A 144,179-nucleotide genomic window follows, 5' to 3' on the forward strand; every position below is an offset into this window, starting at 1 on the left:
ATCAGTTGCTGTGAAGCTCTATGATACACTCACACATACCATGCAAGGTTATTACGGTGGGTCTGGGATACATTCATACACATCACATTACCAACTTTCACACATTGATATCAGTTGCTGTGAAGCTCTGTGATACACTCACACATACAATGCAAGGTTATTACGGTGGGTCTGGGATACATTCATACACATCACATTACCAACTTTCACACATTGATATCAGTTGCTGTGAAGCTCTCTGATACACTCACACATACAATGCAAGCTTATTACGGTGGATCTGGGATACATTCCTACACATTACATTACCAACTTTCACACATTGATATCAGTTGCTGTGAAGCTCTGTGATACACTCACACATACCATGCAAGGTTATTACGGTGGATCTGGGATACATTCATACACATTACATTACCAACTTTCACACATTGATATCAGTTGCTGTGAAGCTCTGTGATACACTCACACATACCATGCAAGGTTATTACGGTGGTTCTGGGATACATTCATACACATCACATTACCAACTTTCACACATTGATATCAGTTGCAGTGAAGCTCTGTGATACACTCACACATACCATGCAAGGTTATTACGGTGGATCTGGGATACATTCAAACACATCACATTACCAACTTTCACACATTGATATCAGTTGCTGTGAAGCTCTATGATACACTCACACATACCATGCAAGGTTATTACGGTGGATCCGGGATACATTCAGACACATCACATTACCAACTTTCACACATTGATATCAGTTGCTGTGAAGCTCTGTGATACACTCAAACATACCATGCAAGGTTATTATGGTGGATCTGGGATACATTCATACACATCACATTACCAACATTCACACATTGATATCAGTTTCTGTAAAGCTCTGTGATACACTCACACATTCCATGCAAGGTTATTATGGTGGATCTGGGATACATTCATACACATCACATTACCAACTTTCACACATTGATATCAGTTGCTGTGAAGCTCTGTGATACACTCACACATACCATGCAAGGTTATTACGGTGGATCTGGGATACATTCAAACACATCACATTACCAACTTTCACACATTGATATCAGTTGTTGTGAGGCTCTGTGATACACTCACACATTCCATGCACGGTTATTATGGTGGATCTGGGATATATTCATACACATCACATTACCAACTTTCTGTAAACTTTGATGCTGCGTATCTCTGTAATACACTCACACACACTGCATATCACATTGCTATTACTGCTTTGAAGCTCTGTGAAACATTCATACACATCACATTTTTCACTACAAGATAAACATCTATTGGGATCCTGTAACATAGTGGTGGGCTTAACACAATATGACCACACAGTGTAACGAAGTCCCCATATTTGTTTGCTAAACAGGTTAAGTAGGCTTGTAAGATTTAAACCTGTATTTTATGTGCGTGCACCATTTCTTATTCTGTATTTTATACATTTATGGTCCAACAGGATGTGTTACATGCAGAGTTTCTGAAGTATTATGTAATATGTATTAAATTGTATTAAATAAACATATTTAAACCACTTGCAGGTGGGTGTTAGCCCCATCCCGCCCCCAAACTTTAACTGCCTATTGGACAAGCGTGGCAAATGTCTGGTTGGTTAGCACCCATTACAGGCCTCTATGATGTAATTTACAGCAAAAGCAGGAGAACACAATTACATAATGTCATGTACTCTACACATTTAGCTGTAACTGTGCATGTAGTAAATGATGACATGAGTCGAGCCGGAACACGTATGACATTGCTAATATGATATGCACACAACAGGGCTGAACCAATGGCCGACTCTCCAGCAGGCATGTTACTACCCCCGTTACACTCATCAAGGGCCACCGATACACCAATATATGGCTCAGTGGTGCACAGGGTTAATTGTCTGAAGATATATTAATAAAGGAAACGTTTTTAAAAGATGGAATCCAGGTTTGCCGCATAGGCTCCAAGTATGGCTGATAACAATTGGCCCTCTGGGGCATTGATATATTAGGTGTGTAGGATCGGTGATTACAATTATTTGCCAATTATTTGTGTGGCTCAGTTCCCTTATTGGTTGGGAAAACCATTTTCTGTCTAGCATGCTCACTTACGAAATCCCCCGATCTCATGGAAAGATAATTATCTCTGGTCCAGTAAATCCCTATATTCCCAGATATGGATGTAACGCTGTCAGGATTACAGTTACCCTGGGCCTAGTTTGATACTTCCTGAGTTAGCACCCCCACCTCCCACTGCAGTGCCATAAAGAAGAGATCTTTGGGAAAGAAGAGTGTTACAAAATGTTGCATACTATATCAAATTCCTAACGCTGACTTTATTTTAGATGGAAGCTGCTGAAGGCATTGCAACTGACTTTGTGCCTGTTTGATTACTTACCAACCAAACTTCACATTGCCACTAGCATCTGTGCCAGCTGGTGCCTTGGCAATCCGCACTTTCCCAGCCTTGCAGATCCATCTCCTGAACGGTTAAAGGAACTGTGGTGCGTAAGAAGAAGTATTTACAAGACTTTAACAGTTTTAAACAGACAAGAAGAAAAAAAAAGGTTTGTACAGCCAGTTATATGAAATGAGGCTGAAACTGATCTTGTCTTGCATCGTAACTAGAATTTCCCATAATACCCTGGGGGCAGTTTGTTGGCCTCATGGTGGCAGTAACATCATTACATCCAGCGGAACTTCAGGAAAAGAAACAGTTTGAGCACATAACCCCAAGCAAGGTAAAGCTATTTGTTAAATATTCTTTTAGCGGATATTGCGGAGGGGGGTCACCCACATGACGGGGATTCTAGGGAATGGAAATGCTGTTTAAAAAATTATGAGTTTTTAAATCTATTATGTGTTTATTAATGGTAAGAGGGACATGGTGGAAAGTATGTCAAGGAAACCAGAATAATTGCATTAATTTTTAGGGAAACAGAACATGGCAGCTTTAAAAGCCTGCAGTCTTTTTTTGGGGGGGAAGACTAAGATTGAAAACACGTCAATAGATAAGAAATGGCAGATGTGGGCAACTGGAAAGCTGGCCCTCTATGTTATGAAGTCAAACATTAGAACATCTCCTTGTACATAAAGAGTTAATATCAGTAATATCATGGATTTTATTATTGTCAAGTTACATGTTTTTATCATATCAACTTCCGGGACTATAATATGATCTTGTCTTAACATGGTCGTCACAGCTGATGAAAGACTTGTGCTTCAAAACTCTCATTCATCAAAACTGTATTCAATAACATCTGTTTGAAGCCAACTTAACTGTTAGATTGTATGCAAATATCCTTTCATAAGAAGGCAGTAATACAACTACAGATACTGTAGATAGTAACTATGTTATATATTGTAATGTATAGTATGTGCAAGGCCTTACATGTATTCCTGAAAGTCAATTGTCACATCTGTGGTCTAAACGGCGCCCTCCACAGGGCAGGAATAGAACACGCAGTTGTCATGAATACATATCGTTTTAAATCAATTTAGATAATGCAGTCTCCTTCAATTCCATCATCAGCAGTTATAAAGAGGATTTCTTTAACTGAAATGTAGTAACACAGTACCTTTTAAAGTGCAGGACTGTCTACATATTCTAAGTCGTAAAGTAAACACTGTATTAAGAATCCACTAAACCATCAATATCATGACTCAATGACCAGGAGAGGAGGTAAAATATTTTTTTCGGACGCGTTAACAAGGTTCCGTGTTGTCCAACCAGGGTGTTTTAAATTCCATATTTCTGTTTTAATATCCTGGGTAAGTTTCTCACATCGGAAATATATCCAGTAAATATATAATCGATCCAAAACCAAACCATGAAGAATCCAGTTTGCCATCCACCAATGTTTACTGTAAATCCACCGAAAAATCCACAAAAGCCAAAACGGGCGTTCTCCTTTCAGACGGTCCTAAAAAAAACACAAACAGAGAAAAATCCATTAGAATTTCTGCCATCGTACAAAGTGGTCGTATTAGAAAAAGAAACCGCATATCATTTTATAACTTCAATAAGCATTTAAACAACCCAGTCTGTATGTAGAACATGTGTAGTTAATCACTCAATTTTTTGGAGACTACATTTCCCAATATGCCCTGCTATGGTACACAATGAATAACTAGGGATATCAGATACACCATGTTATCATACTTGAACACGAGATAACGTGGAATCGCAAAGGAATTGATTTGATTAATTCACTGATTTCACACTCACAGTATACGACTGCTACATACTACAAGGCAGGACTTTTCATGCGCTGCTCGTGAGCACGTGCAATATGCCCAGGAAGTAGCAGTGGAGGTAGCATCGCTTCGCAATGTGCGTATCATTTAGAGATTGTAAACATACGTTTAGTGATCAGTGCTAACACGCTGCACTATATTTATATCTGTTCTAGAACTGAGTGCCACCGTCTGGGCTCTGTCATGGCGCTAACCTCTACCCCTAACCTGTCAGTTAAAAAAAAAGGAGAGTTTTGTTTTTTTTCAGATTAGCTATTTTTTACCTTTCATTTTTCCATCTCTATTTCATTTGGGAATATTCTGAGTTTAGTAAATAATCCTATTTGTACCTCACTGCTGAAATGGAGAGGCGATGGGATACTGAAACAGTGCTTCTATGTAAATGTGTGCCTTGGCCGTGCCAGGACTGAACTATCTTGTTAATCTAGTGATTGTTAATTGCTAAATCTTTATTTTTAGGAGCAAATTGAGGGCCACACAGAATAAAATGGCTAACACAACCTATAGGTGATTTCCAATGTTTTATTCAGTGGTTCAACTTCAGAGAAGTGACAGCCTCATTTAATTTGCAAATTATCTAGGATCTCTTACTCAAATAAAGAGAAAAGCCAAACACGGTTCAGAAATGTTTAATCCACGGGTAAGTAGTAAGTGGTGGAAAGGTCGGGGCGATGAGTTAATACATGCAGAATATCATTTCTGATTAACAGCAGCAACAATAAAGTTTGGTCCTTATTTGATGTCTGGGAGCCCATGAAAGCTGGGAACGGCTTAACATGTTAATTATAGATCAAATGATTGCTTCTAGTTAATATTACCGCACACTGCATTTAAAGGGATATTCATCAGCAAAACATCCTCAGTCACTGGGTTACGATCTGTTTGGCCTTTGGTTGTGTTGGATGTTGTTCTTAAGGGCATACATCCGATGTAAAGCTTGCATAAAGCACTAAAACCTGCTTTGGGAAATCACTATATAAGGAAAAGAAATATGAGACTTGAAGAAAAAGCTGCATCGCAGGCGGGGATGCTCTAAAGTGCATGGACAGCACATGCTGCTTTATATGATTATCAATAAACATGAGGCATGTGTCTTAGAACATATGTATTCAATGGAAGAGACAGAAAGGGGCTGCGTCAACGAACTGCACTCAAAGACTGTTATTATTTCCGAAATCAATGTCTAGCAATGGGTCGGTAAACTTGAGGGAACATTGTTCAATAAGAGGATTATTATCATGGCATTCATGATATTAAATTAACAAAGGAATTATGCTTAATTATGCATAACTTGCAAAACAGCTGACATGGAGAAGTTGTGAAAATTAATTTTGGCCTTATAGGGACACCCGCCACTGGATGTATGGCTACGGCAGTTTCACATGCCACCGTAGCCATATTAAGTCAATCTCTCTCAGTCAATCATCGTCACCGGTCACAGCTCGGGCTAAGGTAGAATGTGGGAACCCTAATTCACTATTAATCCATTCACCGACAGTTTAATACTTAGTGAAACATGAGCTAGAGTGGTGGTAATGTTTCAGAGCGTCCCTTTAAATCTCAGCTCTCCTAATTGCAGAGATGAGCAGACTTTCAATACAGAATAATATGTTCACATTATCAATTACCTACACATGTCAAAGATGTATTTGTCATTACACCTGGATGGTGGCATGTTTGTCCCTCCCTTGTTGTGGGTGTGGCTACATTTATAGCCTATTGAACGTTGTAACCAGTTGGAGGGGTGTAACATGCTAATGAACATTTGTGCTGTTACAATGTTACCTCTAAGTATTTGATTACTTTGCATTGCTACAATGTAGTGGTTACCATAGAGAGGTAGTTACACGTTGCTGAGGAGGTATTATGCTAAAAGGGTTGCCAGCTACATAAATAACTCACTTCATATTAAATGGCGACACATGAGGAGCCGTATGCAAAATTAATATAATTATTCTGTGATTAATGATTTCACGTGAATTCTACATTATTTAAATATACGTGACCTGTGTCCAGGAAACCATGGCAAGGCTAAAAACCCTTTAGATTTATTTTTCCAACTAAACCCTGTCTGAACATCATGGGAATGTAACACACAAACATTAAGGGACAATCCACTAATAATGAATGGGGGCACGGCAAAAATGGATGTCAGTTAGCCATTTCTTTGTTTATTCCAATTCTTGGTTTTGTTGTACTAACCGCTACGTTTCTGGGAAATATTATTACAGTCATTTATAAAGCGCCAACATATTCTGCAGCGCTGTACATATGAGGAAAGAGAGTGCAATATACACAGACAAATGTAAAAGGCAAAGAGGGCCCAGCCCTTGAGCAGAGATCTAACCATTAAATCTCTTTTACTAAGTATTTAGGATAGATAACCCATGAGCTTACTATCTAAAGGTTAAAACAGGGAGTTGAGAGGTTTCAGAGATGATTTAAATAAAAGCTTGCACTGTATATATGCATATACCCATCGTACCATTAGACATGCACTGCATGGCACTCAGAGGGTTAAAGAAGAGGGCTCAGTCCTCCAGCTTAGATATACATGTCCATTGTTTAGTTTGCATGACTTCAGCCTAAGCAAAGATTAAGACTTGTTACAGGAAGCATATTGTAAGCACAATTCCCTGTCTAATGAGCCTGGAATTAGTGAGTCAGCAAGGCAAGCATTTATACACCTCATATAACAATAGCATAGAAACAAAAAAAAAAGAAAAAGGATAATCGCACATAGTACCAGCCGTTCGGATGCATCTTTTTATATCCGCAGATACTCAGAGCAAACCACCGGGGCTCGTATACATCATCATTGTAATGTTTATTTTTATAGCTCGGTCCTTTAATATCTCCCTGACCTACAGTACAAATGTCAGCATTATTTCCTGAACATCTGCTGGGCACATCATTTTAGCCGGATCTCTAAGAATGGGTTGGTGTCAAATCCACTTTCAGTTTTGTGGGTTTTAGGCAATTCACACTTTGATGGTAACTAAAGACTTCATCTGCTCCACTCATGGTCAATTCCAGTCAATGAAACCTTGAATTTAACAGGGTAGTAGGCTACTGCCTAGCAGCAACTTGATTCAAGAGCTACATATTCCCCACTTAGCACGTGGGCTGCTTTCATGGGCAAATGAACCAAAAAAGGGAAAATATAGTGTCACAGTCTAGATTAAAATGAATGCAAGCATAGGACAAATACGTACCGTGTAGTTTAAAAAGAGTTGCTATTAGGTTTAGATTACAGATTAAATTTGCAATATTTAACATTGTATCCTAAAATATGTCTTTATAATCCCCACAATTAAAGGGATGCTCCAGGGAGTTGGACAACTATATTTCAGATTTAATTTCATGGTAAATAAATGTACTGGCTTTACACGTGTAGTCAATGTTATACAGGTTTTGCACTCTATTACTGCTCTGAAGGATTTATTTAGTTTTTTTTCCTTTTAATTTTCCAGTGGACATGCTTGATATTTTGCTGTGTTACCAGACCTCATTATCTTTCACAATTTTAATGGACAATCGTAAGAGATATAATAAGTGTTTAATGGGGGGAGGCTAGAAGGGGAAACACAAGTGGGTAATGGTGGGTAAGGACAGGTATGGGTGAGGGAAAGACTTTGGCCATAGAGGAGCCCCTCCTGACTACCTATGCTATTCCTTCTTCTCCCCAGTCAATATCCAATGTCCAAGCTCCTGTGCTTGGTCAGTTGAGGAGGAAACGTATCTTTCATTATGTGATTGGTTGGAAATCGATTGTGTTCTATTTGGAGATGGGGAGTTTAGTGAAGGACAATAACATATTTGTGGGATGGAAAGCAACTTCCCTTTCTGCGAGCTGATTGATCAGGTCATACACCCACCTCCAAAATGGTTCTAGTATTGGGCAATCCAAAAATATGTGCAGCATGGATCCCACTGCCCCCCAGCACCTCCAGCACTGGGGGACACCCCCAGAAAGACCCTGAGAACCCTTTGAGGTGTGTTTTAACAGGTAGTTAGAATCTTATAATTGGCTTCTTAATGAGTTGAGAATGAAAACTTGATATCACAGAATATGTCATTTGGACCATTGTTGTTCGGTAAATGTCATGGTCCGGACTAATTAATCTATACACAGCTATTGCTGCTGATCTTCATACAGATTCAGAATCATTCTCTTCCAAGAAGGATTGATATGCATCTTTTCCTTCCTCGGTTCCTAATGGATGAGGAAGTTTATGATGTTAGCATAGGATAATGACAAGGTTGGACAAGCCTGGGAAATCTAGTTCTTCAGGACTCAAGATGAAGCCTATTTCCCTTATGTCTGTATGTCTCAACTGTACAGGTTGGATTCTATGTTCTGGAATCTTGCCTCCCAAAAAAAACATGTTGAATACCTGGAAATACAACCGTTTAGCTGACATTTACAATTATGAAATGTGCGTTGTTTTTTTTTTTTTAAATTGGACAGTTGACAAATTTAGCCATGGGGTAGACAGCTCCCTAACAAATTCTTAAACCAGTTAAACTTAGTTACAGTTCAACGAGAAATGAATTGCACATCTTGTTGGTATTTGTACGAATTCTTTATATATTAATGGTGAAAGTGTCCGCCTAATCTTAACAACAACACTGGTGCTTTACCCTTGGTGAAGATCAGGCTGATTGAAAGTTGAGGTTATAAGCAGATAAATACAGAAACAAAAAAAAAGGAAATCTACTATTTATTAAACTTGTTCCAGGGCCCTATTTAACCCTATTTAATCTTGCCCTGCAGAGAGTCCCAGGAGGAAGGATTTCCCAAGTAAGTGGATCAATCTCATAAGAGCCGGCATTAGGAGCTAGAGTAGGACCTGCCAAGAATGGAGTACATTGACGTTGTGGCAGGCTCATGCAATGTGAGATCATATACTGTAACTAAACTAATTATTTTTGCCTTGGTAAAGTGTTTGTAATAAAAACTATTACATTCTGTGAGCTTAGAAATTGATGTTTAGTGAATGAGTGAGTGCACTGGATCTTGTATGACCTATTAAACTCTGTATTTAAGTCCCATTTTACTAGGTCAAAGTTTGACGTCTGCACAAAACAGACAGAAGAGGCTTTCACGGCGTTTTGAGAGGATGCTTATATTATTCATCGCTCGCTTATACATTCATCGCTCAGAAAACAGAAATGTAATCGCATAGGCTGGAAAACCATTACTTATATGAGAGAAAACAGAAGCCATATGTAATTCTGAAAATCAAACCTATCTCGTGCTTCACAATATGTCTAACGTGCTGGAAACTTGTTCCAGGAATACAGTCAAGAAACAGCCACAGAAAGATAGGATATTGGAGAATTATTGCAGAAAAGTATGAGGCAAATGTCTATGGAATTATTGAGTTTACCCCAACACCTTCTCAAGCAATGAAGAAGCTTTACATTTTCCGTAGCATTATGGTTGCAGGTGCCGAAGAGAATTTTATCAAGAAATATCTGAGGATTACATCCCATAGTTCATAAATGTTGTTGTGGTTAGTGCAGATTTGTAAGGGCTGAGGCCTATAGAAGGGTCAAGTCAAACAGTCAAGGATGAATAGATGAGCTGATGACTGGGCACCGGTTAATCGGGCAAACACATTGTCAATGTATCTAGTGAAGTGTCCACCCATAAAGCAAACCAAGACTATACACTTAACCAAGATACAAACTCTGTTTTTTGTAACGCAGTTCCCACTTTTTCAAAGTCCTAACTTGACAGTCCATTCAAGATCTTCAATCCTTTTTTATACCAAAAGAAGCCACTGTCAGATGACACTAAATGTGAACACCTAGAAGAGCATCACACCATGAGGGTCAAGATTGGGAGTGCGTATTATGTCCCTAAAGGTGTTGGGATCCAGTCCAGGTGGAACTGAACTTGCTTTCTATCAAGGTACCACAACCTAAACAAGAGGGATTTCCCAAAAATGTTTACCAATAATACACTGTACATAAAGGGAACTAAATTCCTACACCCTTACATCAGCTAATGATACCAGCATCTCAATTCTATCATAATATTTACCACCAACTTTCAAAGCAGAGAACACCTATAAGGCACCAAAAGTTTATTATTGACTGTATCTGAGGTCCAACATAAAATTACGTCATTCTTATCTGTTAGTTTATATTTCTACACTTGGTTGTCAACACACTCAGTAGTTGTTAAAACCATGAATATTAACTTTTGAAACAATGATAGGGCGACTCACTAAAGTGATAACTGCTGAAGATTCACAGAGAATTTCAAATTTTACTTCAAAATTGTTCTGGAAACGTTCACACAACCATCTATACTTTGTTTGGTGCTTCTACCCTGGCCTTAAATTTTAAATTCACCTTAAATTGAACAATTCTCACTTGAGTAAACAACCTTTTTGATTGTTTTATTTTTTTGTTTAGTTTTGTAATTGGACTGTGACAATGTGCTGTGAGATGAAAAGGGTTTATAATTTAGTCTCATGGAATAGGAGTAGATCTATGTAATAATATAAATCTATTATAGCATTTATGCTTTTTGCAGGTACGAATAAAGAGACATTATTATTTTAGTGTTTTTTTATACATTTCTTAGGAAAATGACTTGCGTGTCTGGGAATCCCAGCAGATATTGGAAAAAATGTGGAAAGATATTAATTGCCAGCATCCGGAGCAACACTGCATAACCCATGTGACTAGTAAAATCAATTTATTCTACATCCGCAATCTTGTCTTTAAACAGTATGACGAATGTATGACAGTAGCAGCTACAGTGCTTGATCAGTAGATGGATAGCTTTACTCTATCATAGTGTACACAAGGGTCTAGTACCTTTGACAACTAAATGAAGTCAAAACTTAAAGCAATGATTCTTATAATCTAGATCTGTATCCAGAAAACTGCCTACCTCCATCTAACGATGTCCAAGGCTTCAGTGAGAAGACAACAGACTGGTGCTCTCAGCCTCTGTCACTAGCTCTCCCTTTCACAAAACAGTTTGGAAAGGTATGTACCTGACACGGACGTATAGGATGCTCTTTGGTAGGTTCCCCGCCTCCACTACTACCGACAGAGATCCGTAAGCTTATGTTCAGCAACTTTTGTTAGCTCTCCTTGAAGAGTAGAATTAGCACATTGGCAGAGAGTGTCCGCTGATCACCCTCAGCCAATGAGCTAAGCCCTCCATGAACCATCAGACTTAGTTTAGAGAGAGAGCTTCCAGTTCTGTTGGAAGTAGTGGAGGCGGGGAGCTGCGCCTGGATAACGGATTGACTACTTAAATTAAAAGGGGTGCCTAGGACACCATAACCACTATAAAAAAAAAATTATATGAAGTTTTAATCCACAATCCCACTATTTAGGCTCGCCTGTCCCAACCTGCAGTACATTCCTATGTAAACAGCTGTCCTGGATACCAACTGCAGAATGTGGACAATTAAACTACAACTCCCATAAACACCTGCCATGCCCATAAAGCACTGTTGTGCAGGTATTTATAGGAAAGTTTAAGCATAGTTACAGAAAGTTAAAGGAACACTGCAATGTTAGGAATACAAAGCTTTTCTCTAAAACTCTAATGTTTTACATTGCAAGGTTAAGGGAACAGGGACCCTGCACCCAGACCACGTCAGTGAGAGAGCGTCACTTTAAACTAAAACTCTATTAGGATAATCACTAGAGCACATGGCAGTGGTTATGGTGCAAACAATCTCTGCCCCTCTGTTTTACATCAAACTGATTTTCCAAACAACTGGGCTCTACAGGCACATGAAACAAAGCCCATCATTTGGCCCTCAGATAATACAAAAGTTCCCCCAAACATTGGTGTTCCGCTTCGCCAAGGTGCTGGTGAGTGGGGTAAATGGGGGCAAACAAGTAGGCTAACAAGGGCTGACCATGCACTGAGCAAGCACTGAGCACTATTTCAGCACTCTCGGCAGGGATCTATCACCCTGATCATAGCGGGAGAGTGTCTGATGCTCCACTCACACTATGCTTTTTGAAGATAGTTCCCTGGTTCCCCAAAAGTTGGATACAGGGAACAAACTTAGAATGGCATGAATGACTAAACCCTTAATTTGGGGCTGTACAGACAAGATCGGGACTGTTGGGACACCCACCGCATTCATCCCTGCTTGGACTTTGGGGATAGTGACAGTGTTTTTTCATTATCTGCACAGTAGCCAAAGGGTTGGGATTATGATGCCAGGAGGCCATCTAAAAAGTCTACAATGAGTACCAGTAGTTGTGGTTCTTGCAGTCAGAATCATGTTTGAGTCACTTCCTAGTCTGGGCACAACAAACCGCAAAGGCTACAATGCCTGGTCATTTGCAGTAAATGCAAAAAAGACCAAATATGAATAGTATACTTATTTTGAATATGTATTGTTTTTGATACATATTTTTCAATACAAATATCTATAAACTTAAGTAAAAAGGAATGTGCCCACTCTGGTTTGGAGTGACTCTTTCAACCAGAAAGCGTAACCCATAAATGATGAAGTCTCCACTATAAACGTGTTCCTTAAAGAAGCTCTCTAAGCATCCCTGCAGTGGTTATGGTGGGGGTCAAACAGTTTTCAAGTCGTTTTGTAAAAACTAGGCTCTCCTGGTTTACTTTCAAATACGTTCTAGTGAGTATGATGCTTCGAGCACCTCCTTAATTATTTTTAAGTTAATATGTAAAAACAGTGATGTCAGCTTGCACAACGGAATATCTGAGCCAAAACACAAACATATAGGATTAAAGGTTAAGCAATTTTCTTATTCTAAAAAAAAATGTAGCAGTGCCACCAACGAAGGCTCATTTAAATCCAATTAAATCCCCTGATCTCTCTCCACGTAATTAGCATTAAACGGGGTTTTTACAGTTCAGATAGAGGGTTTAGCAAGGAAGGAAGTTGAATAAACACATCAAATTAAAAATGAAATCATTATGTGTGTCCTTTTTATCTAGGTTTTATCAACATCAAGAACATGGGTTTAAAACATTAAAGTTTAATGTTCGATTAGGATGTGCAACAAATCTCTCAGCTTCCGGGAGCTTAAAGTGTTAAATGAGAAGACATTTTATTACATGTAATTACACATTCTGAACAAAGTTAACAAATATGTTGCAAGAGCAATAATGATTATGCAATATCAAATGATGCTCATACTATGTTCCCAGACGATGTCTTAAAGAAAAATCTTTATGATTTCAATTACAAGTAAATGAAACAGAACCATTTCTGAGCCAATAGGGGATGTCTGATACTTTAAAGATACAACAAAGTAAACAAAACATCAAAGAGTAGATGTGTCTCTAATCTGACAAGTGGATTGTATTCCTAATCTGATACATAAATCAGTTATTACATTTCCTTAGCACTATAACGGGGTTATTCGCCTAAGCAAGAATTTAAAGTGAATTTACCAAGTGATATTCATGTCCCAAAGAATCATGTAGGTCGGCAGTAGTGAAGTGGTTAATAATATGAATAATTACAGCAGCCACGGCACAGCTTACTTTATATATTGCTAGCTGAGCTGAACTAATGGTATGTTTATCTCTTGACCTATATTACCAATAATGAGTCATGGGAAACCTCACACAAACGGTCAGTAAGGCAAAAGGTGAATTCTTAGAAAAACCCATAGAATTCTACACATCATTTAACCTCGCAACAACCAAGGATGGCCTACGCAGTTCTTTTGAGATTCATATTGAATATTCTGAATATAAGCTAAAGGGCTACACCAAGCACAATTACCTTTTCAATGATTTGAAGTGCTTATGGTGCCTGGAGTCTGTATTTGCATAATTTCACTATGAAATGCGGCACCTCTGCTGTCAGAGATGTAATGAGATTACCCAGCCTGGAACAAGAACTCCGGGTGCCTAATGTGAATCTTTAACTGGCACCAGGCAGCCAATCACGCATCATCTCTGTGCCACCGATGTCCTCCCTTCATCCCATCTTACCTAACATTCCGACCCCTCTGGTGAGTGGCAGTAATGTCAGCAGAGGACGTCCAGGCAGCAGACAGAACTTGGCCTTGGTGCTGCAACAGAGGTAAGTTTTAGATTTATTTATTTTTAAATTAAAGCTGAGGGAAGATGGAGCAGGCTAGAAAAGGTTACTCTAAGCAAAACCAGTGTTTTCTTAAAACACTGTTTTTGGTTGGAGTAGCCCTTTAAGTGCATTCACTAGTTGTTGGCCTTGTATGCATGGTGTGTTGTCTCCACATCCTTAAGGGGTTAAATGCCTGCTTCCTCCCCTGGTACCGGGTACCAAAGAGCAACGGTAGCACAATTAGAGTAGTGATGGGTACATTTGGTACCTTAAATCTTAGTGAAAACATTTATTACAATGCTATTTTAGGGTGTCATAACTAAGGTACAGTAATATGTGTTTTTTCTTAGCATTGAGATAATGACTGACAAAGCACTAGAAAGTTAATTTTTTTTTGCTTTCTTCCCAAGTGTTTTCTACTTAGGATCAATACGCAAACCAGTATAACTCTTTTGGAACAAAGGGCCATGTGTGTGTACTGGGACTTTGATGGGGGTGAGCTCTCCTGGGAAAGGGTATCCCCAGAAGCAGGGACCTTGGAACAAACCCGGGAATCAAAGCAGGGCCCAAATTAGGGATTGATGTGGCAAATCCAGGCAGCAGAATGCCTCCCGCGAATGCTCACCGTACATTTACCAATGCTCTACTTTAATTCATTTTAAAGTTAACATATTAAAAGAAATATGCTAAGTTAAAAAAAATGCATAAATATATTAACAAACTGATTTTTATCTAGCAAAGTAATTAAAGCATGGCAGCCTATTTTATTGATCAATATATGGACTATATCCCATCAGCTTTATTGGTTGAATTACAGCCTATATTCCGACTGCTTTCTAACAGGTTGAATTTAGGAGACTAATTTAGATGGACGTATCCATGAGATAACCTCCTTAACACAGTTTTCCTAGATTTTGCAATAGTTCTTAAAACAATAACCACTATATTAAATTGTTCTTAAATAGTGTTCTTCGTTTCAGTGTAGCGCCAGTTATTTTAGTTAAGATAAATATTCAGGTATGAGGCTAGAATCTGCCTTCTCATTAGGAAGTAAAAATATACCAAATAAGTATGTTCAGAAACAAATTCTGTTTACAGGTCGTTGACAATAGGAATGAACTATATATACCTGCAAACACTCAACTCTGTATAATTCCTTAGACCACTTGTTTATACAATGTATTCACCATTGTGTGTTATGTTAAAAGATCTAAACAGGCCGACTAAGGAGTCAACACAAACTGCTTTATCTATCTTGCCTCTGGATGCTCTCAAACTATCTGCGCAGTACATTCACCCCATTTTCACAAAACTCATAATCTGCCATTATGTAACAAAATACATTGCTTGTGCGTTTTGTTTCACAGACAGCTCTGCATCTGTGGAATAACCAACCAGAAGATATCATGTCTTCTACAAGTTGCAATTTCCAATTCCTCAAAAGATCTTCAATCGAACCAGAGCTGAAACAACTGCCAATGTTAAATGGTCAGTAACAACGTGCATCCCTGCAACGGTTATGGTACCCGGAGTATCCTGCACCCCGCCTCCCCATCCAAAAAGGCTGAGAACTGCAAATATTTGTAAAAACTCTCTGGATATATACAAGAACTACATGGATCTCTGATGTCAAGGGAATTATTTTACTTCTGTTTTATAGCCATACTTCATTCAATTCACAGAACCCAAAAAGACCTCTCTCACGTCCTCTGGAGATAGCCCAAACCGAGACTGCATACGTAAATGGTCAGCTGTTTGGGGGAGCACTGACGAAGCCCAGATTACTTTTAGTTGAACAATAACAGCAGTTCCACTCATCCTACATGTTGATTTGAACCGTAGCCAAGTGAGATAAACTACAAATACCACAAACCTCTGCTGGAAGGACTTTATGGGATAATACAAAAATTCACAGGCCAGAATCAAGAATCATAGATTTGTAATAGATTGGGAGTCTTCCTCGTCAGGGTATGCCCGCTCTGGCAAGTGCTGCAAGGTTTTGAGAACTTGAAACCAGATTGTTTTAGTTATTGATTGATTTTGCTAATTTTTGAATGTATATATGTATTAAAAAAATGAGGGTCAAGTTCTGTCTGTTTAAAAATGTAACTTAAAATGTATTGCATTATTTAAAAGTTGAAAAAAATATATCTCAATCTTTTTTCTTTTTTTTTACTGGTAAAGCACTTTAATTGCACGTAAATAGATTAAATGTGGTTAGAATAATCTTTATTAGAACGGAAATCTTATCGCTGGCCGTGTCTGGAACGCGGTAGCTGTATTTTAAAGGTAATCAGATGTGAGAAATAGCTGTGGCTTTCAAATTTTACTTCTATTTTTGCCATAACTTCATAATTTAAGTTTTAATGCTTATTAACCTTTTGATCAACAGGAAAAAACAACTACTTCAAACCTTCATGACTTTATTACATTTCTTGACAGCGTGATCAGCGTTGGTTTGTGTCTCCTGCCCAGCACCGTTCAACAGGGACAGCATGCAGTGTGATCGGCAGTACAGCAAGCAGTACAGCAGGCAGGAGCTGCAGCATGAGAGGGAGATCTCCCTCTCATGCTGCACGTACACAGAGTGCTCTGTATTGTGTGAGCTAGGAAATTCTTCTGCTGATGTTAGTACTGACACCAGCAGAGGGTATCTCCCTGAGTTAGGGTTACAATTACCTTTAGAGCTTAGGCTAGTGCTATGCTAGGGTTAGGTGTAGCGTTAGTGTAGGGAGTGGGTTAATGTAAGATGATGGTTAATGCTGGCTATATTTAGAGATAATGAATGGGAAACTTGGAGATTTGTTTCACTATGAACTGGAATTCATCAAATTTGGGCTGATCGGGTGATCTTGTCAATTCCCAATCTCTGAGTCAAAATGTAGTCGAGTTTCAAATCGCACAATGTATATGATGAATTGGCGCAAAACAATGAGAGATAACCAATAGGAAAAAGATAAAAGATGGTTATGGGACAGCCACTAAATGTTAATTTTATCTACAGGTCAAATGACCAATAGAGAAAAAGTATTTTAATTGCCCTTCCCCATTTCCGCCTTTATTGGTTATTTTTTCTAACTTAATCAGGCTGCCCTCCCTAACATTCGTCACCCACAAGCGAGCTGACGGAGAACTTGGACTTGGCACGAAGGTGAGTTTAGCTATTTCCTTTCTTTTTTTGAGCGGTGAGGGGGGAGCAGGAACACTGTTTTTCAGTTACAGTAGTCATTTAATATATATATATATTTATTTTTATTTATTTTTTTTAAACTGAAAAGGCACTTCGCATTAAACATTAATGTAGCAGTAAGTTGCTGTAAGGAACAAATACAGCATGTTTTTGATTTTCACGCAGCTATTAACAGCTCCCACAATGTGGTGCATTGTAATATTTGTCAGACATCACAAAGTCATTTATATCTTCACAACCTCCACTGAACTGAGTCACGAGGAGGATCTTGCCTTGAGTTCAATGGAAGAGAGATACAAAATGTTTATCCTGAAAAACCGTTGGCTGTCACATTGTGATACTGGAGCCCTACAGCTACTGAAACATTGATGTAATGTGATGATTTCGAATTGCTCAGTAGGTAGACCTCTACTCTTGGCTAAGCCTGAAATATTTAAAAAGAGAGGAAGTTTGCTATAGCTCAACAAGCTCAGTGGATCTAGGGAATACATTCCTCTAAATGGCTTGTCTGTTTTTGATAAAAAATAGGGGTAGGAAAGCGGGACGTGAAATGGGATGAGCCAGTAGGGGGCATGCCAGTGATGCCAAGCTCACCACTGGTCTCTGGTGATGCAGTACGGTGGGTCCTCCTGATAAAAAATGGGTAGGTCCCCCAGTGTAAGACTGGCGTGCATAAACGGCAATACTGCAAAACCTACTCACAGCAGCCCATGAAGCACTCTTGCATGGGCCCTAATACCAGCTTACTTAGCAAGAACGCAACTATTGATGATCTCAGGCTGTGCTTACATAGTGAGTTTCTGGCCTATAGCAGATGTCAAACAAGGGACAACAGTTGGGACTGTCCTTCTAATTCTGGGACTCTTGGGAGGTATGAATGTCCATTAATAAAGCTCCATTGGAAACATACGTAGTGGAATTTGATCTTATTACATAAACCCCTACTCTCCAGGGTGGATTTTTTCTCATCATATAGAATGTGTAACGGATCACCTGGCACCCCGACTGAGTACCTCCGTTGATGGATGCTCCTAGCGTTTCCTGAGGTTTCCAAGCACTCTGGCAGACACCACAATCACCGAACCGAAGAAGCATATAAATCCTCTCAAGCATATGAATGCTGTAGACAGTTGAATAGGAAACCATACGAATAGGTTTACACTCCTAGCAGTCAAACTGGAACAGCATACAATACAGTATTGTTGTTCCTAAAAGTCATAATATGTCCACGGATTGCCCTTAAAGGGCCAGTAGCAGCAATATAAAATACCACATGCCCAAATATTGCATTCAAACGTACAAATTTACCAGGGGCCATAGTCAGCAGGTAGGAGGCGGGCAGCCAGGCCTCTCCAATGTTCAGTGGCGAGGCGGGTTCCGCCACAGAATGTAAAAGGTATGACAGAAGAGTCTGTGTGAGCAAACTATGAGACAGAGAATCAAAGTCTATATAAGTATAACAAGAGCCTTCGGTCACGGCACAGGTCTTATATTACCAATGTAGTATTTTTGTACATTAAGGTACACATTAATTATACATCAAATACTGTTAGGGGTGCAAAAAAATGTTTATGTTCCCGGAAGATGTAAAGAGTGCAAAGGTAATATAATATATATTATGTATGATGGTAGTTAAGAGCATTTGTACATTGAAAATCATTGGCGTATTGTGTAGTAAATACTATAGAACTAATGTTGAGTAAAATATATTTAAACCACCAATGAATAGAAACACTTACAGCTAAAACAAGCACTATGTATGTCCTATTTATTAAAAATAAATAATTTCTCATGTCGTATTAAACGAAATCAGTGACTGAAAATCAAAGATCTTATTTTACACTGCATTCCAAATCATACAAAGTCACTAGTATCATGACAAACACTATTAAAGTAATTTGCAGCCACTCAAGCAAGTAGAAATAACCAGCCAGGTTACTGGAATTAAAATCATTTTCCAGGTTACATGAACCAACAACTTCAAGGCATGTCCTGTGTATGCATGCAGGGCATCATTTTCCCATGGTTCTCTGCAGCCATCAGGGCCGGCGCAACCATAATGCAGCACAGGTGGATGCCCAGGGCGCACTGGCGCGGGGGGAGGAGCAATCTCTGGGTCATGGGTAGGAGGGGAGTGCACAGCAGAGCACTCCCCTCCTGTCAGTCACTTCATGTAGCGTGGCCCAGCGCACTGCTGGAGAGGGTCTTCAATCAAAAGCGGATAAGAAAAACAAAAGGGGGTAAGAAATTCAAAAGGGGGGTTAGAAGAAACACAGCAAAATGCATCATTACCTATGTCATCACATTGCTGCCCCTTCTTAATTTTTGTATCTGCCATCATGTAGTTAAAACCTACATTTTGATTATGTAAAGGTTATCTACAGAGAAGCCAACATATTCCACAGCGCTGTAAAATTAATACCTACTTAAACACATTTTCTCGTCTGAGTTTGATAGTTCTGCTTTGACATTTACTATAGATGTTTTAAATATGGTTGTGATAACTACAGCTGTTATATCTTAGGAATGGCCACCATTAAAGGCATTATCCAGACTTTTGTAAATTGACTCAAGAAACTAGAAAAAAAATAAAAAATAACGATGAACAGAGTTTCAAACTAGCTGTATTTGTCTTATTTGCAAAGACCAATTGTTGATGAGCTTGAAATCATCCCCATTCAAAGATAGCAGATCATTAAACAAAGTGGTAGAAGTGATAGATTTAACAAGCAGAAGGCTGCAATATGGCTAATGTTTCCAGCAGCCGACATACCGTCATGTAGGTGTGAGTGAGGGACATCCTGGTATAATATTACTTAAGTAGCAGGAAAAGGAAGAGAGTTGTTGAAGAAAGAAAGGAAGAATGAAGGTAAAATAATGTCTTTCATCAGCAGGATGTGATGGGAGAAGGTTGTAACCCATCTTTTAAATTGTTTTGTTGCTCTGCACTTGGTTGCTACATTGTTTTACAGTTTTCACACTTTTTGATCCTATTCTTTTTGTGATTCCTCTCTGGATTGTACATCAGTTGCCAAAAAAATGGCTAGCAAGTCCTTTTATGTTGGGCTAGTAAATAATGTAAAAACAATTTGGTGAGGACTGAATGGAAAATACAAGGTTTATTGGACTGTTTGTTTTACGTGTACACAGAGCAGAGAGGCTGGAACACAGCAAAATCACAGCATTATGTGCTTAAATTGGTTTCAGTAAGCTCTAACAGGAGAACAAGAGGTAATGTTTCTATTTAGGTTTTTTTGTGTTTTTATTTTTAATAGTTCTATTAATTAAAGTGGGACAGTCACGTCCCAGGATTTATAATATTATTTTTATTTAACAATTATTTATACCCAAAAAACTCTTTGTGAGGTCTGAAGAATAAAAATGTAGAAATGCACATCATTGTATCCTGGAACATGGTGTCTCCATCTTTACCCTCTCACAATAATCATAATTTTATAAGTAGCCCTTTTAAGACATTATACATAAAATAACAAAGTAAACAATAAATATAGTTGGTAAAAGAGCAGAAACCCAAACAATGTTTCTGCTTACAGTGTGTGTGCATTGGCTGTGCCTGAATTAAACTGGATTGTGATGTCACTTCTTCCAGATTAATAGATATTTCAAAGAAAATTAAATATTACATAAAAAAACGTAGAACACGTTGTAGTCAGTATTTTATCCGATGGTGTAATTTTTAGAGACTTAAGCGTCCTTCTTTAAAACAAGTAATGCTTGAAGTCCTACATTCTTTAACTGCCCTCTCTAAACAACACTTAAGGAAACATCTGTAGCACCATAACCACTACATGTTGTAGTGGTTCTGGTACCAGAAGTACCCTGACAGCTCCCACTGCAAAGACATTCCATTTCTGGCCCACAATGTAATACCTGCAAAATAGACGCATATCGCTACATCATAAAAGAAAGAGACCTAAGGTTCTGATGGCTGAGATGAGCTAGATGCTACACAGATCCTTTGATTTCCCCTGCCGGCCCATGGAGAGCCTGCCCCTTTTTCTTTCGGTGGGCCCTCTCTGGCCGGTGGGGATACAAAAGGTAAGAAGAAAGGTTGGGGAAGGGGGGGGGGGGGGTTACATGAAGATTTCAATAATGTTCATTTATTAAAAAAAAACCTTTGATCCTTGCACCCCTCACACTCTGCAACACATGCACACCATTTACCCCTCACATACAGCACGTCTCACACACACAGACAGCACCCCTCACATACACACACCTCTCACATACAGCACCTCTCACGCACACACACAGCACCTCTCACACATAGCACCCCTCACATACACACACAGCACCTCTCACACACACAGCTTCCCTCACATACACAGCCCCTCTCACACACAGCACCCCTCACATACACAGAACCTCTCACATACACAAACAGCACCTCTCACACACACCTCCCCTCACACACACACCTCCCCTCACACACACACACACACACACACCAGTCTGTTTGCATGTATTCAGCAGTCTGTGTGTGCATGTGTTCAGCAGTCTGTGTGTATGTATTGTATGTATCTATTGCATTTGTTGGAGGTACCAATAAATATAAGCTTAATTTTATTAATAATTTACATTTTTATTTCTGTTAGTTGTTGTGTAGGTAGGGCCCCAGTGCACTGCTTTGCCTGGGGGCCCATCATTCTCTGAAGATGGCACTGGTAGATAACCTTGATAAATGTGAAAATAGTTGATAAACAAAACAGAACCTCATTTAAAACAGAAATGGAGTACTGGAAGTGGTCTGGATGGATTGAGAAGTGAAGGTAAGAATACTTTTTCGGTGTGTATTTCTTTAATGCACTTGGTCTATACTGTATTAAATGGCCTGTAAACCTTTTCTGTAATGTCCCTTACTGCTGTATCAGAAAAATCCAAATATACCAGACAGACAATAAAACAATCCTTTCTCCCTGTGTGACATTTGAAAGTATCATCGCTGATTGCTCAGTAAATTACAATGTAGCATGCGGGATGTTATGCATGAACAAGGAAATCACACGGACAGCTACAATTCACCTAGAAAGATTCTCTGTCATGCTTATTATAAGTAAGTGCTTCATTACAAGGTCTCTCGAGATGACAGAAGCAGAGAATTTGCAAATTACAGCTCCTTACACCATCATCTACAGTAGATGCGTAACTGAAGGGGTGACTCCCTCCCCGCATGCCGCCTGGCCCACTCATGTGCCCCACTTGTAAAGCCATAATTTGTCGTTTAAAATATATTTGATTTCAATTATTACAATATTACTGGAAGTGCAGATTAAAGATTTTGCTATCAGACCACCAGGGATCAATAATCCCCACTAGTCTACATCAGTAACTTCTGCTGGACCACCAGAGAACAACCACATCACTCACAGCCACCTTCCTCACATATTACTCAGTCACCATTATTGTGGGTTTTATTACTGTGGAGCTCTGCATTACACTCATACATGTTACTGTGAGTTTCACCGTCATGGTACTTTGTAATAGACTTCAATAAAATGATGTGGAGTAAGTTGGCCTATATAGATGCCAATAATAATAACTGCACATTATTGTGATTTTACTAATGTAGAGCTCTGTCATACATTCGTTCACTCTGCACATTTCTGAGTTTAATTGCTGGAAGCTCTGTGATCCACTCATGCGTAAATAGCGCATCACTGTGAGTCTTAATGTTTGGAGCTCTGTGATTTACTCATATACACATCAGATCAGTTATATGGCTAGGAGCTCTGTGATCAACTCAAATATAGAGCACATCACCGAGTTTTATGGCTGGGAGCTCTGTGATCAACTCAAATACAGAGCACATCACTGAGTTTTATGGCTGGGAGCTCTGTGATCAACTCAAATACACAGCACATCACTGTGAGTCTTAATGTTTGGAGCTCTGTGATTTACTCATATACACATCAAATAAGTTATATGGCTAGGAGCTCTGTGATAAACGCAAACACAGAGCACATCACTGAGTTTTATTGCTGGGAGATCTGTGATAAACTCAAATACAGAGCATATCACTGTGAGTTTTATGGCTGGGAGCTCTGTGATCCACTCATATGTAAATAGCACATCACTGAGTTCTATGGCTGGGAGCTCTGTGATTGACTCTGTGAACATTGGCGTCCTGTGATGTGGGACGCGGTGGATGGGATAATAGAGACGGCCAGTGACACGTATCGCTAGATTTAATAATAGTGAGAAGTTCCTGGTTGCTCTTTGCTCAGTAGATATTGCACCAACCTTATACTATTATGGGGATCACACTGACCCCCATGGTTTTTGTTGTCTATATTTTAGTGTAGCCCTCGCACCAAAGAGAGTTTTTTTTTTTTAACCCCTTAAGGACACATGACATGTCTGACACGTCATGATTCCCTTTTATTCCAGAAGTTTGGTCCTTAAGGGGTTAAACAATTTGCCTGTTGGCTGCTAGCGCTTTTTAGAATTTTAACCATCCAGGTCCAGGTTAGCGCCATCCAGCAGCTTCCGCCAGGGTGAAATTCAGAGCATGTTCTGCAAGATTCAGACATTGTTAAAAACTGTGAACAATGTCAAGATATTGCAGTCTGAAAAGCCCCGCACTGCATCAAATGGATTTATTCAATAATGGTAAACAGGCCCCACAGTATTCTATGGCATGCATTAGTATCATGGAACTCCAACGCAATGATTGGTTTGTTTGTATGCGGTGTGTCTGTGTAACTGTAGTATGTGTGTCTCTATTTCACTAGATTGCTGGGATTTACAATTTTTGGTGGCCCCCTCAGTTTGACTTTGGTACGCTTTCATTTTGCAAACTATTTACCTGTCACAAGCTGTTCAGTATCTCTCGTCCAAGCACGAATACGTCTGTGACGTTTTATAAAGCAATACTTATAACATTTAATGTAGACAGACAGAGTCTGGTTAAAGATTGCAAAATAAAAAACAAAACAAAACAGGAGTAACCTACATTTTGCAGTGGTGGGTTTAACTGCTATCAAATGGAGATATCCAATGGCGATAAAATTTTTCTACTTACCACTACCTACAGGCAATGAAGAACAAGAAGTACGAGTTCCACCTTAATATATACTAGTTGTGTGAAAGTAAAATAAACTTGTAAAAAAAATACGTTAAAAAAAGCACCATATAAGTCAAATCCATTGTGCGTCCCAGCCTTATCATACTATTTTTAAATGTTTAGATAACCTTTCAGATTTCCATTCTCACCACCAATATCTATCATTCCAGAGTTAAAAATACCCACCCATGCACTGTGTTGTTCTAGGCGGGTACCACTTGTGGAAGGAAAACATATAACACACACAATATTGTTTTCCAGACAGCTGTGTGATATTTTAAGAGTTTTCTGTTTGTCTGTTCTTGTTTTCTGGGTTTTGTCTTGTTGACACAGGCGTCGAAGGGGATTTACTTCAAATCTTGGTCAAAGTATAAACCTGTCTTAGCAGTTGTCTTGGAGAACGAGGCAGAGGGATGGTGTTTTGTTTTTGTTTTTCACGCATTCTGACTCAAGGGGTAATGGGCATTTAACTGCAAATTAGACTTTAGAAGCTTTATCCCCCGAGTATCTCCCCCCTTTGTGACCTTCAAGAAAAAAAAGGAAACCCAAGCAAGTGAAGAGAAGGCGTCTAATCCCCAGACTCATTGCATATAAAAGTGTTTGTACAAGCATGCAATAGCAGGCTGGTTTTAATAAAGGAGAGATTGAGCCTCTGTGCTCTTCCAAATGACTTATGTAACTGCTTTGTGAAAAGGAGGAGATTAGATCTTCCTGGTTTGAACAGTACTTTAGGAGAAATTATCTGTATTATTCACACCAAGGAGATTTGGGTTTCTATTTAAAGTCCACCAAAATGCAATCCATTAACATAGAAAAAAAATGCTACAATTGAAGACACCAAGGGGCATTGTAACAACACATAGATAAATAGTTAATCTCTTAATTGGCAATTGCATTTTATTTTTACCCAAATTCCTGGAGGTTTTTCAGATATTTTGTACTTTTTCATTGAATTGTTCTATTCGATATTTGTTTGTATGGAGATAAAAAAATGTTTTCAAAATCTTCACAGAAACTAATTTTTAAACTTTGCCATTGTGATCCACACCCCAATCTCCCTCCTCCCCATTTGGCTGTAGGATTACCCTCTAGGCATGAGTGGGCTCCCAACCCTTCCCCATCTAAACGTTGAAGTGCTCAATCAATTATCACATTTGTTATTGCTGGGTAAAACTTGAAGCACTCTCAGAGGTGAACAGGAATCCTAAAATCAAGATGCTAGATAACAAGGAAGGGCTGGTGGAATAGACCACTTTTATGGAATTTATCCTGGTTACATTTCTTAGTGGAGGTGTGGAAATAAAGGTTAGATTCCTTACACAATAAATCTTAAAGAGATACTGACACTTTAGAAGTGATGACAAATTCCAATAGCGCACTAAATGTTGGCTATCACACTTTCGTTTCCTGGCAAATAATTTAATTTATTTTTAAATTGCATTTACCCCACTAAATGTGTGAAAGAGGACAGACAAAAAAATCTATATGGTCAGAACTATCCTCTTGTTCTTTCTTCCCTTACGTTGTGAGAAAAATATGAATAAATTCGAATAGTTGAGCATGCAGTCTTAACACTTATTGGAGTACATTTATTTCAAGCAACAACTCTATATTAACCAGAAGACGCTACAATGCAACTCAAATTCCCATACCTGAAATATTGGTGCGACGGGAAGGGGGTAATCTTCCTATTTAAACACTCAATAAACAATGTGTTGTTGTTGGTCTTCTTCTGAAACAGCAAGAAACCCCAAGAACCCAGTTTAACAAATAATCTATTATTAGGAGGGGCTCAGGGCTCGTTAAAAATCTCACACCACAGGAGGGCTATATATTTAACTAAGCCAAAAAAAAAAACCTTCTCCCTCACATTAAGTAGCATGTCAAGGGCCAGTTTTTATTTATTTATTTTTTGATAATTTTGAAGGATGAGTATTTACATTGGAAGCAGCTAGGAGGACATTGGTTGGTCTTGTTAGATCAAAAAAAACAATTTTATGTCACAAGGCAGGTATATGGAAGACACTTATAACACCCACATATATTGACATGTAACTATTGAAATTAGAAATCTTATTAGCCAGGGGTGGTGGCATCAGTGGTGTAGAGTGGGCAGGGCTACAGGGGCGGTTGCCCAAGACACAAAATTCTTAGGGGTGCAAAATGTCATAGTAGATAGTAGTAATAATAAATAAAAAGTAGCATGTCCTCGCACTGAAAATATTCCAGTGTTCGAACATTCTACACTTTTTTTAAACATGTAACAATTTACAGTATTTTTCTTCCTAATTACAGGCATACTGTTCTCATGTAATCCTTATCTGTGAATTACATAATGCCTATTAATAGCATGAATTCCAGTTAAAAGCTACCACTGGTATCGCTCCTTTTTAATTATTCGCCTTCTCTCCATGATATTGTGTTGTGTAATTTTTCAAATCCACCTCACACCTAAAGTAATGTGCATAGACTATACGCGTTACAATATAGACTACACACATTACTTCAGGTGTGAGTTGGATTGGAAAAACTACGCAACACAATATCATGGAGACGAGGTGAATAGAGAAGGAGTAGCGTGGTTAACTCAGTGCCCGTTAAGGGACTTTGGGAGTGCTAACGGTGGGTTAGGAGGTGCAATACTTGCCTTGACCTGGGTGGTGGCAACCCACGCTACGCAATTGGGTGACGTATCTTAGAACAGTTTAGGGTGGGCAAATTATAGGCTTACCTGCCTCATTAAATTGACCCAAATATTGCTACATAGTGTGGGGAATAAAAAGTATACCACACTTTACATGTGGAGTCTGGGAGCTTAGCTAGTCATTCATCTATTCCACTCCATGCAACATAAGGGTTCAGGGAATACGGGAGACCGCGCATGTCTCCATTGGTTTAAAAGTTGTCCTGGGGATCCTTGCATAGTTTTGTTCATTTTGCAGTTTTACATTTTATATTATGTCAGGCATTTTCCCTGACATGCGTAGGTAAAAAAATGAACACTAAAATCTCCAAGTCAGATACAGAAAAGACAAATCTTGCTGAAATCATGTGCTTGGTAAATGTTGCACCAAATGTATCCATAGTTTATGACCGAGTTCAAAAAAGATATTCGAACGTTTGATATAATTTCTGAAGTTCTAATAAAAAAAAAAAAAAAAAAAAAAAAGAAAAGAAAAAACGCTTATGAAATAATCCAACGGGCAATTATACGTGAGTTTGTTTAAAATTGTAATGAACTGAAAACTAAACTGCAAAAATTGGGTAAAAACAGCTCAGTTCCCAAATTCATCAACGTATTATAACCACAGCTATTTTAGCCTCAATGTTTTTTTTAAAATTCACTATTAAGGTTAGTGAATGAACCATTCAATAAATACAGAGCATCCTCTATCAGCAATTTTGCTTTCATTATAGTAAGCTATATATATATATATATTTCATTATTCTATGTAAACAATTGTATCACTGTCCATGCCTTTTATTTAAAGAATGGTTTCATTAGCTCCGCCCACCTAGTAATAGAGATACAGGCCTTTGCTGTGGTTGGGACCTGATTACAAAGCAGTACCAATATTTAAAGCTTAAGTAATCGTTGGCAGTTTATTTTATACCTAAACATACATTAACTACATAGCTTACTGATGAAAGGAAGTTAGGATTACAGAGAATAGGGAAGGATACTCAGCATGGGTTTAGCATGAAGTGAAAAGCAGAGGAAACATAACGGAAGGCCGCGGAGACATTCAGGCAATCCGACGAGAGAAAAGAGGAACCACGCACAAACTTAGAAGATGGACAGCAGAAGTGAAAGTCGGTTAAAGTGATAAAGACGAGCAGAGCCGGAGGGACACCATGAGAGCAAGATAATTACTGGCACAGTGCACGCAAATGATGTTTTATGCTTAGAATGTGATAATTACCAGCATCCTCTTCCAGTTAGAAAACAAGGAAATAAGTAAAAACAATATGAGAACACTGACAACAGACAAGCGCTCAAACAGTGTATTCATTGTAGGGTCTTATTGTGCGTGCCAGCCCATCCCAGCTTCCAACACAGATAACGTAGATACTCCATCTCAATGAGAATCCTCGTATATGGAAACACTACTTATTACATACATACAAACTCAAACTCCCACTACTCATGGGCAGCAGCAAAGACTATAGTACACATCAGCCCCAGTATATACAACAAAAACCAAAGGAAAAAGTTACTTGCGCACCAACCCCAATCACTACGTACTTAGGCAATTAATAATAATAATAACCCTAATTTAGGGTTCTACAAGCACTCTTGTTTAATGATAAATGGAGCAGGTGTCTATAAACATAGGGTATCCCCAAAAATTAGCACCCAGCCCTTACCCGGTTTTGGACTAGAGGAGCCCCTGGTAACCTGTTCCCATATCTCTGGTCCAAGTTAACCTCCCAGTAACTAGAAGTCCTTAACGGGACACTATAGTCACCAGAACCACTATAGCTTAATGTAGTTGTTCTCTTCTCTATAGCCAGCCCCTTCAGGCCTTTTAATGTAAACACTGCCTTTCCTTAGAAAAATAAATTTGCATTGCTGCCTAGTAATACCTGTAGGTGCAGTCACTCAGATGGCCACTAGAGGTGCTTCCTAGTCCAATGTTTCACATTGTGCAGCACCTACATTTCCGTCACCTTGTCTCCATTACAGCGCTGGTCTCACCACAACTGGCCCCGCCTCCATGGCTGAGATCATCAATCGTGATGATCTCAGCCAATTCAAAGATTCCCCAGGAAAGCATTGGGAGGCTATTGCATGGCAAAACGCTGCATTGTGCCAATCAGCATCTCTTCATAGAGATGCACTGAATCAATGCATCTCTATGGGGAGCGTTCAGTGTCTCCATACAGAGCGTAGAGACGCTGGATGTAGGTGCTGAACAATGTGAAGCATTGGACTAGGAAACACCTCTAGTGGCCGTCTGAGTGACTGCACCTAGAGGTGTCACTAGGCAACAAAGTAAATGTATTTTATCTGAAAAGACAGTGTTTACATTAAAAAGCCTGTAGGGACAGGCTATAGGCAACATAACCACTACATTAGTGACCCTTTAAGGACTTCAACTTACTTTGGACCAGAGACATGGGTTCAGTGTACATGGGGTTCATCTAGTCCAAAACAGGACAAGGGGCTGGGTGCAAATTTTTGTGGTTTCCTTGGCCCCATTGGTACTGAGATGAGGTGATAAGACAACACTTGCTCCACATATCATTGAACAAGAGTCTTTGTAGAACCCTATACCAGCATAATTATTATAATTATTATTATTAACACAAACACATATAGGGTGGAGGAAGAGATAGTAGCCTTCACTCCAAATCACATAGAGTGAATGAAAGGGTAATGGCTATCCTGCTATTTGGTATATAATTCATTCCACACATTAAAACACAGGATGGAGGAAAGGGTGGCACAATTCACCACTGTTTTAAATCCCCTCCATGGTATACATCAACCTGCGGTCTGAGAGCTCGGGTTAAATGCAGGCATGTCCCAGACCTCACAAGTATATATTTTTTTTAATTGAAATGTCAGTGTTACGGTTACAGTTACCATTTACGCTAGGAATTTCACAAGCCGTGCTAATAAACAGTTCTAAATTAACTGTAAACCCTACTGATTTTTTTGATGACAAATGAGCACAAGTTTTCAAATTTTATGAGATCCACTAGTTTCAACACCAGTTTGTAAAGTAGTCCCAAAACGTACTTTACAAACTGGTGTTCAAGAATGCACATTTGTTCTAGGGAATCGGTCCTGGGTTCACTGACCAGTCACAAGAACTGAAAATCTGACTATTATTTACACATTCTTCTATCTCCATCTCCAAGTACCCAGACTATTTAACAGATGTTTGTGATTATGGGTAGGGTATGTCCGCAGGTATCCTAAGTATGTCTGCATGTGGTTTCTTTTATCAGCGCCACAGATATGGAAAGAAAATCCATATTTGTACAAATCTGCAGCATCCGTTGCTATAAAGACTGCAAAAATATAAAATCTATATAACAACGTATATAAAACCATATTTCTCACCTCACATGCACTGCCAATGGAAGCATAGCTGTGCTGTTTACATCCTTGGGGGACCAATGTTCCCTCTGCGGTAAACAGCCAAGCTCTAAATAAATTACACTTACTATTAATCAATAAAGCATAAAATGTTACCTTTACAGTTTTTCCAAATGGTTCAGTAGTTTCCAAAATATATTTATTAAAAGATTTTCAGCCTACCTGCTATGAAATCATTATGCTAGCAACATTTTAAGCACTCAATTATAGCACTTCCAATTAGGTTGACAGTCATTAAAATTATCTTTTTTTATATAATTAAAAGCAATAGTCCCAACGGAATGTTGTTATTATATTTTTAATTTGGCTGACCTTTAGTATTTTGGCCATATTTACCACTATTTTAGTGTGGACGGTGCCATAGTGGAAGTGCATTACAATTTTCGCATTATTTACTGTGTTACCTTACTGAATTTTTTAAGGATTAAATCCGAATGGCAAGAATGAGGCAAACATAGCCACGTTGTAACTATGGTAGGGTTGGAAGATTTTTCCAGATCAGATACTTATACCTACGTTTCTCTATTTGATCTGATCTACAAAAACCCAGAGTTTAACGGCTACGTCAGCATATGATGTCAACATTCCATTAGAATCTGTGAATTGCGGCCCAGCACCCAATAAGAAAGAGAGAAAAGTTATTTGATCTTGATGATGATTCACTGTGAGTCCACTAAACCCAAGAAAGCAAATGTCAGATCGAAATCTTCTAATTTTTTGTTTAATGGAAAAAGAAAACTAAGTAAAATTAAAAATGGTTACAAACAGGTAGTTTCTAAGAAATGATCTGATTGTGCATCGAAAATCTCTGATGACAGCAACTGTAAAAGTCTTTTGCAACAGTTGCAGTACAGCTAGCATACATGGATTAAATCAGAAAAATGGGCAGACTCTATGGCGGGGAAGGAGAGCTGCATGCTGGGAGTAATGCTTGCCATAGAGGAAGAGATAGGACTAACTAACATAAAACATTAACCTAATCTGAGAGGAAGTGTCTAGCCTGTATAACTATTATGGAATAAATATGGATCCAACTTGATATACAAAATTGATTAAAAAAAAAAAATCATATCTTGAAGATTTTTAAGTATAAATTTGATTATTCCACATCATTGAGATCTGTACGAGAGTGCTGCTCAACTCCCTTCCTTGTAATTAAAGTAGTGAATTAAGGGCTAACATAGGAGGTACGGGGAGCTGGGATGCAAATACATCCCCATAAACAGTAACTGTCATTAGCATTTATTGCACAATCTATCTCCTTTACCAGTGGATCTTGACAGAGTTATTTTGTGAAAGAGCAACAATATTCATCTAAATGACAGTTTCTAAGTATGAAGTCCACATGAGCAGTCAGGATCTAACAACAAACCGTTTATCTGTAACGTTTAACAGGAGATTCTCTGATTTAAGTGTTTTGTTTTACTTTGTTCAATGAATATATTTCCTTACGCATTTAAAACGTTGCTTATAGTAACGTAATATTGTTACTGCCTTCTTAACATGCGGGGGCATTGCGCTACAGCTGACAATGTCGACAATTTAAACTAACATCGTTAGGACGGAGGAGCGGGAAAGTTAAGAGTTAGAGAGAAGTTAGGCTAAGGTTAGATTTGGGTTAGTTTAAGGGGTACTATATAGTTTGGGGGTACTGCGCCTATCTGGTCACCCTACATTATTTGTCTGGTATTTGCAAATAAAAGAAAAGGGGCATAATTAGCCATCTGTTGTGTACTTGTGTATTTATAACTTTGTCAGGAGACATTGACAAACAACCCCAGTGTTACAGTATTTTCCTATGTTACTCACCTGCCAAAATATACGGTCACGCTAGTTACAAGATTGGAGTATGTGACTTCCCCTAGGCATTCATAATAAGGGCCAATGATCACCCTATTAACCCGATTTTATGAGTCACTCTAACTGGACTGGAACGTACCTCATCAACGGTTTGAGTGAGTTAATGTAAACCAATACAGAAATTAAAAAAAAAAGTGAATGAATGGATTTGCCACTCGGCTAACTATAATTGCATGCCAGGTTTAGGAAATAGCCTCTTCCAATTCGACGACTCATACCTCGTTATCTCTCTAGCGTGGAGAAAATACAAATCTATTAACAGATTAAACCATTAACACGATGATGATTTAATAGATAGCAATCTAATGAGGAACAAACCATGGGTAACCAACAGTAGCAACCGATGACAAAGAATTTAAGTGAAGCTATTTACTAAACACTGTACTGTGGAATAAGGGCATGGCAATTGCAAATTTTACACCAAAATAGTTCCATTATTTTCAGTTCAGCATTTTGGTTTAATACTTCTAATTTCATTGCCATTCATCTACAGTTCTCTGCTTAGTGAGTGACTGTTGTTAGATCAATAGCATGTCTGGCACGTCACTGGTCCATAACGGGTTATTGTGCTTAGATGCTAAATGGACCGATTTTGATTAACCTTTAAATATGGAGAGCCATAGTTTATGTCCTAAAATGCCCTTTGTGAAATGGAGAGAATTCTTTATGGATACATGCTGACTTTCTGCGCTCTAACACACAGCGGTTTCCAATGACTCAGTAACTGATATAACGAGCTATTTCTCGCTTTGCCCTCTCTCAGCGTGTGATTAGTCGGGTGGCCATTTCATCGCTAACAGGCTGGCTCGCAGGAATAAGAACAGTGCATCATGTCTAATTTTTAGTGCCAGTGATCACGAGAATAACACACTGTGTCTGTTTCAGAATCTGAAACATTAAACACATTTTATTCCCTGCTCAGAACCTGCCTACCTAACAAATCTCCTATAGTAACAAATCCGAGCATTTAATTGAGCTATCAAGACTTTGTATTTTAAATAAATCTTGGAAGGAAAGCTTAGAAGAGAATACAACTGTATCCCAATGAGATCTAGGTTTGCTTCTACCCACGGAAGGATCAGATATTCTATATTTTGTCTCCAGAAGAGAAAAAAAAAAGTTGGGGGTTTAAGATTCTTGCTAAATAGTGTCTTCAGGAAGTATCACAAATTGACCAGCGAATTTCAATTTTAAGGCCTTAATAACTGGGCTGGAAAAACAACAGAGTTTGAAAATATTATAAATTGAAATATATTTTGGTTCAATATTTGGTGAACTCCAAACAATTCCCAATTTACTATATGACCTTAACAAAACGAGAAAATTATACTTTTACGCCAGGTCAGCAGAGCTGTTAAAATAGCCGAGTTGTACATATCATTTTTGCCCAAAAATAGCAATTTCTTGTCAAATAATAAAATAAAATAAAATAAAATAAACTGAATGGACCAATGTAATATGGTTATTATTCAAAGCCTATTTTCTGTGTTTAAGGTGCTAAAAAAAGAGCAATTACCATAGAAAGCAATAGAATGTTGATGCTGACTGTTTCAATTTTAGAATTCTGCATCAGAACCCTTTTTCAATAAGCCCCCAAATAAGACACATGTCAAGTAAGGCTATGAATCTTGAGATAGATGGGAATATTTATTATAGACCTGCTAAAGTAGTTAGTATACGCACTCAGACTGATTAATCAATACAAATTAGGCAGGGAAATAGAACAGACTACCACAGGACACTGTGAATGTTCTCAATAGTTTGCACAATTAAATATTTACTACCAATTTATGGAACATTACCTGTATTTACCTTTAATACATTGGACCAGGGAAAGGGAGATAAGAAAACACTTTCAAGATTACTGATTATATTCTACTTAATTGCAAGATTAATAATCAACATCACAATCTTCTAATCTCTTAACAGAAAGAGGAACTGACAGCTTTAAATAGCAAATTCCAATAGAATAAGCTAGCGGTTCACTTATCACTCTGATGTGTCATTTTCGGTCTAAACCTTTGTTGCCTAGGTTTGAGCATTATTGAGCTTATGTACGACTTGACTGCTCTATTACTTTATAAGCTTGCGCACTAGCAGGTTTAGAACATAAGCCTAGTACACTATCACGTTTGAGCCTGATAATCAAAGCATATGTGTCTATAATCCCGCACACAGATTAGTACCCTTAGATTCTATGCCTAGACACACAGTTTAGCCGACCTACCACGCATACACTAATGAGCATTTCCCTCATAAGACGATACATTAGCAAAGAATTGTGCATGTTACTAACCTAGGTCAGTCATGTATATTAACCTCTTGTATCCACAACGTTGGATATTGCGACCTACATTTACCAATACCATGACCTAATCAATACTGATCTCACGTTTGAAAAAAAATGTGCTGATAATCCTAATGTTCCAACTGTTATGCTTGAAAATGTGCTCGAGGAATGCTATTGGGGCACCAAAGAGCTTATATGTTATGTTACCAAAAGCACAATAAAAAGAAAGAATAAAAAAAAAAAGAAGAAGCTAGCGGTTAGTTTTGTGTGAGTTTTTAGTTATAATTACATGTCAATTAAATTAATATTTGTATTGAATACAAGGCTGTTCTGGCATGATCTCGTATTCCTTAATTCTCTGCACGGGGGGGTATGTAGCATGCACATGGAGATACCGAAACTTAATGACAAGAGTAGAACTTCGCAATTTCAAAAAGCAATGGTCACCAATCAGAAAGTGACTGTTCCTCCTTAATTGCAGAGGTGAACTAAGGCCTCACTGCCCATGCATCAGGGACAGAAAATGCAAAATCCCTACTCTGGTACAACCGGGGTCAAGTGATGTGGCAAACAAAAACAGTTCAAAGAAGAAAAGGGAATTAATAGAACATTTCTAATGTTTAACAATGCCCTGTACTATGACACTATACCCCCCAGAAAGGTGTATAATACTTTCTACACTATCTCTTTAGCTGATCAGATATGACCTAACTAAAGCCGGGTCATAGCGTATTTTCAGAGTCATTGGCCCGTTGGCTTTCCATAGAAAATTCACTGGTATCAGTTGTTAGAATGCTGAACTGCGTGTTCTATGAAAGGCCTGCCAAGCTTGTCTCTAATGACACTTTGCACTTTCAAGGTATCAGACACCGCGACTCCTTTATTTACTTGCATAAGCAGTTGATCTATTTTTTGATTAGACTTAAAAAAATAAAATAAACCCAAGGTAAACAAGACGTGTTACTTGCCATTCCAATTAACTCCAGTTAGCGGCAGTACAATTTTTCAATACGTTCACATGTATGGAATAAAGAAAGAAATCTCCTCATTTATCTTTGCACCACTAGGAACCATCAAGGGCAACATGCACTTTTATCTTAACCAAGCTAACGTAACGATAGTCTCGATGAGGTCGTCGGGGTAAGTCACCCAATTTTATAGTGTTAGAAATTACATGGAGAGCTTACGTCTTACGTAACAAAATGCAGCATAAGCATATGTTTAATCGTGTTCTCATTGAACTTAGCAGGAATTACTGAGCATTTCAACCCATACACCAGCACACGAAAAGCATGTGTTTAACTGTATGTATTTACATAGTGGTTTATGGAATATATTCCGCTTCATTGAAAATAACAGGAGAATGCTGATTGGCTTTGCCAGTTCCCAGTCTGGGTTGAGATCTTTGTAGATTCTGTAAAACCTGGTGACTTGCAGCAAAAACAAGAAATCGAAAAGTGATTATCTTTCTTTCTTAATTCTATAAAATGCATTAAAAACATGGCTTTTTTCAGCTTTCAAATTAAAGATATGTTGTACTAAACAAGTCACATGTTAGATGCACAGTTTATGCTACATGGACATGACATTTGTGTTTTTCTTTTTGTGGTGAAAGAGGTGGTTACTCTTGTGTCTCGATGTATCTTAAGGAAATGCAGAGGTGAAGTCATCAGCTACATTTAGACATTAATTGTAAAAGTGTGTGTTTACTTGGTCCTATTAGAATAACAATGTGGTTTAAGTATGTATAGAGGGGGCCTTCCCGTTTTTAAATCATTGTGTATGTGTGTTTGTGTAGGGAAATGTTCTTGTGATTATTTAAAGCGATGGCATTTTATGCTAATAGATAAATACAAAAAAAAAAACAAAAAACCCTGGTGTGGTAAGTGATTCAGTTATTAAATATCTCACCCAGAATTAAGGTTTCTAAAGGTAAGTTGGTCATATTGATACATTGTATGACACTGTGCCTGGCTCAGCTAAGCAATTAAAGTGTCTCTTTCACTTCTCAGATTTAACTTTTTATGAAATACTGATGCTGACTTCAAGGATACCATAAGACAAAGTATTGACTACATTGTCCTATGGACAAGTCTGAGGTTGACAAAAGTTGCTGTATGTGTGTGAGAGAAGCAGTGTGTGCGTGTGTGTAAGGGATGCATTGTGTGTTTATGTATGTAAGAGATGCATTGTGTGTTTCTGTGCTTGTGTGCAAGGGATGCATTGTCTTTGTGTGTAAGGGTTGCATTGTGTGTGTAATGGATGCATTGTATGTTTCTCTGTCTATAAGGGATGCATTGTGTGTTTCTGTGTATGTGTGCAAGGGATGTATTGCCTTTGTGTGTAAGGGTTGCATTGTGTGTGTAATGGATGCATTGTATGTTTCTCTGTCTGTAAGGGATGCATTGTGTGTTTCTGTGTATGTTTGCAAGGGATGCATTGTCTTTGTGTGTAAGGGTTGCATTGTGTGTGTAATGGATGCATTGTATGTTTCTCGTTCTGTAAGGGAGGCCTGGTGTGTTTCTGTGTGTGTACGAATGCATTGTGTGTTTATGTGTATGTATGGGGAAGCATTGTGTGTGTAGTGTGAAAGAGAGAGTCTGTGGGGTAGGATAGGGGCTGAGTCCTACCAGCCCCTTTGTGCTTCTCTTTCCCCCCTTCCTCAGCCTCTCTCCCCTTTTTTCCCTTAGTGCTATCCTCTCCTGTCCCTTAGAGCTCTCCCCTCCTGTCCCTTAGTACTCTCCTCTGCCCCACTGTCCCTTAGTGATCTCCCCTGTCCCTTAGTGATCTCCCCTCCTGTCTCCTGGTGCTCTCTCCTACCTCCCTCCCACTGTCCCTTGGTGCTTCCCCTCATCCCTTAGTGCTCTCTCCTACCCCTCCCCCCCTTAGAGCTCTCCCCCGCCCCCTGTCCTTTAAAGCTCTTCCTTGAGTCCCATAGACCTCTCCCTTAGTGGTCTCTCCTCTCCTGTCCCTTAGTGGTCTCTCCTTTCCACCCCCTCAGTGGTCTCTACTCTCCTTCCCCGCCTCCTTGGGTGCATTCTCCTCTTCTCCCTCCCTTTCCACTATTGATCTCTCCTCTCTCCCCTCCCCCTTAGTGGCCCCTGCTCTCCTCTGCCCCCCCCCCCCTTTTCCATTAGTCATCTCTCCTCTGCCCCCCCTTTCCATTAGTGGTCTCTCCCCACCTCCTCCTTTCCATTAGTGGTCTCTCCCCCCACCACTCCCTCCCTCAGTGGTCTCTCCTCACCCCCACCCCTCCCCTAGTGGTGTCTCCTCAACCCCCCTCCCTCCCTCAGTGGTCTCTCCTCACCCCCCTCCCATAGAGGTCTCTTGTTGTCGTCCCCATGGTGGTCTCTCCTCCAACCCCCCTCCCTCAATGGTCTCTCCTCCACCCGCTTCCCTTCTGCCGATCCCTCTTATTTGCACGCCTGGGCCGTTGCGCCCTCATGGATGCGCCGGCCCGGGCAGTGCTGCAGCCGCCTGAGGCTCTCTATAGAGCACTCAGGCAGCTGCAGCATTTGAGGGGCCGGTGCTCCTGGTGGCGCCCCTTTCCTTAGGGGCGCCCTAGGTGACTGCCTAAGTCGCCTATAGGAAGTGCAGGCCCAGCACACATCCAAGAGTACAGCACTGACAAGGCTGCTGGCTAATGAAGCGCAAGAGAAGACCTCCAGGAAGAAGATGCCAGTGACCGCAAAGGACAGCTACAAGTAAGTAAGACTACCTTCTCCATTGCACTCCGCTGTCAATGGACCTTATCTGGAGATGTCACCTTTGATCAACTTTAACCAGAAATTAAACAAAATACCTAGAAAAAGGCCTATTCCAAACTTCCTACCAGGAATATATCTTTGTAAACAATTGCCATGTAAATCAATTAGATCCAATTAGCTCTACAGGTACATTGTAACCATGTGCAGGGTGATCAATACACTTTGAAAACCACAACCTAGTTTTCTATAAGCAATCTGCTTATTAATAAGCCGCACCCACTGTGTATACTTCCAAATTAAATTACTGAATAAAATCAATTTTTAAAATCAATAACTTGAATTAAACCTGATTGAATTGAACCTGATGCCCTCCCAAAATGACATGAACAGGTAGACCAATACTATATTAATAATGAACAAATATAATATAAATATAATATTTTTAAATATTTACAGCCTTTATTAAAACAGGAGACATCCATGCACTTTAGTTTTTACGTTTTTAGGTCACTTTTAGGACTCCTCATACGACGGCTGTTTATATGCAATAAGCTGTCTTTAGGGGATATGGAATAATTTGGAGTGTAAAACACAACTTTGTAAAGAGGGGTCTCCCATCTCCAAAAAAGGGATTTTGGTCCCTGATTTCAAATGAAGTGCTTCATAACCCTCTATGATAAGACCCCCACAAACCCCTCTATAAAATACTGCCCTAATGGACAATGAGGCAGATGAAGACGGTATGTCACAGATTCTAACCTTCAAATTTGAGATACCTTGTCGCTCTAGGTTAAACTGACAGCGAGTTATGAGTCACCCTGTTATTTGCAGTTGATGCAGGTGATTTCTACAAAAGTGGACTCTTTTGCCTTTCTATACGATGTAAGTGATGCCACATGCCTTAATTAGTATAATGAATGAGGATAGTTTGATCCACCGCTATTACACTTGGTTGGTGGAGATGAAAACAATGACACTTCAGAAGCAAAGTGACAACAGGGCTCTCCTGACCCTCTACAGCAGGCAAGCTTCAGCACTCTGGATGTTGTGAACTACATGTACCATAATGCTTTTACAGCGATATGGTTGGCAAAGCATCAGGGGAGATATAGTCCTCAGCATATGGAGTGCCGAAGGTTACCCAATATCCACTCCTGCTCTAGGTGGTCCTGGTGATATCACATGGTGCCAGGCAGCATCTCATTAAGATAATGAGGGGGGTAATTTGATTCACCCTTATAATATATTTCTGGTACACGGACATGCAGAGAACAACATTTTAGAAGCAAAGTGGATGATGACAAAGTCAACATCAGTAGCAAAAAGGGTTAATAGAGTAAGTGCAGAATATTATATAAGAAATTTATAATAGTAATTAGAATAAAAATTACAATTGAATCCACAGAAAGATCATAGAAAGACATCAGACCTAAATCTAAGTTAGAACTCTGCTTTTCCTACGACCTTCCTACATTCTGTAACTTACAAATTGCTGTGAATTGAACTTGTGTATTTAAATAACGATGTGTAGTGATAGAAAGTCATGGATATGTGATGTCTTGAAACTTCGGTGGCTCCAGGGCTTGGAATGTTCCTTCTAATTCACTTTGAATACACATTAGTAAATAACATAGTGTAGTATCCTATTAAACGGTATATGACACGCTAATGTAATGCACTCACAAAATATCGGCAAATCAAGCTCTGGATTCAAGAAACACCCACCGGACCACCAATGGACTGTCAGATAGTATGCCTATATAATTTGTATTTTGGGGGGAGGAATTTCAGGCGGTTATCATTGTTACACTGCATTCTGCAAGCTTCTGATTTTATTTTTACTAAGTCCCTGAGGAAGTTCCAATACTGGAACGAAATGCCTAGGACTAGTATATGTTTTATACTTTTCAATTTTTTTGGCAATAAATGAAGTTTTTATCATCATTTGCCTGATTTCTGCTTTGTCCAAACTTCTGAATATTCAGAAGAAGAATGAGAGGAGGATTGAGTTTAGCCCCCCAGTGCTATCGGGGAAGGCACCCTACAGGCGCCTATTATTTTGATATTCTGTGAGTGCATTACATTAGCGTGTCATATACTGTTTAATAGAATACTACGCTATGTTATTTTGGTTCTAATATTCTTTTAGGTTTACAGCTGTATCCCATTTTTTCCATATTCTATACGTCTATTTGTCAGGGACCCACTGGGAGGGTTATCTTGGGAAGCTGTCGATCAATCAAGTTAAGTTATTTATATTTTTTTCTTGTAGTCTCTCCTCCCCCTCCTTCCCCACCCCCCCCATACTTAGTGGTCTCTCCTTCACCCCCTTCCCCTAGTGGTCTCTCCTCACCCCCACCCTTAGTGGTCTATCCTCGTCCCCCTCCCATAGAGGTCTCTTGTCGTCGTCCCCATGGTGGTCTCTCCTCCAACCCCCCTCCCTCAATGGTCTTTCCTCCACCCGCTTCCCTCCTGCCGATCCCTCTTTTCTTGCACGCCTGGGCCGTTCCGCCCTCATGGATGCGCCGGCCCGGGCAGTGCTGTAGCCGCCTGAGGCTCTCTATAGAGCACTCAGGCAGCTGCAGCATTTGAGGGGCCAGTGCTCCTGGTGGCGCCCCTTCCTAGCTGCAAAAATAAGGTGAAAATAGCTGATTTGTAAACACTTTGCCAGTCTACTTGGATATTTTAGTATAAATTTTGCCATTCAGATTTCAATTCACAATTCAATTCAGAATGTGGTAAATAAACCCTTTCTGTGTCTCTTTAAGGCAAAAGCTAAGCATAACGATCACACAAAATTCTAAACACCGGCATTTGCATGGCAGAGAGCTACGAGAAATCTAGGCCAACAAACACATCCACTCAGCTTCCAAATCAAATTCTGACAAGAATAATATCCGTCAAAGGTTAAATTTGCATGGGAAAGATATGACAGACAAAGAACCTCTGAGGGGGTTTGTCGGGACGATATAACATTTCAATCGCTCGACATTCACTTCATGTTTGGATTCTTACCAATTTAAAACCATAAAAATACATATCCTGGCAAGCGATTTGGGTATACACCTTTTTCTAGAGAAGAAGGAAGATAATAACAGGAAACTAAACTATGCAATACTTTTTTCTGGCTCTTTGACAATGTAGGCATTGGAGGAGGGAGGTGGGGGCAGGGGGGGGGGGGTGGAGTTCTGTTGAGATTGGTGGAGTTAATCCAAATGCCTAATGCAAATGCCTAACTTAAAAAAAAAATAGATTAACCCTTTTTGCTACTCTTTGGCAGTAAAGGGGTTAAAACACCCTCATGGGGTTCCCATTGAATACAGAGATAGAGTTGAAATGGCTAAAAACGCAGGTCTTGTCGCCATAATAGTGAAACCAAACAGGTTCGGCTTTATGGGAAATGCAAAGTGCAGACTAGTTATCAATGTCCTACGAGCAATCATGATCCTGGGCCGCAGCCTTTTTAAACAAAACCACTGAGTCAGCTCTCTGAAATTGTGTTTGGTTTTGTTTTTTTTCTTTTCTACAGCGACACAAGTCTGAATCTAAATGTATTATTGCCAGACGCTGGAGCCAGATCAATACCCCTATCTCCTGCATTACTGCACCCCAAGGTTAATGAAATAAAGATAATGGAAAAGCTGACATGTCCTTTGGAAGACTCTATTGAATAAAGGTTGGAGTGTACGGAGGGAAATTAATATTACGGATAGAACGCAGGTAGAAATCTGCTGCAACATCCGGCATAACTGTTCGGAAACCCAAAACCTCAAGAAAACTCGAGCTCGTCAAAATAGGGCAGTCACTTACTGTAAGAATCATGACCACAAGTGAGGACGGTGACCCTATTCTAACAAGTGATTCTGAATGGTATTCCATCCAACATTCCAAGTGGACAGAGGGACACTTTCATTTTAGGAGTGTAACAGAGGGTGTGGCCAGAGGTGGGGCTGGTCCGAGAAATTTTAGGTAACTTGCAACAAATTCAATTTTAGTTTATTATTAGTAAGAACAATGTGTCTTACTTTCTAATGTGTCTTACAGACTGATTTCTAAACACATTTATTGTAGCTTAAAGACACATTAGTGAGAATATTCTTGCTGTGAAGCTCTGTTATACACTCAAAATAGGGACTGTCTCTCCTAAATAGGGACACTTGGGAGGTATGATATGAGGATAGAGACCTGGGCAAGATGTGGAGGTTTCTAATGACACTTTAACCAGTAAGCGAGTGACAGTAGATTGCATGCTGATATATTTATACCATTAATTCAAGAATCTGTGTGTACAGAGTTCCTTCCTTTGCTGTGACAGTCTATGGGAAAGAGGAATAAGACATTAAAAAATACTTCCTCACAGTACTTCTCTGCATCTTACCCTCGTATTTTAGAATGTGACCTCTTGACATATTACTGTTTTTTTTGTTTTTTTTAAATGTATACATTTATTCCACTAATTGTCCTTCAGAATAATCGGTCCTCTGTATTATTTCTATACATACCGTAAAACTCAAAGGAGAAGTATGAGCAGGTGACCTACTATCTAGTATATGAGTTAAAGGGACACTGTGCCAGAGGTCTTCCCTTTTTTTTTAATCCATGATGTTGACAACGCATTAAAAATATGCACAAAAAAATAAACAAGATACCTTTAAATTTCCCTTACCTGCCAATCCACAAGCATGCAGCAAGAGCAGCACAGATTATCTCTCAAAACAGAAAAAGACCCAACATTCAGGATCCTCCATCGTTCAGCTATCCACTGGTTCTACTCAACTGTGCAGCAACTGCTATTACTTTAAGCATACATCTCAACATTTCAAATGGAGAAAGGACACGTTCATTTTAGGGTTAGAGTGGGAGTTCATTTTAGGATTTGAATGGGAGTGTGGCCAGGGGCAGGATGTTCTGAGAATTGTTAGTTGACTTTCTAATTTATGCAACTAAAATGTAATTTAGAACAAGGACAATGTATCTAATTTACGCAGACTGATTTGTGAACACATTTATTGTAATTTAAAGACACAGTATTATTACTGTGGAGCTCTGTTATACACTCAGATGCACCAACAATACAGAGCTCCTAGAAATGAGGAGCATACAATAGAAAAGAGGGACCGATAGATTTGTGTCAAAAATAGGGAATGTCCCTTTTAAATGGGGACACTTTGGAGGTATGTAAATGAGGCAATTTCAGAGCTTCTGATTGCAATCTTGAGTAAGAAGGAAAAGATTTGCACTGTGTGTATAAACCATACAAGAAAATGTACAATCAAAAAGAGGAAGTATGGATTCTCCCTCTGCTGTCAGCAGGTCAAGGGGCGGGCATATTCTTTACCAATGATTGCAGTTATAAGCAACATTCTGAAATGAGAGACTAGAACAAGGACCTCCTGTCCCTTTAATAAAGTTTCATAGCAAATTATTTTCAAAGAAACTAACGAGGGAATAATTTTCTGGAGAGGACACAGTTGATTTAATACATGCTTTGTTGCACTAAACCGTCAGTGTTGCTGTATGAGTTGAACTTTAATACGGTGAGGGATTCTAAGCGTACGCTGCATATCAAGTTCCCCAATCATCTCACATCTCTTTCTACTAATCAGAAAAACACGCTGACCCTGTCTAATAGATTATTTCCTGCTGCACCACTATGAATCAACGGACAGCAAAAAGCAGTAGCACAAGAACAACATTAGTAAAATCCAATTATACTAATGTTTCACATAGATGTAGGTCTGTTTAAAGGCAGCATTATTTCACTGGCGCCAATACAGATTGCAAGAAAAGTACTTAAATCAAAGTAAATTCACTGCAAACCTCCAAACTAAATGACAGCAACAAATTTCATTTAAAGTGCACCTTACATGACAAAATCGCAACTATGTTTTTGTGCTAGCCGTAGATATCAAGTTATTCCCATTTTTATTTCCTTGCGGTCTAAGTCTTTACCTCTCTTTTTCCAGTTTAGTAGTGACAGGATTAGTATGTCTATAAAGGAACACTCCAAGCAGCATAATCACTAAAGCCCACTAAAGTGGTTATGGTGCTAGGAGAGGCCTCGCACTTTTCCAGGGTAAGTAGTGTGGCAGGACCGCTGCCTGTTGCCTTGTGCATTGCCTTGTTATAAGTTGTGTGTTTGCCTGCTACTTCATATAAATATGCCTGCTTCCGTTCGGGAGGTTTTCCATGAAGGGAATTCATTCACCTCCCAAACGGGGACCACCCCAATACCTCATTTATAATGTTGGTTTAAAACGTTCACACCTCGTAACAAGGTGTCAAAACCACAAACCGCAAAGGAAGCCTCGGCCCGTGCCTCCCCTGGGTGGCAGCCATTTCGTATAGGTGAACGCCATTAAGGGGGAGCATTCGCGGATTGCTTCATCCCCATTGTCTCGGGACTTTACAGAATTTGCAAAGACCCCAAACTGTGACATCGCCGTTGGGGGTCGGTGTTATGTGCGAGAGAACAGCATTGAGATCTATGGAGGATTCTACAAAAGCCACCATAGACAGAGCCAGAAGGACATCAGCGCTGGGATTAGGTATGTAAGAAAAGGGTTTTTAACTCTTTATTTAACCTGGGGGGGGGGCACGCAGGAGGTAGGAGGCAGAGGGAGCTATAGTGCCAGGAATTTTGTATCCGTTTAATCTTTCATCTATTTGTTAGCAATTAAAACAACAAAATGTGGATAAAACTGATAAAATTAAACATGAATGGAATATTCCTAAAAATAACTCTCATTTCTAGTAGTAGATAGAGAATACACAACTAGCACTGTAATAGTGTATACAGTGTATCCAAAAGAAACAAACAGAGTAACTAGGCGTTGTGAGTAAGTAACAACTACCCGGCTGTCTATTTTAATCACTTATTCACAGTTTTCACTTTGCGTTCAGGGTGCAAGTTTAGGCTATTATTAGAGTTTCTGAGTTTATGTCCAGGGCTTAGCCTAGAGGTAATGGTAAGTTGCCTAGTATGCTTTAAAGGAACACCATAGTGTCGGAACACCAACGTGTATTTACAACTACAGCTTGCCTCCCTTTCAAAAGGTGATTTGCCTCGCCTTTTTTCCCAGGAAACATACCTATAGTTAAATCTGTATAATCCAAATACAATATACTAATATAATTTCCAATGTTATTCTTGCAGCCATTTATTTTTCTAATGTCCTTCCTTTTAAACTGTAGGCAAAAAATGGAGGCAAAAAATGGAAGTAAGATGTTCTGTTTTCTTTTTTAAAGTTGCCTAATCATACCATACTTGCGGTAAAAAAATACATTAAGGAGACAACAAAGATTGATATTTCAGGGGACACTGAAGGCACTCACACAGCTTCATTTCTATGCCCTGTCATTTTAACCCTGCAACATAAAACATAGCAGTTTTGTAGGCAATGTTTACAATGCAGGGTTAAAAACACCTCTAGTTGCTGTCTTCCAGAACGCCACTAGAGGCCCTTCCCCTGTGACAACTGAGTCAGACTCTGTTCGTAATCAAACGTTGCTCACAGAGTCGCAGTGCAGCACATTGCCGCGCATGCACACTAGCTTCCCAATGGTAAGGCATTGGATTGGTTGAGATCATGAAGACAGGGAGGGGAGTAATAGCATGGAGACCAGTGTGATGAAAGGTGAAAGGTAAATCAGGGCTGATGTTTTTACTTCACATGGTGGGGGGGGAGGGGCACAGATATCTACGTAGTTACTAGGACACTACAGTATGAGTAGGACACTAAACATGCTTGAATGCCTCCGTTAAAGGAACACTATGGCATTAGGAATACAAATGTGGATTGATAACAGTACAGTGCCCTGGTAGACGTTTAGGTTCCCGGGTTCTCACCTATAGGGAGCATTAAAGGTTGTTTCCTTACCTTTTCTCCCTAGCAAGACTGGTTTCTGCAATGCTGTCCCGTCTCTGTGGCTGAGATCATCAAGATCTTTGATCTCAGTCAACTCAATGCTTTCCCCAATGCTTTTTCCCTACTGAGCATAGATGTAGGGCGAATGCTAACCTTCCATTGGAAATACCGGGAAAGCTACCACTGGCCGACCGATGCCAGCTACTTCCCACTCTGGGCAGACATCACTGCAGAAGATAAAACCTGGAGATTCTGGACTTCAAAATAAGTATTATTATAATTAGCATTCATATAGCGCCAACATATACCGCAGCATTTTACAATTACAGAATGTTTTTTTGTTGTTTTTTTACAAGTGATTGACAAACAGAATATTGAAAGACTTACAATGTATTGCTTTAGAAAAGCATTTGGGAGGCCAGTGCACATGGGCCAAAAGAAAAAAGCCACAATGTGCTAATTATTTTCCTCGGAAGCATCTCTAGTGGTTGCCAATGTGACAGTCACTAGAGGCATTTAAACTCTATAATGTAAACTTCGCCACACAGGGTTAAAAAGACAGGGACATGGCACGCAGACCACTTCATTGAGATCTGGGTGCCTATAGAGTGCTCTGGGTGCCTGACTCCATAGGGACCCCCTGACCCCTTCATGCCTCCCTAAATAGAGTAAATCTTACTTGTATTCAAGCCTGAAGCTGCTGGCTTTGTCACTCTTTCCTTTTGACCTGCCCACTGCCTGCTGACATCAGCAGAATTGGTAGCCTGATCCAATCGCAATGCTTCCCCATAGGATTGGCTGAGACTGACAAAGAGGCAGATCAGGGGCAGAGCCAGCACAATTCAAACACAGCCCTGGCAAATCAGCATCTACTCATAGAGATGAATCTATGAGGACAGTTCAGTGTCTGCATGCAGAGGGAGGAGACACTGAATGTTTGGATGCATTTTAGGCAGCCATGACCCAGGAAGGATCTCTAACAGCTATCTGATGAGTGGCCAGTGGAGTTATCACTAGGCTGTAACGTAAACACTGCATTTTCTCTGTAAAGACAGTGTTTACAGCAAAATACCTGAAGGTAATGATTCTACTCACCAGAACAAATTCAATAAGCTGTAGTTGTTCTGGTGACTATAGTGTCCCTTTAAAGTCAGCTACAATGTAGGGACTGAACATTTCATGGTGATGGGAAAGATTACTTATTAAGGATTACATTATGTTAAGCCTGTGCCAGTATCTTCCAGGAATAATCTGGAGCGAGGAAAAGAAGACAAAGTCACCTTGTTTTTCTTCAATTGTTTTTCAGTCCCACCTTTCCTTTAGAGCTTGATCTAGTTCCATAAAATGATTATTTTTAGCATCACTTGCAGCAAACAATACAACGTTCCTCCCTGCAGTAAATCCTGATCCTGTACCGTAAAATCAAACTTTGTACTGTCATTTTCATTAAAAGAATAATGGAGCCGGCATTAGTGACCAGTCATATCTAAATATAAAACTGCCCTGCATCAACATCATATGATTCATTGGCAGAAATAGCAACTTTATTTCTAAAGCTTACAACTAAACCAGAACATGTTTGGCTCTTTTTAAAGATGTCTTTGTTGTCTGTTATTTTCATTATTACTCATTGGTGCCCCTATTTAATCTAGCACCCTAACACCTACATCTCTATCACCAATTCTTCTGTTCATTTGATTTTCCCTGTTAATAACATAAAACACAGCACGGGTTCTATTGTGGAATTATATGGTTGACCTTGCATCTAGAAAATAGACCATCAGAAACTAATGACTTCAGACTAGCAGCAGTCGCGGGATCATGAAATATTAGGGTACTGGGTGGTTATTGCTACTGACCGAAGATGGAAGAATGGCCGTGGATTTGAGTACTTCTGAAAGCATTCGCTTACAAAGCTACGCCAGGAAGCAAAACAACAAGGGGCAAACATTATTATGGAAAAAAACGTGCCTGTGATATCCTACTTTGAGATTGTAATCACATTCACGCAGGCCTCTCCTAACTTCTTATTCCTGTTCATTATACCATGTTTTGATAAATTCTATAAGTTTGATTATTTTGTATGCCCGCAGTACAAGTTGGCAGGTAATATTCGCTTTACTTAAAAAATAATAACATCATTATTTTGCTGCATCCATCAGCATAGTGATGATCTTTAGTTCAAGGCATTCTGATTCAGTATGTATGTTTGTTTTATATCTCATAATGTTTCACTGTGTATATATTTGTTTATATTCATAAAAATACTCGGTTTGACATTTACCTGCGTTTCCACGTGATTGCACAATCAAACATAAACATAAAGGAAATATCACAATGATTTAAGTGGTAAAATAGGCCATGGGTGAAGCATTTCTGATTCTGGCTTCCTATGGGGAAATTCAATATTTGAGTATCGAGAATGGTCCAAAACTCTGCTCAACAGAGCATAAACAATGTGTCCATAGAAGGAATCACAAGGTAACTCCACGATATTTTGATCCAGGTTAAAATTAATTATCACCTCAAAATAATTTCAGAACTGACTCCCTAAATCAAATGTTGTGTAGAGATAACAAGGGGAACAGTGAATTCCGCAACTCTTGCAGTTCCCTCTTTCATTTTCTACAGTCTCCAATTTAGTAAATAAACACTTTGGTTTTTCGGCAGAACGGTCCCCTAAAGGAGCCTAATGATTTGCGAATGGAGCCCTTCGTTACAGAAGTAAAGGTTTACATCATGAATGTCGGTATGCGAGGTCTGCTATAAACTTAATTGACCTCAGAGATTTGGTCTGAATTTCAGCTGCAGCTGATGTGCCAAACATTTCACAGAGCTGCCAATATCCAAACAGTTGGAGTATGTTCAACATATGACAGTGAAATAGCTTCAGAGCTTTCCTGGAAAATTCACTTATCCAAAGAACTCCGTAACCGATTTCACAAGCCTGTTCCAAGTCAGGAGGAGCTGTTTGCTCTGAAATGACAGGCTACAGAAGACTTTAAAGGCCCCTTCCAAGAAACCAAGGGGGGTGGGGGGTTGAGGGTTTGGATCATTTATGGTCCTGTTTGGAAAATTGAACCGACGTCTTTCCTTTTCTAAAAATACAAGAGACGTTTTCACTAATAACTGTCTTCAGTTACTAGAAACAGCTTATGTTACATATTTTTTTTTCTTTTTATTCTATTGTGTAATTATGTAACTTAAGTTTAGCTTATTTGTTCCATGAGAGATCAATGTCACTTTAGGGAATATGATTTCTGAAAAAATGATTTAACAAAAGACCTTAAAATTGTAGATATTAAACAAGGGACTTGAAAATTTCAGGCCTAAATAGCCAAGCAGAAAAATTGGTGAATTGGATATATTTTTACAGATTTTTTTTACTCTGGCCTAACTCCTAGCAATTCCCTTTTTAGTTGTGCAGTTTAGTGAATAGACTGCACTGCTTTGAATTTAAATTTCATTGAAGTACAGAGAGCCGACATTTGGTAATCATTTGAAGCACCCACCTGCTAAACATACAAGTTTCTGCAGAACTAGTAAGTTATTTTTTTTTTATCTCACAGCATATGGAGGAATATATTCACTATACTCTTGATTTTGGAACGAATTTGTGGCAGCCGTAAGAAAGATCACTAAATGTGTCAATTTTCCAAACTGCACAAAGCCCCAATAAACTGGCTCAGTTTATATCCACATTGCTAGAGAAAAAAATTCCAAATGATGCCCAAATTAAACATATGGCTGGCACAGAAACAACCAGAAGGCAGAAGTTTAAGAGGAATGCATAAAAATAAACCAAAATGAAGTGGAACAATTCCTTTTCTACTATAAATGGAAGGGACAAGTGTGGTGTTCGTTACTTTGTATCAGGGCTGCCCTTTGGTTAAGTCTGAGCTCTGACCTAAGATCTTGCAGTTCGCGTGGGAGCTTAGTGCCGGGCAGCATGCCCAGGATGTCAATCATGGCTTTCCCATCTAGAAGAGCAGGTCAGAGACCCTCCATTCCCTCTGTTCCTCATCCGCAAGCAGCAGGTCAGCAAAGAGAGAGGAAAGAATATTACAATGTATGTTAGTACGAGTGTTATTGTATGTTGGTATGCGTGTTAGTATATGTGTAAGCAGTGTCAGTGTATGTGTGTCAGAACGGGTTTTAGTGTATGTTAGTACGAATATTCATGTATGTGTTTTAGTACGAGTGTTGGTAGCAGTGTTAATGTATGTCTGTCAGTACTAGTGTTAGTGTTTAAATGTTAGTACGAATATTAGTGTATGTGTGTAAGTTTGAGTGTTAGTAGCAGTGTTAACGTATGGGTGTTACTACGAATGTTAGTGTATTTATGTTAGTACGAATATGAGGGTATGCGTGTTACTGTAAGTGCCAGTTTATGTGTTATAGGACCACTATAGTGCCAGGAAAATAAACTCGTTTTCCTGGCACTATAGGGTTCTTAGGTATCCCCCTCCCGCTGGGCTGAAGGAGTTAAAACCCCTTCAGCCACTTACCTTAATCCAGCGCCGAGCTCCCTCGGCGCAGACCTCTCTTCCCCCTGCCAACGTCAGCTCTGAATGCCCATACGCACGCATTCAAACCGCCCATAAGAAAGCATTACTCAATGCTTTCCTACGAACATCTAGCGTCATCTCAGTGTGATTTTCACACTGAGAATAGCGGAAGTGGCCTCTAGTGGCTGTCCGGGAGACAGCCACTCGAGGCTGGATTAACCCTCAATCTAAATATAGCAGTTTATCTGAAACTGCTATGTTTACAGCTGCAGGGTTAAAACTAGGGGGACCTGGCACCCAGACCACTTCATTGAGCAGAAGTGGTCTGGGTGCCTATAGTGGTCCTTTAAGTCTGAGTGTTAGGGTATGTGCGTTAGTGTAAATGTTCGTGTTTCTGCTAGTAGGAGTGTCAGTATGAGAGTTAGTATATGCATGTTAGTGTTAAGTGTCAGGGTATGTGTATTCGTATGAGTGTGGGTGTATGTTAGTATGAGCCTTAGTGTACGTTTGCTAGTACAAATGTCAATGTATGAGTATAGTGTGAGTCTGTGTATGAGTGCCAGCTTGAGTCTGAGCATGAGCATTTGAGTGTGTCAGTGTCAGTTATGTATGTATGAGAGTGGCTTGTTATGTTTTGTGTATCTCTGTGTTGCTAATTATATGTGTTTGTGTGATGAACAGTGGGTGTTGGTGCGAGGCCATTTGTTGCCCTGGGCCCTGCAATTGGTATGGAAGGCCCTGCTTTGTAAAAACCCACCTACTGCCACGCATGGAGTGAGATAACAGTGTGGGCATTCTGCTGGGCCCCTCTTGTCAACTCATTTCCTCAAAACCCTGTACATATAAGGGGTTCTAAATGAATAGGTCAGCTTACCTTCAGTTTCATTTCCTATTATTAATATTATTATTATTTATAAAGCGCCAACATTGGTCTTTGGTCCCATCAGCAAAGAAACAAAATTCTCCTCCATGGTTTTGTTTAGATGTCACTCTAACCACCACAACCACTTCATCTTACTAGAGTGGTTTCTGGTGCAAAGACCCTGCCCAAGCATTCATTATTTTATTTTTAAAATTCCATTTAATTCCAGAGATAAACTCCTTGTTGTTGTAGGGCCGCCTCCCTAGGCTGTCAATCAGACAGTCGGTATACTCTCTTCCTGATTGGCAATATGAGCTGCAAGCAGCTTTTGAATTTGGTGTCAGCGCACACAGCATGCTAACCCGAGACGCCCTGGATTGACTGCTGGGTGAGATACACACAGGGCTATTCACTAATGTGTGAACTGCTTGGAAATCAAAGTGAATTTTAAATTAGCCAAACAAAACACACAGCTGGTTAGGAGAATTTTTCTAACTTGTCTATCTTGGCCTAAAATGTTAAAATCCCTTTGAATTCCTGACAATTCCCACTTTAGCGGATAAAGCAAACAGTGTCAAAGCTCATTCTGTCTAGCTTTCAGGCAGGAGGAAGTTAATATATATAGCTGATGAAAAAAAAACATGCTGAACAGCTTATGTGGAATATAAAGCTAATCAATTTTAAGTCTTAGCTGTGTAATAATTTTAGTTCACATGGTTTCATTTAGCAAGTCACCATCCTAATGGACATATAAATTCATACTTAAAAACTACACTAATTCAGCGCAAAACTATATATATAGGTAAGTTCTTGGCATTATGTATGGTGGGAAGTCAGTATAAGGCTAAGCAGGGCCGCCATCAGGGGGTGACAACCATGACGGTTGTCACGGGCCTGGCGGTCCTGGGGGGCCCAGACTGCTTTGGCAGTCCAGGGCCCCACAATTACTCTCTGCACATATATATAGCGATGATCGCTATATATATGTGCAGCCGTGGGCCCCCCACTCCCTACACTTGCAGAGGGGGCCCAGCGGACTGCAAGTGTACTTACAAGCTCTTCCCTCTAGCTAACTCCCGCGAGACGTGCGACTGTTAGAGCGTTGCCATGGGTTACCATGACAATGCTCCGCGGGGCACGCACGCCGCGCCCGCGGGAGTTACAGAGAGGGAAGAGCTTGTAAGTATACTTGCAGTCCGCTGGGCCCCCTCTGCAAGTGTAGGGAGCCGGGGGGCCCACAATGCCACCGGACCACCAGGGATCTTGGAATCTCCCCCCCTCCCTGGACCTGGTAAGAACCAGGGAGGGGGGAATAACTTTTTGTGAATGCTCCATTTACACTACACTAACACACACACACACTGCATACACACATTACACTAACACACACACTGCATTCACTACACTAACACACACACTGCATACACACATTACACTAACACACACACACACACTGCATTCACTACACTAACACACACACTGCATACACACATTACACTAACACACACACTGCATACACACATTACACTAACACACACACTGCATTAACTACACTAACACACACACACTGCATTTACTACACTAACACACACACTGCATACACACATTACACTAACACACACACACTGCATTCACTACACTAACACACACTCTGCATTCATTACACTAACACACACACACACACTGCATACATACATTACACTAACACACACACACTGCATTCACTACACTAACACACACACTGCATACACACATTACACTAACACACACACTGCATACACACATTACACTAACACACACACTGCATTAACTACACTAACACACACACACTGCATTTACTACACTAACACACACACTGCATACACACATTACACTAACACACACACACTGCATTCACTACACTAACACACACTCTGCATTCATTACACTAACACACACACACACACTGCATACACACATTACACTAACACACACACACACACTGCCTTCACTACACTAACACACACACTGCATACACACATTACACTAACACACACACTGCATACACACATTACACTAACACACACACTGCATTAACTACACTAACACACACACACTGTATTTACTACACTAACACACACTCTGCATTTACTACACTAACACACACACTGCATACACACATTACACTAACACACACACACTGCATTCACTACACTAACACACACTCTGCATTCATTACACTAACACACACACACACTGCATACACACTACACTAACACACACACACTGCATTCACTACACTAAAACACACTCTGCATTTACTACACTAACACACACACTGCATACACACAATACACTAACACACACACACACTGAATTCACTACACTAACACACACTCTGCATTCACTACACTAACACACACACTGCATACACACATTACACTAACACACACACACTGCATTCACTACACTAACACACACTCTACATTCACTACACTAACACACACTGTGCATACACTACACTAACACACACGGCATACACTACACTAACACACACTCTGCATTCACTACACTAACACACACTCTGCATTCACTACACTAACATACAAACATTACACTAACACACACTCTGCATTCACTACACTGACACACACTCTGCATTCACTACACTGACACACACTCTGCATTCACTACACTAACACACACTGCATTCATTACACTGATGCACACTCTGCATTCACTACACTGACACACACACACACACTCTGCATATACTACACTAACACACACACACTCTGCATATACTACACTGACACACACTCTGCATTCATTACACTAACACACACTCTGCATTCACTACACTAACACACGCTGCATACACACACTACACTAACACACACACACTGCATACACACACTACACTAACACACACACTGCATACACACTACACTAACACACACTGCATACACACACTACACTAACACACACAAACACTCTGCATTCACTACACTAACACACACACTCTGCATTCACTACACTAACACACACACACAGAAATATAGGTTTTAGACCACCCAGGTGCAGTATATAAAATAAATGTAATGATTACTTCCTTTTTGTTAGGTATAGGTATAGCAAAAGGATTCCTCTCAATCCTCAATACAACTTTAGAAAATACAGGATATACCTAAACCTATAAAACAAAACAAAATGCGCTCATAGGGGATTAACGTCAAAACATAAATTGCCCCTTATTAATAAGTTTCACTCACAAAATTGAAGTGGTTTTCAGGCACATCAAATACGTGGATCTTCACGACTTTCTCACAGTTAGAATGATGAGTGTATCATGAAAAAGATAAAAAATTGGCATAGTATAGCACTGTATTAAAGTATGAATTAGCTTTTAATGTTTGCACTTACAATGTAAAAGGTATAAAAAGGCCCATCAGTACAAATCTGTTTGTCCCATCGCTGTGGAGTATAGTAACCCTCAAAGAAATATCCAGCAGGAAAAAACAGGTACACAATAAAATAAAATAAATAAAATACAGTGAAAAATAAACAGCTCACTCTACGCGTTTCGTCTGTCCTCCAGACTTCCTCAGGAGTGATGAGATGCTTCAAACCTTCTGTGAACTCCATCTTCTTTTTATAGGGCTTCCCGCCGGTTTTTTGGTCCAATTTCCTCTATAAGCTGATTCCGATCAGCTGTGTTCTGAAAAGTCCATTTCACTCTCCATATATGGAGTTCCGGAAGACGTCAGTGGAACGCATATGCGTTCCACCAACCCGGAAGTGTCCTCATTCTTAACGGCCATGCGGAAGTCCCATATACCACTGGAACGCAAATGCGTTCCACTTCATTCACCACGGATCTCACAGGAACCACAAAGACCCCCGAGTAAAAAGCATGTATGGAACAAATTAAATAAAATAAAATCAGAAAATGTTTCATCTGTAGCTGTATCTCTATACATTCTCTAAACAGTGTTATTCATAAGCCAAATTTCAGTACACATAAAGGATCGAAATAGAACGCAGAATACAGAGTGTAAACCCATATATTGCGTCTATACACCATCCCTATTGTGCAGTAGTATCCCACATATATCATAATACATATATTAATTATTATATATGTGGGATACTACTGCACAATAGGGATGGTGTAGAGACCCAATATATGGGTTTACACTCTGTATTCTGCGTTCTATTTCGATCCTTTATGTGTACTGAAATTTGGCTTATGAATAACACTGTTTAGAGAATGTATAGAGATACAGCTACTGATGAAACATTTCTGATTTTATTTTATTTCATTTGTTCCATACATGCTTTTTACTCCGGGGACTTTGTGGTTCCTGTGAGATCCGTGGTGAATGAAGTGGAACGCATTTGCGTTCCAGTGATATATGGGACTTCCGCATGGCCGTTAAGAATGAGGACACTTCCGGGTTGGTGGAACGCATATGCGTTCCACTGACGTCTTCCGGAACTCCATATATGGAGAGTGAAATTGACTTTTCAGAACACAGCTGATCGGAATCAGCTGATAGAGGAAATTGGACCAAAAAAACGGCGGGAAGCCCTATAAAAAGAAGATGGAGTTCACAGAAGGTTTGAAGCATCTCATCACTCCTGAGGAAGTCTGGAGGACAGATGAAACGCGTAGAGTGAGCTGTTTATTTGTCACTGTATTTTATTTATTTTATTTTATTGTGTACCTGTTTTTTCCTGCTGGATATTTCTTTGAGGGTTACTATACTCCACAGCGATGGGACAAACAGATTTGTACTGATGGGCCTTTTTATACCTTTTACATTGTAAGTGCAAACATTAAAAGCCAATTCATACTTTAATACAGTGCTATACTATGCCAATTTTTTATCTTTTTCATGATACACTCATCATTCTAACTGTGAGAAAGTCGTGAAGATCCACGTATTTGATGTGCCTGAAAACCACTTCAATTTTGTGAGTGAAACTTATTAATAAGGGGCAATTTATGTTTTGACGTTAATCCCCTATGAGCGCATTTTCTTTTGTTTTATAGGTTTAGGTATATCCTGTATTTACTAACACACACACACTCTGCATACACTACACTAACACACACACTCTGCATTCACTACACAAACACACACACACTGCATACACTACACTAACACACACTCTGCAGACACTACACTAACACACACACACTGCATACACTACACTAACACACACACACTGCATACACTACACTAACACACAGTCTGCATTCACTACACTAACACACACACTCTGTATACACTACACTAACACACACACACTTTGTATTCACTACACTAACTCACACTCTGCATTCACTACACTAACACACACACTCTGCATCCACTACACTAACACACACTCTGCATTCACTACACTAACACACACACACACACTCTGCATCCACTACATTGACACACACTCTGCATTAACTATACACACAGCATCCACTACACAAACATCCTGTATTCACAGTACACACACTACATCCACCACACATTCAAACACTCTGCATTCACTATACAGAGACACTGTGTCTAATACACACACTACATCCACTACAGACACTGCATCCACTAAACACATTGCATCTAGTACACACAAACACTACATCCACTACAGAAACACACACTACATCCACTACTCAAACACACCCTGCGTTCACTATACACACACTGCATCCGCTTCACAAACACACACTCTGCATTCACTGCACAAACAGTATCTAATACACACAAACACTACATCCATTACACACATTCTAATTCACTTCCACTATACACACCACATTCAGTCCTGCATCATTTGCAGCGGACTAGGTAGGAATCCTGTGGGCGGACTCATGGGCGGGGGGAGAGAGGGGGCGGGGGGGCCCAGACCTTGTGCTTTGTCAGGGGCCCCAAATTTCTGGTGGCGGCCCTGAGTCTAAGGCTAAAGGGACACTATAGTCACCAGAACAACTACAGCTTATTGAATTTGTTTTGGTGAGTAGAATACCCATTGTACAGCGCTACGGAATTTGTTGGCGCTATATAAATAATAAAATAATAATAATAATAATAATAATAATAATAGAATCATTACCTTCAGGCTTTTTGCGGTAAACACTGTCTTTTTCAGGGAAAAAGCAGTGTTTACATTACAGCCTAGGGATACCTCCACTGGCCTCTCCTCAGATGGCTGCTAGATTTGCATCCTTGGGTATTAATCCTGGTGTCTCTAGCCTGCATGGAGGTGCTGAACTTCCCCCATTGAGATGCATTGAGTCTCCATGAAGAGATTCTGAATGGCGCAGTATGGCATTTTGGCGCGCATGCGTGATTGTTTCCCAATGTTTTCCTAGGGGAAAGCATTGGACTGGTTAACATCATCAAGTCTGATAATCTCTGCCAAACAGGCAGAGAGTGGTCAAAGCCAGTCGTGACCAGACTAGCGAGGCGCTGGAAAAAGGTTGGTAAATCACCTTTTTCCTTTTTATACCTACAGTGTCAGGAATACAATTTATATTCCTGACACTATAGTGTTCTTTTAATGCCTCTGCATACCAAGACATTTTGGACAATGCAATGCTTCCAACTATGTGGGAACAGTTTGGGGAAGGCCCTTTTCTATTCCAGCATGACTCTGCCCCAGTGCACAAAGCAGGGTCCATAAAGACATGGTTGGGTGACTCTGGTGAGGAAGAACTTGAGAGTGGAAGAACCTGTACCAAGCCTTGACCTCAACGCCATCAAACACCTTTGGGATGAACTGGAACAGGGATTACGAGCCAGACCTTCAATGCTCTGCTGGATGAATGGGTAAAAATTCCCACAGAAACACTCTGAAATCTTCTGGAAAGCCTTCCCAGAAGAGTGGAGGGGACCACCTACATATTAATGTCTATCTATGTATTTAGAATGCAATGTCATGAAAGTCCCTGTTGGTGTAATGGCCAGGTGTCCCAATACTTTTGTCCACACAGTGTGTTAAAGTTAATAAGTAATTTGAGACTAAACAGAAATCATGATGTTAAAGAATATTTACTCAAATTGCAACAACGTAGTGTAAAAAAAAATAAAAAATCGACACCGACAATGACATCAGCAATTATTACACTTCATATACCACACGAACAATCAGAAGATAACTAATATAATCTATACTTGCAGCGATGAACTTTTGACCTAATGTCAACAGCGATGATATCACATATATGTTGCAAGAGGTACTCACAGGAATCAACTTTGAAGAATCAATGATTTTTATGACCTCAGATTAAAGGAGACAGTTTTTAGACAGCTCAACAGGACTTATATGACTTTAAAATCTTCAAATAGTTATTCTTCTTCTGGGTTTTGGAGGAAAAAAATAAATAGATTAGAATCTTTTTGTTGGATCTGAAATCTCTAGGATTATGTCATTGTGACAATTTCACAACAACACAACGCAATGTGAATAGATATAAAAAAAATGTGCAATGTTGGTCTGATTGTAAGAAATTCATCACTATATTAATACTGTTATTATAATGGCGAACTGCAGAATGTTACCGTTAAAATTATAATTATACCTAATCATATAATATGTATTAATTATAAACCAAAAAGCACTTCAAATGTCCCATTTTTGTCCTGGTTTTCGCTCGGTGACAGCTGAGGGAAAAATGTCAAACTACAACAAGAGAAAGATGAAAACTTACCCTTTTCAATATTTCTCCACATTTCCATAGAAATGTTTGATTAAGTAATCCCTGTTTTGTCATGTGTGCATATTTTGAATGTTTAGTAATTTCACAGAAAATGATAAACTCAAAGATCACAGTTCTGCTTTCATAAAAGGGACACAACAGGCACCCGGACCATGTCCGTCTTGTTTTTTTGGGGTTCAATATCCCCTCGCGTTTTAACCTGGCAACTGAAAAAAATTGTCATTCTGCAATTGAAATGTTTAAATGCCTCTAGTGGCTCTCACACTTACAGTCACTAAAATTCAGCTATTTCAGTCACAGTCTCATAGAGACGCATGCTTTCCTGTCCTTTGGAAAGCATTTGATTGGTTGAGATCCTTGATCTTGATGATCTCAGCCAAGAAGGCAAAGAAGCCGCCAAGTAGGCAGCGCAGCTTGGGAGATAAGGTAAATTAACTACTATTTACTCCGGGGGGGGGGGGGGTATCAACTACACAGTGACTAGGACACACACATTAGGAATGATTCCTTAAATAAACACTCCAGGAGTGCCCTCTGCTCACCTCAGTGAGAGCTGGTTGGTGCAGGACTTTATTCAATGGCCGAGAGCATCAGCTGACACTTTAGTCAATCAGCAAACCTGTAACTGCACGGCTTAGCTCAAGAATACTAATGGACACTCGTAGCAGGAGCTTCTGGCTCTCAGAGAGGAAAAAGAGAGAAGGGCAGCAGCGCCAAGTACACAGATAGGAAGTTCAACTGTTCTAAAACACTTTTACTTCATATATGGGGGTCATCGCTGTGCTGTGTTGGTTATGGTGCTTGAAGTAATCCTTTAAAAGCAAAATAAATGAACACATAGAAATTGAAAAAGAGAAAACAATGAGTTGCAATTCTAAAGAGGCTAACAGTCTGAGCCAAAATATGCAAAATAAATTAAAATTAAAGAATTATGAAGACTTGTTAAAGCACTCACAGTCATTGTGGTTTGAGATGAGCTACTTTTCTAAGAAGCACTTAGCCCCACTTTGTAAGAGATCTGTACATTCAGTGACCACATGATATCAGGAGAGGCCTGAGAGGCACGTGACAGAGCACTGTTTCTATGTGAATTAAAACAAGATTTGATTCACTTTCATCTTCAAAAAATGTCAGGTTCCCAAATGAGAAGCGCTTTTGTTTTGGGAATGCCCACCTCTGCTTGATAACAAGCACAGTTACCTACATCGCTCATTTTCCTGGACATACCCACTAAAATTAAAGTCTGTCTGTGAACCATGTACAAGCAAGAGATGATGTCAATACTCAAATAATGAAGTTATCTTTTTGGGACAGAGTTAGATGTGCACCTGTGATAATCATTCTTTAATGGAGATCCCCTTGAAATAACAAATGCTAAGAACCAGAGAGGGACTAGCGGAGGACAGGTGCAAACACACTGAATCTTTGAGAAGATGGGAGACAAGGAGGAAGAATTTTGCCTGCTGACAGGTCTTTCTACATGATGGGATGTGTTCTATGGCAGCTGATTTACATGCAACTTATAATTACACAATTCTGCACAACGCCGCAGGCATACAAGTCTGAGTGACATTAACATCATTGTATAATCACTTTGATACAAGCTGAACAAGCTTTTTGAGTTTTGGTTTTTTTTTGCAAAAATAATCCTAAATCTCTTCATAGATATAGCACTAACTCCTGTGACTCTTCCTAAACAAAGCATTGAACCCGACAGTTCTACAAATTCATAGTAATTAACTCTGCTGCTCTCCACTGATGGCAAAATAAATTCCGGAGTTCTCAAAAGTCTCAACACTAAACCATGCATCTCCCTACATACTGAACAAACGCTACGCCCCACAGCTTTTCATAGACACAGCGTTGAACCCAGGAACTCTCCAGAATTGACAATGAACTCAGCAGCTTAAAAGTGATCCTGTCAGGCAAAAATAGCATGGTGTAACCTTTCAGATAATACTTTGCACCGTGAAGGCCAAATGACTAGCTCCTGTACAGCGCCAAAAGTTAGATTTTTAAAGGAACACTAGAGCATTAGGAATGCATACCCTCGACACTGGTTACCTCTCTCAGACATCACGGAGAAGGCAGGGCCTCCTCCAATTTATGGTCTGAGCCAATGCTACTCGTAGAGGACAGTTAGTCCTGATGCGCATGTGTGGCAGTTTCTTTCCTATAGGGGCTTTCACATCACGTGACGGAGTTGTACTCAGTCGGAGCTACAGATTTACCTCTAGTGGCTGAGAGGAAGACAGTCAAAAGAGGTGGGCGTAACCCTGCCAAGTAAACATAGTTTCTTCAAAACAGCAATGGTTTACATAACACAGTTAAAAGGACAGGATCACTGCACCCAGACCACTTCATTGAGATGAAATAGCCTGGTTAGGTTTAGGGTCACTTTATGCTTCATGTGTGCATTTTTACATAAAACCTGTTAAATTTTGCTTTACATTTATCCTTTTTTACAGTTTCATTCTGATGTTTTTACAGAGTGTGCTTTGAAACTATACCGTATTAGTGTATCTCACTCTCTCTTTTTAAAAGACTACAAATACAGGTTCTGTTTGCCTGAATGAGACCATGTCAATTTACCATATACAAGAGTTATTCACTAAACTCCAGAACTCCAGGCGGCTGAGACGGAAAATGTTCCCAATTCAGCCATTTTAACCTCAGTTTTAACATTCGGATCTAACATTCGGAGTTCCGAGAATAACCGTGATAACCAATTAGCACTCAGCATTTCTTACAGATATATACTGTTAAGCAACACAACCACTGCAGCTCAGTTGCACAAATATGTTACCAAGAGATTCTGAGTGCAGTTTCCCTTGTTTGTCAAACATTTAGGAAATTGACTGACAAAAGCACAATGATCATCTGGAATCTACATAATTCATGCGTAATAAATATCAGTTCTGTCCATCCTGGAAGATACGGATGATTACCATGGTTGAGCTACTACAACAGGTGCACAACCTGTGAAATTATAGCAGGGTAATCAAACGTGAGAGTCATAACATATGTTTATATTTTATATTTTTCAATGCAGTACGTATATAAAGCATGGAGTGTCCCTTTAATTAACACTTTATCGATACCAGACATTTGTTTTTCTAATAGACCGCATAGGCGAATAGCCATTGTACGAAAAAAAAAAGTTTATTAAAAAAAAAAAAAAATCAAAAAAATCACAAAGTTAAAGAGTTAAAACAAAATAGTTGCACGTGTCACTACAGATATCAGGGCCATGTGAAAGGTATGCTGACATTACCTAGATAGAGCTATTTATGACTGCCCTGAGCAAAAAAAAAAAGTACTGGAATTACAAATGCATTCTTTCCTAGAAACTAGCCGTGTGTAGTTCTCTGAGAAAGCTTTAAAGCCGTTGCTCTGGCCTTTCACACATACATTTAAACAGCTGTAAAACATTAAACATTTTCTTAAATAACAGGTAGATTACAGGTTCCGAAAATAGCTTTTCGAGGCTAGGGGGTAGATAAGGTTTTATGAATCGGTCTTGGAGATATAGGAAGGCCGGATAGAATGAGTCGACCCAATTCCAGAAATTAACGTGACCCTGGAGGGTATGCATCCTACATTCCCTGGGTATTAAGAGATGAATTCTAGCTATCCATTGCCAACAATGTGGAATGAGCTAAATTAAAGCTGAGCTATAAATATAATTAAATGGATACCCTTCAACACACTAATCTGAAGAAAAAAAACTTTAAATAAATTCAATGTTTCCTCTACTTATATTTGTGTTGGGTCATTCTAACAATAGTCTAAAGCCACATGACTAATAGATTTGAGTAATGGCAAATGTTTCTTAAAGTAGAACACTTATATTTTTTATTCTAATGCATCTCTGAAGTAGTTTCATTCATGGTTTTCATGGATGAAGCTAACTGCTTCCATGACTGCCATGGGTTGTTCAGATGTGAGGATAAAGCTGGCAGATAAACTATAAATGGTATATGGCATAAGTAATTATTTTAAAAAATAATGGCTAGGATGTTTCACAGTTTCAAGGGTAAATATAATTTTATTATTATTAGTCCATTTTAAATCCTAAGCCAAAATTGGGCATTTAATGTGTATGTGCACAATACAAAATATTATTTAAAAAAAAAAAAAACGCTTAAAAGAAAACCCGGCATCTCAACGTAGCCAAACAAACCATACCACAGTTCTGGAGACAGGATAGGCCCCCTCCCCTCAGGACATGGTTCAACCAAATGGAGGAGCTTAGAACAATAGAAGAACTACATTCGGGAGCGACTAACACCACCGCAAAATACATAGAGACATGGACACACTGGATCGTATCCACCACACAGGTAGACTTCACTACCCGGCTAGATGCTGACGACCCACCCGACAGACCTGACCTCACCCCATCATCCTACCCACCTACCCGGCCACATAACCCGCATCCCCCCCTCTTTCCTCCCCCCCCAACCCTTCCCTCTCCCCCCCCCCCCCAGCTCTTTCTTACCTACCATACCTGAGCCGCAGGCCCGCATTCAGAACTGAGACACGGCTGACCACTTAACGATGGGACCATGAACCCACAGGACACCCAACACGAAAACACAGTGTCTTGGGGGTCACCGACACAATACTATCAGACCACCCCTCTCAACCAAAGTATCATAGCCACAAGCTTGCTAGACCTGATCACTTCCACAGGCGCCAGAAGAGTGGCCGTACACAACCTATCTAAGGGGGAAACACAAGTAGGGCACTAGAAGCCTCACTAAGGTACTTATAAAAGGGGACCTGCGAGGCCAACAATAAGTCGGGCCTGCGTGCCCAAATAAATGTTTTTGTTATCCTAGCACACGTTGTGCTCTCCATACAATAATATTGAAGAGACCTGCGAGTCTCACCGAAACTGTTGAATGTGTTACAATTGCGATACAACTGAAGAGACCTGCGCGTCTCACTTCGAATATAAAATGTATAATAAAAATATATTTAAAAAAAAAAAAAAAAGAAAACCCGGCATAACTAATTATCACATCAACGACTACTGGTTTCCATGGTGACGGGTCCTTATTTAGAGCTTGGTCCTACAATAGTATCTGGTTTTGCCTTGATAAATCTCATCCAAGGCTGTTATTTGGAGCAATGAGCAGGACCAATGAATTTATTTCTATAGCGAATGCTCGTATTTTATAACTTTGCTATTGATGAATAACAACTGAAGTGGGTTTTTTTCCTGACGAAGACTACAAATATTTGCAGAAACAGAATCTCTGCTTGAAACTATAGTCCCCCAAGCCAGATATCGATAGTGTTCTAAGACTAGAAAATATATACATTTGCTGGCAACGAGGCCTCATTACAGTCAGTAAGAATTTGTATGCTTTCATAATGAATACACAACATTAACTGGAGTTGTCCTTGATATCACTGTGTGAACATAACCTGCTGTTAAATCTTGGCAGTGACATCATTCATAAAGTTCCCTAGAGTAAAACGCGTTAGGGGATTGCCATATCCCTAACTCCTATGTAACTGTTCAATCTATCCTTTCTTTTTTAATGTGAGCAGTGAAGCTTAGATCTACCTCGAGCCATTTAACTTTAAATATTTCACAATATCATGACAGCGCAATACCAGACAACATATAATTAATTATATATACCGGTATTTAGATTTAGGCACCTGGGAGCTTACAGTGTCTTTCTCTCTCACTGGAGAACCACTGTGATTCTTAGAAAAATGCTACAAAGTTTCTTCATTTCGTTCCCTGCTTCAAGAATGCAAAAAATGCAAACTATGCAGAATGTTGCGGAATCTATAAAAATTGGCAGATTTCAGGCTTTTCCTAGAAGGGAAAATGTTATTTTCTCTTAACTAAAGAGGGAGACTAGTTGGTAGGGATCTCCTTTTTTATATTAGAGGGACCTCTAAACACCATCACTGCTACAGCACCCTGTAGTAGTTATGGTGCATGGTGTCCCATGGCACCATCCCACAATGAGCCTACCTTGCACTGTCAAGTACCCGTGGTCCTTCTAGTTTCCCATGACAAACTTAAGAAGAGGTTCATATCAAGTGTATGGAGTTAGCTGGGAGTATTCAAGGTCTTAGTATGAATCTTGCTTTATTTGTCACTTCAGACTGGAAGAGACATGGGCACCCGACAGAGACAGGAAAGTGTAAAAACGGTTCATAAATGACTTGACAAGTTACCATGAGTCTGCCCCAGGGGACTCCTGGCACCATAAGCACAGTAATGGTAATGATGCATAAAGTATCATTTTAAGTAATTTGCAGGGCATGCATGAGAAATGGCTGGGATTTTAAAGTCAATCTCGGACCTCTGGTGTCCATCCAACTTACCTTTTTACCCCCCTGGTTTATGTCAAGTCATTCTGAAATAGTTTGACATCAAATGGTGGGTCGGCACTAGAGCATTTGTCTTAAGGAAGCATGTCGTTATTATGTTACTTTGAGTATCCTGCCTCTTTAAATAATTATATGTCATTTCAAATACAGATTAAATATTACACTCACTGAAGGTAGATCCTGTATCTACTTACTGACTGGATTGCTGAATACATCAAGACTTTCATTAATTTTTAATGTTAATGTTTAATTATAGCTATTAGCTATCGATGTGATTAGCCCATTATGTAAAAAAAATAAAAAAAATAATGAGCAATACAATATGACACTGTTTAAAATTTAAGGTGACAGGTGCACTTTAAGATGATACTATATGTAGGTAGTATTTTATGATCAGTGAATCAATGCTATTTTTATTTTTCCTGGTCTACAATAAACAATTTATTGGCGACACTTTCCCTTTGATGTTCATGCTTGAAAGTTTACAATCAGTCATTGGCATCATCAAACACTTTATATAAGCGTTATGCAGTAATCATGAGCATGCAGCCACGTGTTCTAAAAAGACAGCTGTTTGTGTAAGTAAAGGTGATGGGGGGGTTAAAGCAATATGTTACATAGCAGTGGGTTTCAGTGGGAATATTTGCAACTGACTGCACCAGCAAATAGTGAATTAGCCACACTTCGTATCACAAGTGTGCTGGGTGTTTAGTGATTATTGTATTTGCATTTAAGATCTCACGGGGAAAATTGATACATTTTTCGTGCTTGTCAACTTTCAAGCAAAAGCGTCTCTCTAAAAGGAATGAGTAACTACATAGTGATCCCAAGAGCAAACATTCTAATTAACCATGTTCTGGGAATGGGGCATTTTAATTAGCAAAAAAAAAACATAGAGAAAAGTCTCCTTCCTTAGGGACCTTCTCCTCACCTGGTCACTGAAAGAAGGATCCCACTCTTCAGCCTAATTTATTTCGGTTCATCGGTAGAAAAATGATGTCCCCTTTCCCAAAAGCGATAAAACAATAACATGTTACTGAAACTCAAATATTCAATTATTTGGCATTTAGAATCAATGATGCAAATATACAGCCATCACTTGATTTTCATTTTGCTAATAGTTTTAAATGATCTAATATCTAGCTATTTCCTTAGCTTTAATAATCAGTTTTAGACATTCTTTTTCTTATATGGTCCTATATGGTGTTTCGAGAAATGCTCTGTTACAAAGGAAGAAAGCGATTTTTTTTTACGACGCAGCACCCAAGCTAGTTGACGAGCTTCAATTCTGAAGGAACACGCACAGGCGTAAATTGGGAGTTAATTCGTAATCACAGTAAGTAAAATACAGGTATGGGTGCTGGACATTTTCCTCTGTCCAGAGCTCTATTCACTAAGGCCATGATGTCAGAGGTTACAGTGCAACCAGTCGAGCAAATAATGACTTATTTTACTGACCCTTAAAAACAAAAATAAACTGTACCAAAATAACTGTCCCAGATCAGTTGGCCAGCACCTGTTTAGGATACTTTCATACTGAACCAAAAAGGTTCAGTATGAAAGTATCATTAAAGGGTTACTTCAAGTATTATAACCATTACCGCTCGCTGTAGTGGTTAAGATGCCAGACCTACCCTGGTGCGGTTCCCTAGTAGAAAAAGGTTGCCCCCCTACATGGGTCTTTGGCAGAGCTGCAGAAGCCATGGCGGTCGACTTTCATTGGCTGAGAGCATCAGCTGACTGCTTCAGGTCAATGGCTATCATTCCGTGCAACGAAAGTTACGCAGTAATGACAGCAGCCAGCTCGGAACTCTAATTCGGATGTGGAGTTACAGCTCTGACAGCGGTGTGCTTATTCTCTGTGTATGCAGTTAAACGGTAAACATACAGACTCCAGACACCATGACCACTTCAAATCTATCAAGTCTGCTGTGAGCTTGGATTAACCCTTTAAACACACTGTACATGCATATGTACTTTGATATTAGAATTCAGTTTGAGTAAAAAAGATCCATTGCACTTGTTATAATTTTTATCCCCTAACATTTCTCAACCTCAATCACAACCCTTGGAATTCTAACTAAATTCGATTTCTGGACATTTTCTGGGCACAATCTGTGTACTGCATCATCAACACTACAATGCATTTCCTTTTCAGTTTTCAACAGAGGGGAAGAAGATATATTGGCTTAAATTCATATATCTCAGGTTCTGATTGGTCGCTTACAGCTTAAGTTGTTGGTCACTTTTTTTCTATATCAGAAACTATCCTGGAAGCTTAAAGGGACACTATAGTCACCAAAACAACTGTAGCTTATTAAAGCAGTTTTGGTCTGTAGATTATGTCCCAGTCTCCCTGCTCAATTCTCTGCCATTTAGGAGTTAAATCACTTTGTTTATGCAGCCCGAGTCACACCTCCCTGCATGTGGCTTGCACAGCTTGCCTAAACACTTCCTGTAAAGAGAGATCTAATGTTTAATCCTCCTTTATTGCACATTCAGTTTAATTTAGAATTTTGTATCTCCTGCTCTATTAATAGCTTTCTCGACCCTACAGGAGCCTTATGTGCATCATTAAAGGACCACTCTAGGCACCCAGACCACTTCAGCTTAATGAAGTGGTGTGGGTGCCAGGTCCAGCTAGGGTTAACCCATTTTTTTATAAACATAGCAGTTTCAGAGAAACTGCTATGTTTATAAATGGGTTAATCCAGCCCTCAAAGCCTCTAGTGGCTGTCTCATTGACAGCCGCTAGAGGCGCTTGCGTGATTCTCACTGGCACGCAAGCGTCCATAGGAAAGCATTGATAATGCTTTCCAATGAGACCGGCTGAATGCGCGCGCAGCTCTTGCCGCGCGTGCGCATACAGCCGAATGGGAGGAGAGGAGGAGGATTGGAGGAGAAGAGCTCCCCGCCCGGCGCTGGAGAAAGGTAAGTGTTTAACCCCTTCCTCTCCCCAGAGCCCGGCAGGAGGGGGACCCTGAGGGTGGGGGCACCCTCAGGGCACTATAGTGCCAGGAAAATGAGTATGCTTTCCTGGCACTATAGTGGTCCTTTAAAGTTTAGTTTAAAGAGCAGGAGATAAGAAGTTCTAAAGTAAGTTAACATCTGATTGAAATGAAACCATTTGTTTTATGAAGGAAGGGTCAGTCACAGGCAGGGGAGGTATGGCTATGGCTGCATAGACAGAAACAAACATGATTTAACTCCTAAATGGCAGCGAACTAAAGCAAAAACTGCTTCATTAAGCTAGAGTTGTTTTGGTGACTATAGTGTCCCTTTACACTCAATAATTAGTGCTGAAAGAGCATTTAAAAAGTACAGTGTAATTTAAAGTAGCCACGTCTGCGCAAACTAACAAACTCCCTTTCCGATATTTTGAATAACCTCAAATACCTGTTTTTTTTCTCCTAAAATTTGGGCTTTTCGAAAGAATGGAATGTCAGGTGTGTCGAATTCCAAAAAATATAGTGTGTTCCTCAGACCCTCCGAATAAATGCCTGCTTCTGGTTAATCAATATTTATTAAAATTGCTGGGCAATTGCGGTGGAACACTTAATAACTAAACAATAACTCAAACCATTTTGTAAATACAAAAACTGGCAGAAGCTGTGTGGACCACACACACACGATATTACCCAAACTTTCAACAAGTGTAACACAATTTTAAAATATATATATCTCACAACAACAGAATCTTAAAGCGGCTCATTAAGCCTTATATAGAAAATGAGTATTTCACGAATATAAAATCTTTAAGGAAATACTCACATTGACTCTACAGGAATTGTATTTAAATTCCAATGCAATCAAAAGATATACGGAGACAAAGTAACCCCTAGATAGTAGAAGTAGTCCCTACTTTGTCTCAGTATATATTTTGAATGTGTTGGAGTATTTTTCCTACGATTGGCCAGCTTGACAAAAGGAGGTTGGGTTTTTCTACGGAGGAGCCCATGGACCTCCATTGACCTCAAATGCGCAAGGGTACAAAGTGGACATCTGTTCCTGTCAGCTGAAGAGGAGGGATGGAAGGTCATGGTGGTGCTCACACTAAACAGGTTCAGGTAAGTAAACCCTGCCTTCCCCTGCTCTCCCATAGCCACCTGTCCCTCAGTGGCGATGTCATCTGCAGGGGTGTTGGCAAAGTATTCGTAACCTTTACTACAGTTAAGAATCTTCATTCTTCAAAAGAAGATTATTTCTTGCTTGTAAAATGTAATTAGTGAATTTATTGTACTTTTATATGAGAAAGATGTCCTTTTTGCTTTACCCCTGTGTCCGTACACAAAATTAGTTCCTTAGGCTAAGTGTTTTACAAATGGTTGAAACAGGTATTTCATATTTACCTGATTGGTTTACTATAACATAACTGCTTTCCCCAGTGCAGATGAAAAACATTCTAAATTACGAAGTATCATTATAAAAAAAGGTCCAAAACAGCTTTTAGGGTGATTTTCATCTACTAAGCAAAACATTGTGATCTAAAGGAACCCTATAGGGTCAGGAACACAAACATGTGTTCCTGATCCTGTAGTGTTAAAAACACCATTTAGGTGGCTTGCTCCCCCCCTTTAACCCACTTAACAGGTAATAAACTTACCTGATTTCAAGCGCTGTGCGGGTCTGCTGGCACTAGCCCCACCCCCAAACCACCTCCTTGCTGACATCATCAGAATTTATGATTTTTAGCCAATCCAATGCTTTCCCATAGGAAAAGCATTGGATTGGCTGAAATTGGAAAGGAGTCTGGATGGGGCCAACGCCAGCTTGGCCTATCAGCACCTCCTCATAGAGATGCATTGAATCAATGAATCTATATGAAGAAAATTCAGCGTTTCCATGCAGAGCGTGGAAACGCTGAATGGATATGCTGCACCCTAGGAAGGAGTTCCTAAGGGGCAATGTAAACACTGCCTTTTTCCTCATTACTACCTACCTATACCCGTTGTGCCACTATACCCCATTCCCTCTAGAATGTAAGCTCATTGAGCAGAGCCCTCAACCTCTCTGTTCCTGTGCGTCCATTTGTCTGGTTACAATTACATGTCTGTTAGTCCACCCATTGTACAGTGCTATGGAATTTGCTGGCACTTTATAAATAATAAAATAATAATAATAATACATGAAAATGCCTGCAGGGAATGAATATACTCACCAGAACAAATGCATTAAGCTGTTGTTGTTGTTCTGGTGACTTTAGTGTCCCTTTAAGAAAATAGCATATACCAGCAGGTACAAAATTGGGATAAGAATGTGCAGGAGTGGGGGGGGGGGGGGGGGGGCGTCGGTACCCAGTCAGTATGCCAACCAGCAAGGACTTTTCTTGTGTACAGCACTACAAAATGCAGGACAACGTGAAAAAAAAAATCAGGACTCTTTGGTTGTATCTCGGACAGATGGGTGGCCAAATACCTGGGTAAAAGATTTTTATTTTAGCTCTGTCCACTCTGGACAAAGCTAAAACAAACAATCTTCAACTCAGTTATTTGTTAAGCGTGGCTATTTTGGATTACATTTTGCAATAGTGGGATCAATTCTCTAAACAGAGTGTTGTGGTGAGTTGAGAAACGACTTGCAAAATGTAGGCTTAAAAACTGCTAATGCAGCATGATTAGATAATTTATTCTCTGGTATATTGGTAAATTCTCAACCTGCTAATTGGCGGGTACACCCCAGTATTGTCAAATAATCCCAATTCACTGTTAAGCAAATAAAACGTGCTTCCAATAGTGTTATTAACTAAAGTGAGAATTTCACGTTGAAGGTGAAAAAAATAAGATAGAAACATTCTCTAAGCCATATATGCTTTCAGTTCGGACGCTATAGCCTTATTTGTGAAATTCACATTCAATTCTCACTTTGGTAAATAACCTTGTTAATGTTTTGAAGACGTAAATGTAACAGGGGAAAAGGGGGAAGAAAGAAAGTAAGTACATTCATTTCATATGTTTGGATAAAACATACTTGGAGAGAAGTCTGCTTAAAAAGCAGGCTTGGAATATTTCCCTCACTGACTAGCCCATAAAATACACACTAAACATGGTTTAATGCCAAGAATATCACACGAGGAATGGAAGATTCCATAGATCCAGCGTAAACGCTTAACTGCGATAAATGAAGAGTGCGCTCTACTAGTTACACATACTCTCCATCTCCATGAGCAGATTCTGAAAATATTCACATACCATAGTATGAATGACACCATTTATGCATGTTCTGCAGAGCTATACATCGCCCCCGGTCAGCGTGAAGCCCTTCTTGGGAGAATTAGAGACGCAAAAAAGTTACTTTGTTCAACACACAGTGAAATATAAATATAATATAAAGCGCTGCGGAATTTGACGGCGCTCTATAAATAATATAATAATATAATAATAATAATAATAAATATAAAGAGCTGACTTGCAAGATTTAATCTAAAATATCTGACAAATAGAATTCCATCTCGATTAGTTTGGCCTGTATTTTGCATTTCAGCTGTCGGCTCTCTTTGTCTGCGCTAACTGCAATCCTTGCAGGCTAAGATTATTATAAATAGGGATGCACCAAAATTTCGACTGCCAAACTTTGCCCGAAAACGGGTCAAATTTGCTGGAATGTAAAAAAAAAATAAAGAAAAATATTCTTCAGATCAGATGATTACATATCACAATAAAAGATAGTAATGATAACATGAAAAGTCAAGAATACTGCACTTGGGACGGGGTGGGGGGGGGGAGAACACTATGGGACAGGGGAGGTAGGAAGACACTTTGGGATGCGGAGAGAACACTATGGGACAGGGGAGGAGGGGAAGAACACTATGGGACAGGGGAGGTGGGAGAACACTATGGGACAGGGGAGGTGGGAAGACCCTACGGGATCAGGGGGGGGGAGAGAAGAACACTATGGGACGGGGAGGGGGGAAAGAACACTATGGGACAGTGGAGAGGGGGAGAGAAAGAACACTATGGGGCGGGGAGGGGGGAGAAAAGAACACTATGGGACGGGGGGCACTATGGGACTGAAGAGGGAGGTGAGAGCATAGAGGGGGGAGAGAGGAACATTAAGGGGGGACCACTAAAAGAGAAGGGAGAAGGGTAGTTTTTCATGTTAGATTAATTACATTTATTAAAAACTCATTTTCGGTTTAGGTTTTCGGCCAAGGGCATCCTGATTTTTCGGTTTCGGTCCAGAATTTTCATTTCGGTGCATCCCTATTTATAAAAGTGACGATTTCTCAGACAGCTGTGAGGGATTCTAACTCATTTACTTAGAACTGCAGTTTAAAGAGGACGTAAGTGCTTCTCACAGAGAAGCATCAAATTCAGTAGCTCCGAATGCTAATATGAGAAGCGTCTGCTTGGATCCAAGTTATCAGTATTGAGGTCTGCACGAAAAGCTGCAGCAGGGAGACTCTCCCAGAGATGGAATAAGGGTAAGTTTGGATTTTTCTGTACTTTTATTAAGGGGGTGGGGTCAGTAATCGAAAAACATTATAAAGCATGTCGAATTATATATATCCAATTCAATATATTTATATATTTATCTATATATAATTTGCTTTTGCGTACTTCTTCAACTTGTCCAACTGTATGAAGGAAAACGCTTGTAAGAAAAATGGCTATCGTTATGTTTCAGAAAAACGCAACATGATACGATATGGAAACATTTGGAATATTTGAATATACAAAATGTGGAATAAATAAAATAAATATTGAAAGTACATTTAAACAGAATGCTGTCTCTCCCACGTACAAGCACAAAGGAAGGCAGACATGATCCAGCGCACAGCTCTGCGTTCAAATCTCTCGAATGTGCAAGATTCCTGGAAGCATTTGCCTGTTGCCAATTCATAAACTCCTGCCTTATAGTTATGCAAAATGAATAAAACGGAATGAATGCTTCTAAGATTAAATGTCAACATTCCGGAGAGGAAAAAAAAATCTCTACAATTTGCAAGACAAATTTCTAATAGATACACATGTATCTATTTTAGCATTAGTTCTGCAGCTCAGTTTTCAATTGATCACAGTTCCTAGCGTTGTAAATAGGCTTTGAAGGATTATCTTTTAAAATGCCCTCTCAAAGTGACACTATTTAGTAGATTTACCGCCAATGGAAACATGTTTACATTTAACCCCTTAAGGACACATGACATGTGTGACATGTCATGATTCCCTTTTATTCCATAAGTTTGGTCCTTAAGGGGTTAATTATGCATTTCCTCACTGGGAGTATATCTAAAAAAAACAGCTTGCATAAGTTGCAGATCTCTTGTCTGCTTCCTTTGCAAGCCCTCCCCTTCTAACCCCGCCCAGACTTTCTGTGGCTGTCCAATCACAGCCTTCCCAATGCAGCTCGATGAAAAGTCTTTATGAGGCAGGTGCTCTGGGCAATTGCTGCCTTTTGAGTTTAGCTCCACTGAACTAAGTAATCCGAAAGTAACAGAACTGTCAGTCTGATTGACAGCCAGGGTGATGTAACAAGGTTCATTTATAAAAATGTCAGTTTCAATTAAGATCTGCATTATTTCTAAAATGCACTTTTCATCCAAAAAGCACTTCAGCAAACAAAAGTGCTTTAGGTGTTTGGGGTGTCCCTTTATTTTTTTTTTAATTTTACTCTTTATTGAAAACTTTGCACAACATACAAATATTGAGGAAATATTAGAGGAAGTAAATATAAATATTAAATATAAGAGGAAAGTGGCTTATTTTAATTCCAGGTTCATCATCGCATGAGCTATAACAGGGATAGGCAACCATCGGCACTGCAGATGTTTTTGACTACACCATTATGGGAGATGTAGTCCACAGCATCTGGAGTGCCAAAGGTTGCCTACCCCTGAGCTATAACTGCAGAACCCTTGTGATGGCTTGCTTCCATCAAAGGAAGCCAGACATGTTTTGGACCCACCAAGAGGCCATGCTGTCTATGAATTGGATGGGCACAATTTTATCATAAGAGTTGCTGGATTGTCCAACCATAGACAGTAAGTTATGGTCCACTAAGGCAGTGGTTCCCAACCCAGTCCTCAAGTACCCCCTACCAATCCAGGATTTAGGGATTACCCAGTTGTGTCTAAGGTGTTAGAAAGAAAAAAAAACCACTTTAGACACAACAGGGTTATCCCTAAAACCTCGACTGGTAGGGGGTACTTGAGGACTGGGTTGGGAACCCCTGCACTAAGGCATTAGCTGCAATTAGGAAATGGGAAATGAGTATCAACTACTAAGATCCCAGAGTCCATTTGGAAGCATAAATAATAGAAATTGGTACCCAATGTTACTCAATAAAATCTGTCAGTGACGTGTGACAACAGTTCTGCCATGTGTAAATTATAGAAGCAGATTATTTCAAGCATCTCAATATTTATCAGCAGCCCATTTAGATATATGGGCTAATCTTGTTGGTGCCCACTACCATGTGTGTATCCGTTTTCAGATTAATTCTAAATTTGGTAAACATGTAGTAAGATCTTTATGGATAATCTATGATCTGCTGTCTCTTGCTTTATTTGTTTAATTACACGTCTTCTTTAAATTCCACATGCGATGTGATTCCAGATAAAGGTCAATTGATCCACTTAATGATCTTTAAATCCTTATCATGTTCATTTGTTCTTTAAAATAGCTGTTGGGCACATTCCAGAGATTCCCACATTCCTATACCAGGTTAGTCTTTACCAGTTTCACTGGAAGGTAGTTCCAGGCAATAACTACCCTTTCTGTAAAGTGAGTATGTTTACACAGTCCCCTTAGCCTTCCATCACTAATCTTAAAATCATGCCTTGTTGTTCTGTGAATTATGAATAGATGAAAAAATGATTTAGCCTTATAACTTCAAAACATTCCTTTTTGTTCTGTAGCCAAAGAAACCTTCTTCAGCTTTCGTTAAAGGGACACCCTAAGCACCAATACAACCACCACTTCAAGCATATAAGCATCCTCTGTCTCTGCAATTTACTGATCATAAGAGCAGCATCTACTATACAATAAATAATACCAGTGAGTGAGTGTCCCATTTAATCTATTAACGTATTTGAGTTTGTCATTTTACATAATTCCTTCTTCCCTCCGATTAAGAGGTGCTAAAGTGGCACTCAAATCAGCTTGCTGAAGTGGTTATGGCGTAGAGCAGGTTTCCCCAAACTCTGGCCCTCCATATGTTGCTGAACTACAACTCCCATGATTCTATGAATTAAATAGGCTGAGAATCATGGGAGTTGTAGTTCAGCTACATCTGGAGGGCCAGAGTTTGGGGAAGTCTGGCATAGAGTGTTCCAGCACAATTTCCAAGTTTAAGTCAGCGCTCAACACCGACCCAGAGGCTGCCTACTCCTCTGTCACACTATAACGTGGATTTAAGTCAGTTTTGACCGACCAGGACAGTCGTGATTGGCTGAGACTGCAGGTTATGGATTAGACCAGCATGCACAACCAGAGATCAGAAAAGTGACAACAGAAAATAAAATCAGGACTGTTCCACTGGATCCATTACTACTGACGTGTAAAATTCTCACAAATAAAAGTACTGTCGCTTTGATTAAAAAGCTATTGCAGTGTATTGTAATACTGAATTGATTTGTAAAGATTTGAAGTACAGATACAGGCACAGTCATATCTAAGTAAGCCACGACACTGAGAAATCGTAAGGAGCAGCTATAGAAGCAGGGGGAACTAGGGATACATAGTAACCGTGTCATAAGAAAGTGGATAGACAATATCGGAGCAATAAAAAAAAAAAAAGGCAAAAATTGAAAAAGATATAGCATAAAAACAAATGGTTAGTAAGTCTGTATAGAAGGGGTAAGTGGCCAGTATAAATAGGCCTCAAACTAATGCTGGATAGCTGTGCTATCTGCCTTTCTTGTACTGTTGTTGCAGTACAAATCTCATACAGAGGCATTGCATGAAAGTGAATTCCAAATTTAAAACCAAAGTAACCAAACCAGAAGCATAGATGAGTTGGAGAATTTTTCCAGTTTGAATACTTTGTTCTTAAATGAGACATTTACATAATTGGCTTTGAGTTCTCGACAGTTCTCAATTCAGTGAATAACCCCCAGGCCTTTTATATTTGATACACTGAAAATATGACGGTCACCAAGCTTTCCATTTAAAATGTTAATACCTAAAAGGATTAAGTCAGCAATGTGTTCTGTATTAGCCTAAAATTGTTTAAATCACTTTGAATTCCCAAAACGTCCCACTTTCGTTAATAACCCTGTTTGAACTTAAAGACTAACTCTGCTGATCTCCATGTGAAATCTCAGGAATAGATTGAAATGGCTAACTTACTCCTTTAACATAGTTTATCAGCAGACATGTATTAGGTATTTGTGTTTTTATCAGCTACTAACACCTGGAAAGTGAAGGCTTGGGTGGGGTCTCTTTAATTAGCAGCAACTAGCACCTTGATGGTCAGTATCTCCTTCACTCTATGATATAGAAACGTTTGGATTAAAGGTAATAAGAGGTGGATTAATAAAGCCATACTCAGTGAATGAGCAGAAGGAGATATAAGTAAATTAATTCACACATTTGCTGTTTTATTCCATTTGCTTTGGACAGATCAACTGGTTGGCAGTTTGACTGTTGCAAGAAGCCAATTTATGACTTTGCATTTGATTAATAAAACAATGAACATGAGGACCCTGGTTTGTGGCGTTTCATTTACATTGTATTAAAAATACTGCATGCGTAACGCATTTATTTAATACATGGGAAAAAATATAACCCCACAATCTCAAATATGCGTCTTGGTTTTTTTTGGACAACTCTGCAGGTATTATTCAACATAACAGTTCATTTTTGCACATAATTGACAACATACGTCACATGTGTTGGGGGTGTAACTAGCCCCTGGCACATAGTGCATATTTCTCTCCACATAAGTCACGTGTGTCGGGGGTGTAACTAGCCCCTGGCACAAAGTGCATATTTTTCTGCACAGCCAATTATTGCAGTACCACCATGACTACTTCTAAAATCAGGATTAGACCTGGAGGTTGGAGTAACTCTTAAAGGGACACTATAGGCAGCCAGACCACTTCAGCTCATTGAAGTGGTCTAGGTGCTAACTCCCATCACCGTTAACCCTAGAGTGGTAATTATTGCAGTTTTTATAAACTGCAATAATTACCTGATAGGGTTAACTCCTCCTCTAGTGGCTGTCTACCAGAGCGCCACTAGAGGGACTTTGGCTTCTTAGATTACTTTTGGTCATCTAAACGACGCTGGACGTCCTCACCCTATGCATGGAGACATCAAAGCATCACCCAAAACCACATAGGAAAGCAATGAATAATGTTTTCCTAAGGGGAGATCCTAATGCGAGCACGGCCATTGCCACACATGCGCATTAGGTCTCCTTCGCCGGCACACAAGGAGCGTGGGGGGAGCTGAGTTAATAACCCCTTCAGTGCCACGGGAGGGGGGCCTTGACAAAGTAGGAAGCTATAGTGCCAAGAAAACTAGTTTGTTTTCCTGGCACCATACAGAGTGGCCCATAAGACCATTCCCATTCATACATCTTATGAATCCAGTGTATCTGTGTGCTGGATGGGTACGGACTTATGGGCCACCCTCTAGTTTACCTTTAAAGCGTGACCTGCAGGAAATTACAAGTAAATTCGGGGGAGTTTTAAATTTATTTCATTTTACATTCAGGATTATTGGCTAAAATGTGAAGTTTTGGTAATTCAAAGTAAATTTCCCATTTTAGGTAACTATATAAAAACTCTCCATGCCAACAGCTATTTTGTCCTAAAATTTAAACTACACTTTGAATTCATCATAAATTACCAAATATTCACATGTTAGTGGACAGCCCTGTATCTCCCCTTCTCTGTGCTTTTGAGCCCCGGTAATATGATAAGAACAATAATAATAAATGACTTAACCAGGGAGTACATTCTGTTTTTGGTCAGTTTTCGAGAATATCTTGCTTCATTGGGTCTTGCTGTTACTTTAACACAAATTAATGGGGCTCATTTGATTGCCTTTTGAAGCAAGACAGTATGAATTTATTCTGCAGTAACTGAATCTATAGCTTTAAGAAAATGCTAGAGGTTATGATGTTGGAACACTAACCACTGAACTATCTCACCAGCTTTTGGCCAAACTGCCCACAAAGGATTATCATTCAAATAATCTTTGAATTATTAGGACAGCTGCCTCTTTGGGGTTCCGAGCGCAATATATAGAGAGAACTTGGAAAATAAATCTGCCTTTCTATCCACTACAAATAACCATTTATTTCAAAGATCTCACTGCATCTGAATGTTATCACAGTGCAGTATTGTGTCAAATTGGAAAACCGCTATGTTTCCACCTATTATGCTGGTTGATACAGTCAAGAGCGACAAAGTAACAGAAAAGCCTTGTTATAGGGTGAACAGACACATTACACATTATTGTATTGCTTGGATTTGTAAAAGACAGCAATGAATTGACACCCCACTCACAAATTAGCTGAGATGTAAACGTTCCAATAATTTCAATTCTCTTATTATAATTTAATCTGTTTATAGCTTAATTTTCAAATCGCCACAATGAACTATCAAGTGAATAAATACCTTTGTTATCAAACAACCTAAATCTGTTTTAAAACATCAACATAACACTGATTTATAGAAACAACACATTTCTTTCTTCTCTATTTTAAATTCAACAATTGTGAACCCTTAGAACTTAGAATCTACCAAAATATCTTAACTCCTGACATTTTTCTCTACAGCATTGAATGAGCAATACATTAGCTTAAGTCAACACTGTCATAAACAGAACAGAGAAGGGCTATTCACTAGAAGGAATAATTGTAGGGAATTAATAACTATATTGCTAAAAAAAAAAAAGAGTAGTGTTTGCATGGACCAGACTTCCAGCTGAAATTGCCTGTTCTTATTATGGCAAGCTTTAGTGCCCCAGATGTTTGAAAAGCAGTGGAACGGCTGACAAATCACCAAGGGAAAGGTTTTTCACAAACATCTGGTGTTCCAAATAATATTAAATACCAGAAGCATGCATTAATTTTGCTGGGTTCCAACAAAAAAAAAATCAATCTTGAAATGTAAAAAAAAATTGGTTGAAGCACAGACAAATATTTATAATGAAAACCACACAAAATTAATGCCCAAACAGTCGGCCAACATGGTGTATTTTTGCAACTATTCCCTCCTGTGCTTTATCGTATTTATACCAGGGGTGGTCAACCTGCGGCTGGCTGGTCATGATGAGTACGGCAGACCTACAACAGATGAGAAGCCTCAAGTTTGCTGCCCCTGATTTATACTGTGCCAGTTTGTTCCACTGGGAGATACATAGGAGGCGAATTGCATCCAAAGGGCAAATATTTATGCAACAAGATGAAAAATCTTCAGTCTGGTTGCCAGCAACATCAATCCGTGGTCTAATTGAGTTCTGATTGCAGACAAGCAGGGACCCTGTTTATCCTTCAGTTGGCAGATTGAGGTCTCTCATAATGGCTGGACGTAGTTTCCAAGTCATTTTTAATAAACATTAACATTTTATGTAACAGCAGTTCCACCCCAATCCGAAAGCCCTCAGAGATTATCTGCTACTTTGTAAACAACCTGTAACAGTATATTTGACTGCTGTTACAGTAGAAGATTTGATGAGACCACAGTTTGTGTAATAAGCTTCCAGGTACACATACAATGGCATGCTCGAGTCACGACACTCCCATGCATATTGCCTCTCATATAGAAGTATTCAGGTGGTTATTTCGATCATCACTTACGACACTTACTGATAATTAAATAGGATTACGGCACACTCTTTCTACACTGCAGTCCCATCTACTACCATTCTACTAAACCATATGAATGTCCCAGCTCCATGATATTTTTGAGTAATCGATCACGACACCAGAGATCATAGGCATCATAAAATGTAGTTCTAATTTACAGAACGTGGAAAGGTTGGGGGTCAATGCCTAGCACATGTCTGATATACAGTCCATGCAAAAGAAGTTCAACTTCTGAATGAACTAGGGTAGACACGGGATTGACCGCATGGGTGAATGAACTATCTAGAAGAGTGGTAGGCAACCTTCAGCACTCCAAATGTTGTGGACTACATGTCCCCTGGCGCTTTGGCAACATTATGGCTGCAAAAGCATCATGGCCGATGTAGTCCACAATATCTGGAGAGGCAAATGTTTGTCAAATGGCTTTTTTTTTTTATCTACTCTAAGCATGTTCTTACTTGGCAGTCTCTATGTACATATTGCTTTTACAATCAGTCTGCATTGACCAGGGACCTTAAATAAATAAATGACTGACCCTATAAGGGTGTCTATTTAATAATGTTAGAAGCCACGATTGGTTATCTCACACATTGACGCAAAAGGATTACGCTCAAACTGACAAACCCATAACACATTACAGCACAATACAGTTTCAGACTAAAATAGTCACACTGGAAAAATTCTCCAACTCAGCTATTTTTCCATCTCAACTACTTTGGCCTTAATTCTGCAATTGTCCAATTAACTTTTATGAGCATTCTTATACAATTACAGTGTCCGGAAGTGAATTTCAAATTTAAGACCAAAGAACTTGAACTGGAACAAAGCTGGCACTTTTAATTCACTTTGGATTCTCACTTTACCACTAACGTGGGAATTCTAAGTGAATTAAAAGTGTCAGCTTCGTATAACTCTTTAAGTAGTAGGGTAACAGCACACAGATTACTGTCTTTGAGAGAATATCTAAATAACTGAACTCCACTGTATTCAACAATCAGTTTGATTGGTAGAGAATAACCCCCATGTCTCTTGGTTCTAAAGGAGATGCCATCAGGAGCTGATTCATTCTTAGATAACCTTGATTTGAGCTAACACATTGACACTTTCCTTTCTATAATGTAAACAAGTGAGAATTCTGGTTGAACACAGATGACAAAGCATAGGAATAACAATAACATATTGTACCATGAAGGACACATTTAGATTTCTCAGTAGGGTCGTGGGGTTTAGATGTTATTACCCAACTCAATTACACATATAAATCAATCCTATAAGAAACCAAGCCTGCAATGCTGAGGTTTGGGCACACGCAGAGCATCAGTCTGAGACACACTCTTCCAACGTGCTGTGTTAGGGTTCCAACGACCTAATGTTAGGGTGGCCAAAAGTTTAATCCTCATCTGCTGTAAAACTACAACCTCCCATGATGCTTTGCCAGTCCACCTATATTAAATTTGATCTATGCAAATGTAAAGATTGGAAGAAATTATATTTAAAAATAAGTCCCTCCCCACCTGTCAATCAATTCTTCAGCATAGAGAAGGCATAGATCTCTATGACAAACAATTGACAGACATCAAGAGCAGGAGGACCCTCCTACGAGGGGGGTCTTGCTGCTCTGTGGCTGCGCCCGCCCTGTGCTCAGTATGGTAACTTTCTGGCCATTGCATTTAGTGCTGACTAGATGAGTATAGGAATGGAGTAACTGATGTCACACTGTTCTGATGTCATCACACTGGCAATGAAGCCTGCGTGTTGGCTTCATACAAGAGAAATGGAAAAGTCTCATCAATGACATATCAAAGGAGTGACCAATGGCGGCAATCATGGCGGCACTGGTAAGTAGTTTAATAATCTCTAAATTGTAAATTGATATTATTATTTACACGTGACAAATCATATATTTAGAGCTTAAGGGGGCTTAGGTTAAAGTGAACCTGCCATGAGAAACACAGTATTGTCAGGAACACAAACACGTATTCCTGACGCTGTAGTGGGTAAATCACTATTTTGGCCCCAGGCCTCCCTCTCTTTACTTTAAAAAGGTGATTTTACTCGCTTTTTTTACAGGGCTGCGCACGTCTTGCTGCGGCCAGCCCCGCTTTGCTCTTCCATCAGTGACGGCTGCAGGAAGTTGGCTGTGTCTACGGAGGATCCTGCGGTCTCGTGGGATCCTCCATAGACCACAATGCTATACTCTCGTACATGCGCAAGAGTATAGCAGAGACGTCAGCCCCTCAAGTGGACCTGCCGAATCAAGATGGCTGCGTCTGCGAGGGACAGATTCAGGTAAAGGTAATCTCACCTTAACCCGTTTTGCCCTGCCACTGGACCACCAGCAGCAATGCCACCTTCAGGAGTCTTTGCTAATTCTGCAAAGTCCTTAGACAGTGACAGTGTCGCTTTAAGCTGTATTCTGGTGACTATAGTGTCCCTTTAATATTGAGGTGCCTCCTTAGTGAGTCCAAATAGTAATCACAGGATGAGGCCTACAAGTGTAATTCAAACTATGGAAGGCATCATCTAGTTTAAACCACATCATAATGGGGTAAAATGTCTAATAAAAGGTAAAACTCCACTAATGATCTGCTCACACAGACTAATAGCACATATGTACTTCTTCTTCCACAGTTCAAAATATAAAGGAAATTAGACTACTGGAACAATATTAATGTGATTATGTGAGAAATCGAGAAATCGAGGCTTTACGTTTGTACATAAACAATTTATATTTTACTGTTATGCTATAGTATAAGCATTCTATTACAGGAAAACAAAATGGCTGCATATTCACGAGAAAAACTGCTAACTGAAATGAGGCAATCACTAGGGAGCCAGTCTCTATTAGCTATCTGCCTCTCGTAATCCTGCATTTAGATCACTTCTACACGCGAAAATGGCACATTCCCTGCTGGGATAAGTCATTTTATTTTCCCCATTAATTCAGTGTTTGAAGATGCAGAAAAATGTACGGAGGTGGAGTGTGTAGACGGGCTGGATTCATTGGGTGAAAATGATTTTTTTTTTTAATGCTGCAATATCCGTTCTGAGAAAACAAAATTGCATATAAACAACAGGCTTTAAATATATGCAAACTCAATAGCTCTTGAGCAGGCTGCTAAACAAATCCCTACCAGCACCACGAGGAGTTAACAAAACGGACAAAAAGTGCAGAGTAAAGCATCCAACCTTTTTTTTTAATTGAAATTTAAATTACATATTATACAAAATGTGAGTGATTTGTCGGTATACCCACCAACCCTCCAACTTTTAGAGGCACATTTGGGAAGTAAAGTGGAAAACTCTTGGCCTTATAAGCTGCCATGTGATGGCCATGGCTGAATTTAGACATGAAGGCCTAGCACGATTTGGGCCGATTCCTTGGCAATGAGAACCTCCTGATACATAAAACACCAATCGAGGGTCAAATCCAGTATGTTCTAAAAAATAGCCGAGTTTCAGGCAATTCCTGAACACGTGAATACATTGATCCAATTCACTGGGGTACACATGGCCCTCTTAAAATAGTTAATATCTTCTTTTTCCAACTAAAGTCAGATTAATGTGCGATCAATAAATAAAGCAAAACGATTATGTTTGTCATGAAATTGGACGGTAGGTGTTGGCACATCACCAATAAAGAGACACAGCAATCATAATACCTACATGGCAACTGGCTCACATTTCTAGAATGTCCGAAAAGCATATAAAGTAAAATAAATACATACTAACCGATTGAAACAGAGTGTACGGCGGGTGGGGAGGGCTCACAACACATACAACATGTCCCAAAATATATCCAAATACAAGCACGCTCTGTGATGGTTTCAGAGTTAGAAAGCACAGCATTCTCTGTGCACCAATGCTGTCTCGCAAGCACCATGTGCTCTGCTAGAAGCCATACTCCCTTCGTTCAAATAATACATCAAATGCAATCTAATAAAACCGATAGAAAAAGCACAGTACTGCTTGTTTGCTTTTCAATTCAATCAGCATGCAAACAGGTCTCCGTGTTTTGTTTTTTTCAGGGTTTTTTTTTTTAGTTTCATTATCGATTAGTACAGTATACTCAGCAATACAGCACAGTCGAAAAGAAAAACATGTATAGACACATCCTGAAGTGTACAGTCCGTACACTGACAGGGGGATCAGCTCGAGCACATTGTACTGTAAAGGCTAATTGCCTCTCAGCAGTAGAAGCTTAGCCAGGCCATAGACAGGAAGGGGGAAGGGCACATGTGCTTTGACATTAAAAAAAAAAAAAAAACAACAAAACACAACAACAAAATCAGAATAAGAAAAACATTAAGGAAAAATATATAATAGCTTTCAGCAAAACGTAGATTTATATTCTTATTAAAAAAAAAAAAAACATTTTCTGTTCAGCTCAAATGTTTCACTTTTGAACAAAAACAAACACACCACACGTTATCTTCCAAGGAGGCAGAAATAAAAACATTTGTAGCAAATAAGTCCGATGACAATTTAAGCCAAATCGATAAAGTTAAACTTAACGGGAATCTGGCCCTTAAATTTCAGGAATTACATATTTTTGGCAACCTTCTTCAAAATCGAGGTCCAGTTTAAGCAGAAACGGACCCAAAATGAAGATGAATACTTACCCACTGATGTCACTAGCAGTGTGTCCAAGTAATCCACTAGGAAATAAATTTGGGGTACGCTGGGATCATCCATTTCCAATGGGGAAAGCTGCAGTTCAGATTCCATGTGCTTGCAGCACGCGTTCAGCTCAATGGAACGTTCTGCTGTCGAAGTGAGTCGACAGACGTCACAGGAGCAAATAGACAGAGAAAAACATACACACCCCCTCCTCGCTCACTCACATGCTCTGCTCTCAATAGTCTGATGGGATGCTGCAATACAATCACATACAATGTTTCAGTTGGAGGGGCAGATATCTGCATCCATTCTATTCTTAATATTAATCCCATGCACTGTTTGAAGCAGAGGGTAACTCAGAGAGACAGAGCTCTTAGCTTCTTGCAGCAGGAGAAAGCAGCAGTTTCTGATACAGAGGCTCAGAGGAGTGGAGGAGGGGTTCTGGGGAAGTCAAGATTTTAACACTGTAGCTATGGACTGTAGGGAGGGGAGTATACCTGGCTGAAATCATCCTTGCTAAGACTGGATCTCTGCTCAGTCTGTCATTATATTATTAATAACATTGTATATCTTAACATGCCAACATATAAAGTATTGCAGTACAATTTATACATGAGTGGTGACAGGCAAATGTGTTCATTATACAGTACTTAGTTGCTGTTGGCGCTCTATATTAACGGTAATAATTTACAGAATTTATAATTTACAATTTAAATAGATTTTCTTTTGCAGACAGCAAACAAAATCCACAGGAGGAGTGCTTGAAAATTGTTGGCGAAAGCTGTTTTTTCAGAAGTATAGAATGCACCGGATAGTTAAAAGCAATTTAGTATTTATTTGCAGGAATTTAGTAGACTTAATTTCAATTCGTCTGCATTTTGGCTGATTGGTAAATCCTCCAAAATCCGTAACTGCGAAGTGTCCTATGGACGTATGACGAAACAGTCACACAGACAATAGGTTTGCTAGCTCTGTGATTTAATATTCCTTTTGTAGCACAAAAAAAGAGAGATGATTGATGGTTAATGGACAGCCACTAATCAAATTAATAAATAATCAAATAAATAAATAAAAACTCACCCAGTAAGCTTAAAATACTGTAATTAATGCTCAAAAATAACTATATGCTCAAATGTGGACTGAATTTGAATAGTAAATGGATTCAGACCAGAATTAGCTTTATTAACCCTTTCCCGATGTTAGAGCGTCCCATGCCATTCTACAAAAGCAGGGCTTTACTGTGGAGCACAATCTCGTCCTCCCCCAAGCTCAAATAATTACCCCAAGACTGTATATATATATATATATATATTATGGTTGAATAGACATATAGCTCAAATTCTAGGTTTTGTTTTGGTTCAGACAATTGCCTCGGTCATAAAGGGGTTAAATAGTGCAAACATGTACTGCAAAACATTTATCCATATACATATTACGTGGACGAGATTCAGATGATCAAAACTGCAGAAACGATAAAATATGGTCAACCAAATAAAAATACAAAATAAAAATAATTGTTCTGAATCAATTCAGCCAAATATATTTTTTTTGCCGTGCATTTAGACTGTAAATACTGAAACGATAATTTAGACCAGAATTTACCTCAATTCTTTTAAAGCAGATATTTTGCAAAGACCCTTGGAAGTGCCATTTGGTGTGTGGTGTCAAAGGGTGCAGTAGAATTTAGTCATAGTTACCTGAAACAACCTTGCACGACCGCCGCTATCTTCTTCCTGTGGACCTTCTTCAGATCATGTGGTTTAATCTGTCAGTCTATGGGCAGTCCAGGGCGACTGCAGGAGCTTCCATCACTATGAAATACTAAGAGGTGACAGAGCTGATTTAATACATTATATAACAATATAAATAATGTACAATATGGAAAAAAAAATAAACTTTTTTTAATTAAAAAAAAAAAAGCGAACAATTTAAATTACGACATTTTTAACAAATTCCCAAATCTTTGTGGCTTTTGCAGTAAATTCTCACCAAGCCAGGAAGTAACCAGCATGGTGTATGACACTGCATTTCAGCACTCAAACGCAGTTCTATTTAGCTTACAGACAGTTTAAAATTCGAGCTGTAGACATATTTGTGTGACCATACATGTGCACAGCGCAGATCACATTTGCACCAGGTAAGTTGTGGGAGAGCCTATTAAAGTAGGAGTGGACTTGTAAGAAATATGTACCTACCTCCCTGAGGGAATGAGCTTATATATTGCAAAGATTTTTTAATTCACTTCTATTATAAGCACAATTTTGTGTACCCCCTACACCACAGCTTATACTACAGCCCCTAACCCCCTTAATTATTGCCCCTATTTTTCCACATTGCGTCCCATTACACCCCTTATCATCTACAAACACACACATTACTGCTCATACCCCATAAACACTATAGCCCCTATCCTGCCGTGCATACACCCTACAGCCTCTGTTTTCCCATATGCATGCTACAACCCTAATCCCCCCTCACCACAAACACTACAAATCCTACCCATACACAGACAATAGCTCCTATCCATAGCTCAATCCCACAAGGAGTGTGACCCAACAAGCTCGGTCCCTATAAACACGCAATACACAAGTAATGTCCCCCCTTCACTTACATCTCCACATATATTCAACACCACAAGCTTTGTCACCACACATACCACTAGCATACAAGATGGGAGTAACATGGGAAATACCCGTTTTACTATTTTGTCTATATTATATATACTATATTTCATATCCAGCTTGAATTTCCAACAATAACCACTTTTTTTAAATGTTAGGAGGTATTGGATGAGTGTATGTGGCCAGGAAGGGCGCTGTAGAGATTTTTTGCACAAGGTGTCTAGAGGCCCAAGGCCGAAGGGAGCTGCTGGGAAGATAAGAGTGTGCTAGGCTCCCTCTGCACAGTCCATGCCACTGGACCACCAGGGAATGCCATATCCCCCCTCCCTGGCCAGGTAAGAAGCAGGGAGGGGGGGGCTAAAACATCATTAAAAAAATTAAGTATTAAAACAAATAAAAAAAAGTTGAAAAAAATAAATAAAAATAAAACATTTTACACATTTAACATACCTAAACAAACACACACACACTCTGCATTCATTATATACACACACTACATAAACACACTGCATTCATTAGATACACACACTGCACAAACACTTACGGCACAAACACACACACTCTGCATTCACTATACACACACTACACACACACTGCATTCACTATACACACACCACACACACACTCTGCATTCATTATATACACACTACACAAACACACACTGCATTCACTATATACACATTACACAAACACACACTCTGCATCCACTACAGAAACATACACTGCATCCACTACACAATCACACACACACACTGCATTCACTAATCAAATACTCTCACTGCATACACTACACACACACATATTCTTGAAAACAGAAACAATTCTGACTGGCATGTATATTTTGTGCATTTACCTTAATAAAAGAAAATATTTGCAATATAAATAAAATAAACATGTTCAGTTAACAGTAGATGTGTGTAGAAATAGTAAAAAAATTTAAAATGGGAAATGTACAGAATATCAGTATCGGTAAATTATCTGCTATCGGCCTGAAAGCTCACAGATTATCGGTATCGGCTCTAAAAAAAAAATTCATATCGGTCGATCTCTAATAATGATAGGAGTCATGCTATACCACCCTCAGTGTCTGGATCAATATATATTGATAGGAGTCGTGCTATACCACCGTCAGTGTCTGGATCAATATATATTGATAGGAGTCATGCTATACCACTGTCAGTGTTAGGATCAATATATAAGGATAGGAGTAATGCTATACCACCCTCAGTGTCTGGATCAATATATAAGGATAGGAGTCATACTATATTACCCTCAGTGTTTGGATCAATATATAATGATAGGAGTCATGCTATACCACCCTTAGTGTCTGGATCAATATATGATAGGAGTCATGCTATACCACCCTCAGTGTCTGGATCAATATATAATGATAGGAGTCATGCTAACCCACCCTCCGTGTTTGGATCAATATATAATGATATGAGTCATGCTATACCACCCTCAGTGTCTGGATCAATATATAATGATAGGAGTCATGCTATACCACCCTCAGTGTCTGGATCAATATATAATGATAGGAGTCATGCTATACCACCCTCAGTGTTTGGATCAATATATATTGATAGGAGTCATGCTATACCACCCTCAGTGTTTGGATCAATATATATTGATAGGAGTCATGCTATACCACCCTCAGTGTCTGGATCAATATATAAGGATAGGAGTCATGCTATACCACCCTCAGTGTTTGGATCAAAATACAATGATAGGAGTCATGCTATACCACCCTCAGTGTTTGGATCAATATATAATGATAGGAGTCATGCTATATTACCCTCAGTGTTTGGATCAATATATAATGATAGGAGTCATGCTATACCACCTTCAGTGTTTGGATCAATATACAATGATAGGAGTCATGCTCTACCACCCTCAGTGTATGGACCAATATACGATAGGAGTCATGCTATACAACCCTTAGTGTCTGGATCAATATATTATAGGAGTCATGCTATACCACCCTCAGTGTTTGGATCAATATATAATGATAGGAGTCATGCTATGCCACTCTCAGTGTTTGGATCAATATATAATGATAGGAGTCATGCTAACCCACCCTCTGTGTTTGGATCAATATATAATGATAGGAGTCATGCTATACCACCCTCAGTGTCTGGACCAATATATAATGATAGGAGTCGTGCTATACCACCCTCAGTGTCTGGATCAATATATAATGATAGGAGTCATGCTATACCACCCTCAGTGTCTGGATCAATATATAATGATAGGAGTCATGCTATACAACCCTCAGTGTTTGGATCAATATATAATGATAGGAGTCATGCTATACCAACCTCAGTGTTTGGATCAATATATAATGATAGGAGTCATGCTAACCCACCCTCCGTGTTTGGATCAATATATAATTATAGGAGTCATGCTATACCACCGTCAGTGTTTGGATCAATATATAAGGATAGGAGTCATGCTATATTACCCTCAGTGTTTGGATCAATATATAAGGATAGGAGTAATGCTTTACCACCCTCAGTGTCTGGATCAATATATAATGATATGGGTCATGCTCTACCACCCTCAGTGTTTGGATCAATATATAATGATAGGAGTCATGCTATATCACCCTTAGTGTCTGGATCAATATATGATAGGAGTCATGCTATACCACCCTCAGTGTTTGGATCAATATATAATGATAGGAGTCATGCTATACCACTCTCAGTGTTTGGATCAATATATAATTATAGGAGTCATGCTATACCACCGTCAGTGTTTGTATCAATATATGATAGGAGTCATGCTATACCACCCTCAGTGTTTGGATCAATATATAAGGATAGGAGTCATGCTATATTACCCTCAGTGTTTGGATCAATATAAATTGATAGGAGTCATGCTATACCACTCTCAGTGTTTGGATCAATATATAATGATAGGAGTCCTGCTATACCACCCTCAGTGTCTGGATCAATATATAAGGATAGGAGTCATGCTATATTACCCTCAGTGTTTGGATCAATATATAATGATAGGAGTCATGCTATACCACCCTCAGTGTTTGAATCAATATATAATGATAGGAGTCCTGCTATACCACCCTCAGTGTCTGGATCAATATATAATGATAGGAGTCATGCTATACCACCCTCAGTGTTTGGATCAATATATAATGATAGGAGTCCTGCTATACCACCCTCAGTGTTTGGATCAATACATAATGATAGGAGTCCTGCTATACCACCCTCAGTGTTTGGATCAATATATAATGATAGGAGTCATGCTATACCACCCTCAGTGTTTGGATCAATATATGATAGGAGTCATGCTATACCACCCTCAGTGTTTGGATCAATATATAAGTATAGGAGTCATGTTATACCACCCTCAGTGTTTGGATCAATATATAAGGATAGGAGTCATGCTATACCACCCTCAGTGTTTGGATCAATATATAAGGATAGGAGTCATGCTATACCACCCTCAGTGTTTGGATCAATATATAATGATAGGAGTCATGCTATACCACCCTCAGTGTTTGGATCAATATATAATGATAGGAGTCATGCTGTACTCTCGTCTTTGGGGGGCACAATTTTCTGTTCTTGCTCTGGTGCAAAAGGAGCAGCTACGGCTGTCTTGTGCACAATATAGAATACAATATTTACGTTTAGAAATGCACACACTGGGCAATGGATTAGACACTTGAGTTTGGCTACAGGCTGCTAAGGTATTAAAAGACTAAGAGAGTGAGGAAGCTTGTAAGCATTTTATACAATCGGAAAGTTATAACATGGAATCTACTAATTTTACTACAAAACATTTCAGAATATCACTCCGGTGGCTTTCTACTTAACAATCCCTAACCAAGATTGTCCTTATTACTTTTAAGGATCTCCATTGTATCCATTATCAGTTCTATGATCTCATAACAATCGATTCTCAACAGTTCAATGATGTCATAACAATTTGTTATCACCAGTTCCATGATGTCATAACAATTTGTTCTCACCAGTTATATGATGCCATAACAATCTGTTCTAGCCAGTTATATGATGTCATAACAACCCATTCTCACCAGGTCTATGATGTCAAAACAATATGTTCTTACCAGTTCTATGATGTCATAACAATCTGTTCTCAACAGTTCAATGATGTCATAACAATTTGTTCTCACCAGTTATATGATGCCATAACAATCTGTTCTAGCCAGTTATATGATGTCATAACAACCCATTCTCACCAGGTCTATGATGTCAAAACAATATGTTCTTACCAGTTCTATGATGTCATAACAACCCATTCTCACCAGGTCTATGATGTCATAACTATATGTTCCCACCAGATCTGTTGTCATAATAATCTGTTCTCACCAGGTCTATAATGTCATAACAATCTGTTCTCATCAGCTCTATGATGTCATAACAATCCGTTCTCACCAGGTCTATGATGTGATAACAATCCGTTCTCACCAGGTCTATGATGTCATAACAATCCGTTCTCACCAGGTCTATGATGTCATAACAATCTGTTCTCGCCAGTTCTAAGATGTCATAATAATCTGTTCTCACCAGTTATATGATGTATAACAACCCGTTCTCACCAGGTTTATAATGTCATAACAATCTGTTCCATCAGAGTTCTTACTTTGATATTGGATGCTAGCAGGAAGCTATATGGAGCTACTAATACATGGGATCTCCATTCCGTACTGCCATAGGACTGCATTGTGATGTCACTATACAATTCCAGTGGTTCTAATAGTGGTTAATGTAGGATGGTCTCTGGCTGTCTTACATGGGGTTTATCCACTAATCCATAGTAATGGTGAATTAACAGATAACTTACAAAACGTAGGTCAAAATATCTGACATTAAAAAAAATCTACAATTCAGCTTCCTCCCTCCTGATATAGTACATGCAATATTGGTTCACAGCTCCCAGAAGAGCAACTTCTAGTTTCTAGTTTTTAGGTGAAGTTTCAATTTCTCTGGAAAATACACAATTGAATAAAACATTGAAAACCTTTAACTTATATTAAAAAAACATTAAAGTTTTAGGAATACAAAGCTGTAATCCTAACACGATAGGGTCCCTGTGGCAGTTAAAGGGTTAAAAACGCTTTTCTCACCATATACCATATTCCAGCACCGAGGTCCCTCCAGTGCCAAGGGAACCTAAAGCGCATGCATGGCGCGTGCCATGCGCATATCAGGCCTTCTCCATAGGAAAGCATTAACTCAATACCTTTCTATAGGGTTTTGGAGACAATGGATATCCTCATGCATAGCGTGAGGGCGTCCAGCATTGTTTCACTGTGTCAAACTGTGCGTCAAGCGCCTCTAGAGGCTGTCTCTTAGACTGCCACTAGAGGCAGTCTAAGCACTGTACTGTAAACATTGCAGAGCTTAGGGGGACAAAGACACTGCACCCAGTCCACTTCAATGAGATGGATGTTATGTGGTAAATGTGCATTAAGGATTGGAATATGTGACATCAAGCCAGGACACACTATAACAATAGAGGACAGAAGTATGATTTGTATAGAAGTACTATATGTATTGTAAGCATTTACAATGATGATTGACAGGTGGCCAAGATAGAGGCACCCAATTGTGAGAAAGAGGTAAAAACAGCAGTGCGCATTTCTAAACTTTCTAAGTTTTATTTTTAAAACCTCAGAGATTTTTGCTATTTTTAGAGATGAAGATACAACAAAATCTGGGATGTGACAGTCTTTTATAGATTGTACAGTCCATTTGTATTTAGTACACTAGATGTCTATTATTTCTTCTATTCGGTGTAGCAAATTGCTTTCATAGAAAATTGCCTACTGAACATGTGCTTTAAGAGCTAAACACACGTTCTGGATCTCAAGCATGGGATAGAGATTTTGGAATTCAAGCTTGATTTAGGATTTGGGGACATTAAAGCTTGGTCTAAGGCTTGGGGAGTGTAACCAGGAGTAAGGCTTGGGGAGTTTAGCGGAGAGCAGGCTTGAGGAATTTAGCTGGAAGCTGGGCTTGGGAAGTTGAGCTGGGAGCAGGGCTTAGGGAGTTTAACCAGGAGCAAAGCTTGGAGAGTTTAGTGAAAAGAAGGGCTTGCAGGGTGTAACCAATTTAGCCGGGAGCGGGGCTTGGTGTAGTTTAACTGGGAATGGGACTTGGGGAGTTTAACTACGAGCAGACCTTGGGCATTTGTATCTGGGAGCAGGGCTTGTGAAGTTTCACTGGGAGCGAGGCTTTGGGAGTTTAGCGGGGAGCAGGGCATTGGAAGTTTAATTGGAAGAGGGACTTTGGGAGTTAAGCTAGGTGCAGGGCTTGGGGGAGTTTAGGTGGGATCAGTGCTTGGGGAGTTTAGCTGGGAGTAGGGCTTGAGGAGTTTAGCTGGAAGCAGAATTCAGGAGTTTAGCTGGGAGTAGGGCTTGGGGAGTTTAGCTGGGAGCAGGGCGTGGGGAGTTAATCTGGGAGTGGGGCTTCAGTAGTTTAGCTAGGGTAATTTGGTTGTCTTTATGGCACATGAAAAGCACTGCACTGGAAATGATGTGATAGCTTGATTGGAATGGCTGTCAGGCAATACCTACCTACTAATCACTGCAGGAAGCGTCGAATCCCGTGGATTTTAAACAAACACAGGAACTTGTTTTCTTACTTTTAAATGATTTTTTTTTTTATATTTTTATTACATTTTCAAGACAATGCTTTAAAAATATGATGTCAGCTGCAGCCTAATGTGTCCACTTAAACAAAGTATTTTTACAATTTAGTTCCAAGAGAATAAAGAATAGTTATTTTTTTTTCCACTTGTCTGATTAATTATTTTAACACGATATCCAATGTCTTCTAGAACGCAGGTTGTCCAGGATACGCATGTCACTTTATCAAGAGCGGCGTACATGACACAAGACTTTAATCTCTCTATTCTTTTTTTAGGGCACACATTACCTTGAAATGCCCAGTGAGATTTGCATTTTCCATATTTAGATAACCTTGGCCATTGCTTACCTAATGCTGATATCCAGATAACAGCAGTTGCTGTAAATGCTTTCTTTTCACACTGTAAAATACGATATACATTCACTATATAATTATCTAATGCAAGAAGGGATAGGGAAAAGACCGAAATATATAAAAAGGGATATTCACTGAACTGAGAGTAGTCGAGAACTGAACAAGAAATTACAGATTTAAAGACAAAACAGTCCAGATTAAAAATCTCAACTCAAGCTATTTTTATAGCTGGGTAATTTTGGTCTAACCGTGCAATTCCCTGGTAAATTCTCAATAATACCCCATTACCTCACAGAGTTGTGCATTGACCCAACTCCTCGGCCAACTTTAAGAAACACCAAATGAAATAGAGCACTGACACAGAGAGAAGGGTGGAGTGGGCTTAAATGGCTACTATAGGCATCAAAACAATGAAGCAGTTTTGGTGTATAGATCATGTCCCTGCAGTCTCACTGTTCAATGCTCTGCTATTTAGGAGTTAAATCAATGTTATTTCTGTTTATGCAGCACAAGCTACAACTCCCCTGGCTGTAACTGATACAGCCTGCATGAGAAGAAAATGGTTTCATTTTCTATCAGATGTTAACTTATTTCAGAAGTTTGTATCTCCTGCTCTGTAAATTGAACGTTAACCATACACAGGGTCTAGAAGGCTACTAGCAGAGCAGGGGATTAGACATTCTAAATTAAACAGAATTTGCAATAAAGGAAGTGTAAACTTTAGATCACTCTTTACAGGACGTGTTTAGGAAGGCATTGCAAGTCACATGCAGGGAGGTGTGGCTAGGTTTGCATAAATAGAGTACTTTTACTCCTAAAGGGCAGATAATTGATCAGTAAGACTGCAGGGGCATGATCTATACACCAAAACTACCATTGTTATGATGCCTATAGTGTCCCTTAAAAATATCCCTTCCACAGTATATCATCTGAGGTATATGCACCCACAAGGAGAGAGTAGGCCTCCATTCATATCCATAATGTTATTTCGCAATGTTGGTGAATAATAGGGAAAGAAGACAGCAGCCATGTTCATACATGAGGAATTTTCAACAGCTGAACTACATATCCCATAAAACCATGCATGGCAACAGACAGCACGGACATTAAAAACAACTGGGGATCAGGATTTGCAGAGGACACACAGTAACTTCATGAAGCTAGGCAATTATATAAAAACATTTTCTAACTTATCTTCTTTAATGTATTATCTCCATAATGTAGAAAATGGGGTGTGGACTACACTATGGAGTGTCCCGTTATCGGCATGTCTAACACCTGGAATATTAGTGAGACAGTTTCGTATTTAATTAATTTCCATTGCTTAAAAGGTAAAAGCATGTAAATGAATTAACCCATGCAGTGCCATATGCATGGAGTATATGCGTGCAAGGCTCTTTTGCTATTTCTCGGAGGGTGCCAGAGACATTGTGGGACAAACTCTGCCGCTCAGAACACAGTTCAGCAGAGGTTATGTTATGTTTTTTTTTAAGTTTATGAGCGGTTTCATCATAAAAAGCAGTTCTGGATCAAAGATCCAAAAGTCAAATAATCTGCAGGAACATACCTCTGGATAGCATGGTGACTGGTTACCATGGCAACTTCTCCACACATCACTTTTTCCAAGAATTTCTTTATAAGCCCCAATCTCTCACATTAGTCACCTGTACATTTTAATTATTTACTACTGACTACACATTCCCAAGAAATTTGCCCGCGAACAGCTGCTTCGGGACCGATCAATCCACCTTATCAGCACCTGTACTTTGAGAAAGCACTGGTTTATTGTTTTAACAGAAAACTCTTACACGCCTATTCACTCAAGTGAGGATTTTGGGGAATTCAAAGAGAATTTCAAAATTTTGGCTAAAATATACAAATTTGAAACATTCTCCAGGCCTTGGTAAATAACTCTGTAAATATTTTATTGTCTCAACAGACCCCTGCCCGCTTTCCCCACTCGCAGAGATTCCAAAGGAAAGGACAGGTATTATTGGTCCTCAACTGATCCAGCCTTACGAATATGATATGATACAAAATTAAAACAAATTAACATGTACTATCTCCTGGCCATCTAACTAACACGCATATAGAAAGAGCCTATTTACTAAGCTGTGAAACGAGGAGAAGTAAAAAGGAAATCACAAATGGAAAGCCAAAATTCCTGAGCTGGAAAAATAGTCGAACTGCGATTTTCTTGTAAGTTCTCTGCATTTTCTGTGTTTTTTAATGAGCACGCGGTCAGGTTAAGATCACAGTATATATTGCTGTACTGATGATAAAGACATGTAAAGTACATAACGATTTGTGGGTTGAGTGCGGACTCACACAGCCTAGTACACAACGGAGTAATGCCAAGCATTAGTTAAGTCATTTTTTATGTCGATTTGTTGGAAGATAGATTACATCTGATTCCTTATCTGAAGCCGACCTTGCCATTCACATACTTTGTAAAAGACAAGGTCCACTTTAAATCATTTGCATTCGATGCAGACAGATTTCAACATATCCATGTATTACAGACACACTCCAAGCACCATAACTAATTACGTTCATTGCACATGGCTTAGTGCAAGGAGGTCCTTGTCCCTGTGTCCTTGCACATAGTTGCTTACAATGGCAGCTATGTGCTAAAATATCCGCAACTATAATTCTGCCTTTTTACAAATTTGAGGGAGCAACATTCCCTCCTTTGTAATATAGTATTTGACACACACTATTTAACTCCTCAATTCCCTTACAGTCTCTGAGCCACAAACCCCAGTCACAGCGGCCCTTGTGCCGCCTTCTGTACCACATTCAGAAAGCCGAACGTCAGCAAACACTCTGAGTGCCAGGCTGTGAGAGATCAGATGAAAAAAAGTCTGTAATTAGCCCACTGAAGAATGACAACGCCATTAGAGTGAGGGGGCACACACTTGCCTGGGCCTAGGCCGAGAATATGGCTAAATACATTAAGGGTTAAAACCCTGCTGAACAGATGTTAATGGGATAAGTGTATGTGTATTTATTATAAAGGGGTTTGTTATTTTGTGAGCTTTTGTTTGCATTATATGAAGCTCCAAATTCCTCTCCTACCCTCATAGCACCTGCAGGGACATGTTACCATGGCAACTACATGCCAGGCACATCATATTTTTGCAAACTGTCTGTATAAATAGGCCAGTTTTTATATAACAGGAATTAGTATTTAGACATAGACAGCGCACACACACACACACACACCTATATATATTTAAAATTAATATTTACAAATGTTTAAAACCTCAAGATCACATTATTTTGTCCTAATAGACGCCTCACTGACTTTATATTGTATATTATAATATATTTTTAGGGTAGAATTAGGATTAGTGTGTCATGGTACTGTTAAGGTTGTTAGTGTTAGGGTATAGTAGGGGTTAATGTGCAGTGTTAGTGTAGGGGTTGATGTGTAATGTGTAGAGGATGAATGTTTAATGATGCAGTGTGTAATGTATGGGGTTAATCTTTAGTAACATTCGTTAGGGTAATGTAGGGCTTAATGTGTAATGTAGGGTTGAACCCCTACATTACCCTAATGTAGGTAGTGTATGGGGTTAATGTTTACAAACATGCGTTAGGCTCATAAGCGTGCGCACGGGGTGTGCCTGGGCACACCCTAATCCCCGCGGCACGCCTATGTTTTGAGACCAGCAGGGAAGATCTCAGGATCTCCCCTGTCGGCTCATGCAGAGCCGGCGCTATCCAAGCACCGGCTCTGCTCTAAGCCTCCATGGGCCAGTGGGGAGATCAAAGATCTCCCTCACCGGCCCACAGCAGCATGGAGGGAGGCAGGAGAGGACCCGGGGAGCTCTAGCCAGCTGCTCCGCCGGGTTCCTCTTGCGAGATCTGAGCGGCACCACCAGGGATAGAAGCAGCAACAAGAATCCCCTCTCCCTACATAAGGTAACAAGGGAGGGGGGATATTAACTGATCCGCCCCCACCTCCACTCCCACAATCACCCAAACATACAGCACACACACACATACAGCACACAAAGAGCACCCCCCACACACACACAGCACCTACAGACATACAGCACACAAACAACGCCTACACACCTACAGCACACAAACAACACCTACACACATAGAGCACACAAACAGCACCTACACACATACAGCACACAAACAGCACACACACACAGCACACTGACAGCACCCTCTCAAACACACAGCACCTTGACACACACAGCACATAAACAGCACCCTCATACACACAGCACACTAACAGGACCCTAACAAACACACACACAAAAACCCTCACACACAGCACACAACCAGCACCCTCACACACGGCACACAAACAGCACCCTCACACACAAACACCACCCTCACAAACACACAAACACCCTCACCTACATAGCACCCTACCAGCACCCTCACACACACATCACACTAACAGCACCCTCACACACAGCACCCTTACACACACACACACACACAGCACCCTTACACACACAGCACAAACACACACAGCAGTGTATGTATGTGTGTGTGTGTGTGTGTGTATATATATATGCAATAGGCTTCGCACGCCTATGGTTAGGCTAATGTAGGGATTAATGTTTAGTCTAGTATGTTAGGCTAGTGTAAAGGTTAAGTGGGTGACTATAGGGGCAGGACTGGGACATATATGTAATAGATACAATGTATACATGAGTTGTACAATTTTTCCCTTCACGAAATCCAGTTAAGAGGTCTATAAATATGTAGGGTCGCTGTCTGTTTTTTCCAGACAGGACATGATAAAGAGGATAAACAGAGTGGAATCTTGACTTTTCATTTGTTTCAGGCATTTCTTCTGAATCAAATTTCCTTTTAATCCACACCTGGATGAATCGAAAGTCCAGGATTATCTGTGGAGTCTAATTCAGCGAATAATCACAGGTAAATCCTGGATGATCGATTTGTTCGGATGTGGATTATTTTTCCTTCAAGTAAGCACTAAAACGGGTAAGATGCAACAGGTGAATTTGACTATGGTATCAATATGAGTTCCAGTACCAGTATAAATGCTGAATGTACTGTAGGACTTTCCTGTTAGTTTCAGTACTGGTCTTAATTGTTCACTGTTCATTCCAGCTTTCTTCCAGCTCTGAAAGTTTCAGCCTTCCACGAATGGTCCAAGGGCTTAACCTGTGACAAGATGATGACATGATGGTGTCTTTTTTATAATGATAAGATAAGAGTCATAAAATACCAAAGAGGCACATATACATACTGTACATATATTTTTTTTAAAAATAATTAATAAGCTCTCATTAAAATATGTGCATCCAATTAGTATTATAGCCGGCTGCAGGAGCAAGTAGGTGGCCATGGGAAGATGCAAGTAGGGTATGGTTCATAGACACAAGAGATGGCAAGAGATATTTTGGTGACAGGGTAAGAAACAGGAAAGTGGAGTGACGAAGAGAGACAGGTAGGTGAGGTAAATACACACGGAGGGAGAAGACAGGTACATATGAGGAGAAATAGGGGAACCGATAAGATCAAAAGAAGAAACAAGACAGAGACATTATTCATTTAATAATTACTCTGGTGGCAGTGTACTGAAGATTGCCACAATATAATTATTACTATGTCCAGTCTTCAATAACAAAATTCCTCTTGAGCTGAATGTTACATTTCGGACCAAGTTATGTCTAATATTGAGTTCAAGGGCATACTTCCTAACGTTTTGAATGAACCGAGAGGGACACTTATGTTTTGGGGATAACAAGGGGAGGGTGACTGGAGGTGTGGCCAGCATTTTAGCAGACTACATAACTGACCAATAGCTGTTCATATGTCTGAGAAAATAATTCAAATCAAATTACAAGATTTTATCTACACGAATTAAGATTTGAAACCAGCGCTGTAGTGCTTATAGCACCTAGACCAGGAGTAGGCAACCTTCAGCGTTCCAGATGTTGTGGACTTCATCGCCCATAATTCCCTTAGAGCCACAATGCCCTTAAAGCACGAAGGGAGATGCAGTCCACAACAAGTGGAGTGCCAAAGATGTCCCTTTAAGTTGAAGTATCTTTTGTCTTTATAAATTAAGTGGTACCTTTCAAAGAACCAATAAATCTACATATATTTTCTAAGAAATTCCTTCCTTATTAAGGGACAGTCCCTCTTGTTAGTGTCTCTCTTCTTAAGGTCTCATCATTCTGGGCATGTATGACTGTATGCAAGAACTGAGGATCCAATTATTATTATTTCATTAAGAACTTGGTCCAAAATGTAAGGTTTGTTCAAGGGGAATGTGGTGGTAAGGACTGGTCTCACGGGTTTTCATTGTTTTGTGGCATTTAATTGTCTTTCAATACACCAGAGGAGAATGGAATTTAAAAATTATACATTTGTAATACTAACAGACCAAGCTTATTTCTTTAAGCACTAGCAGGTTAAAAAAATATATAAACCCAAGGATGCCAATGGTGCACATATTTACTGAGAAGCAAACATTGCCTTATCTTTTGTATCTCGACTTACGAAGGAAGGACAACCTTGGCTTAGTGAGAATTTTCAATCACAGAGTTTTTTGGAAATATTTCAAACATAAAGATAAATATTTAACACCAAAGGTATATACCATCCTAGCGCTGATCTGCGCTGGCCAGGGTAATGGATTCAGTCCTTATTGTGTTGGATTTTGTTGACATTCTTTACGAGAACAAGGCTTGCCAAAAAGATTGTTCTAGCTCTGAGTCTGTAACGAGCAAGGTTTATAAGCGTAGAGTCAAGTCAGGCTGCTTCCATATTTAGAATAAATCGTTGATTTCTTGTGGGGTATATAAGTGCATATTGCAAACATCTGCTTTTTGTCTTTTGCATAATAAAAAAATGGGAGTCGTCTTGTAAAAAAACATACATAACAAAATGAAATGCCTTTTGTACTGCCAATAAAGTAATCTTGAGAAATTTAGCAGTTAGGATAGGGAACTTCTGCCTGCTACATTATGTAAACAGAAGACGCTTGTATATTGTATTGCGTGTCCCAAACTCCTCTAGGGAACCAGATGTTTCCTGACCCGGATTGTCCTGTTGTTATGACCATAATCTGTCACAATCTCCGGAGCTAGATACAGCTATAAACTGCCGTGTGAAGCGTGTCACTCTTTCCTGCCATACTCGATTTAACTGTGATAAACACAAAATGTAACAATACTGTTTAGTCATGTTCCAAATCAGCGAACCTGAAAGCAATGATTATGTAATCACATTAATAAATCAGAATCAGGTAAGGTAACTCAAAAGGGACACATGCCATAAACTCAATTAACACAAATAGAAAAAAACCTCCCTGTCACTTTCGGCTCATAACCAAATCTAGACCAGCAGTTAATATCCGTTAAGAACGGACGTTTAGAGAGGAACTGAGCTTACTGAGAATATCAACTGAAAAAAAGTTATAATATATACAAAGTTCCTCAATAAAATATTTAATGGCTGCTAAATCCAATATCAGATTGGCAAATTAGATCTGAACAATCTAATATATGGCGAGGTCTGGAAGCCATGTGTTTCGGAGACGAATCTTAAAGGGATGCACAAACTAACGTTAAATGGCTCCTGGAGAAACACATAAAAAAAATGCAATAATGTACTGGGGGGCGGGGGGAAATCATAAATTGTTACTTTAGAATTTCTGTCATTTGCTGCAAAATCTTCAGCTTTTGCGGAGACTAGAAATTAGCTGAGATGTCTCAGACCCATATCCTACGATCTATTGATATGTAGTTCAACAGCTGTAAGTAAGCTGAATGCATGGAATGACATGAAGGAAACTAATAGGAAATAATAAAAATAAAAAAATAATCATTTCTGCTGATTGTGTCACTTTTAGCGCTTTGCAGCAAAACTGCTCATTATACGTAATGCTTCAGGTAACAACCTTGTATCTTTACAGCAGTCTCTACAGATTATTTTATATATTTGTGACTTCTTTAAAGTGTATTCCTACCCATTGTACAGAGCTACGGAATCTGATATATATATATATATATATATATATATATATATATAAATAATAAAATAATAATATTCCTAACACTATAGTGCCCTTGTCACCAGTTAGGTGACTGGCTCCCAGCTACTAGGGTGAAACATTAGAGTTTAACCTACCTTTCCTCCCTCACAGCGCTGGTATCTGACATTCCACTCCGCCTCTTTGACTGACATCATCAAGATTAATGATCTCAGCCAATCAAAAGCTTTCCTATAGGAAAACATTGGAAGTCTAGTGAGCATGCACAGCATCTTTGAGACCATCTGATTGAAATTGTAACGTTTTACTCTATTATTTCAGCAGAAACGCCTCTGATGGCTTCCTGCGGGGCGGCAATATTTTCAGCTGCACGGCTAAAACATTATGATGAAGTGGTCTGTATGTCTGTAGAGTCCCTTTAATGCTCCTTCTTTAAAATACAAACTCCCTTGTCTTTTCAAATTAGTTAACGGTGATATAATTATAATAACCCCTGTAGTGGTTATGATGCATGGAGTGCCCTGGTATTCTCCAAGTGTAAATAGTCAAACCATTTAAGAAGGATTTCACAACTTACCTGGGGTCAGCCAGGTATCCTCTGACGCCTACTCTTCAGACAGGAGCTCCTGCAGGGAGCTTACAGTAGCTCCCCTGAGCTTTGCTCTGCAGAGCAGAGCCTGGCTCTTTGGCTCAGAGCATCAGATAAACACAAACTAACCTCTGGATGTCCGCACTTAGGTCAGTGTTTCTGTCTGAAGGAAGCAGAATAAGGTAAGTTGTCAAACCATTTTTATAAGGAATGACTACTAACCTGGGAGGACGTACACACTTCTTGCACTATAACCACAACAGTAGGTTGTACTGGTTATGACGCCTGGAGTGTTCCTTTAATAATGAATGAATAAGGACTTGTATCCTTAGCTCAGAATTTTTTGTGTATCTGTTTGTTACTGTAACTTAACGTAATAAAACATGCAATAATGTCTGTTTAAACTGCAGTGGATATGCTTTTTAAGTCTACATTTGTAGAGCCTGCAAATTAGTTGAGAAGCAGACAGTAGAATATCAGTAAAAGGCAACAGGAGCCACGCTAGCCTCAATGCATAGGCAAAGACCTGCAGGTGATCACAGAAATACCCATCATGACCTCAACCTGCCAATAGTGGATCTCGCTGCTCTTTTGTGTTGAGATCTTTTGATTGTTCCTCATTATTGTGCATTTTTGAAAGGAACAAGTAGTCAGTGTTGTTTCAAAAACTTAATTTATGACTGTAATGCCTCGTTTCCACTGAGCGGATCGGTTCGGTATTTTGGGTGTTTCCATTATGAAAGTGGTCCATATAAGCGAACCGTACCGATCCATTCAGGGTCCTGCTTCAGATGTAGGGCCATAGGAAATGGAACAGTTCGGTAAGGGCGGAGCTACTATACAATCCATTGATTGGTGGAAAGGAAGAGCATTTTTTCTGAAGGTCTGACTTGCAGTGGAAAAGCTCACCAGAATGGGCTGGACCATTCTAAACCTTCCAATCTGTACCGACCCGACCCGATCCGCTCAGTGGAAACTAGGCATTATTGTACTTTGCCAAAAAAAACATCTAAACCTGGATTAATAATAGTTAATAAACACTAGTCTAAATGATTATTCCATTATGTAAGAGTCAATAGATCCTGCCATTGGGTGTAATTAATCCATTATAAGCTAGACATGATTCCAAAGACATGAAGTAAAAATAGTGCCATAGATTGCACTTTTATATGCATCAGCTATATAGTGTGCTAGCAAATGGTGATCAAATAAGTAGATCATGGATCTCATGCCCAATGTATTGATGGTAATGGCCAAGACATCGTCTCACATGGGGCTGCTGATCCTAACTCTCTATGCCCTCACACAGCTCTGTGCTCACTGATTGGCAAGATACACATGACACTTGTTAACAAGAAATAAATATATATATATATATATATATATATATATATATAAACCCCTGTACAGCAATTAGTTTTTACTGACTCCATATTAAGAGTCTTGCTGCTAACATGTTACTGATCTGCTGCTTGCACACCCTTCTTCCTTTTATACATTTATCCTGTTACATCCACCTGTCCTTTACTGCTTCCATCTTTCTTCATCACTTTACCCTGCCCCCATTTACCCTGTTACCCCTCTCTCTTAACCCTGTTACCCCCCTCTCTTTACCCTGTTACCCCCTCTTGTTACCCTGTTACCCCCTTTCCCTTTACACTGCTACCCCTCTCTCTTAACCCTGTTACCCTGTTAGCCCCTCTCGTTACCCTGTTAGCCCCTCTCTTTACCCTGTTACCCCCTCTCGTTACCCTGTTACCCCCTTTCCCTTTTTCCCTGTCACCCCCTCATTACCCTGTTACCTGTTACCCTCTTTACCCTGTTACCCCCTTTCCCTTTACCCTGTTACCCCCTCTCGTTACCCTGTTACCCCCTTTCCCTTTACCCTGTTACCCCCTTTCCCTTTACCCCCTTCCATTTACCCTGTTACCCCCTTTCCCTTGTTACCCCCTTTCCCTTTATCCTGTTACCTCCCTCTCGTTACCGTTACCCCCTTTCTCTGTACCCTGTTACCCCCTCTCGTTACCCTGTTACCCCTTTTCCCTTTACCCTGTTACCCCTTCCCCAATTACCCTGTTACCCCCTTTCTCTTTATCCTGTTACCCCGTCTCTTTACCCTGTTACCCCCTTCCCCTTTTACCCCCTTTACCATGTTACCACATTTCCCTGTTACCCTCTTTCCCTGTTCCCTGTTACCCCCTTCACCCTGTTTCCCCCTTTTCCTGTTCCCTGTTACTCCCTTTCTCTTTATCCTGTTACCCCCTTTCCCTGTTACTCCCTTTCTCTTTACACTGTTACCCCCTTCCCCTGTTACCTGCTACCCCCTTCCCCTGTTACCCCCTTTACCGTTACCCCCTCTTGTTACCCTGTTACCCCCTTTCCCTGTTACTCCCTTCCCGTTACCCCCTTTCTCTTTATCCTGTTACCCCCTTTCCCTGTTACTCCCTTTCTCTTTACCCTGTTACCCCCTTCACCTGATACCCCCTTCCCCTGTTACCCCCTCTTGTTACTCTGTTACCGCCTCTTGTTATCCTGTTACCCCCTTTCCCTGTTACCTGTTACCCCTCTCTTTACCCTGTTACCCCTTTTCCCTGTTACCCCCTCTTGTCACCCTGTTACCCCCTTCCCCTGTTACCCCCTTTACCCTGTTACCCCCTCTTGTTACCTTGTTACCCCCTTCCCCTGTTACCCTCTCTTGTTACCTCTTCTCCTGTTACCCCCTTCCCCTGTTACCCCTTCACCCTGTTACCCCCTTTCTCTTTACGCTGTTACCCCCTTCCCGTATTACCCCCTTCCCTTGTTACCCCCTTTACCCTGTTACCCCCTCTTGTTACCCTGTTACCCCCTTCCCCTGTTACCCCTTCTCCTGTTACCCCCTTCCCCTGTTACCCCTCTTGTTACTCTGTTCCTCCCTCTTGTTATCCTGTTACCCCCTTTCCCTGTTACACCTCTCTTTACCGTTACCCCTTTTCCCTGTTACCCCCTCTTGTTACCCTGTTACCCGCTTTACCCTGTTACCCCCTCTTGTTGCCCTGTTACCCCCTCTTGTAACCCCCTCTTGTTACCCCTTCCCCTGTTACCCCTTTTTCTGTTCCCTGTTACCCCTTCACCCTGTTCCCTGTTACCCCATTCACCCTGTTTCCCCCTTTTCCTGCTCCCTGTTACTCCCTTTCTCTTTATCCTGTTATCCCCTTTCCCTGTTACCCCCTTTCCCTGTTACTCCCTTTCTCTTTACGCTGTTACCCCCTTCCCTTGTTACCCCCTTTACCCTGTTACCCCCTTCCCCTGTTATCCCCTCTTGTTACCCCCTCTTGTTACCCCTTCCCCTGTTACCCTGTTACCCCATTTCCCTGTTCCCTGTTTACCTGTGTTTCCTCTTGGTTGCCTCCCCCTCCAGCTCCTCCGGGCAGCACCTGTCACGTGATGCAGCAGGCAGCGCGTGGCTGTGTGTATTCCAGGGCCCCGCCCCCTCGTGCTCTCCGCGTGTCAGCCCCCTGCCTGCGTGCTCCGCACGTGACAGCCTGGTGAGAGCGGAATCGTTCCATTAGTAGCCAGCACTGAGTGGTTGATACATTGTGGCCATGGGACCCCTCTACTCTACAATGATGAACTTTCTATGGCAGTGCTGACCACCCCCAGCACCCTACATGGTTCATCATGAACTAACTCCTATCATGCTCAGCCAGCCATACAATGCCAGCTCTGAACATCTAGGCTTGATGACTAGTCCATGTCTCTAGCATACAGGGAAATGCAGTTCAAAGAGATTCATGGACTACAACTCCAGATAAGCTGTTATGGGTGGGTGAGGGGACATGGTGTATCACTTTATGGTTAATTAACATATCAAGTCATTAAAGGAGAACTTCATATCAAATGCCCATTTATAAAAGTGACAATTTCATTGTTTTATTTATTTATTTTTTCCAAGTGTCACATGGTCCATTAAGTGTTATTCCTGTGTCAGTGAACAATTATTGGATTTTTAACTGTACTGGATAGAACTGAGTTTGTGTAATTTTAATTTTCAAATAGTAGGAATCAAACGTAGACAAATAACTTAAATAAATATTATGTTTACAATTTTTTTTTTCACTTAATTTGATGTTTAGCCAATAAAGCTGATTAACTGGTTATTTTCCACCCAGTCCCTGTATTTTAAACACAGATTGCAGAGTAATATGCTAATAGTATACTAATACTATAGTACGAATATTTAACAAAAAATTCGATATCAGACATCGATCAATGAAGATTTTGCACAAAGATAAGAATTGTTTACGAACTACATGTCCCATGATGCTCAAGCATAATGTAGTCCACAAACATATTCAATATCAATACTTTCAGCCGTAATTGTATAAAGATCGTACCTAGGTAAGCAAAGGTAGGCAACCTTGGACTCAAGATATCGTGGACTACATTTCCCTTGATGCTCTGAGAGCATAATGAGAGATGTAGTCCATAAGATCTGGAGCGCCAAAGGTTAGCTACCCTTGTTGTAGTAACTAACATACACTTTAGTTGACCACATAGACACAATTATCAAAGCTGGATTAGAGCATTTTCATTTGCTGACAAAATAATGTTCATGTTTTATCAGAAAATGACTGAAACCTTAAAAAGCAATGGCGTCACACAAGCAGCCTTGTTTTTTAAATATACATTTTTCTGAGCAGTTTCTATTTAAAAGGTGACAACTGAGGTTCTTCGTTTTTTACAAGGGCATGTTTACTTACAACCCAATTGTTCGATTCAATTACCTGAGTGATCCATATTTAACCCCTTAAGGACACATGACATGTGGGACATGTCATGATTCCCTTTTATTCCAGAAGTTTGGTCCTTAAGGGGTTAAACTGTTATGCAGTATGTAACAAAATATATTGCAAACAGCAATTCTGCAAAACACCTTCATTTGACTTTTCCTAGTACCAGAGGGGTATTGCACTGGACAATGCAGTGTTACTATAGTAACCATTCTATTGAGCGCAGTTGGCTGAGTCCTAAAGAATGTGATGTACCTGATTGTTCCAATCGCTGTGGAAATCACAAGAACAGCATGGGACTCGATTTTGGGGGTAACTGCACCTAAACAATCTGTACTTTTTAGCCACTACAATACGCTGCCTGCGTTGACTATGGAGCATAGAGTGTTACTTTAAGTAACAATGGATATTCCGTGCATATACTCTACGTGAAAATAACTCAAAAGGGGCTGAAAGACTACGTCCGCGTACATTCCCAATCATTGTTAACACTGTGAGTGAGGCCTGCATGAAATGCAAAGAGAATCTAATGAGGACTTGATCATGTTCGCTGTCATGTAACAGATTTCCTCTTCGGCTGGGTATTATACCACTGGGTATTATAACCCCTGTCTTTTAATTAGTTTTTTTGAGGCTGTGTTACAAACCACTAATAGCTAGTTCTTACTTGATTATAATAGCTCAGCTCATAACTAGGTTGCCGCAATAGGGCAGGCCTGTTCAGAAAGAATAAGCAAGGTAGACACAATCTGTGGCTAGCGCTAAAAAATCAGAAAAGAGAATTAAAGGGACACTTTAGTCACCTGAACAACTTTAGCTTAATGAAGCAGTTTTGGTGTATAGAGCATGCCCCTGCAGCCTCACTGCTCAATCCTCTGCGATTTAGGAGTTAAAACCCTTTGTTTATGAACTCTAGTCACACCTCCCTGCATGTGACTTGCACAGCCTTCCATAAACACCTCCTGTAAAGAGAGCCCTATTTAGGCTTTCTTTATTGCAAGTTCTGTTTAATTAAGATTTTCTTATCCCCTGCTATGTTAATAGCTTGCTAGACCCTGCAAGAGCCTCCTGTATGTGATTAAAGTTCAATTTAGAGATTGAGATCCAATTATTTAAGGTAAATTACATCTGTTTGAAAGTGAAACCAGTTTTTTTTTTCATGCAGGCTCTGTCAATCATAGCCAGGGGAGGTGTGGCTAGGGCTGCATAAACAGAAACAAAGTAATTTAACTCCTAAATGACAGTGAATTGAGCCGTGAAATTGCAGGGGAATGATCTATACACTAAAACAGCTTTATTTAGCTAAAGTAATTTAGGTGACTATAGTGTTCCTTTAATATGTTAAAAACACTTCCATGGTGCAATATTGTGATATATACATGAATCCATTTAGTATGGGGTGAGGTTTGTCCTATGTCCGTGTAGTCTTTAAAGAGCAGGTCTATGTGTACAGTAGGTGTTCCACCAACCCATAGTGCCCAAAGGTTAGACTCACTTACCTGCATTGTCCCTGGTGCAACCGGACAATCAACTATGAGAAGTTCACTTACTTAACCAGGAATTTATTTATTTAGAAAATTGGGCAGACTAGATGGGCCAAATGGTTCTTATCTGCCGTCACATTCTATGTTTCTAATTCAGGAAGTGTGGCGCATTTCATTTGTCTACTTTGCCATACAATTTGCAATTCCCTTGTTAGTTCTCAGTTTAGTTTACTAAGCCCTAGAGTTTCGTCCTGTTATTTTTTATAGAAAGACGGGGTTTAATGATCCCCAGGACTGTGGGTGTAGTTAAGGAGTGACTATTTGAGCTGTAGTACCAGATATAGGACTGTTTAGCCTTTTGGTATCTGTAGGAGTATATTGTTGTACTGTCCCTTTAAATCTATGTAGTAGTATTTGCCTGTAGCCACCGAGATTGTGCAGGTAGCCGCAGGCAGGAGCGGTGGTGCAATTGCAAATCCCATATAAAGGAGACTAGGAGAAAGGTGGAGAGGAAGATTGAGAAAGAATTATAGAAAGATGGTGACAGTGCTGGTACCGGCGGCAGACTCGCTCACTCCCTATGGCACTGACGGGGTTATTCACTGAGAATTCAGGACTAAATTAAATTTATGATTCTGTCTCTAATCTCCCCAGCCCTCTGTAATAAATATTTTTGGAAACTTGTGTCAAACAGAAGGTAGCCTTGAAGTAGGTAATTATGCCCTAAGTGTTTACAGTGTCTCAGTTTACTTATCTCCAGATGTCTTAAAACTAGATAGAGAAGGATTTTTGCTGATGGTGCCATAAGGCCCCACTTAAGTTTCATGGAAAAAGATGTCAAATAATAACCTATGGAGAGCAAATAGGACAGATTGTATAAAGTACAATTACAAGGAAAGAATCACTTGCCAAAGACGGGCACACCGTTGTGTGAAAACGTTTATCACTTATTATCACCTATTACTAAATAAAGCGTAATAAATCATGTAGTTGTTCTGGTGTCTATAGCCTGTCCCTGTAGGATTTTTTTTTTTATTCTTTATTTATTGCAGGAGAACACATCAAAATAATAACAGAAGCAGCAAAACAGACTTATATACAATAAAACATTGACAAATTCATGATGACGTATAGCGCAAACATATGTCGAAACAAAGTTGTAATTCGCATCGATAACTTCAGCAAAACAGTGCAGTTCCATAATATAAGTCTTTATAACATTGGTGTTCCACCAGGGTTTTTTTGTTTTTTTTTGCTTAAAATGGAACATATAGAAACTGACCGATCAAAGAAAAAGCAACCACTGTGCCAGTGCTTAGGTCCAACGATCAAAGTAGATCTCATTGAGGATCACTGGCATTAAGAATCTTTACCCCACATTGTAAGACCCAATATTGGAAAAACACCTTTCTAGACCGATGATCTTCACTAAGGCTAAATCTTGGCACAGCAATCGTCAAGTACCATTAGAAGCATGGGTCAAATTTCCATTGACAGTCAGGGAAAAATAGAGAAAAAGAAACAATTGTGAGAAAAATAGCGTATACACATAAAAAGTAGAAGAAGGGAAGAAGAAAGAAAAAGGGGAGGAGAGGAAAGAGAGAGAGAGGAAAAAAGAGGGAGGAGAGGAGGATCCCATACGAGAGCGGGACGCAGAGATGCCAGCAGGGGACAATGTTCCAAATCCGATTGGCCGGGGGCAAGGTGTGTCTAGAAGTTCATAGCATTTATTTCCCATGGCGTGAACACTGCCAAGTACATCTCCCGGGGGGAGAAAAGGGTGATTACAGCAGCTAACATTAGATGGTTACTCAAAGAGCAGTACCGTGGGGGAATGAGCCCACCACGCCTCTTAATCACCCAGATGGCAATCTATCCAAGGTCCCCAGACCTTTTCAAACTTTCGCATAGTGCCCCTAACCTGAGCTGGCAACTTGTCCATAAGTAGCGTGTCCCTCATTTTTTGTGTGACCGCTGTAAGTGGGGGGTCTCTCTCTGTAGCCAAACCTGCGCCAAGGCCCTCCTGGCCGCCAAATATACCTTATGTATAAGTTTCTGTTCCATTTTCGACCAGTCATCCATAGACCTGGCCAGGAGGAACACCCAGGGGTCTAATTTAATTTCCCTGTCAAAAACATCCTGCTGCAATGCAGCAATCCGTTTCCAGTATTCTTGAGCCTCTGGGCAATCCCACCACATGTGTAAATAAGTCCCCCTCTGACCGCACCCTCTCCAACATAAGTCCATTGGGATTTTATTCCTTCTATAAAGTTTCGCCGGGGTAGTATACCATCGAAACATAGTCTTGTAAGTTTGTTCCTGCATAGAGACACAAATAGAGGACGTTGCGGCTGTCTCCCAAACCTCCTGCCACTTAATGCCCTCCAATTCCTCCTTAAGACCAGCCTCCTATTGGTCGCTATAAGTAAGCTCGCCCCATTCTAAGGTGTTGGTGCTGAGGTGAGCATACAGCAGATATCAGGCCTCCTGGGAAGTGCTCGCCTATACACATCCGTTCGAAAAATGTAGGTTGCGTTAACGCAGCCTTTTTAAACACAGGGCTCAGGGCATAACCCTGTAGGATTTTTAATGTAAATACTGCCTTTTCATATTCCTGCCCAGTAACAACTCTAGTAGCAGTCACTCAGACGGCCATAGTGCAGCACTGGCGTATGAGGAGATGTTGATTAGTGCAGTGCAGTGTTTTGCCGCGCATGCGCAATAGCCTAATAGCCATCCAGTGCTTGCCTAGATGGTCAAATTTGATCTCAGCCAAGGAGAGGGAGCAGTGCATGGCCAGCCACAACAAGACCGGCCCGGCACTGGAAAAAGGGGAGTATATTATTTTTAAAAGGAAGGCAAGGGGGCTAGAATACTAAACTGTGTTTTTACAACTCTAGTGTCAAGAATACATGGTTGTATTCCTCACACTATAGTGTTCCTTTAAGTATGTAAATATATGTTAGGGCAGTGTAGTGGTTAACAGTGTATGAGTGTGAGGATAGTCTGTAGGGACTAACACTTAGTGTTTACTGTTTGGGCTGCAGTTAGGCTAGGGGTACAGAGTGGTAATTATTACTTCCTGGCTATTAGCATGCAGAGGTTGTAAGCGGAAACAGGTTGCCCAAAGTCCATGGCAGGGTGCCTGTTTGGGGTCCTCGCCTAGAGGCCTGACTTTTTCTGTGAGTAGTGTGTGTGAGTGTGCATTGATTGGATGTTGTGTGTGACAGTGTGTAGTGTGTGAGTGTGGTCTGTGCATGGAGGAGGCTGAGTTTGTCTGTCTGTGCTGCCTGAGTTTTGTGTGTGTATTGCCTGAATTTTGTGTATGTGTAGGGGAGTCAGAGTGTGGCTAAGTGTTGTGTGTGTGTTTTTTGCCCTCCTGCCCCTTGCTTACTTTCCCTGATGGTCCAATATAAGGTGAGTTGGATCCCTGGTTGGACGGTGAGGAAGCTCCAACATCTGTACCAATACCAGGTACAGTCCAATCCAAGACTGCCCTTATGGTTCTGGCGCTTAGTCAATGACACAGAACGCATGCTGTTGTGCTGTGAGTCACCGAGAAGCACCAGGGAGCTCTTAAAGTGGTCTGTACATGGTATCGGTACAGACCACAGGGCAGTGCATGGAGATGTATTGATTTCGCTGTCGGTTTTAAGAGAGCTCACTCAGACTAGGAGATCCATGCCCAGAGAGGGACCCTCCTATAAAGTCCATATATTTCATGTTCATGTGAGTAGGACCATCCACACAGAGATCTGTAAAGCTTTGTGTGCAAAAAAAGGCCATTTGTTGGTACTTGCACCTCAGGGCAATATTTGTCAGCCATCCATCAAGAATTGCAAGACAATAGCACACTCATCTGATATCCTAGGTTTATGGGCCTCCCACTGTGTCATTAGACTGTAAAACAGACCCAGAATCTGGCTAACCCAGAATGGACAGGAACTATGAATACAGCAAGCAGGGTGCTTCTGTTTTAAAAAGATAAAAGAAGTGATAAAGAAATCTAGTAACATTTATTATGCCAGTAATATTCATTAAGTGAGAATTCAAAATGAATACAAAAAAGTATGCATATCTACACTCATTTGATTTCCTTTTATAATCTAAACTGGTAACTTAAACCTACTAAAAACCGTTTGATGCTATATGGTAATTCAAGGAGAATTTTACATTTTAGGCCAGAGTAGTCGATCTGAAAGCATAGCTGGCTTACATCATTTTTGCAGTTTGGCTATTTTGAACTTAAATTTGAAATTCACTTTGAATACCCATTTTTTGTGTGAGTTTGTAATGCAAAAAAAAAACCACACAAGGGATACCGTATAATGTCAAATATTTTTAGTAGGGTTACCTTAGCATTTCAGGTTATAGAAAAATAAAATGAGTGTAGAAAAAGAATGGATGGGAGAAACATAACAAACATAATTTGCTGTAATACAATTGGTAATGTTGAAGATAAATATATGTATTGCCTTACGCAGTGGGAGGATACATGTGACTTTCCAACTCATGTGTACAATGTGTCAGGTTATGGGGTGATAGTGCAGCACTATAGAATGGATACAATATAGTATAAACTCACCTTTCAATAGTCAGGAAAAACTGAAATATATAGTGTGGATCTGTTACACAATAAGTGAAATATAATGGTGAGGGTGAGAGGTAGTAAACTCACATGGTAAAGAGCCTTTTAAATATAGGCTTTAAACTTTGAAGCTGGTATGCCTTAGGGTAACATATAACCCCTCTTATTCTTCTGAATCTGCAGGTATACTTGTCTCCGTGTCGTATATAAGACAGAGAGACAAAAGACGAAGAGAGATCTCCTAAATTCAGTGTGTTAGAGGATATTAATAAACTAAAACACACATATATAGGAACACACACCTAGTGGGGAGCCCTTCAAACTGGCTCTAAGCTGAATCGTTTTAGTGTCTATTACGGGTGACACTTCCCCTGGGGTACCTGGTATGAGGAGTCTGGATCCAGTTGTAAAGTGCACACAGTGCTCTTAATTTAAAAAAGTATAATTTAAAAAAATAATATATAAAATTGTATAAAATAAACAAAAATAAAAATACAATGATATGTCCTTGGATCCTCCGACCTCCGAGACGTGTTTCTCCTATTCAACAGGCTTTTACAATCAGCTGTCCTTCCTGTTCCGGGTTCCCGTGTTTTAACTGTGTTTAGATTACACCCCTTAACCATGCGTTCCAATCTCCGTGCTTCTCGTCCTCTGACCGTCTCTAAAATCATCTGTTTTGCTTTGTTGGTTTTGATGACTAATTGAGCAGCAGGTAGGTGTACCTCAAGTGCAGGTGATATCTCTGGCATCTCTTTGGATTTAACTATATATACTTACTTACCTTAGTATTGCATCCTCCTCACCTATCAAGGATACCGACCCCCAGAGTAACTTCATCTGCATTCCAAAATTTGTAGGTAGTGCTGGACTGCGCATGTCTGTTGGCATACGAGTAAAGCCCAGGAAGGTAAAAACAATTAAATGCAAAACAACGTTTCCACTATATTATTGCTATTAATTCTGCTAGCACAATGTTTACATGAGGTTGCATGCTGTATAAAGAGACACCAAACCTTGCTGGTCATAACGTGTACACTATAAGTAGTCTGCTGACTCTCGTGCAGCAGTGGCCAGGCCCGGCACCCCTCACCCCACCTAGTTGCCAACATTTGAAAAATAAATTGTGGGACAGTTTGTGGCAAGTGCGCACCAAGAGGTACACAAACAGACAGACACATACACTCAAAGAGATGCACACACAATAACATACCTATAGATACACACACACTGAAACACACAGATACACACAGTGACACACACAAATACAGTCAGAGAGTAAACCAGAGACAGGCCGAGGACTAAGATAACAGAGATACAGAGATTCCATAGTCAGACCAAAGTCAGGATAGCAGAGATCAAGAATGGTCAAACAATAAATCGAATACACAGTATGAACACACCCTCAGGTAACAAGAACCAGGATAGGGCAAGGAAGTAGTTGGAACTTTCTCGGCAAACTTGGAACAGATGGCAACTATGCATGTTGAGTGCAAGTTTAATCTCATCGAAGAAACGTCTACCTGGAAGATATGGAAAACGAAGGAACGCTGTGAGGCAATGGTTCCAACAAATATCTGCTGAAAATTGACAGATGCCATTGGTAACACTAACAGCCCAAAATGACTCCTAGGGCACAGTAAACTGGCATGTTCTTTTCCCACAGTGCAATCTGTAATTATCTGTCAGAATGATGCAGAGAAGTGATTGTTCTACGTCAATGATCCAGTAAATCGCAGTGTAAGTGCCACGGCATGTTACAATAATTATAGGATACTTACATGCTGCTGACTAATTTATCCAAACATATAAAAGAGCTACAGTTGTATATGTAAACTAATGTATATTACTGCTTTCTGGATAATCATTATTCAGCAGACTTCACTGGAGGAATTGCTATTGAGTAAGCATTGTGTAAGCAGTGAATCTGGCCCTATATGTTTAATATGCTTTAACCAAACTGGGTTGTGTAGATTAGGAGGTAACTTTTAAAGGAACACTGTTGTGTCAGGAACAAATATATATATTCCTGACACCGTAGTGGTAAAATAACTGTAGGTTCCCCGGCCCACCTTGCGTCCCTTTAAAAGGTGATTTTTTTCTCCCCTTTTCTCCCACATCGCGATGGTCTCGATGCAGCTGGCTCTGCCAAACTGGATCTCAGCCAATCAAATGCTTTCCCATAGGAAAGCATTGGGAGGCTACGGCCCATCCACAGCAAAATGTCATGCTACAACAATCAGCATCTCCTCATAGAGATGAATTAAATCAATGCATCTCTATGAGGAACGTTCAGTGCATTGAATGCCATTGTTGCCCACTGTGCTGCACTGACACAGGAGTGACTGCCCCTAGTGGTGTTACTAGGTATCAATGTAAACACTGCCTTTACTCTGAAAAGGCAGCGTTTTCACTGAAACGCCTGCAGAGACAGACTATAGATACCAGGACAACTACATTAAGCTGTAGTTGTTCTGGTGACAATACTGTCCCTTTAAGTATTTTTTTTTGTGTCAAATTAGGTACAAAAAAATGTTTTACCGTACTATTTCCAAACATAGAAATCTTTGGAGGAGAGAGGAAGAATAGAAAGATTGTCTAAATGGGAACTAAACAAATTTAGAGAAGATAGTCCTGCCTATAGGGGAACTAAAGTTTTTTGTCATTTACCCAACAGCCGCTAGTGTGTAATTTGTGTCAGCTCCTTGAAACCATTTAAAGAGGCCACTTAACTAGCAAATCACAGTGGGGGTAGGATTAAACACCATGCATCTGTTCAGTTCTTTATTTACTGCAGTAACAATTAAGAGAAGTTTGTCACAGTTTATAACAAAAACAAAAAAAACATCAACACTAAGGGGCAACGGGAGAGCTGGCTAATGACATCATGACAACCCTATGCAAGTCGATTAGTATATTGTCATTAGAAGTCAATTATGGAGTGTGTTATTGTGTTATCATGCATTATAATTGTAGGATTGTCACCCCAGATTACGGGGAGAGCCTGCTAACGCGAATAGCCCTGTTATGAAGTATGTGCCTTTCTGGAAGGCAGCTGTTCTCCTAATGCTTGATGTCTATAGATTTACAGTCATGTCAGTCTCTGTCTAAGAGGTCCCCATCCCAAATTGTATTTCCATATGTGATCTAACCCTCTCTGCTTGTGTAAACACACATTGCAAGATACTAGGTCATCAGTAGACATCTGCGAATTGTGCAAGTGTTCTCTAAGATGTGCTTGTATTGAGCCTCTAGAGCAGGGATAGGCAACCTTCGGCACTCCAGATGTTGTGGACCACATCCCCCATAATGCTCTTACACCCATAATGCTGGCAAAGCGTCATGGGAGGTGTAAACATCTGCAGTTCCGAAGGTTGCCTTTGCCTGATCTAGAGCATCTTGTCTGGTGTCCACAATGAGCAGAACACCAGATATATAATTATTAACAAGAGTAAAGATTACTGACATTGTTATTGTCCTGGAGGGCGGCTTCACTTTAAAATTTTCATTTAAAAAAAAAAAAAAAGTAAAATAAATCTACACATTAAAGCAATACGTGTGTTAACAAATGCGTCTGTTTCTTTAACAAAGTGTCAAAAGGTGCTATTTACAGATATAGAGAGCAGAATCAAATTAAATACATGATAAGCTTTCTATCTTATTTTATTTCTAAATGGTTGCTCTAGGTTTAATTCCTGCCAATGGGGTCTCAGGGTACTTTACACTGGAAATGCTACAAAGTAACCTGCTGTTTCTCTGCCTTTGGTGCAGCATCGTAGCCCACCTAGAAAGGATAGGGGGCCCCCATATATTGACCTGAAAAGAAACGAAAACATTTTGACAAAAGGAACTTCAATAGGTAGTTTTCTTTTGTGTACCCAACAGTCACATTAAAGATAAGAACATTTCCAAGGACTGATAGCATCCTATATGTTATATATATTATTCATATAATAACATGATCCATGGCTGTAAGAATGGCTGCATGAAACGCATGACCGTGCATCTCTAGAACCTTGTCTTCTTTTTATTTATAAGTGTAGGTGATCCATCACAGGACGTTAAATGACCCCTTTATATATCCATTCTCTTATGAGACAGGTAGATTGATGAATGAATAAGGGATCAAGTGGGGGCATTCAGGTTAAGAAGGGGACATCAGAAGACTTGGCAGGAGACAGAGTTATGGAAGAAATGATGCAAATCACTCCAATCGGAGATAAAAAAAAATGGAGCCAAAAGGCGAAGTGACAGCAGGGGGTTATTGAACAAAGTTCTTCTATGAAAAGAGCGAATAGAGTGCATATCATTATTTGTATAACGTGAGATTATCTCATTTCACACCATTAAAGGTTTTACATTTGCTGTCAGATTCCCCATGAATCCATCTATGTCTTGTGTCTATGAATTAGTATTGTCTTATACTGCTGGCGCCTCCCCGGACCTGACACCAATACCTAGGGCCCCACCAAGAAAAAAAGAGAGGTAGGGAAATATTATTTGTATTAGGTGAGCCTACATCAAATTGTCACAAACTCCTGAGCAGGCTCTGATGGCAAGACAGTCATGGTCATGTGACTTATCCAACTGGCGGTTTCATGCATCACGTGACCATAACTTGACTCTGTATTCACAAGTTCTACCTACCCAATGACTTACAACAAATAAATTATGTTTATACACATTTGAATTATCAAGGCTCCATAAGGCACTCATTCCTCATTAAGATATCTGTTGGGCTGATGAAGCTAAACAAATATTGTATGTCGGCAAGAACTTGACAGCATGCCTTGTCATTTTTTTTTTGATACATTCAATGTCAATATTCAATAAATACTAGTAATACAATGTTAGTCAGTGACTAAGGAATTCTGCCCAGTTCAACTGATCTTCTTTTTCTAACTATTCTGACTTTCCATCTGTCTTTGTATGAGCCCCCGTTACCACATTTCCAGTTTATCGTCATTGCTTTTCTGCGTCCCCAGCATCTATCATGATATTCTTCGGAGTGCTATTAGCTGTTCTGCCAATCTATACCCAGCATCTTGTTACTATTACTCCTGCCTCTCTGCTTTTTCCTGTCCTTTTAATCAGCATGAGCCAGTCAGACCGGAACCGCTGCCCTTTTAAATGGAAATCGTTATCACAAGAATTGTGACCATTGCACTATATACATCCCCAGTGTACTTCTTCTAGTGACAAAGAGGAGGGTTTAACAAAATGGTCAAAATGGAAAAATAATTAAGTTGGAGAATTATTTTCCAATTCTGCTGTTTTAGCCCAGACTGTGCAATTCCCTTGTCAGTCTCCACAGTTCATGGTTTAGTGAATACGTGTTATTCTTTTCAAGGGGCTCAGAATATTTGAGTTTTTAACTGTGAATGGTAATGAAATTAAAACCAAATTTCGAAAGTCATGCTAAATTTGTCAAGAAAGGGGGGGTGAATTCCCCAAAAAAGGGTGGCAGTGGAATTGCCCAATAGCAAATTGGCATCCAAAAAGCCGACTTTATTTCAGGAACAGGTATAGGCAATAGCTGACAATAAGCATGCACACTCTTGATTGTTTTTATTATGACATTGCTGTACACTCTGCGCATGGGGTGGGGGAGAAGCATTTCATCTGACTAACATCTGCCTGGTTGACAGGGGAACCTTGTGTTTTCATACCTACCAACATTTCAAATGGACAGAGAGGGTAACTTTAATGTTAGGAGTGTGCGTGGGGGTATTTCCAGGGGTAAGGCTATTGTGAGAGATTTTAGGCAGTTTACTAAGAAAAATGTATGCTACTAAAATGTAATTTAAAAGGACAATGTATCTTATTTACACAGATGGATTTCTAAACACATTTATTGTAGTTTAAAGACACATTACTGGGAGTATTATTGCTGTGGAGCTCTGTGATATACTCACACGCCAACAAATATTGAGCTCCTAGAAAAGAGGGACTTTAGGATAGAAAAGAGGGACAGAGGGATATTGGCCCAAAATAGTGTCTGTACCTCCTAAATAGGGATGCTTGAGATATTTTAGCTTAATATTTTCCATAATTGACATTGCCCCTAGGGACACATCCAAGTGGCCACTCCTTAAATGGCCACTGGAGGGGCCACTGGAGGGGCACAGTAGGCAGCCCTGCCATTCAGCGTCCACACGCTCTGCATGGAGATGCTGAATTTTCCTTATAAAGATGCATTGATTCAATACACCTCTATGAGGAGGTCCTGATTAGCCAAAATGGCATTTGGCCCTGCCCCCGTGCTGATTTTAGCCAATCCAATGCTTTGCTTTCCCATATGGAAAGAATTGGATTGGCTACAAAATCGTCCATTTTGATGATGTTACATAGGGGAGGCTAAGGGGGGCGGGGGAGGGGCAAGCCACCTTAATGGTGGGTTTAGCACTATAGGGTCAGGAATACAAGTTTGTATCCTTTAATATTCCCAAGGTAAAGGAGCACTCCAATAACTATAACCACTATTTATGATTGTAGAGTTATTATTCTAGGAGGTAGTCCCTACAAACTTACCTTTTATACTCTCACTGATTTCTTGATTTGGTGATAATGGCGATCACACGCTTCTACACATAACTGCTTGCCACTAAATTATTACATATAGGGATGTCAGGGTGAGTGAGTGTAGCTGGCAGTGTGTGTCTGTGAGTGAGAATGGGTGTGCCTGTGAGTGTGTGTCGGTGTGTGTATGTCATTTTATGTGTATCTGAGAGTCTGTGCCTGTCAGTGAGTGGGTGTGTCAGTGTGTGCCTGTCAGTGAGTGGGTGTGTCAGTGTGTGTCTGTCAGTGAGTGGGTGTGTCAGTGTGTGCCTGTCAGTGAGTGGGTGTGTCAGTGTGTATATGTCAATTTATGTGTATCTGAGAGTGTGTGCCTGTCAGTGAGTGGGTGCGTCAGTGTGTGTCTGTCAGTGAAAGTGTGTGTTGGTTAAACAGTGTGTGCCAATGACTGTGTATCTTTAAGTGAGTGTATATCAGTGCATGTATCAATGAGGGCATGTGTCTGTCAGTCAAAAAAATGGCCTTGACACGAATTGGGGGGGCAGCACAAATCCAAAATACACCACTGACTATGACCACTAGGAAAGCATTGTCAAATGACTTTGCCACATTACTGGGGAACGGCGCCAGGGTACTCGACCCATCATGATTACTACAGCATACTTTAATGGTTCTGATTTTTGGAGCAATCCTTTGACTGTAAATACAGATCAGCTTTAGTACCTTTTATTTTAATTTCAATTAGGATAAGAAATTTCACTTTCAGAACTTACAGATAAGAGGTTATACATTGCTATTATATTCAGTATTAGAATTGAACCACCGTAACCCCTTCAAGATACATGACGTGCTACAACAGTCATGATATCACTGGATTTGCCTAACCACTTGTCCTGAAGGGAAGGAATTAAGCAATCGCTCACACAAACTGCATGATCAACTGCTATATTTTTGTTTTCTTTATTTTAATTTACTTCGGCAAGCCACAAACAGTTCAAGGAGCTATTTTTTTGGACACGTAATTAGGATTTTTTTCTTCCTAAACTCAGATATGCAGTCTTATGCATTTCCAAAAATATATCGTTTATTTTGTTTGTTTGTTTTTAATGGAACTCGTCCAACTATGCTGTTGTCAGTTGAGAAAACTTTTTCTGTTAACTAATTGATCTCACAGGTTAATTGGATATAGCATGCGTGCAGGGGAAGGCTGGCAACTTTTGGCTTGGGGGGCAAAAACTATTTAGTGGTCCATAGTGCAATTTTACCAACACAGCCATTAACATCAGACACAAGTACACAATAATTGAATACAAAATAATAAAGTCCTCTGCACATGGGCATTAAGATATGAAAATTAGTTAGAGAGCAGCTTGGGGAGCAATTGCCCTGCCCACAGGACACTTGGTCGTCGCTAATAAATAAGATGTGCCCAACTAGGCAAGCATTTAGCAAAAGGAGTTCTGAAGGATTTTTCAGCAAGAGAATGGTATTAAAACGTAAAATGCATAAACCTTTTATATCATGCCAATACATGGTCCCCGAGACAGGACAGTCAGACTGACATGATGTCTGTGCGCATACACAGTGCAACAGGACCGCGCTGCCTGCCTCTACCTCCACGCAGAAGTGGCTGGCACAGTGCCAGCCCCAAAATATCCAGGCAATGCTGGCAACCTGGCCGGTATAGCTTGAATTTTGCCTAAAATTCAGAATGTGTGATAATTACAAACTATCCTAAGTTTAGTTTGTGAGTTTGTGTTGAGATTCTTTAGGTGATAATCTGACTCAGAGCAGGATATTGTGAAATATTCTCGCTCAGCAGAGTAAAACAACAGCAGGGAGGGAAGTTTTAATCCTATAACCTAATAATTTATAGATGCCTAGACAATTTTATATGAAAGTCAAAAACCTCCCAACTAACAACCATGTTGGGCAATTCAAACTCTGCCAGATCTTGCTGCGTTACTACATGCCATGATAGACATCTAGCAAATTTAGAGAATTCTTGGAGATGTAGGCCATCGTGATCTGGGGGATTTGAGATCCCTGATTTTGGGGGACTTTTGCTGTAGGTAGTGTGGCTGGAGCTGGGGCATAAAAGTCATTGAGTGAGAAGATGCCACTTTTAGTACATGGCACAATGTGGTTTGCTAATAGCTGAGGTTGGCTAACAGCAGCTCCCCAGATATTGTAGAACTGCAACTCCCATGATACTTTGTCATTCCAAGGGCTGGTAAATCATCATGGTAGTTGTAGTTCTCCAACATCTGGGGAGCACCCAGCCCTGCTCTAAAGATTCTATCTTTATGGAAAACTCAGAAATGAAAATGCCACTTTAATTATCCGTAGATTGGAATCTGGTCTCTCGTTCCTTCTTTGTCAGTATATGTCACTGTGTATGCTATTTTGTCCTTTATGTAAAAAATCGGAAAACTTTTTGGGTTATGCAAACCACTCCCTCCTTACTCAAGGCGTTTCCTTTTCTTGGTCCAGTAATACTGCATGGCCCATAACTGTCCCAAAGTGTCCCTTTTGCCAAAAAACAAGAACCAAGCAAAAATAATATTAATATTATATATTACAGAGTTACTCAGTAAAGTGAGAAGTCAAGGTGAATTCTAGGTAAATTTAAAATGTAAGGTCTGAATAGCCGAACTGGAGAAATCCCCTAAGTCAGCTATGCTCTCAGTTCGGCTACTCTGGCCTTGAATTTTAAATTCTTTGTGAATTCCCTCTGAAGTCACACTTTAGTGAATAACTGTAAGTTAGTCTAAGTGCTCTCCATGGCGTGAGCTGTGTTAGGAAACACTGAAAAAGGGAAATTCAGGGTTGTGTGTTTTTGTTTGCATATTTATTGCATTTTCTTCATAGTGTATTACAATAATTGTTGTACGGGGTCATACGGCATCCATTTAGCCTGGAGAGTCCCTTTAAGTGCGGTATAAATAACTGTGAAACGGTTTTCAGAGCAAAACAGCTGTCAAAATTCACAAAACTGTAACATGTGAATGTTGCTTTCTCTTTACAAATGGCACGTGTTTAATTAGCGTTTCTTACTGTGCTCAAAGCGGGGCCAAGTCTTGTTTTACAACTTTCGTTCTACACAAGGGTTTAGACAGAGGTCAGTTAGTCCACATGTCCACACACATACCATTACACGCTAGCAAGGCTATTCAATAAAGTGTGAATTAACAATAATTCAAAGTGCGTTTAGGATAAAATAGGCACATTTGTAAAAAAAAGGAAAAAAAAATGTTTTCCATTTGGCTATTTTGACTGAAAAATTGGCTTCCTTTCAATTCACACATTAGTGAATAGCCCAGTCATTAAGGCATTACTCCAGGCACTTAAAGTTCAAGAAGTCAGATGCATGAGTTGCTCTTAATTCATACTGCCCAACTGTCCCTATTCAGGTGGGACAGTCCCTATTTCAGCCCAAATCCCACTGTCACTTTTTTCTATTCTAATGACCCTCTTTTCTTGGAGTTTCATATTGTTGGTGTGTCTGAGTGTATAACAGAGCTCCACAACAATAACACTCCCAGTAATGTGTCTGAGTGTATAACAGAGCTCCACAACAATAACACTCCCAGTAATGTGTCTGAGTGTATAACAGAGCTCCACAGTAAAACACTCCCAGTAATGTGTCTGAGTGTATAACAGAGCTCCACAACAATAACACTCCCAGTAATGTGTCTGAGTGTATAACAGAGCTCCACAACAATAATACTCCCAGTAATGTGACTGAGTGCATAACAGAGCTCCACAACAATAACACTCCCAGTAATGTGTCTGAGTGTATAACAGAGCTCCACAGTAAAACACTCCCAGTAATGTGTCTGAGTGTATAACAGAGCTCCACAACAATAACACTCCCAGTAATGTGTCTGAGTGTATAACAGAGCTCCACCGCAATAATACTCCCAGTAATGTGTCTGAGTGTATAACAGAGCTCCACAACAATAACACTCCCAGTAATGTGTCTGAGTGTATAACAGAGCTCCACGACAATAACACTCCCAGTAATGTGTCTGAGTGTATAACAGAGCTCCACGACAATAACACTCCCAGTAATGTGTCTGAGTGTATAACAGAGCTCCACGACAATAACACTCCCAGTAATGTGACTGAATGTATAACAGAGCTCCACAGTAATAATACTCCCAGTAATGTGTCTGAGTGGATAACAGAGCTCCACAGTAATAATACTCCCAGTAATGTGTCTGAGTGGATAACAGAACTCCACAGCAATAATACTCCCAGTAATGTGTCTGAGTGTATAACAGAGTTCCACAGCAATAACACTCCCAGTAATGTGTCTGAGTGTATAACAGAGCTCCACAGTAATAATACTCCCAGTAATGTGTTTGAGTGGATAACAGAGCTCCACAGCAATAATACTCCCAGTAATGTGTCTCAGTGTATAACGGAGCCCCACAGCAATAATACTCCCAGTAATGTGTCTGAGTGTATAACGGAGCCCCACAGCAATAACACTCCCAGTAATGTGTCTGAGTGTATAACGGAGCTCCACAGCAATAATACTCCCAGTAATGTGTCTGAGTATATAAAAGAGCTCCACAGCAATAATAATCCCAGTAATTTGTCTGAGTGTATAACAGAGCTCCACAGCAATAATACTCCCAGTAATGTGTCTGAGTGTATAACGGAGCCCCACAGCAATAACACTCCCAGTAATGTGTCTGAGTGTATAACGGAGCTCCACAGCAATAATACTCCCAGTAATGTGTCTGAGTATATAAAAGAGCTCCACAGCAATAATAATCCCAGTAATTTGTCTGAGTGTATAACAGAGCTCCACAGCAATAATACTCCCAGTAATGTGTCTGAGTGTATAACGGAGCTCCACAGCAATAATACTCCCAGTAATGTGTCTGAGTGTATAACAGAGCTCCACAGCAATAATACTCCCAGTAATGTGTCTGAGTGTATAACAGAGCTCCACAGCAATAATATTCCCAGTAATGTGTCTGAGTGTATAACAGAGCTCCACAGCAATAGTACTCCCAGTAATGTGTCTGAGTGTATAACAGAGCTCCACAGCGATAATACTCCCAGTAATGTGTCTGAGTGTATAACAGAGCTCCACAGCGATAATACTCCAAGTAATGTGTCTGAGTGTATAACAGAGCTCCACAGCAATAATGCTCCCAGTAATGTGTCTGAGTGCATAACAGAGCTCCACAGCAATAATACTCCCAGTAATGTGTCTGAGTGCATAACAGAGCTCCACGGCAATAATACTCCCAGTAATGTGTCTGAGTGCATAACAGAGCTCCACGGCAATAATACTCCCAGTAATGTGTCTGAGTGTATAACAGAGCTCCACAGCAATAATACTCCCAGTAATGTGTCTGAGTGTATAACAGAGCTCCATATCAATAATACTCCCTGTAATGTGTCTGAGTGTATAACAGAGCTCCACAGCAATAATACTCCCAGTCATGTGTCTGAGTGTATAACAGAGCTCCACAACAATAACACTCCCAGTAATGTGTCTGAGTGTATAACAGAGCTCCACAGTAAAACACTCCCAGTAATGTGTCTGAGTGTATAACAGAGCTCCACAACAATAACACTCCCAGTAATGTGTCTGAGTGTATAACAGAGCTCCACAACAATAATACTCCCAGTAATGTGACTGAGTGCATAACAGAGCTCCACAACAATAACACTCCCAGTAATGTGTCTGAGTGTATAACAGAGCTCCACAGTAAAACACTCCCAGTAATGTGTCTGAGTGTATAACAGAGCTCCACAACAATAACACTCCCAGTAATGTGTCTGAGTGTATAACAGAGCTCCACCGCAATAATACTCCCAGTAATGTGTCTGAGTGTATAACAGAGCTCCACAACAATAACACTCCCAGTAATGTGTCTGAGTGTATAACAGAGCTCCACGACAATAACACTCCCAGTAATGTGTCTGAGTGTATAACAGAGCTCCACGACAATAACACTCCCAGTAATGTGTCTGAGTGTATAACAGAGCTCCACGACAATAACACTCCCAGTAATGTGACTGAATGTATAACAGAGCTCCACAGTAATAATACTCCCAGTAATGTGTCTGAGTGGATAACAGAGCTCCACAGTAATAATACTCCCAGTAATGTGTCTGAGTGGATAACAGAACTCCACAGCAATAATACTCCCAGTAATGTGTCTGAGTGTATAACAGAGTTCCACAGCAATAACACTCCCAGTAATGTGTCTGAGTGTATAACAGAGCTCCACAGTAATAATACTCCCAGTAATGTGTTTGAGTGGATAACAGAGCTCCACAGCAATAATACTCCCAGTAATGTGTCTCAGTGTATAACGGAGCCCCACAGCAATAATACTCCCAGTAATGTGTCTGAGTGTATAACGGAGCCCCACAGCAATAACACTCCCAGTAATGTGTCTGAGTGTATAACGGAGCTCCACAGCAATAATACTCCCAGTAATGTGTCTGAGTATATAACAGAGCTCCACAGCAATAATACTCCCAGTAATTTGTCTGAGTGTATAACAGAGCTCCACAGCAATAATACTCCCAGTAATGTGTCTGAGTGTATAACGGAGCTCCACAGCAATAATACTCCCAGTAATGTGTCTGAGTGTATAACAGAGCTCCACAGCAATAATACTCCCAGTAATGTGTCTGAGTGTATAACAGAGCTCCACAGCAATAATATTCCCAGTAATGTGTCTGAGTGTATAACAGAGCTCCACAGCAATAGTACTCCCAGTAATGTGTCTGAGTGTATAACAGAGCTCCACAGCGATAATACTCCCAGTAATGTGTCTGAGTGTATAACAGAGCTCCACAGCGATAATACTCCAAGTAATGTGTCTGAGTGTATAACAGAGCTCCACAGCAATAATGCTCCCAGTAATGTGTCTGAGTGCATAACAGAGCTCCACAGCAATAATACTCCCAGTAATGTGTCTGAGTGCATAACAGAGCTCCACGGCAATAATACTCCCAGTAATGTGTCTGAGTGCATAACAGAGCTCCACGGCAATAATACTCCCAGTAATGTGTCTGAGTGTATAACAGAGCTCCACAGCAATAATACTCCCAGTAATGTGTCTGAGTGTATAACAGAGCTCCATATCAATAATACTCCCTGTAATGTGTCTGAGTGTATAACAGAGCTCCACAGCAATAATACTCCCAGTCATGTGTCTGAGTGTATAACAGAGCTCCCCAGCAATAATACTCCCAGTAATGTGTCTGAGTGTATAACAGAGCTCCACAGCAATAATACTCCCAGTAATGTGTCTGAGTGTATAACAGATCTCCACAGCAATAATACTCCCAGTAATGTGTCTGAGTGTATAACAGAGCTCCACAGCAATAATACTCCCAGTCATGTGTCTGAGTGTATAACAGAGCTCCCCAGCAATAATACTCCCAGTAATGTGTCTGAGTGTATAACAGAGCTCCACAGCAATAATACTCCCAGTAATGTGTCTGAGTGTATAACAGATCTCCACAGCAATAATACTCCCAGTAATGTGTCTGAGTGTATGACGGAGCTCCACGGCAATAATACTCCCAGTAATGTGTCTGAGTGTATAACGGAGCTCCACGGCAATAATACTCCCAGTAATGTGACTGAGTGTATAACAGAGCTCCACAGCAATAATACTCCCAGTAATGTGTCTGAGTGTATAACAGATCTCCACAGCAATAATACTCCCAGTAATGTGTCTGAGTGTATAACAGAGCTCCACAGCAATAATACTCCCAGTAATGTGTCTGAGTGTACACCAGGGAAATGTCCCCCCTCCCCCAGTAAAGGTAAGAAGGGAGGGGGGACATAGAATATTTATTTAAATAAAAAAAAAAAAAATATATAAAAAAAAAGACCCCATACCCTTATATCACACACACTGCCCCCCATTACACACATACTGCCCCCCATACACCCACACTGCCCCCCATACACCCACACTGCCCCCCATACACCCACACTGCCCCCATACACCCACACTGCCCCCATACACCCATACTGCCCCCCATACACCCATACTGCCCCCATACACCCATACTGCCCCATACACCCACACTGCCCCCCATACACCCACACTGCCCCCCATACACCCACACTGCCCCCCATACACCCACACTGCCCCCCATACACCCACACTGCCCCCCATACACCCACACTGCCCCCATACACCCATACTGCCCCCCATAACCCATATTGCCCCATACACCCATATTGCCCCATACACCCATACTGCCCCATACACCCATACTGCCCCATACACCCACACTGCCCCCCATACACCCACACTGCCCCATACACCCACACTGCCCCATACACCCATACTGCCCCCCATACACCCACACTGCCCCATACACCCATACTGCCCCCCATACACCCATACTGCCCCCCATACACCCATACTGCCCCCCATACACACACTGCCCCCCATACTGCCCCCATACACACACACTGCCCCCCATACACCCACACTGCCCCCCATACACCCACACTGCCCCCCATACACCCACACTGCCCCCATACACCCACACTGCCCCCATACACCCACACTGCCCCCATACACCCACACTGCCCCCCATACAACCATACTGCCCCCCATACACACACACACTGCCCCCCACACTGCCCCCATACACCCACACTGCCCCCATACGCCCACACTGCCCCCATACACCCACACTGCCCCCCATACACCCACACTGCCCCCCATACACCCACACTGCCCCCCATACACCCATACTGCCCCCCATACACACACACTGCCCCCCATACTGCCCCCATACACACACACTGGCCCCCATACACACACACTGACCCCCATAGACCTGTACTGCCCCCATACTGCCCCCTCATACACACACACTGACCCCCATAGACCTGTACTGCCCCCCATACTGCCCCCTCATACACACACACTGCCGCCCCATATACACACATTGCCCACACTCACACATACACTGCAATACTCACACACACACACTGCAACTGTTACACACACATACTGTCCCACACATACACTGCATCCCTGACATACACTGCCGCTCTCACACACGCTCACACACTGTCCCCCTCACACACACACTGCACCCCTTACACATTGCACCACTCACACACACTACTGCTCCAATGCACTACTACAGCCCCATTTCCCAGCAGACTTCAGGTAAGTTGTCAAACTGTTCTTAAACGGTTTGACTACTTACTCTGGGAGGGGGTCCCGGCACTATAGACACCATAACCACTACACTGAGCTGTAGTGGTTATTGTGTCTGGATTATTTCTTTAAATAATCTACAAGTGCCCCTCCCGAGATCAGGCTCTGGATCCGCCACTGACTCCCAGTAATGTGACTGAGTGTATAACAGAGCTCCACAGTAATAATACTCCCAGTAATGTGTCTGAGTGTATAACAGATCTCTACAGCAATAATACTCCCAGTAATGTGTCCGAGTGTGTAACAGAGCTCCACAGCAATAATACTCCCAGTAATGTGTCTGAGTGTGTAACAGAGCTCCACAGCAATAATACTCCCAGTAATGTGTCTGAGTGTATAACAGGGCCCCACAGTAATAATACTCCCAGTAATGTGTCTGAGTGTATAACAGAGCCCCAAAGCAATAATGCTCCCAGTAATGTGTCTGAGTGTATAACAGAGCCCCACAGCAATAATACTCCCAGTAATGTGTCTGAGTGTATAACAGAGCTCCACAACAATAATACTCCCAGTAATGTGTCTGAGTGTATAACAGAGCTCCACAGCAATAATACTCCCAGTAATGTGTCTGAGTGTATAACAGAGCCCCAAAGCAATAATGCTCCCAGTAATGTGTCTGATCGTATAACAGAGCTCCACAGCAATAATACTCCCAGTAATGTGTCTGAGTGTATAACAGAGCCCCACAGCAATAATACTCCCAGTAATGTGTCTGAGTGTATAACAGAGCTCCACAACAATAATACTCCCAGTAATGTGACTGAGTGTATAACAGAGCTCCACAACAATAATACTCCCAGTAATGTGTCTGAGTGTATAACGGAGCCCCACAGCAATAATACTCCCAGTAATGTGTCTGAGTGTATAACAGATCTCTACAGCAATAATACTCCAAAAATGTGTCTTTAAACTACAATAAATGTGTTTATAAATCAGTCTGTGTAAATAAGATACATTGTTCTTGTTCTAAATTACATTTTAGCTTCATAAATTATTAGTAAATCACCTAAAATGTCTCAGCACAGCCCTACCCCTGGCCACACACAACTCACACCCTTAAAATGAAAGTGTCCCTCTTTGTCCATTTGAAATATTTCTTAAGACAAGTTAATGGATCCTCTTGTGAATGCAGAATGCAGCCGAAAGGGTCTCATTCACAAACTGCAAGAGAAACATTTGCACAAATCCTGTTCTCTTGGGTCTATAATTAATTTCGCACCAAGTGAGGTGCAAGTCTTTGCTGCAAACAATCATTGATATCTACTAGAAATCAGAGTACGTGTGTCTAGTCAATACTAGCTCATTCTTAGAAAGGTTTGCAGGAAGGAATTGTTTGAGAGATCATAGCCATTTCCTGGTTTAAGAGTCAGATTAGATTTCTGGCTAAAAATGCAAAAGAGCTATAGAATTCCAGTAATATTATATTATATGAAGATCTGCATTTCATGGCTGACAGCTGTTGTTTTTTTTAAATTAACATTTTGCTAGTAGTTTTATTTATGAATTTCATGAATGAAGCTACTTGTGACCAGGTCTGCATATATGTGAATAGTACATATGCCATTGCCTAAGAAACTATTTGCTCACTGACAGCCCAGTGTTTTGTTTTTCATAAATGCTTATTATTACTGATTTGAGTAGGTTATCGCCATAATTCTATTTCAATCTTGGCAACTCCTTTAACAACCAGTTTAAAGAAAACTTGCATGGCAATTATTGTGATTGTATCATTAAACCATTTTATGGAGCTAAGAGGATAGATAGATTGTATTTATTGGTCCAGTGAAATCAGGCCAAATATTTATTTTTCCATCTTCCTGTTTCCTAATGTTTTTGTCAATATTTATTGCTGTCCATCTGTAATATCTCCGTACGCTAATTATTCCTTCCCCCACTTAAGCTCTTCTAATGACCTAGCTTCAGTCACATCTTTGAGTACTGCTTTATTAATGAGGCATAATGCTCCTAACGGTCCCCTGGAGTTCAAAGCTTTTAAGAAGCCATCTTTGTGTTGTAAGTATGTTGGAGGCTGGGTTAAGAAGGCTTTATATGGACGTCTGGATTGGGATAAGTCATGGATCTGCTGAATAGCCATTCTGACTTTTATTCGGCAAGTTGACTTCTCTGTGAATGCTTCTTAGCCGTACACAATAGCCAGTGGCCAGTCACGTGACCCTTTCACAATGGATGTCTACAAACAGAGCTACTGTCAGAATTCTTGGTGCCAGTACAATTAACGATGACCACTCTACCAGTCACCAGTAGTACTTTAGTTTCACTGTCATCGGACAGAGTACTGCCATATTCCCCGTGATATTCTGAATGCCTCTCTACCCCTATATCTGTGGAAGCAGAAGGGTTTGCACCATTTCATAAGCGAAGTTAATTTTTTTAGTCTGTATCGCAAAAAAATCAAGATAAAGGTTAACGAGCAACCTCATGCCCAAATGTCGTAAATATCAAAAGATCCACATTAATTTAAAAGTACGTACATGGGAAATTATCCACTAGATGATTTGTGGGAGTTCAAAAAGGCTTTCAAACAATAACAATATTTCACATTTTTGCTTTCAGTAAACGTTGCTCATTCTTCTACAATATTCCTGGAGTTAAGAGAGAATATACTCACTGCTGTCTATGGTACTTGCACATCTAAGTATATATGAAGTATCCCCTATTTCATAGTATTCTTGGCTATTTAATAAAGTACCATCATCTAATGAGATTTTCCTTTCTGCGTAGACTTCTAGGGATGTTCTTTTTTTTTTTTTATATTCTTTATTTTTGTAGTGCATTAGATGTTCTTTTAATGATGTCCCATATGTTGCCCACACTGGAGCAGTAGTACGTTTAATATAATAACGTTAATAAATGGTAATATAAAACACGCATTTTTTGATTGGTATTCATCTAGATCAATCATTCTGAACAATACGGCTGCGTATAATGAAGATATTTTGTCTTTTTTGCCTCTTATATTGTTTGTTTATGTATTAATACAATTGCTTTATGAATGAATTAATAGTTGGGAGATTTATTTCTATTTTATTTCTGTTCAAGCATGTTTTCACAATTCATTTCATTTGTATATATTTGAACATATACATGGCATAAATGTATTTATGTTCAAATTGAATACTTTCATATTGTCAATCAATTTCTATTAATCACTGATGAAGTAAACAAATGGATTGAAGATTTAAAAACAAAAACACACACTCTCTCTCTGTAATACAATTCTCAGTCATTTGAGCAAAAATGGATCTAGCCACTTGATGTGAAAGATGATCAGAGATGTGGTGACTATGATGTGCGGAAAAAGCAACGTTTCTGGCTGAAACTGGCCTTTCCTCGGGGACTCTGAGTGCAGTCGATTTTTACATTTCGGACCATTTCAGTGATAAAATAGTGAAAATGTGCTGAGGTTTGAAACTGCTATTTGTCATTACTGAGAATTTTCTGCCCCATTTAGCAGTCAGAAGCTGCTTAGGTCTGCAGTATTCAATAGCTTCCTTTGTTCTGCCCTACCCTCTGGTGGATTTCAAAGCGATCAGATTGGCAGAGATAGTGCCAAGCATTCTATCTGGAGACTACTGATCTGAAGACCCAAAGCAGAGTTTATAGGCCTCGTTTTAGGGTAAATTCTAATTAGTATCTCTTCAGCCATATGGTGAAATCTGATAACATGTAGCCAGTTGTCTGTAGTCCAGCAACATTGCAACCCTGCCTTATTCAACATCAAACAGGTTATTTAAACAATGTCAGGCTTTGATATTTTGTAAATGAATCCAACAGCCTCAGTGCTAATTATTCTATCAATCTACACAACATATTGGATGATATGCACTTAGGTAAACGTGAAGCAAATGTGTGTCAAAGTCCATTAAAACCCATGTTTCTCCTAAGTGTGCTACTTTCAGAACATTGTCCTGCAATTGTTTATTTTGGTAAATATGGTTTAATGTGTGAAAATCCTTTGAATGAAATGCAATAGTTGGTAGATTCTCTGAAATGTGCTTCACTACAATTTAAAAAACAAACAAACCAAAAAAAAGCAAAAAAATAACCACAAAAGCTATAATCATTGATTTGAATAATACTGTTTCCATGGGATTTCTTAAAGCCATTTAAAAAAAAAAAAAAAATGACCATCCCAGGTCACCACAATGTCTCTTACTCTGTTGGGGATAAATCAAGCAGGTTTATTCAGTAAAGTGGGAAATGTTGTGAATTCAAATTACATTATACATTTAAGCCAAATTAGGGGGGGGGGGGGAGGGGGGAGTAGGAATCTAAAGAGTGATTTATGTTTTTAGTTCGGCTATTTGAGCGTTAATGTATTTATTTCAAATTCCCAACAATTCTTAGTTTAATGTAAACCTTGACAGAGTATTTTGATGGTGTGATCAGTGCTGTTGAGTTGCAGTTTAGTGCCTTGTGGAAGTATTGGTGCCACATGAACACCAAGGTTCTAACTCAGGCTTCCCCGAACTCTGGCCCTCCAGATGTTGCTGAACTACAACTCCCATGATTCTCAGCCTATTTAATTCATAGAATCATGGGAGTTGTAGTTCAGCAACATCTGGAGGGCCGGAGTTTGGGGAAGCCTGTAAATCTGACAGGTCCTACAGATTCTCCCTTATGCTTGGCTGCTACTTAATACTTACATTGTTTCAATGTCCATGTAAAAATAAAGTATTGCATTGTCTGGACTGACAATAAATGTACCCATCACCTTCCACTTAACGTTCTGTAGTGGTTAAGGTGTTGACAAAGGAAAGGTTTTTTTACTGTAAGAACAATCAGGATGTGGAATTCTCTGCCTGAAGAAGTGGTTTTATCAGAGTCCATACAGATGTTCAAACAGCTACTAGATGCATACTTGCAAAGACAGAATATTCAAGGATATAATCTTTCAATGTAGGGTAATAACTGCTTGATTCAAGGATAAATCTGACTGCCATTCTGGGGTCAAGAAGGAATTTTTTGTCCTAGCTTGTTGCAAAATTGTGCTTCAAACTGGGTTTTTTTCTTTTCTTTTGGATCAACAGCAAAAAACAGGTGTGAGGAAGGCTGAACTTGATGGACGCAAGTCTCTTTTCAGCTATCTAACTATGTAACTATGTGACAGAGCCCCTTTAAAGAGTTCATTTGAAATCCCCTGGTGCAGCACAGATGAGTCCACTGTATGGATACCCCAAAATCTTTCTCTATTGCCTGAGGACAGTAAGCTACAGAATCAAACTCTTTATGCATTAAAATATTGGCACAGGCATGGGTAGCGTATGCGTTGCTCAGGCTCCGCAGCACTTGACACTATAATGGCTGAAACTAGTTACACCGATTATTTAATATGGCATTATGCATGACACGTCAAACCACCAGTGGACTGACTGGAGCTTTTAAAAAAAAACAAACAAACAAAAAAAAAAACTGAGGCCCACACATCAGTAATACCGTAGCCAACAAAATGACTTGTATGGGGTTATTCACTAAATGGGAAATTGTGGCAAGACAAGAAGGGAATTGTTATTGTAGGCCATAATACAGTTAGAAAACAGCGACATTTTGTAATTTTACTGACTGGGCTACTTTAGGTCTAACACATGCAGTTCCCTAATTAACCACACCTCCCATTTTAGGGAGTAAAATTCAGTATGTATATTAAACAATATCATGGCTGGTCCTGTAGTTAGACCTTAATTGGTGTATTTAATAAACAGTGGATAAATAAGTTGCATATATGCTCTAGCTCGGGTACTTTAATCTATATATCACATCACTTTTTAGGAAATACCATACCCCCCCCCACCCCTCACAAAATCAAATAGAGGGGGAGGAGTTACCAGAGTTTGCGAAGTTTGGACAGTCAAATGGTATTTGATTTAGGACTAGTGATAAGATGCCCCACTACATGCTCTGTTCCAATATATACTACATTTTCACAGACTGACACTCAGCGACGTGCTATTTTAGGATTGTTACTGGAAAAAAACAAAAAAACAATTTGATTATGATATCATAAAATTCCTGGCATTTCATTCTCACCAGAAACCCATAAGATATGAGTAATTTGGATTTGATGCAGGGGCCACAACATAGCATAACTGATTGCAGCATTAACCCTGTGAGTAACACTTGGGAAAAGGACTCTATAAAGTTTGAACCTTAAGATACTGTATATATATATATTTTTTTTTTAAACACACTGGGCCTCCTAAGTAGGAATACTTGGGAATCTGCCACAGCGTATTAGTCATTTCTCAGAAGTTTAAGGATTTCCAAGGTGATGTAATCACCAGTACAGATGTGGATAGGCTCTGTTTTATTAAAATTGCCATTTCTCAGAGTGTGCATATTGTAGGCTAGGATTCTCCCTTCAGATTAGAGAGAGCAAAAAAATGGCTTAGATTATAAATGTGGATCTTGGCAACATTGTATTCACTATAGGCAGAGTAAAAAACACAAAGGGGCGAACAGACAAATTGGCAAGGGAAAATTAAGATTTTTAGGTAAACAGCTATATTGGAATAACAAAACACGCCAATTATTATTATTATTTTATTATTTATATAGCGCCAACAAATTCTGTAGTGCTGTACAATGGGTGGACTAACAGACACATAATTGAGATCAGACAACTGGACGTACAGGAACAGAGGGGGTTGAGGGCCCTGCTCGATGAGCTTACATGCTAGAGGGAGTGGGGTATAGTGACACAAAGGGTTAAAGTAGGGGAATTAAATAGTTTGTGAGAGAAGGGAGTGGGGTATAGTGACACAAAGGGTTAAAATAGGGGAATTAAATAGTTTGTTAGAGAAGGGTTTATTGAGTGCTTGGTAGGCCATTTTTGACAGTTGCAGGAAAGGAGTCATGGGGTGGGGGATGAGAAACCTGCTGACAGTTTAATTGATACGCTTTAATGAAGAAGTGAGTTTTCAGAGATTTTTTGAAGGAGTGGAGGCTGGGTGAAAGTCTGATTGAGGAGGGAAGGGAGCTCCACAGAAGAGGTGCAGCCCTGGAAAAGTCTTGAAGGCGAGCATCAGAGGTGGGGATCCAGGCAGAGGATAGGCGTAGGTCTTGGGCTGAGCGCAGGGGTCTCGACGGGACATACTTGTGTATGAAGGAGGATAGGTATGTTGGAGCAGCATTATGTAGGGATTTGTAAGCAAGCGCCAGAATTTTGAATTGGGCCCTATATCTAACTTGAAGCCAATGCAGGGACTGACAGAGCGTGGAGGCGTGGGAGGTGCGACCGGACAGGAAAATAAGCCTCGCAGCCGCATTCATTATAGATTGCAGCAGTGCAAACTGGGAACACGTAAGACCGGTAAGAAGGGGATTGCAATAGTCAAGGCGAGAGAGAACAACAGCATGAACCAGTACCTTCGCTGCATCTGGCGTTAGATATGGGCGGATGCGCGCTATGTTCTTGAGTTGGAAGCGACAGGATTTGACTATCGATTGGACATGGGGAGTAAAAGAGAGGTCAGAATCGAAAAGAACCCCTAGGCCGCGAGCCTGCGAGGTAGAAGTGATAGTAGCGCCGTTGACTTGGATGGAGACAACAGGAGTAGCAGCACTTGAGGGAGGAAGAACTAGAAGTTCTGTTTTGGACAGGTTGAGTTTAAGGAAGTGAGCAGCCATCCAGTTGGAAATAGCAGAGAGGCAGTCAGAAACACGAGTCAAGGTGGGTGGAGAGAGATCAGGGGAGGACAGGTAGATTTGTGTGTTATCTGCATATAAATGATATTGGAAGCCAAAGGGGCTGATGAGTTTACCAAGGGAGGCAGTATAGATAGAGAACAGTAGGGGGCCGAGGACAGAACCTTGGGGGACGCCAACAGAGAGGGGTTGGGGAGAAGAGGCAGAGCCAAAGAAAGAAACACTGAAAGAGTGCTGGGAGAGGTAGGAGGAGCACCAGGAGAGAGCAGTATCCCGTAGACCAAAGTTACGGAGAATGTGAAGAAGCTGTTTATGATCAACAGTGTCAAAGGCGGCAGAAAGATCAAGGAGTATTAGGATAGAGTATTGGCCGCGAGATTTAGCAGCAATTAAGTCGTTGGATACTTTGGTAACAGCAGTTTCAACAGAGTGACCAGCGCAGAATCCAGACTGAAGGGGGTCAAGCAGAGAGTTGGATTCGAGAAAGTCTGTCAATCTGACGTACACCACTCTCTCGAGGATCTTGGAGGCAAATGGCAGTAGCGAGATAGGGCAGTAGTTGGATGGGGAGTTGGGATCAAGGTTGGGCTTTTTCAGAATCGGGGTTACAGTTGCATGTTTGAAGGGTGAGGTAAATGTGCCAGAGGAAAGGGAGAGATTGAAGATGTTAGCGAGAGAGCCAATAAATGTTTTACTCTTGAGATATATATACATATATATATATGAAAGTGTAGAACATCAGGTAGATATCAAGGTAAAATCTCCAACTGTGCAACAGTCACAGCTTGTAAATTCTACCCAAAATTTTGCATATCAAATTTAAAAGTGATAGAATTCAAAGGTTAGTTTTAACCCCTAATATAATCCACAACGCATAGGCAAGTGAAGGGGGAAAGGAGTAAACATTTCTCAACTGCAAGAGTGCCCGAACCTCCACATCCTGGCTCTTTAAAGCTGCAAGCAATGAGTTTAATGCCTGGACATTGATACATGTAAAGGATTAAACAAGTTTGTCGCACAGACAACTAGAGTATATTAATAGTAGTAGTGGTGGTGGTGGTGGTAGAAGGGGGATCCCATAGTTTGGAACATCTTGGTAGTGTTTGTTGCCTTGCACCTTTAATTCTTCTTCTTTCCATTTATATAGCGCCAACAGATTCCATAGCGCTCCAACAATATTATGAGAGGGGGGAATTGAACTATAAATAGGACAATTACAATAAAACTTAAAGGAATGATAGGTTGAAGAGGACCCTGCTCAAACGAGCTCAGTCTATAGAAGGTGGGGTGTAAAACACAATAGGACAGGAGATAGCAATCAAATAAGGTGAGAGTGAAGCAGAGCTGGAGGAGAGAGTAGAGTGCTGCCCTTTAGGACAGAGCAAGAGACAGGTATGTGAGGTAGAGGTTAGTCTAGGAGGCCATAAGCTTTCCTAAAGAGAGGGTTTTAAGACACTTCTTAAATGATTGAAGACTAGGGGAGAGTCTGATGGTGGTAGGCAGGCTATTCCATAGGAAGGAAGCCAAGCGCGGGTTGGCCGGACGGGTGCGAGCAGCAGACAGGAGGTGGCCACAGGCAGAGAGGAGAGACCGAGAAAGGGCATACATGCTTAAATTAAATCTGCCACATTAGCTCTATACTGCATAATCAACTGTACATGTGTCACCTTGTCTAAATACTGTTCTTATGAACAGGTGGATGCAGCTCAAACTCCCAAATATCATGCAGTGATTGTGTAATGTATGCACATGAGGTTGGGGAATTCTGATCTAAATTCAAATAGTGCCCCATGGTGAACAAAGTGTATGTACTCGTCATCTTGTATCAGACCATGTCCTCATTAAAATGGACACCAAAGAGGTTGTGTGTTAACTTCAATATTAATGGCAAGAGATCTAACCGGTACTAAATCTGCCTAAGCTACTAGATGTAGTGATACATGTTTTGAGCAGTGGTCTTACCTTGATCCTGGATGCCACACCCACTGCGCCTTCCCTCAAAAAAAAAAAAAAAGAAAGGAGAAAGTGCGCTGAACCTTGAACTAATTGTTTTGCCTACAATTGGAACTTTTACATCTTTGCCCCAAATGTGAGGGTTCTAGACAGAATGCCAAATTAGAAAGATAGTTGTTGCAAATTGTAGGCCAATATAGCTTCCTATAACAGGTCTAGTTATTTCAGTTTTATTTATACATTCCTAATAGCAATAATATAAGTTGAGAAATTCAGATATACAACAGACAGGAGAGGATTTAAGCTTTTTTTTTTATTATTTTTCTGAAGCTTATTTCAAACAGCTTGCTGTGTCAAACGCTACTATCGCAGTCTGGCCTCTTCCCATGATGAATAGGACAAGCTAACAAGCCTTGTAATAAACAATGATGAATTTTCAGACTACCAGCATGTTATAATATCATTAAAAGAATCATTATAGAAAACAGCAAATCCAAATGGAAACCGATTCCTTACTGTCAGAAAGACCTTCAAAACTTCCACTAAGAATTCAAAACAGAAGGGAATGGGCAATTTTTGCAATGTATTTTTTTACATTATTATTAAGTCACATGTTGGTCAGCTTCGCCTTCATCAGGACTTCAGAATTTGAGATGACAGATCAAATACAGGAATAGCAAACAACTTTTGATAATATAAATGTACTTAAATATAAGAAAACCACAAACATTTTTAATAAATGCGGCATGGCAGGAAAGACACGTGTGCTAATCTGCCCTTTTTTTGCCCTGCATTTCTGGTTAGAGAAGTGAATATTAATAGAGTAATCTTCTATAAAGATCTCAGTAAGGATATTATACACATCAGCAATAGATTATAGAAGCTATTTTAGAACAAAACTTCAGTATCGTTTGTAAGAAAAATAAACGTCTTAAATACAAATATTCTGTAAAACAAAAACTAAATTAAAAAAAATCCACCCCTCCCCCACCCCAAGCAGAAAAAAAAAAAAAAAAAAAAAAGTTCTATCCCGTATTCCCATTTCAAAATTAATGAGGCAGTTTTAAGGTGCTGGCAAAGTCTGAAGAGACCACGCCAAGGTTGTGTAGTTTTGAATCATGTGCATGCAATTATGTCCAGTCAAGTAGTTCAGAGGTCTTTTGTTGAGACCACCTTATATTTAATGGTCAAAGTTTTAATAAGTCTTATGTTCCCGTTAAGGTTTACATATTCGAGTTCCTTAGCTGTTGAAGTCTGTGTTTTAATTGTTCTTTTTTTAATTTCAACTGTTCTGCCTCTCGTTGTAGCCGTCGCTCATCTTCCTGCATAGAAATTACATATTCTGTTGCTTTTTTGAGGATGACCACTTTGGGGGCCTTCTCGTTGTTTGCTACCTCTGGTACCTGATCGCGAAGGGCAAAGAAACTTAACTTGAGCTCGTTTCTCCTCTGACGTTCAAGAACATTATGTGTCTTTCTCTTGTCATTCTCCTCAGAGTCTGACGACCTGGGACTCGAGCACTTGCGGTTGTTGCTGATCTGTTTAAGAACTCTGGTGTTGCTCTCCAACTTTGCCCTTTTGGAAGATGGGTAGTCCATTTTTGTGGAGGGAGGGGCAGCGTAGTTGTGTTGGTGGGTAGATACATGACATCGCTTTAAGACTAGAGGACTGTGGTGAGGTCTAGATTGTGAAGAGTAAGTGTTTGATTCATTTCTTTTTGTTGCACTTTGTCTTTTTTCAACTGTGACAACATCAATCTCTTCTTCATCCTCTTCCTCCTCATCTTCATCCTCGTCTTGCTCTTCCTCATATTCATCATCATCTTGTTCCTCTTCTGTCAGGGAAAGAAAGGGGAAAAGTTTTAGATATAGTACAACAAATCAGTTCTCTTGCATACGTTTTTTTTTTTTTTAATATTTTTATTTTATTTTTAATTCTAGAGGTTTGTAGTTACACATGTCTTGTATAAGAAGTAACTCCTAAAATTATTTATTAAAATGTCACATTATGGAGAACAGAAAAAAAAAAATCATTACAATTAAACACGTATTATGCAATCAAGTTGCTGAAAAGTTTCGCCCTTGGCTGCAACCTTAGCAAGCGTCTCATTCATAGAAAGCATGTCTGCTGTCCCTTGCCATTCACTCCGGGTATAGGGGCCACACCCACTACTGCAATGCTGCAAATCTTGCTTCTTAAATCTAACGCTGCACTTTCTCATGGAATTGTTGGACTCCTCCCTCCCTCACTGACAGATCATAAAAAAGAAAAAAAAAAGAAAAAAAGGAAGTTGCCAAGATTAATGCATGCACACAAAAGATCCCCAGGCACACAGCTTGAGAATTCTAACAAGTCTTTAGAAAATTGGATAAGTGCCCTTAAAGAGCACTTTGTTCCAGCACTGAAAGTTACTGCAGTCGTCTCTTACACATGGATGACCTCTCAGTCTATAGAGCACAATATACAGCTGTTCCTTAAATTGCAGTCTAACAGTGTTCCAAGACCACCCTTGATGAAAGGCTTCTTACCTGATTCACTGCTGTTGCCGTTACTGCTTATTGGTGGGGTGTCCAGGATGATATCTAGGCAGCTAGAGTTGGCTTTGGAAATAGTGTCATTCAGTGGGTAGGGAAAAACCACAGACGGATCTATGCAATCAGAACTGGGATCCTGCAAGTAGTCTTGACTAACCCTATTGGTTCCACTGAGGTTTAGGTTTCCTGAACAGGATTCTGTCTTCTGAGGGCTTTGCTGCTGCGGGCTTTGGGATTGAGAAGACATGGAGTTCTCCTTCCTAGAAGCCTGGTAGGATGCAAGCTTTTCGGACACCACCTTCTCCAGCCTAGCAGCTGCTGAGAAACCACTCCACATGCAGTCCTGAATGATTATAGACTTCACAAATGCCTCATCGTCCGGCTCACAGATAAAACTCTGATTGACCATATCCCCTCCCAGGAACTCTGTGACCATCTCCAGCTGATCAGCTGTGGAAGGGAAGAGGCTGGATAGACTAGATCGACGGCTGGGGGACAGGGGTGGAGTGGGTAAGAGCTCAAACTTCTTCCAGATGTCCTCACTGGGAGCTGGAGGCTGCAATCTGTTGTGCTGCTGATAGAAGTTCTCCTCTTCATCAAAGTAGAAAAATGGTTGAATGGAGTCATACTCATAGTCGTAGTTCCGACTTGGATAATTTGTGGTTTGCGGCATTTTGAGCTCCTCACAGAAAATCTGCAAGTAAAAACAGTGGGTATATTGGTTAGATTTCTGTGGGTATTTGAACAGAGATAGCCATTGTTACATTAGCATTCTAAAAGCTACCAGATCCAGGCAACAGAAAAAACAAATGGTTAAAATAACTTGCACACAATAGTAAAAAGCTTCCATTTACCATTCATGTGCCATAGGTTTTGGAAATGTGTTTATGCAAGATCCATTAAGATTTGTCAAGCAGCTGCTCTTAACAGCTGACGGCATAAGTTAAGAAGTCAGTTTTTCATTTGCATAGTCAGAGTTCTAACAGAGGAACTAAGAATTACACTAATTCCAAACACAGAGAGAATATTTAACCAAGCCCTTTAACACTATAGGCAGCAGCACAGCAGAAAATCTCAAACCAAGTTTTGATGGAACAAAAAAAAAAAAAAAAAAAAAAATTAAATGTTTTTACACCAGTCACTTTAATGAAGCCATTACAATAGGAAGGAGTACATTCCCAGCATATGAACAACTTTCCCTTAACACAAAGAGCTGAGTGTGACATAACTTCCAGGCAGAGCCCTCCCAGGAAAATGCCGGCTGCACAGAATGGGAGGGGGCTGCAGGTCTCAGCACACTAGAGGGGATGTGGCAGCTGCCGGCTCTTATTCCTGGAAAGGCACTTTAAATTGGGCTGCAGGTTCCAGCAGGGCTTCTACTACAAGCAGACATGGCATGGTCTGCCTCACCCAGGCAGAGCAGGAGAGCACACAGGCAGACAGCACCAGGGAAGCAAGGCATGGACTGCACTCACAGCACAATGCAGCCCTCATTTAAATGCCCAGCCAGTGCACTATCTCGGTGGGACTAAAAGCAGCGACAATAACCAGAAAGGGGGAATTAAATGTCCATCACACTATACAGACAGGATTCAGATAACCAGCTCTGCCATCTTATACAAAAAGAAACCCCCCTATTACAGCCCCTTACACACAGATCACAGTCTGCAACAGACAGCAGCAGCAGCCACTGACAGCAGTAAAACATGCAACCCCCTATACCACCACCAGCTAGCTGCAGACATTAGACTTGTACCAGTTATACTGTGCAGCCAGCTCCTCACTGCCAGCACCCCCAGATCACTGTGCCCCTACCATCTGTCAGCACCCCCAGATCCCTGTGCCTCCTAATCCCCACTGACAGCAAGCTTAAACTCAGACAAATGCCTTATACCCAGCTCCCCTGATTCCTGTCCATCCCTGACAGCTTACTGTGCCCCTTACCTACTGACAGCTCTTCTCCCTGTGCCTCCTGAC

At 40.1% G+C, this 144,179-nt stretch overlaps 1 protein-coding gene and 1 long non-coding RNA gene across 2 annotated transcripts in view; both read right to left on the reverse strand.

The window, feature by feature from the left end:
* Nucleotides 1-2,998: 2,998 nt before the first annotated feature.
* On the reverse strand, nucleotides 2,999-85,665 carry LOC134607720 (uncharacterized). Its single transcript, XR_010090684.1, has 2 exons — nucleotides 85,259-85,665; nucleotides 2,999-3,941 (listed from the first exon to the last, which is right to left on the reverse strand). It is a non-coding gene; the product is annotated as an uncharacterized LOC134607720 (long non-coding RNA).
* Nucleotides 85,666-140,266: 54,601 nt separating this feature from the next.
* The window catches only part of MYC (MYC proto-oncogene, bHLH transcription factor), a 4,620-nt gene continuing 707 nt past the window's right edge, over nucleotides 140,267-144,179 (reverse strand). The window contains exons 2-3 of the mRNA XM_063451065.1: nucleotides 142,197-142,896; nucleotides 140,267-141,502 (exon numbers count right to left, since the gene is read on the reverse strand). Coding sequence (XP_063307135.1) covers nucleotides 140,892-141,502; nucleotides 142,197-142,875 — 1,290 coding nt within the window. The 5' untranslated portion in view covers nucleotides 142,876-142,896 and the 3' untranslated portion in view covers nucleotides 140,267-140,891. The remainder of the gene's footprint in view (nucleotides 141,503-142,196; nucleotides 142,897-144,179) is intronic.

Source organism: Pelobates fuscus, chromosome 4 (assembly GCF_036172605.1).
Source record: "Pelobates fuscus isolate aPelFus1 chromosome 4, aPelFus1.pri, whole genome shotgun sequence".
Classification (NCBI taxonomy): domain Eukaryota; kingdom Metazoa; phylum Chordata; class Amphibia; order Anura; family Pelobatidae; genus Pelobates; species Pelobates fuscus.